This window comes from Hyperolius riggenbachi, chromosome 7 (assembly GCF_040937935.1).
Source record: "Hyperolius riggenbachi isolate aHypRig1 chromosome 7, aHypRig1.pri, whole genome shotgun sequence".
Classification (NCBI taxonomy): domain Eukaryota; kingdom Metazoa; phylum Chordata; class Amphibia; order Anura; family Hyperoliidae; genus Hyperolius; species Hyperolius riggenbachi.
In genome coordinates, this window is record NC_090652.1 from 114,718,076 (window position 1) to 114,862,254 (window position 144,179).

At 45.0% G+C, this 144,179-nt stretch overlaps 1 protein-coding gene and 1 pseudogene across 4 annotated transcripts; one reads left to right on the plus strand and one right to left on the minus strand.

Moving 5' to 3' along the window:
- Nucleotides 1–32,175: 32,175 nt before the first annotated feature.
- Nucleotides 32,176–102,961, minus strand: LOC137524552 (BTB/POZ domain-containing protein KCTD5). Of its 4 annotated transcripts, XM_068244549.1 has the most exons (8): nt 102,663–102,961; nt 65,815–65,923; nt 61,810–61,901; nt 54,682–54,777; nt 52,186–52,302; nt 43,115–43,240; nt 38,588–38,646; nt 32,176–34,248 (listed from the first exon to the last, which is right to left on the minus strand). In XM_068244549.1, the coding sequence occupies exons 1-7, from the start codon at nt 102,882–102,884 to the stop codon at nt 38,602–38,604; spliced, it is 807 nt and encodes a 268-aa protein (XP_068100650.1). In that variant the 5' UTR covers nt 102,885–102,961; the 3' UTR covers nt 32,176–34,248; nt 38,588–38,601. The 4 variants fall into 4 exon arrangements, with proteins under 4 accessions (XP_068100650.1, XP_068100651.1, XP_068100652.1 ...); XM_068244550.1 differs by lacking the exon at nt 38,588–38,646 and having other exon boundaries at nt 102,663–102,959; XM_068244551.1 differs by lacking the exon at nt 52,186–52,302 and having other exon boundaries at nt 102,663–102,957.
- LOC137526271 (U2 spliceosomal RNA) lies at nt 100,755–100,926 on the plus strand (annotated as a pseudogene).
- Nucleotides 102,962–144,179: the final 41,218 nt, after the last annotated feature.

Sequence of the window (144,179 nt, forward strand, 5' to 3'; positions counted from 1 at the left end):
GCCAATATAAAAGGCTCCTGACTGGCTCACATTGACTCTGCTGTCGTAGAGACTGGCAGAGTAGGTGTCCTAAAGATTGTGGCGTGGATGGCGGTATGTGCAGCGATTCGTTGTTGTTCCGTCATTGTACCAGCAGTCTCTTGTCCTTAAGGGGGCAGAGGCCTCTGGTACCCAAGTGGTTAAAAGAGGCAAACTGCAACGCACCGAAACATGCATCAATACGTTTTTTTTTTTATCATGTGCTTAAAGTGAACCTGAGGTGAGAGTGATATGGAGGCTGCCATATTTATTTCCTTTTAAATAATACTAGTTGCCTGGCAGCCCTGCTGATCTATTTGGCTGCAGTAGTGAACTGAATTACACCAGAAACAAGCATGCAGATAATCTTGTCAGTTCTGACAATATTGTCAGAAACACCTGACCTGCTGCATGCTTGTTCAGGGTCTATGGTTGACAGTATTAGAGGCAGAGGACCAACAGGGCAGCCAGGCAACTGGTATTGCTTAAAAAGGAAATAAATATGGCAGCCTCCATATTATTCTCACCTCGGGTTACCTTTAAAGAGAATCTGTATTGTTAAAATCGCACAAAAGTAAACATACCAGTGTGTTAGAGGACATCTCCTATTACCCTCTGTCACAATTTCGCCACTCCTCGCCGCATTAAAAGTGGTTAAAAACAGTTTTAAAAAGTTTGTTTATAAACAAACAAAATGGCCACCAAAACAGGAAGTAGGTTGATGTACTGTATGTCCACACATAGAAAATACAACCATACACAAGCAGGCTGTATACAGCCTTCCTTTTGAATCTCAAGAGATCATTTGTGTGTTTCTTTCTCCCTGCAGTTCTCATGCACTGAAGTTTCAGGCTGCTCTTTTCTTCCTGCAAACAGCTTTGCCCTTGTCTGTAATTCTTCAGTATGTGAAAGCCCAGCCAGCTCAGAGGACGATTTATCCAGCTTGTAAAAGATAAGAGAGAAGCTGCTCTAATCTAAATAATACACAGGCAGTGTGCATAGATGGGCCTGGAATGGGGAATTCATAGCAGAACCACAACACTGAAGAACTTGGCAGCCTTCCAGACACAGGCTGACAAGTCTGACAAGGGAAAGATACATTGATTTATTACAGAGACTGTGATAGCAGAAAGTGCTGCAGTAAGCCAGAACACATTAGAATAGCTTTTGGAACTTGTAGGATAATAAAAAACAGGATGCAATTTTTGTTACGGAGTCTCTTTAAAGGGAACCTATACTGAGAGGGATGTGGAGGTTTCCTTTTAAACAATACCAGTTGCCTGGCTGTCCTGCTGATCTCTGTGGCTGCAATGGTGGCTGAATCACAACCTGAAACAAGCATGCAGCTAATCCAGTCTGACTTCAGTCAGAGCACCTGATCTGCATGCTTGTTTAGGGGCTGTGGCTAAAAGTATTAGAAACACAGGATAAGCAAGAGTCGAGCAACTGGTATTATTTTAACCACTTGAGGACCTAGGGCTTTCTACCCCTTAAGGACCGGCCACTTTTTTTCCATTCAGACCACTGCAGCTTTCACGGTTTATTGCTCGCTCATACAACCTACCACCTAAATGAATTTTGGCTCCTTTTCTTGTCACTAATAAAGCTTTCTTTTAGTGCTATTTGATTGCTCCTGCGATTTTTACTTTTTATTATATTCAGCAAAAAAGACATGAATTTTGGCAAAAAAATGATTTTTTTTAACTTTCTGTGCTGACAGTTTTCAAATAAAGTAAAATTTCTGTATACTGTGGACTGTTGCAGCCTCTTGCAGGATTCCACCATGCACAAACAGGGGTAGTGACCAGTTTTTCCCATACAACCAGTCTGTTGCTCAGGCTTTATTTTGCAAGTTGCTCAAAACAATAAACAAAAAGGAAAATAAACATAGCCGTCTGGCTCCTGCCTACCTCACTCAGCAGTCCTGTCTATACTAGCAACACAAATATATTTGATCACAGTCCATGAAACAAAACAGAGCAACTTACAGTTTAGCAGGTTTGCAATTACTCACAGAGCTCCTTTTCCTTGCAGCTTTCAGGCAGACTGCATACAGGAAGCTCTCCCATTGTCCAGCCTGCTAACTTAAGTACTACACCTGTGTGAGCAGCACACAGATAGGAAAAACCCGGACTGGCTCCAGGTGGTCAGGGAACCCACCCAGCTCTTCCCTGACCGGCTCCAGGACCCTAGACTGGTTTTCTTTTTCCCAATAGGCTTCAGGAAAGAAGAAAACAACAATATTCCTGGAGCCTTTTAACACATGAAGTGCTGGAATCGTGGTGCAACATATACACCATCCAGCACTTTCTCTGATAAACATTGTGACACCCTGTCACATACCTCCCCCCTCTGTTCGAACCCGTGGGTACGGACACTTTCCATAAACATACAATAAGTACGGGAGAGAGCATCAGCATTAGCCTGCAGCTTTCCAGCTCTGTGCTCCACTGAGAAGTTGTAGTCTTGTAGAGACAGGAACCAGCGAGTTACTCTCGCATTCTGACCTTTTGCTTGTGCCATCCAGGTAAGGGGGGAGTGATCAGTCACCAAACGAAACCGACGGCCAAGCAGATAGTATCGTAGAGCCTCCAAGGCCCATTTGATGGCCAAACACTCACGCTCCACAATACTATAGTTTTTCTCAGCCGGAGTTAATTTTCTACTCAAGTATACCACTGGATGCTCCTCTCCATGCACCATCTGTGACAACACAGCGCCTAGGCCCACATTGGACGCATCCGTTTGTACCACAAACTTTTTTTTGAAATCAGGAGCAATCAAGACTGGCCCACTACATAACACTTCCTTGAGTTTACAGAATGCAACCTCAGCATCTTTGTTCCAAGTAATTCCCCCTGAGCTTTTGCCTTTGATTAGGTTCGTAAGTGGGGCAGCTATGGTGGCAAAATCTGGGACAAACCTCTGGTAATATCCTACCATGCCCAGAAATGTCCTGACCTGCTTTTTTGTGCAAGGTTGAGGCCATTCCTTGATTGCGTGTACCTTTTGGACCTGGGGTCTGATGAGGCCTTTTCCAATAATGTACCCTAGGTATCGTGCCTCTTCGAGGCCCAGGGCACATTTCTTTGGATTGGCAGTCAGACCGGCCTGCCGAATGGAGTTGATAACAGCTTGAACTTTGGGAAGATGACTTTCCCAGTCCGAACTGAATATCACAACGTCGTCAAGGTACGCCGATGCAAAATGCTGGTGTGGTCTGAGGACCTCATCCATCAGCCTCTGGAAGGTGGCTGGGGCCCCATGAAGCCCAAATGGCATTCGCACATAATGGAACAAGCCCTGTGGGGAAGAAAATGCTGTCTTCTCTCTAGCAGTTGGAGTAAGTGGAATCTGCCAGTACCCTCTGGTTAGATCCAGGGTGGTAATGTACCTTGCTGGCCCTAATCTTTCTATTAACTCATCCACCCGTGGCATCGGATAAGTGTCAAACTTTGAGACCTCGTTAAGTTTACGAAAATCATTGCAAAACCGCAATGAACCATCAGGTTTTGGTACCAAGACAATAGGGCTACTCCACTCACTATGTGATGGTTCAATAACCCCTAGTTCCAACATTCTCTGAATTTCCCCTGCTACTGCCTGCCTGCGGGCTTCAGGAATACGATATGGCTTCAGGCGAACCCGAGCTTGTGGATCGGTAACAATATCATGCTCAATGACATGAGTGCACCCTGGCAAATCTGAAAATACGTCAGCATTTCTAAGGAGGAATTCTTTTACTTCTTGGGCTTGGGGCCTTGATAAAGCCTCCGAGACCCTCACCTCAGGAACTCCTCCCTGGAGTGAAGGACTGAGACGCTCAGCTGCCATTGAGACTAAAGGGTCCTTCCAGGCCTTGATTAAATTAACATGATAGATCTGTATCTTTTTCCGTTTGTCAGGTTGGTGTACTTTATAATTCACATCCCCCATTTTTTCCACAATTTCATAGGGACCTTGCCACTTTGCTAGAAATTTACTTTCTGCTGTGGGGACCAGAACCAGGACCCGATCACCTGGCTCAAAAACCCTGAGTCTGGCTCCCCGATTATAGATACGACTCTGGGCTTCTTGAGCCTGCCTCATATGTTCCTGAACTATGGGCATTACTGCTGTGATGCGGTCCTGCATCTGTAAAACATGTTCCACAACTGAGCGGTGAGGAGAAGGCTCCTCTTCCCATGATTCTTTTGCAATATCTAAAAGTCCCCGGGGGTGTCGCCCGTACAAAAGCTCAAACGGGGAAAACCCAGTAGATGACTGAGGTACTTCACGAACTGCAAACATCAAGTAAGGGAGTAGGCAATCCCAGTCTCTCCCGTCTGCATCAACGACCCTTTTTAACATACTTTTGAGAGTTTTATTGAATCGCTCTACCAACCCGTCAGTTTGAGGGTGGTAGACTGATGTCCTTAACTGTTGTATACCCAGTAATTTACACAAATCTTTCATTACCCTAGACATAAAGGGCGTTCCTTGATCTGTCAGGATCTCTTTGGGTATACCTGTTCTAGCAAACATGTGAAACAGTTCCCGGGCAATTGTTTTAGCTGATGTGTTCCGTAAGGGAATCGCCTCTGGATATCTTGTGGCGTAGTCTAAAACCACCAGAATGTATTGATGTCCCTTTGCAGACTTCACCAGGGGCCCCACCAGATCCATAGCAATCCGGTGAAAAGGTACCTCAATGATGGGTAGTGGTACCAAGGGGCCCCGGAAATGAGGAGCAGGGGACGTCAACTGACATTCTGGGCAAGACCCACAGTAACGTTTGATTTCTGCAAACACCCCAGGCCAAAAAAACCTTTGGAGCACTCGTTGCTGAGTCTTCTCAGCAGCCAAGTGTCCTCCCATTGGGTTTTTATGAGCCAGGTCAAGTACAATTTTTCTGTGTGAACTAGGAACAACCAGTTGTTCCACCATTTCACCTCTTATATTATCAACACGATAAAGGAGATTATGGTTGACAACAAACTGAGGATACACATTCTCCAATCCTGTACCCTGGGCAACACCATTAATCACAGCCACATTTTCCCAAGCATGAGCTAAGGTTGGATCCCTTAACTGGGATGTGCCAAAGTTATCCTGAGAATACTCCAGTTCTGGCATAGGTGACTCTTCCACAGTCTCCTGGGACGCTTCAGTGTCCCCAACCAACACAGAGAGAGGGAATTGGTCAGGCTCAAGTGGGGCTACCCTTACAGCTGAGACTTCAGAACTTGAGTCCCCAATTTCTGGCAAAGAAGCTGAACATTCATCTCCCAAAGTTAAGGGAGTCTGGGGTGGGAACTCGACCTTCCAGAGTTCCCAAAACAAGGGAAAGTCACGTCCCAGTATAACACTATGCATCAATGATTTAGACACTCCAACCTCATGGGGTGTTACACCAAATTGGGTTTCAATTGGGACCACCGCTGTACCATAACTCTTTGCATCACCATGTATGCACAAAACACCAATACACTGTTTTTTCATCTGGTCTGGTGCTACCAGATCTGAATGTACAAGCGTGACCAGGCTCCCAGAGTCTAGCAATGCCTGGACACTCCTTCCACCCACTTTGACCAGCGCCATGTGGGCCACAGCAGATGTCAGACACGCAGGATGGGCAAAGAAGGATAACCGCCGTGCTGCTTCACACTCCATGGGCTCTGTGACCATAGGACACTTGGCAGCTACATGCCCCCAAGCTTTACACCGCCAGCACTGGATACTGGAGCCTGGTAGAGTATCTTTCGAACACCTGGTATCCATGTTGGTCTTCACCCATGTTTTAGAACCCCCAGGAGAACTTAGGGCTGATGTGCCTCTTCCTGGCCCTGCTGGCAGACGCCGCTTTGCAGGTAAGTTCTCTGGAGCCGACACACCTGCTAAAAACCCTTCTGCCGCTAGGTAGCGTTCTACCATCTCAACCAACTCATCTGCGGACTTTGGATCAGCATGACTAACCCACTTTCTTAACTCATGCGGCAGAGCTGTCAAGAATCGATCCATCGTGACCCTTTCGACAATCTGGGGTGCAGTGAGTATCTCAGGTTGTAACCATTTTCGCACAAGATAAATCAAATCATGCATCTGTGACCTGGGAGACTTATTAGACAGGTAATTCCAACGGTGCACTCGTTGGGCCCGCACAGCTGGAGTGACCCCCAACCGGCGGAGAATTTCTAGTTTTAATTTCTCATAGTCCTGAGCATCCTCAGCAGTCAAATCAAAATATGCTTTCTGAGAATCACCGGTTAGAAACGGAGCAACCAAGCCTGCCCACTGGGTCTTAGGCCACGCCTCTCGCTCTGCTGTACGCTCAAATGTATTCAGAAATGCTTCCACATCATCATGTGGAGTCATCTTTTGGAGAAAGTGGCTTGCTTTAACCAAGCCACTGTTACCAGTGGCACTGCCAGCTTGTTCCTGGCGCAAGTTCAGCTGCTGCAGAACCTCCGCAAGGGTTTCTCTGTCTTTCCTGGCAGCTTCAGCTTGCACATTCCTATCTCTCTCTGCTGCCTCAGCCAGGGCTGTCACCTGAGCACTCAGCAGACGTACAATTTCCTGCTGTGCCTCCTGCTGGGCAGCCTGCTGTGCAGCCAGCGCCTCCTGCTGGGCAGCCTGCTGTGCATTAGTCTCTCGCTGCAGCACATTTGCCTCTTGCTGGGCTGCACTAAGTTGAGCCAAGCGTAACACAAGATCTTCCATCGTTTTTACAAACAGCAGACGTGATGCAATGCAACCAACTTGCTAGATGAAACGCACTTGGTAGGGAATCTTTATGCCCGCATCCGAGCACCAATTGTGGACTGTTGCAGCCTCTTGCAGGATTCCACCATGCACAAACAGGGGTAGTGACCAGTTTTTCCCATACAACCAGTCTGTTGCTCAGGCTTTATTTTGCAAGTTGCTCAAAACAATAAACAAAAAGGAAAATAAACATAGCCGTCTGGCTCCTGCCTACCTCACTCAGCAGTCCTGTCTATACTAGCAACACAAATATATTTGATCACAGTCCATGAAACAAAACAGAGCAACTTACAGTTTAGCAGGTTTGCAATTACTCACAGAGCTCCTTTTCCTTGCAGCTTTCAGGCAGACTGCATACAGGAAGCTCTCCCATTGTCCAGCCTGCTAACTTAAGTACTACACCTGTGTGAGCAGCACACAGATAGGAAAAACCCGGACTGGCTCCAGGTGGTCAGGGAACCCACCCAGCTCTTCCCTGACCGGCTCCAGGACCCTAGACTGGTTTTCTTTTTCCCAATAGGCTTCAGGAAAGAAGAAAACAACAATATTCCTGGAGCCTTTTAACACATGAAGTGCTGGAATCGTGGTGCAACATATACACCATCCAGCACTTTCTCTGATAAACATTGTGACACCCTGTCACAATACATGCAGCGCGAAAAATGTGGACAAACATGTTTTTGATACAAAAAAACCCATTCAGTGTATATTTATTGGTTTGGGTAAAAGTTATAGCGTTTACAAACTATGGTGCAAAAAGTGAATTTTCCCATTTTCAAGCATCTCTGACTTTTCTGACCCTCTGTCATGTTTCATGAGGGGCTAGAATTCCAGGATAGTATAAATACCCCCCAAATGACCCCATTTTGGAAAGAAGACATCCCAAAGTATTCACTGAGAGGCATAGTGAGTTCATAGAAGATATTATTTTTTGTCACAAGTAAGCGGAAAATGACACTTTGTGAAAAAAAAAAAAAAAAAAAGTTTCCATTTCTTCTAACTTGCGACAAAAAAAAATGAAATCTGCCACGGACTCACCATGCTCCTCTCTGAATACCTTGAAGTGTCTACTTTCCAAAATGGGGTCATTTGTGGGGTGTGTTTACTGTCCTGACATTTTGGGGGGTGCTAAATTGTAAGCACCCCTGTAAAGCCTGAAGGTGCTCATTGGACTTTGGACCCCTTAGCGCAGTTAGGGTGCAAAAAAGTGCCACACATGTGGTATTGCCGTACTCAGGAGAAGTAGTATAATGTGTTTTGGGGTGTATTTTTACACATACCCATGCTGGGTGGGAGAAATATCTCTGTAAATGACAATTTGTTAATTTTTTTTACACACAATTGTCCACTTACAGAGATCTTTCTCCCACTCAGCATGGGTATGTGTAAAAATACACCACAAAACACATTATACTACTTCTCCTGAGTACGGCGATACCACATGTGTGGCACTTTTTTGCACCCTAACTGCGCTAAAGGGCCCAAAGTCCAATGAGTACCTTTAGAATTTCACAGGTCATTTTGAGAAATTTCGTTTCAAGACTACTCCTCACGGTTTAGGGCCCCTAAAATGCCAGGGCAGTATAGGAACCCCACAAATGACCCCATTTTAGAAAGAAGACACCCCAAGGTATTCCGTTAGGAGTATAGTGAGTTCATAGAAGATTTTATTTTTTGTCAAAAGTTAGTGGAAAATGACACTTAGCGGAAATTGATTTTAATTGTGTTTTTTCACAAAGTGTCATTTTCCACTAACTTTTGACAAAAAATAAAATCTTCTATGAACTCACCATACTCCTAACGGAATACCTTGGGGTGTCTTCTTTCTAAAATGGGGTCATTTGTGGGGTTCCTATACTGCCCTGGCATTTTAGGGGCCCTAAACCGTGAGGAGTAGTCTTGAAACGAAATTTCTCAAAATGACCTGTGAAATTCTAAAGGTACTCATTGGACTTTGGGCCCTTTAGCGCAGTTAGGGTGCAAAAAAGTGCCACACATGTGGTATCGCCGTACTCAGGAGAAGTAGTACAATGTGTTTTGGGGTGTATTTTTACACATACCCATGCTGGGTGGGAGAAATACCTCTGTAAATGGACAATTGTGTGTAAAAAAAATCAAAAGATTGTCATTTACAGAGGTATTTCTCCCACCCAGCATGGGTATGTGTAAAAATACACCCCAAAACACATTATACTACTTCTCCCGAGTACGGCGATACCACATGTGTGGCACTTTTTTGCACCCTAACTGCACTAAGGGGCCCAAAGTGCAATGAGTACCTTTAGGATTTCACAGGTCATTTTTGTTTCAAGACTACTCCTCACGGTTTAGGGCCCCTAAAATGCCAGGGCAGTATAGGAACCCCACTAATGACCCCATTTTAGAAAGAAGACACCCCAAGGTATTCCGTTAGGAGTATGGTGAGTTCATAGAAGTTTTTATTTTTTTGTCACAAGTTAGCGGAAATTGATTTTAATAGTTTTTTTTCACAAAGTGTCATTTTCCGCTAACTTGTGACAAAAAATAAAATCTTCTATGAACTCACCATACTCCGTACGGAATACCTTTGGGTGTCTTCTTTCTAGAATGGGGTCATTTGTGGGGTTCCTATACTGCCCTGGCATTTTAGGGGCCCTAAACCGTGAGGAGTAGTCTTGAAACCAAATGTCGCAAAATGACCTGTGAAATCCTAAAGGTACTCATTGGACTTTGGGCCCCTTAGCGTACTTAGGGTGTAAAAAAGTGTCACACATGTGGTACCGCCGTACTCAGGAGAAGTAGTATAATGCGTTTTGGGGTGTATTTTTACACATACCCATGCTAAGTGGGAGAAATATCTCTGTAAATGACAATTGTTTGATTTTTTTACACACAATTGTCCATTTACATAGAAATTTCTCCCATCCAGCATGGGTATGTGTAAAAATACACCCCAAAACACATTATACTACTTTCCCTGAGTACAGCGGTACCACATGTGTGACAATTTTTTGCAGCCTAGGTGCGCTAAGGGGCCCAACGTCCTATTCACAGGTCATTTTGAAGCATTTGTTTTCTAGACTACTCCTCGCGGTTTAGGGCCTCTAAAATGCCAGGGCAGTATAGGAACCCCACAAGTGACCCCATTTTAGAAAGAAGACACCCCAAGGTATTCCGTTAGGTGTATGGCGAGTTCATAGAAGATTTTATTTTTTGTCACAAGTTAGTGAAAAATGACACTTTGTGAAAAAAAACCAATAAAAATTAATTTCCGCTAACTTTTGACAAAAATAAAATCTTCTATGAACTCGTCATACACCTAACAGAATACCTTGGGGTGTCTTTTTTTCTAAAATAGGGTCACTTGTGGGGTTCCTATACCGCCCTGGCATTTTACAGGCCCAAAACCGTGAGTAGTCTGGAAACCAAATGTCTCAAAATGACTGTTCAGGGGTATAAGCATCTGCAAATTTTGATGACAGGTGGTCTATGAGGGGGCGAATTTTGTGGAACCGGTCATAAGCAGGGTGGCCTTTTAGATGACAGGTTGTATTGGGCCTGATCTGATGGATAGGAGTGCTAGGGGGGTGACAGGAGGTGATTGATGGGTGTCTCAGGGGGTGGTTAGAGGGGAAAATAGATGCAATCAATGCACTGGGGAGGTGATCGGAAGGGGGTCTGAGGGGGATCTGAGGGATTGGCCGAGTGATCAGGAGCCCACACGGGGCAAATTGGGGCCTGATCTGATGGGTAGGTGTGCTAGGGGGTGACAGGAGGTGATTGATGGGTGTCTCAAGGTGTGATTAGAGGGGGGAATAGATGCAAGCAATGCACTGGCGAGGTGATCAGGGCTGGGGTCTGAGGGCATTCTGAGGGTGTGGGCGGGTGATTGAGTGCCCTAGGGGCAGATAGGGGTCTAATCTGATAGGTAGCAGTGACAGGGGGTGATTGATGGGTAATTAGTGGGTGTTTAGGGTAGAGAATAGATGGAAACACTGCGCTTGGGTGGTGATCTGATGTCGGATCTGCGGGCGATCTATTGGTGTGGGTGGGTGATCAGTTTGCCCGCAAGGGGCAGGTTAGGGGCTGATTGATGGGTGGCAGTGACAGCGGGTGATTGATGGGTGGAAGTGACAGGGGGTGATTGATGGGTGGCAGTGACAGGGGGTGATTGATGGGTGATTGATAGGTGATTGACAGGTAATCAGTGGGTTATTACAGGGGAGAACAGATGTAAATATTGCACTGGCGAATTGATAAGGGGGGGTCTGAGGGCAATCTGAGCGTGTAGGCGGGCGATTGGGTGCCCGCAAGGGGCAGATTAGGGTCTGATCTGATGGGTAACAGTGACAGGTGGTGATAGGGGGTGATTGATGGGTAATTAGTGGGTGTTTAGAGGAGAGAATAGATGTAAACGCTGCGCTTGGGTGGTGATCTGATGTCGGATCTGCGGGCGATCTATTGGTGTGGGTGGGTGATCAGATTGCCCGCAAGGGGCAGGTTAGGGGCTGATTGTTGGGTGGCAGTGACGGGGTGATTGATGGGTGATAGGTGATTGGCAGGTGATTGACAGGTGGTCAGTGGGTTATTACAGGGAAGGACAGATGTAATTAATGCACTGGCGAATTGATAAGGGGGGGGTCTGAGGGCAATCTGAGCGTGTGGGCGGGTGATTGGGTGCCCGCAAGGGGCAGATTAGGGTCTGATCTGATAGGTAACAGTGACAGGTGGTGATAGGGGGTGATTGATGGGTGATTGATGGGTAATTAGTGGGTGTTTAGAGAAGATAACAGATGTAAACAATACATTTGGGAGGTAATCTGACGGCGGGTTTGCGGGCGATCTAATGGTGTGGGTGGGTGATCAGATTGCCCGCAAGGGGCAGGTTAGGGGCTGATTGATGGGTGGCAGTGACAGGGGGTGATTGATGGGTGATAGGTGATTGGCAGGTGATTGACAGGTGATCAGTGGGTTATTACAGGGAAGAACAGATGTAATTAATGCACTGGTGAATTGATAAGGGGGGGTCAGAGGGCAATCTGAGCGTGTGGGCGGGTGATTGGGTGCCCGCAAGGGGCAGATTAGGGTCTGATCTGATAGGTAAAAGTGACAGGTGGTGATAGGGGGTGATTGATGGGTGATTGATGGGTAATTAGTGTGTGTTTAGAGGAGAGAATAGATGTAAACAATGGATTTGGGAGGTGATCTGATGTCGGATCTGCGGGCGATCTATTGGTGTGGGGGGGTGATCAGATTGCCCGCAAGGGGCAGGTTAGGGGCTGGCTGATGGGTGGCAGTGACAGGGGGTGATTGACGGGTGATTGATGGGTGATTGACAGGTGATTGACAGGTGATCAGGGGGATAGATGCATACAGTAAACAGGGGGGGTGGTCTGGGGGGGGGGGGGGTCTGGGGAGAATCTGAGGGGTGGGGGGTGATCAGGAGGGGGCAGGGAGCAGGGTGGGGGATAAAAAAAAAAATAGCGTTGACAGATAGTGACAGGGAGTGATTGATGGGTGATTAGGGGGGTGATTGGGTGCAAACAGGGGTCTGGGGGGTGGGCAGGGGGGGGTCTGATGGGTGCTGTGGGCGATCTGGGGCAGGGGGGGGGGGGGAAAATCAGTGTGCTTGGTGCAGACTAGGGTGGCTGCAGCCTGCCCTGGTGGTCCCTCGGACACTGGGACCACCAGGGCAGGAGGCAGCCTGTATAATACACTTTGTAAACATTACAAAGTGTATTATACACTTTGTATGCGGCGATCGCGGGGTTAACATCCCGCCGGCGCTTCCGTATGGCCGGCGGGATGTTGCGGCGGGTGAGCGGCGCCAGGCGGAGGCGGAGGATCGCGTCACTGATGACGCGATCGCTCCGCCCATGCCCCTACAAGGACCGCCGCCAATTGTCAATACGGCGGTCCTTGCGGGGTGCACTTCCCGGCCGCCAATTGTACATACGGCGGTCGGGAAGTGGTTAAAAGGAAAAATCCACATCCTTCTCAGTTTAGGATACCTTTAACCCCCTTGGCGGTATGAAAAATACCGCCAGGGGGCAGCGCAGCAGTTTTAATTTTTTTTTTTTAAATCATGTAGCGAGCTCAGGGCTCGCTACATGATAGCCGCTACTCAGCGGCATCCCCCCAGCCCCGCCGATCGCCTCCGGCGATAGGCGATCAGGAAATCCCGTTCAAAGAACGGGATTTCCTGGAGGGCTTCCCCCGTCGCCATGGCGACGGGGCGGGATGACGTCACCGACGACGGGACGTCATTGGGAGACCCGATCCACCCCTTGGCGCTGCCTGGCACTGATTGGCCAGGCAGCGCAGGGGTCTGGGGGGGGGGGGGGCGCGCGCCGCACCGGATAGCGGCGATCGGGGTGCTGGCGCAGCTAGCAAAGTGCTAGCTGCGTCCAGCAAAACAAAAATTATTTAAAATCGGCCCAGTAGGGCCTGAGCGGCACCCTCCGCGGGCTTACCCCGTGTCACACACGGGGTTACTGCTAAGGAGGTTAAATAAGTTTCTGAACACAGAAAATGTGGATGGGGTCTAAACTCCAGTGTGGCTGGTTTAAAAAAATAAAAAAAATTAAAAACTGATGAAATGCATACTTCCCAACTTTGAGATAAGAAAGGGGGACATTGGGTTCCTAAAGAGGGACTGTCCCTCCAAAATAGGGACAGTTGGGAGCTATGGAAATGGCTTCTGGCAGGTGCTGCAAGGAAGGGAACTATGCGCATGCCAAGATTATCTTGCACTTTGGATATTTTTGGAGATGCAGGAATGCTGTACTCACTCCAGATTCTTGGCAGAGATAGCCACAACCACCTGCATGTCGAGTCTAAAGCTGGCCACTAACAGTCCACTTTCTAGCAAAAAATCGTTCGAGCGATCAGAAATTCTGATTGGATGAAAAATCGTTCACTACACCATCAACTAACCAATCATTGCTTCCCATCTATCACGACCACCAAGAAAATCCAAATTTTCGTTCGACGAAAATTCATTCGGGTGACATTTTTTCCACTCGTTCATAATCGATTGTGTCCACCAATGGAGATTATTTACAACCAATCCGATCAGAATTTCTGATCGCTTGAACGATTTTTCGCTAGAAATTGGACAGTTAGTGGCCAGCTTAATTATCTGCCTGCATAGACAGGAAAATGGGTGGATTATAGAGAGCCCTGTTCAGGTTGATGAGAAAGCTCCGTTTTCCTTTGTTACTGACCGATCAAATAAAAGTGTAGTGCATAGCAAATCAAACTGCCATGCAACCAGCCATAGCACTGACTGTAATAAATTGCCAGTTGCTAGGTTGGCTAGTTCATGTCCTTCAAACCCACCCAGAGATAGTGATGGTGTTTGTATTTAGCATATCTTATTGGAACACCCAAATACTGCTGTACACCACTGTTCAGCACTGGCCATACTGACAGTGGCAAGGACAGTTCACTTACATGCCCCTCATGGCACGTTGCATGTAAACTAGAAGGAGCAAGCATTGGCATCACATGGAACACACCAAGAAGAAGCAGCCTAGAATATGAACTGCCCCTGTCGACTTGTTTGGTACTGAAATAGTGCTTAAAGGGACTCCGAGCACTTCATGGGTGTAAGAAAAACCTATACCATGCCTTTAAGCCAGACGACTTCCAACAAAGTCGTGCTATGACCCCTCTGGAGGAGCCTCTTGCAATGGCCATGTGTGTCACTTCCTCTTCCTGCTTCATTTAGTGATGCAGTTCTCTAACAGAGAAGACAGGAAGTTATAACCTAGCCAAGATGGCAGACGCGATTTTTAAATTGAAGAAAACTATTTGGTGTAGAACGGCGATTCAGGCATCAAATGAAAAAGGAGAGCACAAGCTACAGAAAGGTATGCATCTTTAAGTACTTTGCAGTACTGGTCGGAGTCTTAAAGGCATGCCCATGAGAAATGCTCGGAGTCCCTTTTAACCACCGCTACCCGCCGTGTTACAGGCCCCCCCTCCACTCCCGAGACCCCGTGCACAGCCTAGCAAATCAGTGCCAGGCAGCGCTGAGGGGTGGATCGGGACTCCCGATGACGTCATGACATCGGACGTCATCACTATCGTCGGCATGGCGACAGTGAAGCCCTAAAGGAAGTCCCGTTCAGAATGGGATTTCCTTATGGACATAAGCGCCAGCGGCGATCGGAGGGGTGGGAGGGACGCCGCAGGGAGGGGGGTATCATGTAGCTAGCTCTAGGCTAGCAACATGATTTAAAAAAAAAAACTGCTGCGCCACCACCCTGGCACATTTAATAGAACGCCAGGGTTGTTAAAGGACATTCTGAGGTGAAAGTAAACTGATGAGAAAAACAATTGTGTCTATCCTCCTCCTCCTAAAAATTACTTTTGTTTTAGCTATCCCACAGTTTTAACGTATATTTAAAACTACTTAAGATTTTAGGGCTCGTTCACACTAGGGGCGTTTTTGGTCTTTTTTCAAGTGCAGATGATTTTTAAAATTGCCCACAATAGCTTGTGCAATGATTCTTTATGAGAAGGTTCATATCAGCGCAGTTCATGCGCTGTGCGTTCAGCAAAGTGGCACCTGTGCCATTTTTGCTGTAATGGAAGGTATAGGAAGAGCGCTAAACGCTCACAAAACCGATTTAAAATAAAAATGGCTATGAATTACAAATATCTATCTATATATACATATACACGTGACTAATACCGTCATGTAAGGCTGATCTAGACCAAATATCATCTTTTCATGTATGATCGCTATTCACATTTATAATCCATGCTGAATATTTTAAAGAATTTTATAATAATGAATTTCATTCTTTACTTGATAAAATAGAGCAAGTGGTGCCTCTGCAGGAATAATAAAGAAATAATTATGCAGACACCCTGCTCTCATCCTATACTCTGTCAGGCATCAATAATCCATTCCCAGAATAGTATTCCTAATAAGGTATCAGATGACCATTTTCCTCTAGAAACAGGATACATCAGATCTCATTACCAGCTGTGCGATGTGTGTGTCTGCCTGAAGCGGAGCTTCCAGACAGACAAATGAACAGGAGACAAGCCCGCTTGTGTATTACATTCTGATGCCTGCCATTTATAGCCACTGCACTGCTTTCATTTAGCCAATTTTAAACTCACATTTAAAGGGTCAATACAGTGGAAAGGCAGCTCCTTTAAAAGGCAATACAGGAGACCAGGGTTCGAATCTTGGCCCTTCCTGTCCAGTAAGCTAGCACCTGTTCAGTAAAGAGTCCTTGGGTTATACGCTCTAAGGGTGCATACACACATCAGACCATAGTCTTTGGAAAATGAAAGATCACAGACCAATCTTACCACCCTTCATGTAGTATGAGAGCCATACTCTACACAGTCTTTTCTATGGAGCTGAACTCAACATCAGAAAAAAATCTTTGCAGGATGCTGCACACACAGATGCTGTACAGACACAAAAGATCAGTATCTGCAAAAGATCTGTTCCTGCCAAAGATCCGTTCCTGCAAATTGCAATGATAGTCTATGAGATCTGCAGATCATCATACACACATGATTTAACTGACATTCATCTGCAGATCAAGCAATCATCTGCAGATCTGAAAATCCATCCTGGTGGATCTGATCTGCAGATGAATGTCAGTTAAATCATGTGTGTATGATGATCTGCAGATCTCATAGACTATCATTGCAATTTGCAGGAATGGATTTTTGGCAGGAACAGATCTTTTGCAGATACTGATCTTTTGTGTCTGTACAGCATCTGTGTGTGCAGCATCTTGCAAAGATTTTTTTCTGATGTGGAGTTCAGCTCCATAGAAAAGACTGTGTAGAGTATGGCTCTCATACTACATGGAAGGGGGAAAAATTGGTCTGTGATCTTTCATTTTCAAAAGACTATGGTCTGATGTGTGTATGTGGCCTAACACTGCTATTGCCTACTGAGTGCAGCTAGCGCTTGGAGTCCGGCAGGAGAAAAAGTGCAATATAAAGGTTTGTCTTGACAAACAGAAATTATAATTATTATTACACATAAGGTCCCTGTGCTAAAACTGAGATTTTTCTGTCTGTGGTATAGAGATGACCCGTACGGTTCACCCAGCGGGTAGTCCGTGCGGATATCAACTGCCTGCGGTGGATAGCGGACACATAGCGCGGTCGACCAGCCTTCTATACCTAGTCATTGGGCTAAACTTTGACCTTCTACATCAATCAGCAGACACATGGCTGCACTCACCCACGGATCCCCTCTGTCGCAGTTAGGCCTAGTTGCTGTACTGTGCCAGGCCCACACTCTGTATTACCATTGCATATCTTTTCACTGCATTTGTGATTTAATTTACTAAAAACATAGCTTTCTTTGTGGGTGACACTGCATACATATAGCCCACAGACGGTTGCCAGCCAGGCCAGCTGGGATTTATAATCCCACACTGTATTACCTTACCATTGCATATGTTTTCACTGCATTTGTGAATTACTAAAGCATAGCTGTCTTTGTGGGTGACACTGCATACAGCCCACAGAGAGACAGGGACAGTAAGCGCGGCTTTTTTTTTTATTGCTGAAACCATCCCAAAACAAAAACGTGTGTGTGTGTGTGTGTGTGTGTGTGTGTGTGTGTGTGTGTGTGTGTGTGTGTGTGTGTGTGTGTGTGTGTGTGTGTGTGTGTGTGTGTGTGTGTGTGTGTGTGTGTGTGTGTGTGTGTGTGTGTGTGTGTGTGTGTGTGTGTGTGTGTGTGTGTGTGTGTGTGTGTGTGTGTGTGTCAGCATACAGGGTGGGCCTTGCAGTTATCTCGTCTTCTATCTATTACAAGCTAGCACACGGCCTATCATCATAAGCTGTGCTTAGCTTCAAACTGTATCTGTTATTGATATCTGTGTGGGTTACACACGGCATACAGGCCAAAGCCAGTTGCCGGCCCCTTTAGTTCTACTTTACTCTTGTAACTATTGCAAGCAAGCCAGCACACTGTCTATCATAAGCAGTGCTTAGCTTGCAACTGTATTTGTGATTGAAAGTACTATATAGGATATGTCTGTGTGTGTGTTAAAGTACACATCCCAGTGATACACACACACACACACACACACACACACACACACACACACACACACACACACACACACACCTGCAGTGTATTTGACACAGATTGTATGCCGCTTTGTGATTGCACACACTGTCTACCACTATTGAATAGTGTTAGTAGTACTGCATACCCCTAATATGGGAAAAACAGGCAGAGGCAGGCCACCCCGCAGGTATTTTAGAGGTCATGCTGGCGTGATTTCATGCGACCCTTGACTAAAGTATAATGTTCAGAAGGCACATACTCGTCTCAACCCCCAAAATTCTGAGGACGTGGTTGACTGGCTTAAACAGTGCACCACATCTTCTACAGCTTTCGCTTAGAACTCCCGTGACGCACGGTCCTTCTCCTGCTCAGCTTCTGGTTTCACACAAAAACTTAACACTACCACTAGCAACCGAGCTAGACACTTGATGTGTCAGGAGTTATTCATACATGATGCATTTAGATACACTTGGGGTCATCCAGCCAACACACCCTTCAACGCCTGCTGTTGCCACCACCCAAATGCCGACATTCCAAAGCTCACCAGTCTGGCATTTTTTTGTTTTTGTTTCTGTGCCTCTGATACCAGCAATGCCATCTGCAACCTCTGCCAAAAGAAACAGTCGTGGGAAGCCCAATACCCAACTAGGGACAACTGCTTTGCAAAGGCACCTGATCACAAAACACAAACGCCCACTGGCGTAGCTATGGAGCTCGGGGCCCCGGTGCGAGTTTTACATTGGGGCCCCCCAAGCACTCTTCACGCAACACTTGATACGGCACGCCAAAACCTGCCAAAGGTCATCTACAGTATTAGAGGTACAAGAAGGGGATGGGGAACAGTGTGTTAATGATTACTACCATTCAAACATCTATAGACGTGATTATTACCAGCACAGGACCAATAAACAGCTTATACTTTGGTTTAGGAAGGGCCCCATGGGGCCCCTCTGGCCCAAGGGCCCCGATGCGGTCTCTACCTCTGCAACCTCTATTCCTACGCCCCTGCAAACGCCAATAGTGTGCACACATTAATAAACGGCACACAAATATAAAAAACGATTCGTAGCAAGGTTATTTGTGGGCAATGGGCAAAAAACGATGTCCGTTGTTGCCAACACTTAAAGTGAAGCTCCGGACTAAAAATCGACTCAGCAACACTGAAAAGGCTTGGCTTTTTTTTTTAACAGTTTCACAGCATCAGAACTTTGTTTCTCTTATACAAGCCTCATTTTTAGCTGCACAGAAGAAAACTGCTCGGGCTTCTTTCCCCTGATGCTGTGCAAAGCATGATGGGATTTCTGATGTTCTCTTTCTGCTGTTTTGGTGCAATTTTTTTTTACATTTTGAATTTGACATTAGAAGCCTAGTGTGTGCAGCTGGGAGAGGTAATCAGGACACAGGACAGTTGGAACTGTGTCTCTGGCTCCTTGTCACCTCCATTCAACCAAAAAGATGACTGCCCCCATGACAAAGATGGTAGCCCCCATGAATCACACATTTAAAACAGGGTGGGTAAGAGATTATATTACCTATCTATTCTAATTAACATAACTAATGTAACTTGATGACAGTATATTTGTTTAGGCTGAAGTTCCCCTTTAAAGAAAGATGAGCTTATATCACAGCTGAATGGAAGGCTTATGGTGAAGGAACTGCCCAGACAGAGCAGAAATCATAAAAAATAGAAATAAGCTGTAACAATTTTTTTTAAATACATTTTGTATTTATTTTTTTTTATAATTAAAAAAAAAAATTGTAGCAATTTAACAGTCAACCTTTGTAGCTGGTCAGGGCTGAGGTGAGGGTTGTTGTGTTCATTACATATATGTAGTGAGTGGAAAATGCCCCTTGCCACATCCTTGCCTGAGATGGTGGGAGAACAGACGGGTGCTCACTGCTCACCAAAACAAGCCGGGTGGAGCACCCGGCTAAACACTGCTCATGGTGAAGGAACTGCCCAGACAGAGCAAAAAAATATCATTAAAAAAAAAATAGACAAAGAATCTGAATTGAAAATCAAAAGTCAAAAACATAAACACATCATGCTTACCTCCTGTGTAGTCTACTCGTGAATCTCTTTCTCCTCTGTGTTCTGTTTGTCCACTGTGATCAATAGAATTCTCCATCCTCCATTTTGAAAATGGCCATTACCTCATAACAGCTTCCTGGTCAGCACACTGTTAAACTGTCATATTACCTACTTGAGCCATAGGGAAACAGTTACAACTGAATGTGCAAGGTAATGTCCATGACAGCTGCTGATATATAACTGACAGCGACTGGTATATTTCAGTTCTGACAAACTATTGTCAGAACTGAAAGGGATCACTGTAAGAAGAAAATTGTGAGCTTCTGAGAGGAACTGATGGTGAAGTACATAATATTCATTTGTAGCTACATTATGAGTTTATTTTACATAATTTTACTCACATCAGGTTCCCTTTAAGCTTTAACAATTTTTTTTTTATATAAATTTTGTATTTCTTAGAACTTATAGATTAAAATATTTTTAAAGTTGTATTTATGGTTATGGTCAGATTTGTTATTAAGAGTAACACATTTATTAAAAAAAAAAAAAAGTTAAAGAATAATTCTAGTTTCTATAATATTTTTTCTGCTCTCCCACCATCTCAGGCAAGGATGTGGCATTCCCACTCACTACATGTGTAAAGAACACCGCAAACCTCAGCCCTGACCATCTACAAAGGTTGACTGTTAAATTGTTCCATTTTTCAATAATCTACCTTTCCCTGAACCTTAACAAAACAGATACTACACTTGATCTCAGCCACAAAAGCCAAGAAGCGTTCCACTGCTTGCAAGTTTCCACTGCGTGGCTCTGCATTGGAGTTGGGTGACACCACCCCCACCACGAACGGCAAGCAGGCCTGCTGCTGCCAGCCTGACACCTACTGACTTTGTTTACTTTTTTTTTGAAAATTATCAATTAGAATTATTTTATTACCTTGAAAGGTTTTTTTTTTTTTTATAAATACATTTGTATTTCTTACTCTGAAACTGATAAAGGCAGATACTACAACTTGAGAAGGCATAGGTGTTTGTACACAGCACAAGTTTTTTATGGCACCGTACAGGTCAGATCTCATCGGAAAGTATTAGCTCTGGAATTACCACAATTATCAAAGTAAAATATCAGGGGGAAAAAAAAAAAGTGTAGAATTCAATAATTCAATCAATCAAAAAAAAAATTAAAAAAAAAGTGTATTTTTCAATTTTCATCTTCCTGGCCTGCACTCTCGCCAACGTGCACATGAGCATGGCCATCACTACACAAACATTGCCGCCCAGAGGACTGACATTTTACGTCCTGAGAGTCTCAACTAATGACAACCCTTTGTGGCTGTTTGCGGCGGTGCGTTAGACCGTGAGTTTGGTCTGTCAGTGTGAAGCAGTACACTACTTACACTACCTGATCCATGTATACACACGCAACACAAGATGTTTTCAAGCACTTTATGCCTCCAATTTAGGAATGCAATGTGATTTCTGCCCTTTAGGGATCATAACCCTGCTCTGCATCAAATCCGTATTTTTCCCCTGGACTTTTGGCATGTATCCCACTCCGCCATGCCCCCCTCCAGGTATTAGATACCTTGAAACATTTTTCCATCACTTTTGTGGCCAGAAACAGTGTAGTTTTTAAAGTTCGCCTGCCCATTGAAGTCTATGGCGGTTCGCCGGTCCGTGGACTTTTGTGGAAGTTCGCGTCCGTGGACCCAAAATCTGAGGCTCAATCCATCTCTACTGTGGTATTGATTTAGGGATTGTTCACACCAAAGACAAAGACAGTACTTAAAATGTCCATACAGAGCTTTAAATAGTAGTGTGGGGGATAAATAAAAAACTAAAGTGAGAAGTTTAAAAAAATAAAATAGAGCAAGTAATGATTGATTGATACTGGTGTAATTTGTGTTGTTTGAGCCACCATGAGCCTGCAGACCAGCATCTTTACTGCTGGCAGGTAAGAAAAACTGACACTGTGATAGGCTAAAAGGATTTACATGTATGCACAGACGGAGATGCTGTTTGTTTGGTGGTTAGTAGCAGCTGCAGTTTCCCACAATGCAACTGGTTCATGAACAGGGCCCTGACATTCTGTGGGAGGGGTTTTACCACTATATCAGCCTAACAAACGTCCCTAATGAACGATTTGAGAAAAAGGTAGTGTTCTGGGAGAAAGAGGGTATATCGGATACTGATTGGGATGAAGTTCAATCCTGAGTTAAAGTTGCTCTTTTAAATGTAATCCAGACAACACAACTGGTAGGGTGATTAGGGAATATAGCAGTTGATGTACCATGAAGCCCACACAAAAGATGCCCATTTATAAATGTGAGAATTATGGTAATTTTTGCAGAAATCATGGCACTTTTAAGGTTGCAAACTGTATAAAAGTGACGATGAGCCTAAATGATTGGCACTTCCATAAGAGATATCATCCTAGAGTGGGGAAAGATGCTATCACCATATTTATAAAGTAGCAATCCGCCTAGCAGCCAGATAGCGTCCATGTTTATTTGTGGTTGATATGACAAGCTACAATGGAGGATCTAAAACACCAAGTTTAGCATTCTGCAGCAGAGCACCATACCAAAGCAGTAGCTGCAGTTTGTGTGCAAATAGCATGGAATAAGCCACACAAACTCTGAAAATTGGCGTATAATCGATCTGTTAGCAGGCTGCCTGTAGACAACTGAGTGGTGCCCACAAGCTACACATGAATCTGAGCGGCAGACTCAGGTGTGACAACTCAGAAAGTCCCCTTCATTTTTGTATGTTTGATGTTCTATTTTTACTGCCCAACTTATTTTCTGTGGGATAAGACCACAAAATAGAAACAAAGCACCCTCATGTATTTTACCACATCGGTCAATGGGAACATTAAAGAAAACACCTACCCTGCTTTCTGTTTCATTCTGCACTGCACAGCTTGCTTCTAAACAGCCCTGATAAAATCCCCAACTGAGCATTCAGTCTGGCTTTGCTATGACTCAGCTATGATGATTCCTGAGCAGAGCCAGCAGGGGGCAGGCTTAGACTTGAAAAGACATGAGATATCACAGACTGAGCTATAAATATTCCTGAGCAAAGCCAGACTGAATGCTCAGTCGGGAATTTTATCAGGGCTTAATAGAAGCAAGCTGTGCAGTGCAGAATGAAACAGAAAGCAAGGTAGGTGTTTTCTCTAATGTTTCCACTGATATATATGGTAAAATACATGAGGATGCTTCGTCTCTGGTTCCATTTAAAGCAAACCAATGAGGTTGCTACATTCTGTTTCAAAGACTTATATCAGGAGGGGAAGCCTTTGGATCCTGGAAAGATTCCCCCTGTCCTACTTAACCAGGCTAATCCAGGGATGAGACCCCTGAATTGTGGCCGCACTGCACCTGCGCAGTAGCAGACACTTCAGGCTTGGCTTTTCCCACCAGGTGGGTCCAAAACTACTTTCCCACCAGAGCCCCTCAAGTAGGTCCATGCTGCTGCACATGTGCAGGCCATCAATGAGCTTTTTTTTTGGGGGGGGGGGGGGGGGGTGTATGGGGTTGCCAAAAGGAGAACGAGGGAAATAGTTTTATCTTTTTGTATGCATTAAGATTGCCATAACTATATTTAGCGAGAGGTGTAGCATTTGTAGGATCATTCTTTTCTTGCTCTATTTCATGATGATTTGTTATCCTTTCTGCACACCCTATAATACCATTTGACTTAAAATAATGTTATTTGATGGTGCTTGCCCTTAGTGTAACAATTTTTCCCAATTTGTCAGGTTTTAAAGAATAACTCAGGCATAAAATCCATTTTCCATTTGTAATTGTGACAAGTTAAAAGGATGCTAACCAGGCAATTTAAAAGTTTCAAATCAGCCTATTGGGGGGAAAAAAAAAAACATTCCTCCTGCTTCCTGGCTCTTTTCTTGTAAGTCTGCTGGACAAAGGAAGTTGCAGTGCATGCTAACTCAGCCCCCCCATATGCCCTCTCACCATCCTCTCTCCTCCCTGCAGTGGGGAGGAATAAAATCCGCACACAGACTCACCTACTCATGGCTCCAAGTGCTGGCATTCCGGTCTATACTCTGCACTACTGCTGAGTATAGTATAGTATACCTGTTCCGGGTGGCACAAGGCCCCTGATCCCCGCTATCTTCTGCTCCACTCCACCATTCCTGCAGCTACTGAACTTCCTGTCGAGGGGAAGTTTAAACAGTAGAGGGCGCTCTACTGTTTAAATTTCCTGCCGGGACAGGAAGTTCTGTGTAGCTGCAGCCGGTCCGGAACCCAGCGGGGACCAGGAGACTTGCACCGGCCGGAACAGGTAATGTATACCCGCTGTATTGCATCGGTGGTCGGGCATTCGAACGAGGCTATAGACACACTCCCAACCCACCGGCGATCGAGAAAAATCTTCCGCACGGATGGATTGATGGGAACAATCAATTTAAGACAAAAATCGATCGTTCTGTCAGCAGCGATTTCAGTCAATTCCCTCACTGTGATCAAATCAGCCGTATATCGGCAGGAAAATTGTTAGGTGTATGGGCCCCTTAAGATGACATTTCTAACCTGTAGTACCTTGTCCAAATCTGCCATAACTTTCCTTCCAAGAATTGCTTAGGCCTTGTTCACATTTCATTCCGCCCACAGTGCTCAGCTTTTTTTTTTTTTTTTTTTAACGCATTTTTCTGATTCCCGGTGCTTGGGTAGGCGTTGCGTTTGTGCACTTTTCAAAGAAGAGCATTTTTTTTTATTTCACGCAAGTCAAAGTGAACTGTTTGCGGTTTAATATTAAATACATTGTATTTATTTTCCGGGTCAAACGCAATTGCTGCACAAAGCGATTTGTAAGCGGTTTGCCTGTACCTTCCATTAAGGCAAAATCGCTTAAAAAAAAAGTACATGCAACGCTTTTTGGAGCGGAAACAAACCGCTCTGATATGAAATCTCTCAGAATACTTGCACAAGTACTTTTAGGGTGATTATGAAAAATCATAAAGTGCCTCTACTGCGAACAAGCCCTCAATCTCATGGCTCCAGTCACCATATGCAGAGATCTTCAATTCCAAAAATAAATCCACTCTCTAATCTGAATAGATTTGGAACTGCAGATTGTGATTTTTTTAAAACATCGCAGTTGTAAGCTTACCAAGAGAGGAGCACCAGTCAGCACTGCTAGGCAATCTTATTCAGGTGCTGCCATTGCTGTAAACATTATGCGTAGTGATGTAGGTGAACAGCTACAGCCCTGTACTACTTCTGGGTCACTGTCTCAGTAGTACACATGCCCTGGCGGTGCATGTCCTTGATTGCACACCTGCAGGCTTTGCGCATGACGTCACAAACCATGCCTGGCCACAGGCACTTAGGCCCAGTGCACACCGAGCGGTTTTTGGAGCGATCTGCCGGCCACATCTGCCTGGAAAACGCTTGGCTAATGTATTGCAATGGGATGGTGCACACCGGCGGTTTGAGGTTTTTGCCAAGCTGCAAACGCACCTCCTGCTGCGCGTTTGCGGTTTGCTAAAAAAACTCAAACCGCCGGTGTGCACCACACATTGAAATACAATAGCCAAGCGTTTTCACTGGCTGATGCGGCTGGTGGATCGCATACAAAATCCGCTTGGTGTGCACCCGGCCAAATATCTGCTCTCTGCTCCCAAAACCGCTAGCGTTTTGACGATCTGCTAGCAGTTTTGGTGTGCACTGGGCCTACATCAAGGTTGTGCACCACCAGGCCAGGGCATGTGTGCTACTGAGAGACAGCAACCTGGAAGTAGTACAGAGCCATAGCTGTTCCCCTACATCATTAATTGTGCAGTGAAACCAAGCACATACTGATGCAGATGCTGAAGTCAATAGTGGGTGCAGGAAGTTACTGTGGAGGAGTGAGGAAGCATCTTTAGAATCCAGCGTCAAGACCCAGAAGATCTCAGCATTCCCACTAGCAGCTTCCCATTTGGGGTGTGGTGGAGCTAGCTGAGGCCAAGCGGGTCCACCATTTTCACCGGAGCAAGAGCAGAAAAATTACACCTGCACACAGTGGCAACATGGATTTTTTCTTCTATCCAGAGGTCCCAGCACAGGATCAGGCTGGCCAAGGAGAACGGCAGAATCCTTACCCTCCTGAGATAAGTAACCCCCGTAAGGGATTTCATTCCTTACAGGTGTTCTTTAAAAAAAAAGAAAAAAAAAACCTCATCAGCCTGTGGCTTTTCCAGTTTTATAAGCACACAACTAGTTTCCTAAAAATGTCTTTATCCAATGCCTCTGCTTGAACAGCTGTCTTATTCAACTTTGAATCATTAAAGAAGGAGTCATTAGGCAATTCCTGTGAATCACCTCCACGTGGTACAGAATATACTGCTCCAACTGTGCCGTGCCAACTGGAGGAAAAGGTGAAAAGGTGAATTGAATTAAAACCAAGCTGGGTATATAAAAAAAAAAAAAAAAAAAAAAGAACTGGGGCAAAAATTTTACTGTTAGCAGAGAAACAGTACAGTTGAAAATCAAAGATTTTGACAGTGGACACTAAAACAGGGTAGCTACCTTGACTCCTGTATAAGTCAACCTCTTTCCTTGTATTAAGTGAGCTAGACTTATATTTCTAGACTTATACTCAAATATATACAGCAAGTTAAAATAAATCATCCAATGAAATTATTTTTTCAGTTAGTATGGAGGTTCATCCCACTTTGTCATTGTTCAAGTGTATGTTGGAAACACCCCCCCCCCCAAAAAAAAAAATAACAGCCCCTTCCATTCATACAAGCACCTGCACAGATGTTCATGGTTAAGAAAACACATTTATACACAGTAGCCCTTTTCTGACTGCATTACAAAGTTTTATTTTTAGTAACTCAAACAGATTGTATAGCCCTTTGTAACATTTGTAGAGTACAAGTCACATAAAATTCACAAGTCTGTACAATGTCAAATTGTGGAGCAAGTGTTTGATCAGGCACAGAACAGATACGGGCCACACTATGAGGGTGCCAGTGCGTAAAGGATCAGGATTGGGGAGCTCAGGGCCTGTTTCCACTAAGTGGGAATTCACAATGCAATTATTCACATTGAAACTAATGCATGCCAGTAAAGTCCTTTCCACTGAATGTGAATTTGCAATTGAGAAAACATATGGATTGGATGCTGCAGATTTCTGCAGCACACATCCATTCCCCCAAAACAAATTTATAGCTGCATACAGATTTCCATGTTAAAACAGAAAAAAAAAAAAAACTGTATAGGGAATGCAACATGCTAGTGGAAACGGACCTTCATTCAACCTGGGATTGGCAAACATACAGAACAGGAATGTCAGTTCAGAAGAACGTAGCACACATACCTAATGTCACTTAAAGTTATATTAAAACTGGATTAAGAGTTAATAGTTTATTCCTAGCATTTCAGTTGTTTAAAGAGAAACTCTGACCAAGAATTGAACTTTATCCCAATCAGTAGCTGATACCCCGTTACATGAGAAATCTATGCCTTTTCACAAACAGACCATCAGGGAGCACTGTATGACTGATATTGTGGTGAAACCCCTCCCACGAGAAGCTGTGAGTACCGAGATACTTCTGGCAGTTTCCTGTCTGTCCACCCTGTTACATTGTGGGGAAATAGCTGTTTACAGCTGTTTCCAACTGCCAAAACAGCAAGCAGCAGCTACATCACTTGCCAGCAGTAAAAATGTCACCATGTCAGAATATAAATCAGGGATTTAAAATATTTTACAATGGACAAACACTGATGAAATCATTTATACATAATTGTAAAAATGAAGCACTTTAATTACATTTTCACTGGAGTGCCTCTTTAATTTGAGCATATAATAGTGTGCAATCTGTACAAACCTCTTAAAAAGAACCACTCCAGTGAAAAAGTAAGCAGTTAAAATCTGCCAGAACTGACAGGGTTAGGACTAATCCATCTCCTCAGAGAATGCTCAGGGTGGTTTTCAAAAGCATTTCCTGAACGGCAGTTATATTGCCAAAATAGTAACAGATACCAGCCAGCCTCCCTACTCTCTTGCACACTTTTTTGCAGTTAGGCTTAGCAACTGCCGTTCAGGAAATTCCTTTAGAAAACGCTGCGAATCCCCAATTGATGTTTAGGTCCTGTTATACACCTTTTGGATCAAGCTGCAATAAATGCCATTGTAGATAAAATTCTCTTGATGTCATCGCCTGGTATATTAAAATCCATTATAATAAAAAAATAAAATAAAAAAAAAAACTTGAAAGTTGTGCCTTTTGGCCAACCCATTAGCAACATTGTCAGTAATCTCACTATTACACCTACCATATAAAACATCCTGTCTATCTTTGCTTGCAATCTCATTACGAGTGACAATAGTTTCATCCTAGCAGTTTTCTATAAACCACCTTACCAATATATCTGTCTGTAATATAGCAATATCGGTTTTTGGTTTTTTTTTGAAATTGCACTCTTAAAAATCTACTTCTGGGAATGGGTTTCTGCCAAGTTGGATGATCGTATATACCGTATTGGCCGGCAAAAAAATGGGGAGAAAGTCCCTGCATCTTCTACGGTGCTGGTGGGAAATCCCCAACTTATGAATGCCTGCCAATACCAACCGCTGACCAGTCCTGAATTCCCTGCATAGTACCCCTTCTGTCCACTCTATCCCCTTCCCTGTGTCTCTGGTCCCCCATCTATGTGTAGCACAATTTACCACATGGCTTACCTAATCTGCCATTCCTGTGGGGCGCCATGACCTCTTCCCTTCTGCTTGGCCAGTGGCGCTCTCACGAGTAATTATAAGTGATTACTCGTGATTCAAATATTTAATTGGCGCAGGTGTGTGGCAGGGATACCAGTGGTTAATTACTAATAATTCCACAGTCTGCCCTGCGTTCTGAACAACTTGCACACACCCTATTGGTCGCGTTACAAGCCTCACACTGGAGCACTTCCTCCTTCAAGCCGTAAGTAGGAAGTGCACTAGTGTGAGGATTGCAACGTGACCAATAGGACGCGTGCAAGTTGTTTAGAACGCAGGGCGGATGGTGGAATTATGGGTAATTAACCCCTAGGATCCCCGCCGCGCACACCTGCGCCCATCATTTGAATCATGAGCGATTACTCGTGAGAGCACCACTGTGCGTGGCTATCCCTAGAGACCAGCTTGTGTTAATGAAGTCATGACGATGCGAACACCACAAGCAATTCACTAGAGCGAACCGCACAGAAGAGAGGACCGGCAATCCCCACAGGCATGGTGGATTAGGAAAGAAATGCAGATACACTGTGGTACATACCACACAGTGAGGACACTCCGGGAATAGTTCTAGATACCAGCTAAGTAAACCATGTGTGCGGGAAGTAAAACATGGACTCTACATAGAAGAGCAAGCCAAGTGAGGAAACCGCAAAAAGATACTAGAAAATTAATGAATTGCACATTTTGTAAACTCCGTTTCCTTTTGCATGTAGCTCGGACCTTCCATCAACTCAATATTAACATCTAGATCTGGGCAATGTGGGATTAGTATGCAGAGGTCCTTTTGCACTACCTTAAAAGACAACTGTAGTGTGACATATGGAGGCTGCCATATTTAGTTCCTTTTAACCCTCTGGGCAATACAATTAGATCGCCCAGGAGGGGGCGCAGCACTTTTTTTTTAAATTATGTAGCGAGCCCTGGGCGGTGCAGCGGCATCCCCCACCCACTCCGATCGCCTTCAGCGATCAGAGTAAGCAGGAAATCCCGTTCAGAACGGGATTTCCTGCTGGGCTTCCCTGGTCGCCATGGCGACTGGGCGGGATGACATCACCAACGTCATGGACGTCGTGATGTCAAAGGAGGTCCCGATCCACCCCTCAGCACTGCCTGGCACTGATTGGCCAGGCTGCGCAAGGGGTCGGGGAGGGGGGGCTGCGTGGCACGGCGGCGATCGGAAGTTACACGCAGCTAGCAAAGTGCTAGCTGCGTGTAACAAAAAAAAATTATGCAAATCGGCCCACCAGGGCCTGAGAACTCCTCCTGCGCGACATACCCCGAGCTCAGCTCGGGATTATCGCCCAGGAGGTTAAGTAATACAAGTTGCCTAATAGCTCAGCTGGTCCATTTAGCTGCAGTTGTGACCAAATCACACCAGAAACAAGCATGCAGCTAATATTGTCAGATTTGACACAAATGTCAGAAACCCCTAATCTGCTGCATGCTTGTTTAGGGTCTTAAGCTTAAAGTATTACAGGCAGAGGATCAGCAGGGCTGCCAGGTAACTGGTATTGCTTAAAAGGAAATGTGTCAGCCTCCATATACCTTTCACTACAGTTGTCTTTTAACAGCTATGCTGAAGAGGACCGCGCCTTTTCCATGGAAAATGAGGCTCGGCAGCAAAACATTACAATACCTTCCCTTTTGTAGAAAAAAAAAAAAAAAGTTTTGAATCAGGATGACACTATTGTATGGCCACCTTTTCTGGCAAGTTGGTCAAATCTGCCCATCAGCGCTAGATTGGCTAAGAGACAAATCTCATCAGATTAGAGAGCTCTGTCAGCTGCCCATACACTGCAGGATGATTCCTGATCAATTTCAAATTTCATGCTGAAATCAATCCAGAATTGACCTTGTGACACTCCCCCCCCCCCCCCCCTAACATGCCCCTCTGTGTACTATACATTACCTGCCCATAACATCCTTGCTTCCAGGTGCAGACCTTGGCCCATACACATAACCCACATGATTGCATGTCTGACATCACACACGTGAACCCCGGCATCCATGTGTGGGGTGCATGTATAGACCCAAGACTGCGCCCAGAGCCAGCGACGGACAGACAGACAGGTAATGTATAGTGCACTGGGCACATTTTACATTAGGTTGGGCAACATCAGGGGTTTCATTGCATTCGTCCCGATCTTGCTCACCGTTACCACCGCACACCCAATCAAGTAAATCGGCCATACATCTTGCAGCATGTCCGACAGATTCATGTAACCAATTTCTGCCAAAGATTGGTCGCTTTACCGATTGGTATGCACTTGGCGGCACATATTTTCATCAGATTAGAGAATGATCAGATGGTTAATCGCCCGGCAAGGCGCCTTACGGCTGCCTTTAGCTTTCGGCTATAAAGCCTTCCTCAGATTGGATTCTTGTAAGAAGAGCCAGCTTGAAACGCACTGACAAACATCTCAGCCAGCATTCTAATGTTAGTGTTGCATTCAAAGTCAGTCTCACCTACACCCATGGCAAAAGCTAATTGGTAGTGGGTTCCAGGCCTTATAGTGCAAGATAGTTTAGAGTATACCTTCTTTTATAGGTACTACGACATGTATCAACCAGATAACCAGACATGTGCCATTTTAGGCAGAGACTGTCAGACGACTTAATCCAGTTAGTCTTCCCCACGGCACACAACATACTGCAAGGGCAAAAGCCAAGTAAGCATGACTGTAGAGCTCAGCCAGAGCAAATGTACAGGGATGAGTTACGGATACCCAAAACAGTGTATTTGTAGCTTTACATGCAGGCATTAGAATTCAGCCAGTAAATTCAATGGAAAATCTGATCAGATATAGTTCTGTAGATTTGGTCATGTTAAGAGGTACAGTGCTTTAGAAGTTTGCACACATCAAATGGGGGTCAAAAAGCTTCATCAAGTGTTCGGTTTTTGTGAGCAAACATTAGGTAGGATCAAGGATATGCAAATACTTCCAAGTTTATGCAAATTTATGTAAATTGTTATGCATATTTATGTAGCTTGAAAATGCACCAATCAAGTCCCACCAATATTTAAACTGATTAGGCCATTTTCAAGATGCATATATTTGCATAAACATTTACATAAATTTGCATAAACTCAGTAAAATGTGCATAACATTGATTATCCCTAGCAATCATTAACCCTTACAGGCTGTGTTTAATGCAACCAAAAAGGTCAGTTATAACATTTTACCTTACAAGTCTGCTTTAAACAAGAACTTCAGATTAAGAATTACTCAATTTTAGTACAAAAATGTTACATAAATCACTACTACACAAGCCATTTAGCAACTGAATACCATTAAGTATATCTTTCAAATTAAGGGTGTAGCTGCTGTAACTTAAACGTGCTGGAAACAGTGAAGAGATACCCAGAATCACCTGCCCCATTAGTTCACAAGCCTGCACAAAGCAGGAAGTAAAAGTTTATGCAACACTTTGCCCAAAGCTATTTTGTTGGGTGTATTGCAATGACATTTATTCCACAAGGAGAAAGAACCCTACCAATCTGCAGGGATGCCCACCTCACTAACAGCCAACACAGCCATGGCAAGGTAGCTTCAACTTTTAAAGCTACTGCAGTGACCAGAGAACACACAACAGCAATCACAGGCATGTCTGTGCAATACAGTTTATTAAAATACAAACTAAGGAGGGATAAGGATTGTTTCCTTTGTGAAAGTGAAGATATGCACTTTCAATTGCAATTCCTAAATTAGTGATCACTCCAAATGAGAAAGGTGCTCATATCCAGACTAGGAACACAAACTGCATTGCCCGTTTTATTCCCAAATGTGCAGGGAAGACACCCCTTATCCAAATCAGCACAAAGCTATTGCATCTTCAGTAGTGAGTGTGATGTCTAGGAGAACTCATGGAGAAGCATGTGATCAGTTTAATCAGGTGATAGATTTGCAAGTCTATGATTTGCTACTCATGAGCATGTACTAAAGCAGAATGCAATCACAACAAATCAGAGCTGATTGACAGCAAATCTAGCAGCCGATCAAACAAATCACATGCTTCTCCAGTATTTCTCCTAGTCACGACCATCACCAATATTCAGTTAGCAGCACCACCTGTTTGGACTTCCATAGGACATGTTGAGGAGGTAGGTGCTGGCACTGGAATAGGGACACCAAGGAAAATGGTTGCTCATCCACTGGTGTAGTGTTTTGGGCTACAGACAAAATGGGGTTCTTAAATATATACTGCTTGAGAAAACTCTTCACCATCACAGCTTACAAGCACAAACCCAATATGCGACCGACTCTTGCTTCTCGTAAGGTAACAGAGGGCCAAGTCGTCTGAAAGGGACATCACATGAGTAAGGGCTTGTTTCAAAAGCCACTGTCTAGTACAGAGGTGCCCACACTTTTTCGGCTTGTGAGTTACTTTGAAAAATTAGCAAGTCAAAATGATCTACCTATGTACAATTTTAGGAGCACACTTGTATATACAGAATGGAAAATGTAGTGGGGTCGGGATCTACCAAGAAGTCCTTCACGATCTACCCAATGGGCACCCCTGATCTATTATATGTAGTATAGCAGCCTGTAGCAAAGAAAACCAGCTCAAAAAGTTGACTGTAGTCAACTGAAACCTAGTTGGGATACGCAAGTTTGACAAATGGCAATTAAAAGCGCCAAGTTTGCCAAAAGGTCTTCACAATATAGTGAATGACCTTTCCAGCAATAGGCATGATGCTGCTCCAGATCTAGCTGAAAACCCTGAATATCAGCCATTACCAAAGCAATATTGCTCAAAGCTAGCTAGGCCATTCGGTACAATGCTAAAAGCATTCTTAGTAGGCCTTCACTTAATGTATCGCGGGCCTTAGCACAACATTGCTCTTTGCACGGCTTTGTTGAAGCAACCAGAATAGGGCTACCAGACTTGCACTTCAATCAGTTAAAAGGAACAGCTTAAATTTAGCCTGCAACAGGAAAAACAAATTAATTGCCTTTACGTAGATACAGTTTGCCAGTCTATATTCATTTCTTAGGAAGAGTATATGACACATTTACATCACAAAAACCATTTAAAAAAATATATAAAATAAAAAGTTTGTTTCAGTTTCTGACAAGGAAGAAAAAGTTTCTCAGGAAGAAACCATTTGCAGCAATAGACAAGTGCAGAATACACATGACATGTTCCGCGTTCCCTTTGCTGATACGTTTTGGGTCTTGTCATGGACCCCACCTTACTAGAAACTGCTTCATGGATATCTGGTGGGGTGGGACTGACTACTGGAGGTTCTAAGAGGGAAGAGCAGCCTGCCCCTTGTGGCCAAATTGGGTCTTTGTGAACCTTTGTGGGTCAATGTGTAGTGTTACACAGTTTAAAGTCGCACATTGGATGTACAGACTGTTAGCCTCTCTGTAACACCAATGCCACACAATAAAAATATTGAAGCAAGAAGGAAATAAGATAGGGGTTGGAAGAATATACAGTAGACCCACTTAACAGGAGATCCTGACTCACACAATTCTTAAACACTGAACCTTCAACCCAAAATACAATCTTTTGGGGAGAGGGAAGAAAAAAAAATTAGGCCAACAAAATTCTAGGATCTAAAGCAGGATTCTCCTGGTGGCTCTTCATGGTGGCAACTTCTTTTCTTGGAATAAAATTGTACAGGAAACCCTATTCAAAATACTTCACATTCGGGAACCTCGTTCTTGCAAGATCTGAAAGACAAGAAAACCGTTCATTAGCAAGACAACTCCAGACCCCTTGAGAAATGATCAGTCTTCATTTATAAAACTTGCCACCCTTCTGTCACAAGAATCGTACACCTAGATCTAGTCAATGTTCATTCACCATTTCAATAGTCTACTAATGTTAGAAAGGGATTGTCGGCCACAAAATCAAATTCAATTTACCCATTGCACTGTGTTCATTATACAGCCTGGAAGCTCACCCTGCATTGCAAGCACCCAAATCTAAACAAATGTTTCTGCTGTAATAAATCTTGGTACATTGCCAACGAAAAGGAAGCTTGTCATCTCACCCATCCTATATTCCTGCTCCTCACTGATTGGCTGAGGGCAGTTCAGGGTGCTGAAATCTGATCTTGCTGGGCTCAAATGTTTACAAATCAAGCTAGCTATGGCACTGCAGACTAGGAGAGAAAAAAAAAGTGAGAAAAAGACATCATAATTGGCTTCAGTCAGAGGGGATCAAAGAATTCTGTTGTAGGCCTTTTCCATTTACTTACTATATAAAATTCCCTGAAAGCCTAACGTGGACAGTACAATACACATGTCCTGCAAGTAGAACAAGTAGTTATCTACTTATATATGTGTTTTTGTTTCCTGGCATAGTATAGCTGCCCCTGCTGCTTTAAGACTGCTCTAGAAGAAACCCTGCATTCCTTGCATTGGCAAATACCTGATTTGACAAACATCTAAATCTCGTTGTGTGGGCACTTTCCATTACTCGCAAACAACTATACTAATCACAATTGCTGTACATTTGTAGAACCTCTGGTTTACTGAATAAGCAATTATGTTTAAATTACAGCTAAAAGCCAACCTCTCTGAAGTCAAGCATCATTCTACCCATTTAAAGTGGTAGCACACTAAATTGTTATATCACTTAACTAAGCCACCAGACTAGGGTTACTGTACATCAGGGAAGAGAAAAACAAAAGCCCACACCTACCCTTTTGAGACATAGAAAATCAATGCATTATCTGCAGAAGTGTGCATGGATATGATGTCCCAGTAGTAATAGTGCAAGCATGCTTTTACTGTAGCTGTGACTACAATACAACTGCAGTAGTACACTTTTTCACTAGCATGGTAGCAGTTTTACCTTAGCATCTATCCTCCTGTTCACCTCTAGTGGCCTGCCTGAACCAGTCACCTTTCCAACAGCCACAAGTCAATTGCCTAGTCACTGCAGGACTGATTCCCACACAAGCCATTTTTACAGATACTGTCATAAGAGTACTGGACAGACGCTCTGACCACTAGGTCACTGGAAAAATACAGAAGGCTGGTGGTGCACTTTTTTTATTGCCTACGAGCACTTCTCCTCCTCCTCCTCCTCCCCCCCCCCCCCCAAAAAAAAAAAAAAAAAAAACTTGTCAGAATACTCTCCTGCCTACTGTGACAACATTGACAGAAAACACAACCAAACCGTAATTGCAATTTTCAGAGCAATTTTTTTTTTAATGAAGGATTTTGTTTTTGCACATCATTAAAGCCGAATCTCTCCAAAAAAATGAAATGCTACATGCAGCGCATTTGTTTTTTAACTAAATCAATGCAGTTGGAACACCCTCATAAGGTTACATTAGCCAAGTGATTTTCAAAATCTGAGTGCATTGTAAAGCACACAAATTTGCTATTGGTGTCAGCCAGCCCTTCTATTTATAAGTATGCAATTTTAAAGTGTTACTAATCACCTAAATGACATCACAGAAAATTGTAAGGTTTTGAATAAGTTAAAGGGATACTGTAGGGGGGTCGGCGGAAAATGAGCTGAACTTACCTGGGGCTTCTAATGGTCCCCCGCAGACATCCTGTGTTGGCGCAGCCACTCCCCAATGCTCCGGCCCCGCCTCCGATTCACTTCTGGAATTTCTGACTTTAAAGTCAGAAAACCACTGCGCCTGCGTTGCCGTGTCCTCGCTCCCGCTGATGTCACCAGGAGTGTACTGCGCAGACACAGACCATACTGGGCCTGCGCTGTGCGCTCTTGATGACATCAGCGGGATCAAGGACACGGCAACGCAGGCGCAGTGGTTTTCTGACTTTAAAGTCAGAAATTCCAGAAGTGAACCGGAGGCGGGGCCGGAGCATCGTTGAGCGGCTGCGCGGGCACAGGATGTCTGCGGGGGACCATTAGAAGCCCCGGGTAAGTTAAGCTCATTTTCCCCCGACCCCCCTACAGTATCCCTTTAAGGTTTTCTTCAAAACTTGTCCAGGTGCTCCTGTAAATGATTTTTTTTCCAAGTACTTTTAGTGTCTAGAGCAGTGGTCCTCAAAATAAGGCCCACCGGCCGAATGCGGCCCCAAGGCTTTTATCACCGGCCCTCGACTCAAAATGTATTACTTATAGATGCGGTCCACTGCATCTCTAAATTCTGGCAGCCTGCAAAATAGAATCGCAGTGCTGGCACCTCCCATCCACACAGCAAGTGCAGAGTGTATGCCCTAGTGATGAGCGAAAATGCCAATAATCTTTTCGCATGAATTTGTGAAAATAATGTTAAACTCGATTGCTTCCTAAAAATTCCAGCGAAAATGTGTTTTAATTTTTGCATTTTGTTTTTTTTGTACATTTTCGCAACAAAAATCTTTTTGCAGTAAAAGTGGTAAACATTTCTCTGCAATGAAGTACAAGTATATTTTTTTCGGTATAGATTTTCCAAATTTTTGCGGAAACCGCAAAAAAAAAAAAACAGTTTTCGTGAAAATTTCTTGAAATTAAAAATGGCATGTCCGATGCAGAAATGACTGATGAAAATTCCCAAGCAACACTGTTAACAGGTAATAGTTTATACTTCTTGGGCTCAATGTAATGTTTTACATCATTTCATGTATAGTCCGGCCCCCCAGCAGCCTGAAGTATGTTTACCCGGCCCTTGACTAATAAAAGTTTGGGGACCCCTGGTCTAGAGTAATGCTGGGCATACACTGACTTTGTCCTCATCAATCAAGCCGCTAATGGCTCGATTGATAATATCTGACAGGTCCAATGACCTGCCGGATAGATTCCCTGCTCGAGCGGGGACGAGTGGTAATCGATCCACCCGTACGAGCGGGGACGCGGCGGGAGTCGATCCGGCAGCTAATCGGCCGCCGGATTGACCAGTGTATGCCCATCTTTAGACTCTGGACTCAAGAAGTCCCCCACCCCAAAGCAGTCCCGACACCAGCTTGACTACAGGCTATGCAACAACTGAGTCTCTTGGCAGCTTAGGGCTGGTAGCACCAATGGACTCTCCAATAAGAGTAACAGGTCAGTGCACCAAATGTGGCCAACCATTCAATCACAGTACATTCTAAGAACCCATGCTCCCTCTACTATATCCAGACAATCCCAGGTACACATTTCATTTAAAGCGGTATTGTCACCATAAAAATCAAATTTCAACAGCAACTGGTCTGAGTGTATTAAGTGATAAAGATGCTGATCCTGCATTCAAACCTTGCAAAACAAAGGCAAATGCATTGTGGGACTTTTAGTTCCTTAACAGCTGGAGGGCCGAGTTTGCCCATGCCTGCACTAGAGGGAACAGGGCCAGGGGATTTGTCATGCTAGTCCAGATATGGCTTCCTCCTGGTGAGATCGCTGGCTGTAATCATCTCACTTTAGGGTTTCAGCACCACCCAGAGGATGAATGGAAAACTGCAGCGCTGGAGCCAGGGAGGCGAGTGATTGCTGGAACTGCTGCCAGATCTCCCTGGCAGTGTTATTTTCCAGGTTTTAGGGTCTGAAAGGGTGCCAAAAAAAAAAAAAAAACCCGCACAGATTTCAGAGCCCAAGATTCAGAAAGAATCATAACGCCAAGGGGGTTCAGCAGAGTTGCACCGGCCCTGCATTTCCCAATTGCACCCCACCCGGCTACTTTTTCATGCCACCCAGCTGGAACAGATTTCTGGGGAGAACACTGAAATGTAACATTCAGCAAAAAGGACCTGGTACAGCTATGACAAACATGCATGATTAATATACACTTCTGCTTGTAACCAAAGATTGGTGGGCAGCAAGATACTGAAGCTTTGGAGAGAAGAAAATTGCCATATTATGCTGGGTATCACATGATTACCAACAAATGCAGCTTTGCAATTGCGAAATAGGGAAGAATGGCCTCAGACAAGCATAATAACAGTTCAGTTACATAACATTTATTGAAAGAAGGGTCCATTGACACAAGGACATAGCACAGTACACATGTGGATCAGTTCTTCCCTATGGGAAGCTATAGAGCACAGGGTAACTGGGACACTGGAGGACAGGGATAGGTCAGGGGCAGCCTGGGGGAGCAGTTTGTTTCAGGAAGCTAGTGCTCACCAGCTAATAAACATTTAATCTGAATCATTCATATCATAATCCGTCTCTTCGTCCTCACTCTGTACCAGCATGCAGCATGCATAAGCAAAGAAAAGGAAAGAAAGTTAGGCGACAAAGAAAAATCATGCAAGTTAGTGAGAAAAACAAAGATGACCAGAAAAAGTTCTACTCATGCAGTTACAAAGCTGTAGGACTTCACACATGCAACATATGAACAAATTGTGACATCTTACACGGTCAGCTGTGTAGAAAAAGCTAAAAAGTATAATTAAACTTGCTACTATTTGTGTTGTGTCTTCATCAGCATAAGCTTGACAGTGTTACCTGTGTAAAGTGCCCAAACCCCCCCCTGGTCCCAATGGCCAATATGTCTGGGATCTTAAGAAGCAAGTAAACTGTTAAAGTGGACACAAACTCTTGCACACAAAAAAAAAAAACTAAAAAAACTATTGCACATAGTTAAGCTACATACACGACTAAAGTAGGCCGATCCACATCAGCCGTAGTCAAGTGTGTGTACAGAAGCCCACAAACCCCACCATCAAGTTGCCTGGCAGATCAACTTGGCCAACTGCTAAGGCTTCGTTTTGCATGTCGCGCCCCCTCCTGACACACCATATACGCCATTCAGTCATTCCGTCACATAAGACACTGCACCTGTACAGCCCAGCCAGTGTCAGATTTTCTTCTGATCCCAAAGCCTCAATTTTGCATCTATGGAATATGCTGAAAATAGAAGTCCAATCCATAGAGGCCCCACTTCACAACTTAGATTTCAATAATCTGCTGCTAATGTCTATAACCAGATACATCAGAAAGAGGCTAAACCATCTGAAGGACAACTGGCAAGTCTATGCAGGTAATTCCATTATACCCCCTCCTGTAACCAAACTGCCTCCAGAACTCTTGATCAAATTGTTCCAAATCAGGAAAATCTAGGAGGTAGACTGCTGCAGCAATGGCTGAGGACATCCGTGATCCATCATGCTAGATCACAAGTGACTGACCTGAAAGGTACTTGCAGGAACCTCTTTAGCTACCCCCATGGTGTAAAGTCTGCTAGTCTCCCTCTCTGCATTTCCCTCCTGAGCAGTATGCCAAACACTGTCGGGCATACTGCTTGCTAGAATCAGGAGTCCCCAGTATGAATTTAAGAGATTTTATATAATAGAATTTAAAGGGAACCTAAACTGAGAATAATATGGATTCTTATTTTTAAAATTCCAGTTGTCTGACTCTCCTGCTGCTCCTGTGTCTAATACTTTCAGCCACATCCCCTCAACAAGCATGCAGATCAGGTGCTCTGACTGAAGTCAGACTGGATTAGCTGCATGCTTGTTTCAGGTGTGTGATTCAACCACTACTGCAGCTAAAGAGATCAGCAGGGCTGCCAGGCAACTGATATTGTTTAACCACTTAAGGACTGCAGTCAAAACCCCTTAAGGACCAGACACTTTTTCCATTCAAACCACTGCAGCTTTAACGGTTTATTGCTCGGTCATACAACCTAGCACCTAAATGAATTTTACATGCTTTTCTTGTCCCTAATACAGTTTTATTTTAGTGCTATTTGATTGCTGCTGTGATTTTTAGTTATTATATTCATCAAAAAAAGACATGAATTCTGTCAAAAAAAAAAAAAAGTTAACCGTGCTGACATTTTTCAAAGTAAAATTTCTATATACATTTGTCCAAATTCATTGTGCTACAGGTCTTTGATCAATAAATATACACTTACTGGATTTTTTTTTTGTTTGGGTAAAAGTTAGAGTTTACAAACTATGGTGCAAAAAGTGAATTTTCCCATTTTGAAGCATCTCTGACTTTTCTGAGCACCTGTCAGGTTTCAGGAGGTGCTAGAATTCCAGGATAGTATAAATACCCCCCAAATGACCCCATTTTGGAAAGAAGACACCCCAAAGTATTCACTAAGAGGCATGGTGAGTTCATAGATTTTTTTTTGTCACAAGTTAGCGGAAAATGACAGAAAAAAAAAAATTCCATTTCTGCTAACTTGTGACAAACAAAAAAGAAATCTGCCACGGACTCACCATGCCCCTCTCTGAATACTTTGGGATGTCTATCCAAAATGGGGTCATTTGTGGGGTGTGTTTACTCTCCTGGCATTTGGGGGGTGCTAAATAGTAAGCACCCCTGTAAAGCCTAAAGTTGCTTATTGGACTTTTGGCCCCTTAGCGCACCTAGGCTGCAAAAAAGTGTCACATGTGGTATCGCCGTACTCGGGAGAAATAGTATAATGTGTTTTGGGGTGTATTTTTACACATACCCATGCTGGGTGGGAGAAGTGTGTGTGTGTGTGTGTGTGTGTGTGCGTGCGTGCGTGCGTGCGTGCAATAGAAAAAAAAAATCTCAATTGTCCATTAACAGAGCCATTTCTCCCATGTTGGGTTATGGGTATGTGTAAAAATACACCCCAAAACACATACCAATGCTCCCAAGTACGGCAATATCACGTGACACTTTTTTGCAGCCTAGGTGCGCTAAGGGGCCCAACATCCTATTCACAGGTCATTTTGAGGCATTTGGTTTCTAGACTACTCCTCACGGTTTAGGGTCCCTAAAATGTCAGGGCCGTATAGGAAACCCACAAGTGACCCCATTTTAGAAAGAAGACTCCAAGGTATTCTGTTAGGTGTATGGTGAGTTCATAGAACATTTTATTTTTTGTCACAAGTTAGTGGAAAATGACACTTTGAAAGGGAAAAAAAAAAAAAAAAAAAAAAAAAAAAAAAAAAGGAAAAGCAATTTCTGCTAACTTGATAAAAAATAAAATCTTCTATGAACTCATCATATACCTAGCAGAATACCTTGGGGAGTCTTCTTTCTAAAATGGGGTCACTTGTGGGGTTCCTAGACAGCCCTGGCATTTTAGGGGCCCAAAACCGTGAGGAGTAGTCTAGAAACCAAATGCCTCAAAATGACTGTTCAGGGGTAGAAGCATCTGCAAATTTTGACGACAGGTGGTCTATGAGGGGGCGAATTTTGTGAAACCGGTCATAAGCAGGGTGGCCTCTTAGAGGACAGGTTGTATTGGCACTAAAGTGCAGGAAGCGCAGAATGTTCTCAAATCGTGACCTGGACATGGCAGCAGAGAACATGGGCATGTGATGTATTTTGGGTGCGTAGACCAAGAAGACTGCAATACATTCTTTTTGACTAGACCCATGTTAAAGGAGAAGGCCCCAAAAAAATTTTACGTTCGGAAACATGGGAAAGGGTGGGCATAGTAGCTTCTTGGATTGGCGGTTGCGTATTGTGTGGCATAACTGTTTTTGTTTTTTTGTCTCTGCGGTGGAGCGGGTGAGGGTTTGGCCGGGTGATCAGAAGCCTGCAGGGGGGGGGGGGGGGGGGGGGGTTGGGAAATTAGGGCCAGATTCGATGGGTAGGTGTGCTAGGGGGTGACAGGTGGTGACAGGAGGCGATTGATGGGTGTCTCAGTGGGTGATTAGGGAGGAGAAAAGATGCAATAAATGCACTGGTGAGTTGATCGGAAGGGGGTCTGAGGGCGATCTGAGGGTGTGGGCCGGTCATTGGGTGCTCGCAAGGGGCAGATTAGGGTCTGATCTGATGGGTAGCAGTGACAGGTGGTGACAGGGTGTTTGATGGGTGATCAGAGGGGAGAGCAGATGTAAACAATGCACTTTCGGAGGAGATCTGAGGGTGAGTCTGCGGGCAATCTGAGGGTGTGGGCGGGTGATCAGGTGCCTACAAGGGGCAGGTTAGGGTCTGAGCTGATGGGTGGCAGTGACAGGGAGTGATTGACAGGCGATTACAGGGGAGAATAGATGTATACAGTACACAGGGGAGGATCTGAGGGGGTGGGGGGGGGCGATCAGGAGCCCCGAGGGGGCAGTTTAGGACCTAATCTAAAAAATAGCGTTGACAGTGACAGGGAGTGATTGATGGGTGATTGGTGCAAACAGGGGTCTGGGGGGGTGGGCAAATCAGTGTGCTTGGGTGCAGACAGGGAGGGCTGCAGCCTGCCCTGGTGGTCCTTTGATCACTGGGACCACAGGGCAGGAGGCAGCCTGTATAATACGCTTTGTATACATTACAAAGCGTATTATACGCTTCTATAGCAGCAATCGAGGTGCTTCCGATCGGCCGGCAGGTGGGCGGAGCCTATTGCCGGCGGATGTGCGCGCATCACAGCGCGCGATCCACAACCAGCTGAAGTCCCAGGACCCAACGCCAATTGGAGTTACGTGATCCTGGGCATGCCACTTTGCCGCCGCACTTTTGCATGGTGCGGTCGGCAAGTGGTTAAAAGGAAAAATCCACATACCTCTCAGTTTAGGTTCCCTTTAATAGACAATGCTTCCACAATAGTATAGGTTGCCAGCAACCCCCCCCCCCCCCCCCTCCCTGCATAAATATTCTGTACCAAAACAAAAGTCAAAAAGCATCTGAATTTACTGAATTGACTACAATATGCCATTTCTAAATGAACGTGAGAGTCTTACATTACAAAACATTATTGAAAAATAGCAGCTGAACAGATCATACCTTCGCCTTTTCACTAGGTTCACTAGTTGTGCCGTACGGGGTGTTGTGCAACTCTTTTGAGACAACACACAAAAATTCTGCTTGGTCCTCATTTCCATAGTTATAGGAAGAGCCAATGCTAACCAGCTGGAAAAGAAAGAAACATTAGTAAGTTGGCTACATTCCACTCTTGGAAGATCAGTACGGTCAGAAGCACAAACAGGGGGAAGTAAAAAGGGAAATTGCACATTTGACTGGTAAATATTTGCATACTAAAATGGTGACAAATTCCAGCCTCTGCTTGCGGAGGAGTAAAGAATAAAAAAAAAAAAAAAAAAAAAAAAAAAAAACTAACAAACACCACAACCAGACCTCTGGCCCATTCTGTGCACTAATCCTGACTGAGCGCTGGCATGGAATATGTGGAGGCTTGGTTATTCTTTCCTACTCGGCTGCAGAATTATCTGTGTGTAGGAATCTTTTTAACCTTAAGCTGCTAAGCAGGACAAGGCCACTCCAGCTATGTACTGCAGGTAGAGCTTGAGTCAGTTCTACTTGCCTTGATCACATTTCTAACCTTCAAATATTGTACCTCAACTGTTAATCTTCAGAAAGGCACTTCCTAAGCAATGTTCTGATGCTGCTTTGGATGCAAATTCCCAAACCACTGGATATAATAAAGGGTACGCGAGGGAAATGGAGGCTGCCATATTTATTTCCCTTTAACCAATACCAGTTGTCTGGCAGTCTTCCTGATCCGGTGTCTCCAATACCTTTTGCCACAGACCCTGTGAAAGCATACAGATCAGGAGCTCGGACTCTGGCTTTACTGGATTAGCAATATGATTGTTCCAGGGTTTTGACTCCTACTATTATGCCAGAAGATACAGGACTGCCAAGCAACCAGCATGGTTTACACGGAAACAAACATGACAGCCCTCATGTCTCTCACCTCAGGTTCCTTTTAAAGAGCAACTGTCAGGCTGCAGAAGCTAATTTAAACCTCTATTCTCCTGTGTTAAACAGTTTAGAAGGAAGCCAAAAAGCCATTAGTGAAGATAAAAATCTCAGTTACCTTTGATGTGGGCTTATCAGAAAAGCTGTTAGACCTAAGAGGACGCAAGCCGCATACTATACTGCAAAGCATTCTGGGGCCCTCCCCTCGGCTGCTAATGAGAGGTTACAGCAGCTTGTAATCAGTCCAGCGCGTAGCACTGATAAATCTCTGGGCAGAGTACACTGCAGGAGTCAGCTATTGTTCCTAGCCACATGGCTCATTAATATTCACTGCACACTGTGTTATTCAGTACGAGCTCATCTGTGATCAGGAAGCAGGCAGGACATGAGGACACATTTGACAGACAAACATGGAACCTGCCATGAGCTGTCAGGAGCATCAATCTCTGCATATACTATATACAAATTCTGTGAAATCCAAACGTGGACAGTGAAATGCATATGTAATGTAAGTACAGCCAATCTTTAGCTACTGATATATGTGTTTATTTATACCTAACAGCTCCTCTAAGGACATTTAATTAAAAAAAAAAAAAAAAAAAAAAAAGGAACTAAAGGTCTGACGCTTATGGAAGCTGCCATATTAGTTTCCTTATAAACCAATACCAGTTGCCTGGCAGCCCTGCTAATCTTTCTGGGCAGTAGAGCATAAATCACAATCTTGAAAGAAGCATACAGCTAATAGTGTCAGATTTGTCATAGACATCTGATCGGCATGCTTGTTCAGGGTCTATGGCTTAAAGTATTAGAGGCAGCGTATCAGCAGGACAGCCAGGCATTGTGCATTATCTTATGCTGGGAATACACTGCTCGATTCTGAGCCATTAATAGACATTTCAGATATGTCAGATCTCCCGCCTGATCGTTTCGCCGCTGGATTTCGCATTGAACACAATGGAAAAAAAGATAAGAAACACGAATGGAAGATGAGAATTGACTGCGGAATCGAGCGGCGAAATGATCGAGCGGGAGAATCGAGCAGTGTATGCCCAGCATTAAAGGGACTCAGAGCGCCTCTCATGGGCATGGCTTTAAACCAGACGACTTCCAACAAAGTCATGCCATGTCTGGAGGAGCCCCTTGCCATGGCCATGCGTGTCACTTCCTCTTCCTGCTTCATTCAGTGATGCACTTCTCTAAGACAGTGTTTTTCAACCAGTGTTCTGCGGCACACTAGTGTGCCGCGGAACGTTGCCTGGTGTGCCGTCTTCTCCCCCTCCCGCCCGTCCCCGCGGCCGCCGCTGTTATTACCTTAGCAGCGGCCGCTCTCCCCTCTCCAGCGCATGTGTTTATTCTAGCAGCGTATCTCCGGCTGCTCTGTGTGATGCGGAAGGAGGCAGGGCTCGGTTACCATAGTAACAGCGATACATATCGCCGTTACAGGAAGCCGCTGCCCTGCTTCCTTCCGCATCACACAGAGCAGCCGGAGATACACTGCTAGAATAAACACATGCGCCGGAGAGGGGAGAGCGGCAGCTGTTAAGGTAACAGCGGCGGCCGCGGGGACGGGCGGGAGGGCACTATACTAGCTATACTGGGGCACTATACTAGCTATACTGGGGCACTATACTAGCTATACTGGGGGGCTATACTGGGGCACTATGCTGGCTATACTGGGGCACTATACTAGCTATACTGGGGGCTATACTGGGGCACTATGCTGGCTATACTGGGGCACTATACTAGCTATACTGGGGCACTATACTAGCTATACTGGGGCACTATACTAGCTATACTGGGGCACTATACTAGCTATACTGGGGCACTATGCTAGCTATACTGGGGCACTATGCTGGCTATACTGGGGCACTATACTAGCTATACTGGGGCACTATACTAGCTATACTGGGGCACTATACTAGCTATACTGGGGGGCTATACTGGGGCACTATGCTGGCTATACTGGGGCACTATACTAGCTATACTGAGGCAACTAAACTCCCTACACTGGGGCAACTAAGCTAGCTATGCAGCCGCACCCCAGCCCCCCCCCCCCCCCCCAATAGCCTGCTGCGCACGGCACTGTCCACTAGGTCGCGCAAACAACCGGGGGTTGCGCAAACAACCGGGGGCCGCATCGCCCCCCCCCCCCCCCCCCCGTTCCCCGGAGAAAAATTTCGTCAGACAGTGTTCCCCGGGCCGGAAAAGGTTGGGAACCACTGCTCTAAGAGAAGACAGGGGTGACCCAGAAGTTATAACAGCCAAGATGGCAGCCACAATTTTTAAGTTTAAATGAAATGAAAACTATTTGGTGTAGAATGGGCATTCAGGCATTGAATGAAAGAGGAGAGCACAAGCTACAGAAAGGTATGCATCTTTAAGTACTTTGCTGTACTGGTCGGAGACTTAAAGACATACCCATGAAAGGTGCTCGGTGTTCCTTTAAAGCGGGAGTGTCACCGTAATCAAATTTCAACAGCAACTGGTCTGAGTGTATTAAGTGATAAAGACGCTAATCCTGCATTCAAAACTTTCTGCTGTTATGATTTGGAGTTATCACATACTTAACCCTCCTGGCGGTCTATGAACTACTTTCACCTCCTGGACGTACTAGCTACGTCCAGGAGGCCATGTGCGCGTGCTCCCGCGGCCGATCGAGTGTGCGCTCCCGCGGCTCGTTAGCCAGGCAATCAGTGAATCTGGCTATAGTGCCCGATCACCGATTCCTCTCCCCTGCAGAAAAAGCTTCGCTTTTGCTGGCTCTAGCGTCCCTCTAAGCGTACAGGTTACACTTAGAGTGACGTCATTTAAACAAACTCATGGCTGCCATCTCATGGCCAAAAAGTAAATCCATAACAAAATGTAAAAAAATAAATAAATACCTATACAGAAAAAAATGACTTTACATCCCACCTTCCCAAAAATACCCAAATAAAAGGTTTAAAAAAAAAAAAAAAAAAAAGTAAATATTTATCTAAGGGTCTAAACTTTAAATATCAATGTAAAGATGAAATATTTCTATTTTTTTATTTTAAACTTGTAAATAGTGATGGATGCAAAATGGAAAAAATGCACCATTATTTCAAAATAAAATATTGTCGCCATACATTGTGATAGGGACATAATTTAAACGGTGTAATAACCGGGACAAATGGGCAAATACAATATGTGAGTTTTAATTATGGAGGCATGTATTTTAAAACTATAATGGCTGAAAACAGAAATAATGAATGGTTTCCGTTTTTCTTATTCTTCCTGTTAAAATGCATTTACAGTAAAGTGGCTCTTAGCAAGAAAGCCTAATTGGTGGTGAAAAAAAACAAGATATAGATCAGTTCATTGTGATAAGTAGTGATAAAATATAGGCTAATTAATGGGAGGTGAACCGCCAGAGGGGTGTGCAGTTTTTTTTTTATCTTAATTTTTATTTTTAAATCCCCCCCACCCTGCAAATCGGCCCAGCAGGGCCTGAGAAATCCTCCTGCACTGCTTACTGCGTTCGGGGTTACCGCCAGGAGGGTTAAGGAGCACTGGCCCATTAGTAGTCAGTGCCAAACACTTGCATGCTTGGGCTTATTTTAATCTATAATATATTCCTCCTCTTACCTTTATTTTCCTGCCAGCTGCCTATCTGAAACCCGATCCCCCTACTCACTTGTGTTTACAAGCAAGGCTGAGGCGAATCAGCGATTGGAGGAGAAAAAAAAAGTAAAGGGCAGTAATGACATCAGGATTTAGCCTCAGCTGTGGGCAAAAGACATGGCCCCCACCAGGAATAGAATTCTCTTCATTTACTATATAACATGTATTGTACTGTCCACGTTTTGATTTCAGTGAACGTTATGCAAGTAGATCAAGTATTTATCTGCATAGGTGTTTGTTTCCTTGGCATAGTATGGCTAATACTACTGCTTTAAAGAAAACAAACAGGTCAGCTTCCATATCCCACTCACCTCGGGTTCACTTTAAAATAACTATAGTAAGAGGGATATGGAGGCTGTCCATTACTTTTAAACAATGCTGATTGCTCAGTTTTCCTGCCAATCCACTTGGCTTTATTCCATTTGGGAGGAAAAAACCTGCTTCTGAAGTTAGCTTAGTGCATCTGCACACATTTTAAAAATATGTGGCTGTGGATAATGGCTTAGGACCACTTTTGGAATGCTACTGCTGTGGGTAGCAGGTATGAGACATTCTACATGGTGACAACAGGATCATAAACCACAAGTTATGTAAGGCTGGGAGTTTATCACATGGCAACATTTTTACTGCTGGCAGGTGATGTCTGAGAAAAGAAATTATGCACTTTTGGCAGTTGGAAACAGCGGTTATCACACTGTGGGAGCCTTGCTGCATTGGGAAATGTCAGCACCCTGGTGCTGACACTGTGGGAGGGGTTTCACCACAATATCAACTATACAGAGCCACCTGAAGGTCTATATGAGAAAAGGAAGAGATTTCTCATGGGAAAGGGGGATATCAGCTACTGATTGGGATGAAGTTCAATACTTGGTTACGGTTTCTCTTTAAAAAGGGGAGAGACACACACACACACACACACACACACACACACACACTTTGCTCGCTGTCTGAAAGCATTAACATTCAGGTATGCAACTGATGGTTTTTCTCCAGCTGGACTATAGAGTCCCTCACTGATAAGGATTTACAGCCATAAGATACTTTCCTGGCAGAGAACTAGACATCTGACAGAAAATAAAAATAGACTTAAATTTTATAACCATAAAAGTGTGGGATATTTAAAAATCATTTGAGTAGGATAGGTACAATGGTTTAGCTCTGTTTATATTCACTTATAAAGTTTCACTTTAAAGGGAAGGTTCAGGGAGGGGGATTAAAAAAATAAAAATAAATTTCCACTTACCTGGGGCTTCCTCCAGCCCGTAGCAGGCAGCAGGTGCCCTCGCCGCCGCTCCGCCGGCTCCCGGTGGTCTCCGGTACCCGACCTGGCCAGGCCAGCTGCCAGGTCGGGCTCTTCTGCGCTCCATTTCCTGGGACTTCTGCGTCCCACGCCGGCGCGCTGACGTCATCGGACTGCGCAGTACAGCCCGGTGGACGTCCGGGAGCCTGCGGAGCGGCGGCGAGGGCACCTCCTGCCTGCCACGGGCTGGAGGAAGCCCCAGGTAAGTGGAAATTTATTTTTATTTTTTTAATCCCCTCCCTGAACCTTCCCTTTAAGGCTACTACATGAGACAATCACTCACTGGCAAATTAACCTCCCTGGCATTATGGCTTTTAGACATTAAATCTTGGGGCAGAACGGTGGCGTAGTGGTCAGCTCTCTCGCCTTGCAGCGCTGGGTCCCTGGTTTGAATCCCAGCCAGGGCACTATCTGCAAAGAGTTTGTATGTTCTCTCCGTGTCTGCGTGGTTTTCCTCCGGGCACTCCGGTTTCCTCCCACATTCCAAAAACATACAGATAAGTTAATTGGCTACCTCTAAAAATTGGCCCTAGACTACAGTACTTACACTACATAATAGAGATATGGCAATGGTAGGGATTAGATTGTGAGCTCCTTTGAGGGACAGTTAGTGACAAGATATATATACACTGTACAGCGCTGCGTAATATGTCGGCACTATGTAAATACTAAATAATAATAATAATAATAATAATAATAATACTACTACTAATACTAATAAATCTGGAAACCTTTTTCACAAAAACTTTTAGACCCTAAAAACCAGAAGAAAAACAGATGTCTGCAGCAGCTCCTGCATGAAACTCACTCAGGCATGGGGATTACCCCCCTGTTCTGCGGCTTTCCATCCAGAGCCCGACTCGGGATTACCGTTTAGGTTATATATGTTTTATCTTTAACAGTTGATGTGCTAGTCAGGCTTGACTAGCCCCGGAAACGCCAATATTTATTCATTAATATTCAGCTATACAGGACTGTTTCCTGTAACCACCTGAAGAAATCCCTGCCACGCCCAATAAGAACCATGCAATCAGCAAGGCAGCAATGTCTCTGCAGATAAAAGCAAGGAATGTTAAAGGTTGGCAAATTCCGGTGAAATAATGGACTGAAATAAAAAGGGGGCTGTTCAAAGTTTAATGGAAAGTGGTTAGAACCAGATTGTCTCCATCAGAAGCCAAACAATTTTTCTTGGAGTCTAGATACTTTATATTTCAATGATAAAGCCAGTCTGATTATTCCCTAGGAGGAAACCAGATCAGCTCAAAATGGTTGGCCACTGGGCTTTCCTAATACATTACTAGGGATGGTTAATTAAAAGTAAGGAATTTCAAGTTTATGCAGAATTATGCATTTTTGAAAGCCAATTTATTCAGCTTAAAAATTAACCAAGCAAATCCCATCTTCGCATTGTGCGGACCTTCTTCACTGTGTGTTGCCAGCAGGACTGGCTAGTCCTGGTCCAGCACTGCTCATACTCTGTGGAGTGACTGGAATATAGTCGTTTCAACCCTTATTCTGTCAAATCCATCTCAGCTGCATCTGATCAGCACCTTTTCAAGTTGCAGGAATTAGCATTATTTTCACAATTCTGCATCAATTTTGAATTGTGCTTCTCATTAATCTTCCCTATACATTACTTTGAAGGACACCTAACGTGAAATATGGAGGCTGCAAGATTTTTTTCAAATAATGCAAATTGCCTGGCTGTTCTGCTGATCCTAAGCCTCTAATACTTTTATAGCCTTAGAGCATCTGATCTGCATGCTTGTTCAGGGTCTGACTGAAGTCAGACTGGATTGGCTGCATGCTTGTTTTAGGTGTGTGATCCAGATACTCCTGCAGCCAAAGAGATCAACAGGACACCAGGCAACGGTTATTGTCACTGGTATAAATAAATATGGCAGCCTCCATATCCCTCTAATTTCAGGTGTACGTCTAAGTTCTAAGCCAAGCCTGCACCTACCTACCTACCTACCTACCTACCTACTTTATAGCCTAAAGGCCCATACACGTCGGATTTCCGCGGACGGGTCGTTTGAACGTCCCGTTGTTCGCCCGCTAAATCGGGCGTGTGTACAGGCTGTTCGCTTGATAAGGGTGAGTTTGAGCGATCCACCCGGCGGATCGCTCAAACTCGCCCTTATCAAGCGAACGACAGCCTGTACACACGCCGGATTTAGCGGGCGAACGATGGGACGGTCAAACGACCAGTCGTTCGCGGAAATCCGACGTGTGTATGGGCCTTTAAGCTCCTAAACTGACCAATATCATGGACCATGCTAATGGGTAAAGCAGCCAAGCAAGCTAGATTGTCTAGGTCTGGTAATATCCTGGACCAGAGCCATTGAGAAAAGTAATCAGCTGTAGATATTCCCTCAACTTTAGCAGTGCAATTAAGATCATCATTTCCTGTTCAGTGAAAGGTTTATAGTTTAGAGTTATTTCTATTGGGTTCTGCAAGTCAATTAAACCAATGCCAAAGAGAAAAAAAAAAAAAAAAAAAAAAAAAAAAAAGCGAAATAAGGGAACAAAACCACCCACGCAGGGAACATTTTAGAAGCAAATTTTTCAAGCAAACTTAATAGTTTAAGAGCAGTTTGAGCCTATATTTATAGTGCTGTACACACTAGAGATGGTGCAAATTCCAAGGTTATGCATATTTCATACAGCTTCAGAAATGGATCAGTCAAATACTGCATATGCATTTTCAAGCTTGGTAAATTTACATAAAATTGGTATCCACTCAGAAGTATTTTCATCTCATTGCCCATGCTCTAGTGCACATGAAGATTGTCATGCCAGCATCTTAACAAGGTGCAACCACCAATAATGCCAGTATACAGCATTACTGGCAATTGCTACAACCAATAATGCTAGTATACAGCATTACTGACATTGACACTAACACTTAACTTAACGAAGAGAGATTAACAAACAGGAAAACATTACACACCATCTTCATACAGAAGACAGAACATGGGATGAAAAGGAGGAGGAGCCATACCCAAGCATAGCGAGGTCAGCATTAGCAATTTCAGCAACACATAAAACATGCTGGTCTCCCACTGAACGTCTACTCACAGTTAGCAGCACAGTACATAAGGCCATGCATGTGTACATAAGAGGTATAATAAAAAAGAGGTATAAAAACAGAAAGGAAGACTGGGAGAGCAGTGTGCAGTATTGGACACACCTCGCTGCTGAATTTCTGCCGGCTGGTCTCCTCCCCTTTCACTTCCCTCGAAACAATGAGCAGAAACTCTGACTGATGATCCCGCCCGCATCCATACATGGAGCCTACGCTGACAAACTGCAACCACAGCAAACACATAGTAACCACACTGGACAGAGCATATCTCACCATAAAAAATATACAGCAGTCAAAGTAATACTTATTCTCGACAGTTTGACATGGTTTCTGTTAACCTGCCAGCTACAATACAACAAGGGACTAGCAAGCATCTCCCTCCCAGCACTTAGAAGTCTGCTTGTAAAGAACAGTCTTACTGCAAATACGGCAATTGCTGCTTCAGTGTTTCTAGACCTTTGACAGTTATTTCTGTGGTATATTACAGTAGAATTGTAATCATTTCTTAAGTATTAAGGGCTTTTATGGAAAATTAGATGAGGCTTATGCAAAAAGTCTAAGGCTGGATCCACACTAGAAACGCTTTTGTGAGCGCTTGCAGAGTTAAAAAAAAATAAATAAATAATTTCTCCCATTCATTTTTATTAAAATTGTGGTAAAGATAATGTAAAAAAAAATATCACAGCGGTCGAATATTTTGCGGCAATTTTTACCGCGATTTTAATGAACGTGAATGGAAGCGATCAAACCTAAGCGCTCACAAAAGCGCTTCTAGTATAGATCCGGCCTAAATGTGTAGTTTTGGTCTAATTTCAAGACCTCTGCAATTCACCCTGGAATGCTGCCAACTTCTGGGCAAAATTCTGACAGATGGCAACCCATTCTTTCATAATCAATGCTTTGAGTTTGGGGATTGGTTTGCCTACCACCTCGAGGACTGACCAGAAGTTCTCAACTGGATGAATGTCTGGCTTTTTCTGACCATAGACCCAAAATTTCAATGTTTTCTTTACCAAGCTACTTTGTTTGCACTTTGCCTCTTCAGGTATGATGGAGCACCACGCCGCAAGTCCATTGTTTATCCAACCAGCCAATAACATTTTGTTGAAGTTGCTGTTGGAGGACATTATGGTACCATTCTTTATTCATGGCTGTGTTCTTAAGCAAAACTGAACAAGTCTGCTCCCTTGGATGAGAAGCAACTCAAAAATTGTCCCATGATGCTATACCATTGGCATGAAACAGGACTGTTGTAGCATTCAGCTTTTCTTCTCTGGACAAACTCGGAAAGGGGCTTCATCCAAAACCAAAAAAATTACTCCAGTCCTTAGCAGCCCAATGCCTGTACTTTTTGCAGCCTTTGAAAAAAAAAAAAAAAAGTAGTCTTTGCGCTCCTTCCTGACACCAGGCCATCCTCCAAAAGTCTTTGCATCAATGTGTGCAGATGCACTCACGGCTGCTTGCTGCCATTTCTGATCAAAATTTTACACTAATGGCAACCCGATCCTGCAGCTGAATCATCTTTAGAAAATTGGTCCTGGTACTTGCTGGGCTTTCTTGGGTGCCCTGAAGCCTTCACAACCATTCACCCTCTCCTTGAAGTGTTTCAACTATATTAATTAATTGGATGAAGTTTTGTAGCAGCCAGCAGCCTGTGAAGCCCTTTTTATGCAACAAAATGACTGCATACCATTTTCTTGTAGGCAACCATGGTTGGCAGAGGGAGGATTTCAAGCATCACCCTTTTAAAGCATCCAGTCTGCCATTTTAACTCCACTAACAGGACTGAATGATCTTCAGCCTTGTGTTCAGTCTCACCTGTGTTAACGAGAAATCTCAGCAGGTGCTTTTGTGGCAAGGCTGAAACGCAGTGGAGATTTTTTTTGGGAAATGTGTCCATTTTCATGTCAAAAGGAGGATTTTTCTACTTCTGTTATGATGGCAATTTGTATGTACTCCAGAATGTTATGAAGAATAATCAGATGATTTGCAAACTGAGTAAACCAGTATTGGTGTCAATCTCAAAAGTTTTGACCATTTCTGTACACTATAGCATTAGAAATGCTCTGTTGCAGGCCATTCTAGCCATAACCGTGTGCCTGGAGAATGAGGAGTAAGCCATACAGTCCCTGTATGTATGAAAGCGCTCTGAAGGACTAGCACACAACATGATTAGACTAGTCAGTCTTGTTACATTTTAACCCTACACAACCATTAACACACTTTTAGCACAATTCTTTGCGCCAAACTAAATGGAGGAGTCCTTGGAATGCTACAAAATCAGAGTATACCTTATTGTAATCCCTACAGTAAAATACACCGTTACATAAAGCCAAACGGGGCCCTATATCTCCCAAGGCACACTTGAACACTTGATCCCTACAAAGGTCTGAGGCTCACACATACCATGAGGGTGTTCTGAAGATCCCAAACTGCCAGAGAACCTACTGCATTTACCAGCAATGAGAGTGGATAGTTTGCAGGGAAGATTTGTAGCAGGATAATGGATTTGAAATCTAATCCAGAACAATCAGGGGGACCTATGAATGACTTGAGAAATCCTATGCATAGCACATTAGAACATTCGGCTGCTTTTCTTACCTGCTCAAACTTCCAGCCATCTGACATTGTGGAGACCATCTGCGTGAGCTCCTCTTCCTGACACTGCAGCACTCTGTAAACATGTTTAACTGGCACCTGAAGAAAAAAAAAAAAAAGTGTTAATAAAAAAAAAAAAAAACATATATAGGTTTTTTTCCTCAGCCACAAGGCTTGCATGTTTTACACTGTACAGCTAGGACTTCAACCGCAATCTGATCAGTTACTGTAGAATATTGTGGCAGGAAAAAGGCTCTTCCCCAGCAGTCCTTAAAAGGTAACCTTAACAGAGGGATACGGATGCTTCCTTTTAAACAATACCAGTTGCCTGGCAGTCCTGCTGATCTCTTTGGCTGCAGTAGTGGCTGAAGCACACCTGAAATAAGCATGCAGCTAATCCAGTCTGACTACAGTCAGAGCCCCTGATGTGCATGTTTGTTGAGGGGCTGTGGCTGAAAGTATTAGAAACACAGGATCAGCAGGAGAGTCAGGCAACAGGTATTAAAAAAAAAAAAAAAAAAAAAAAAAAAATTCATATCCTTCTCAGTTTAGGTTCCCTTTAAACACATCTCATATCCAGCTAAAGCTGTGGCAGAACTCTAAAGCGCGTCTATGTAACCATTTTGCATTCCGTGGTTTTACCTCTTAAGATTCCTGACAATTTTGGCAAATCAGCTGTGTCACAATAACTCTCCCCCCCCCCCCCCCCCCCAATTACTTGCCATCAAAGTAATACACTTTTTTTTATAGGACAATCTAGGCTTTCTTTGGATATTTTTGTTACCAAGGCTTTAATTGTAGACTTTCTATAAAAAAGTACTTGGGCATAAATGCAGAACAACATTTTTCCGTTTTACACCGTTTTAAAACTGTGGCACTTGAGAAAGTTACAAACACTTCAAAACAGTTATCTTGTTCCGGTTCAAAGAATACCCTACATGCCATATTTCATTACTAGTTGGGACTGTGGTGTACCATTATCGCCAACTCGTGGGTTTGTAGCAATTGGATCCGATTGCAAAGGCGCACAGTGCTGTACAGATACATTGCTAGGCTACAGTCACTAAATTTATTTATTTTTTAAACTGTTGAACTTCTGTTTTACATGTGAATGACTGCTAATTTATTCATTTAAATGAGTGCACGCAGGAAAGGTATGGGAGCGCTTGCACGCGCACAACAGCAGTGGCATTTTCTCCCAAACTTTGAAGGGACCCTGGAAGGAACAGGTACCATATAAAGTAAAGCTGGTTATATATTTATAGATTGCCACCAAATATGGCAAAATGACACACTGCACATCCTATCTAGTCCATACTATTGGACATTTTGGTGAAAGATTCACAACAGAAGAATGTACCTTTACACTAAGCTTTCATAGGGCACACAAAATGTGCGCCAATCAGTTTGAAAAAATGTTCTGGTGAATCTGTGGGAACAGTTTCAAAGTGTGTCGATAAGATCTGCAAACAGTACAGACTAGTGGTGACTCCGTTCTGTACTGTAAATAGAGACAATCTGGCATTTTAACAGGGGTAAAGCAAGTTAAAGCAGGTACACCATTACTGAGGTCTTAAAGGGAACTCGACGGGAGAGGGATATGAAGGCTGAAATGTTCATTTCCTTTTAAAGGATGAACATTGCCCATCTGTTCTGTTGATCCGCTGACTATGAAGCCATAGACCCCAAACAAGCATGCAGATCAGAGGTCTAACAAATCTGACGAGATAAGATGCATGCTTGTTTCAGGTGTGTGCTCTAGACCCTACTGGCCAGAGAGATCAGCAGGGCTGCCAGGCAACTGGTATTGTTTAAAAAAAATAAAAAATTAACAAACAAACGATGGCAGCTTCCACAGGTCTCACACTTTGGATTCCTTTTAAAATGAACTGAGCATCATTGAAAACTAGACCAACTCAACAAGGGAGGCTTTGAATGGTATGCCGTTGGGACCGGAGGTGAACGTTCTTACCCAAGGGGGCATCTCTTGTGGCCTCTCGTCCCGATGGAAAGCCCCATGTTCCCCCCGGAGTGCTACATTTTCATTTTCCTGGTAGTGTTGTGCATGTACTCCCACTGCATTGCATGCTGGGAGATGTAGTCTTTGGATGAGAGTACAGAGATGTACTTGCATTGTGGCAAGCGTGTGTACACAAACGCTGCCGGGAAAAAAAGCTCAAAAAAAAAAAAAAAAAAACAGACATGCATAGTGAGCACTAGAAACTTTTCGTAGCTGGGGCTTCTTCCAGCCTCTACAAGTCACTTTGTCCCTCCCCGCAGCTCCAGTCCTCTGCAGTCTTCCGCTGTCAGCCTGTTTAGATCTGCGACCCCAGGACGGGTCTTCTTGCAAACGTGGGGACATACCTATAACATTACTCACCTCCCCAGGATCCAGTGCTGCAATTCTTCCTCATGTCCTCCAGGTGGCACCTTACCCCTATGGCAAGATTGCATCTGTCATGTGATCTCTCAGCTGAGGGACCGAGAGCCTCTGATGACTGGCTGCTAGCATCCAAATCCTGGAGAGGGGAGTTACAAACACCACTGTGATCCTATACCTTCCGGTAGTCAACCCTCAGTGGTGCTTTGCAGAAACTCCTCCATCACCCTGCTGAAGTCAAATTCCCAAAAAATGGGAGGTAACCCTTCACACTAAATCACATGCCAATCAGATTTGCGGATTGGACGCGATCTGACATTTTCAAAAGCATTGTGATAACTGTGCCCTTTTCACGCTGCTGCAATTTGAGTTAACACAAACCATACTGGTGCATGCAGCCTTTTCCCTGTGCTTTGGGTTAAATCAACGGGGGTGCAAGATAATTGCATAGCAAAACATTGTGCTATGCAATTTTCTCACAATCTCCCATATGAACACACTTCCCAAGCTTTTTTTGCGCAACGAAGAATGCAATCGGTACTTAAAAAACATACTCCCAGTGAGATGTGCGCTGTACAAATCTGTACAGCAATGTCGCTCAAGAATGGTGTGTACTGGCCTTTAGTGGCTATAACAGCCTATCCCCAGTCTACCTTTCAGAAGTAACTAGGAGGCCAGACTGCTGCAGTCTTTTTGCACACTGCAAGCCAGAGTGATAGTGCTGGAACTTTGAGGAGATCTTGTGATTATGTAGTAAAAGGTCGGCAGGAGGGAAAAGAAAACCACACAGTCCTGCCAAAGCTGTAAACACTGAATGAATCCATCCCACTAGCAGCCACAAGAATTTAGGACAACAATAACCTATGCACCTAGAGTACACAACTTGTAATGAAGCAGCTTGCCGAGAACCTATAGTCACCTCTTCATAGGTTTAGTCCTCGGATAGCTCTAACTAGCTTAGGAGATTATCTAGGCTGGAATTCCCCATGCTTAACACTCATCTGCTGCTGCTAGCACATCCCTGCACCACCCGGTCCATTAAAATAAACCATTTCCCTGATCCCTTAACTGCAGAGGGCTCCCCCTCACCACGTGTCACTGGTCTGCAGAGCTGTGTGACAGCGCAGATGCTGTTAGCATTAACTGTCACAGCTAAATTTGAGATTCATTATCTAAGTGACGTAAATAATCTCCGTTCTATGAGTGTTTTGTCTGTTCTGGTGTAGATAAAATATATACTGAGGGCCCGTTGTTAATGTTGTCCAGTATCTGCAGCAGAGAACTTCCTTTTATGGAACATTTTGTGCATTTTCATTCCCTCAGTTTACTGAAATGCTAGCAGCCACAGAACAAACTGTTGATGCTAGGAGTCAGAGCAGAGAAGGGTTTGCTAGAGTAGCACACTACAAAAAGAGGCCAAGGAGAGCAGAACTCAGTACCTCTATGCTAGTTAACCCCCTTGGCGTTAAAGATTCTTTCCGGATTTTAGGGTCTAAAAGCTGTTCAATTTTTTTTGCACCCTTTCAGACCCTAAAACCTGGGAAAAAAAAAAAAAAAAAAAAGCTGCCAGGGAGATCTGCAGCAGCCCAGCAATCACTCACCTCCCTGGCTCCAGAGCTGCAGTTAGGCCTCCATCCTCCGGGTGGCGCTGCAACGCTAAAGTGAAATTACCGGCTGTCATGACAGCCGGCGATCTCACCAGCAGGAAGCAGACCCCCAGAGGAGTGTAAGAAGAATGCCAGCCGACGTCGGGATCCCAAGGAGACATGTAGAAATGCTCCCACTGCGCACATTGCTCTGCATTCAGCCTCCGGCGGCTACCCCGAGCAGAGGTCGGGATCACCGCTCTTAGCTGCTGTTTTCCACCCTGACCCTAGCTCAGGATAACCGCCAAGGAGGTTAAAGAGGAACTGTGATCAAAACAATTAACACTGAACATCACAGGGCTGTGGAGTCGGTACAAAAATCTTCCAAATCCAACGTTTATGAAACCACCGACTCTACTCCAACTCCGGGTGCCCAAAATTGCTCCGACTCGAACTCAGACTCCACAGCCCTGGAATATTGTGTACAAAATACACACATACAATTTTAGTCAGTGTTTGCCCATTGTAAAGTCTTTCCCCCTACCAGATTTACCTTAATTTTATGACAGGTGGCAGCATCTTCCCTACACCCCCACTGGTCCACAAGTATCCTCCGGTACCCGCCGCAGGTTAGTTTAGTTTTCGGTCGACAGTCAGCCGCTAGCCACACATTGTTCTTCGCCTTCCAGCCATCAAGCACATACTGCGCAGGATGGACGAATACGTGTGGCCGGGGGAAAACTAGTAACCCGCGGCGAGGACTGGAGGACACTCATGGACCAGCAAGGGGACAAGACTGCTGCAGGGGGCATCGGGAAGCCCCAGGTAAAGTATTTTCCAAGGCTAAGGTTCCCTTTAAGACTGGCAGGTGATCTCTGCAGAATCTTTGTTTACCAAGTTCTAAAGCCACTAGAAAAGATATCTGGTCTCCCAGAATGCTCTGGTGGGAAGAATTCCACATGAGCCTTAGCTCAGTAAAATTTCTGGTGCCGATTTGCAATATACAGCCATAGGAAGAGTAATGCTGAAACCAGGATATTTAATGTAAAAGTGGGCATCTTGAATAATTAACTGCATTCTACTAGCGTTTCCATGAAAATAAGGTAGTGTCATTAATTTTTGCACCAAAAGATGAGCTAGGACTTATTTTCAGGATAGGTCTAGTTTCCATGAACACACAAGACCCTGTGCTATGTGTCCTCCTGCATTATTCCTCGTGTGCACATGTCCATCTTGTACCTTTAGTGTCCTCCTGGTGTACCCCTCTGTACCTGTATCCGCCTATCCCCTGTCCTCCTGTGTCCCTCATGCCCTTCTGGTATCCCCCTGCATCTTTCCCCAATTCCATGCCGCTACGTCCGAGCTTCAGCCTATGGGGAAGTTGTATGACAACTTGTGTTTCTACTGGAGCCAATGTTCTTGCAGGTGGGACTTTGGCTCTGTTATTGGGCCAATCACTGCACTTGCTGAGTAGCAGTGAGTGCAGTGATTGGCCCACTGATGAAGCCATGGTCCCACCAGCAAGACCATGTGCTCCAGTAATAACACAAGTCGTCATACTTATTCCCCTTACTACTGCTAGGGCTTACTTTCAGGGTAGGGCTTATATTTCGAGCATGCTTGAAATTTCTGCTAGTGCTTACTTTCCGGGGATGTCTTAATTTCATGGAAATAGGATATATTTCACAAGATTGCCTTTATTTAAAGTCCTAGTTCAGCCTCACTGCGCATTGCACATCTGTACCTTCTACACCATCTTCAACAACAACCAACAACAACCACAACAAACTGACTCCTGTAGTTTTTATTGAGACGGTACAGTTTCGCTGGAAAGCTGTACAGACTTCCCAACCCTTTATATTCCACAATAGGCAAGTCAGGGAAGCTGGGAAAGTGTAAGCCAGCCGCAAGTCAATGGAAGTTTTTAAAAAAGAAAACCCGCAAAATGGTCTTCGATGTGTTGGGGTCATAACTCTTGCCAGAAGTGGGATATCACTGTAGCAGAGCAGATCATGCTGCAGAGACCTACACCACAGCTAATTAGATAGTTTAAGCCAGGTTTCCTCCCAAATGCTCTCCTCTCTCCTTCTCCTCTCTCCCCCCCCCCCCCCCCCCAATCTCTCCTTCTCCCTCCCCATTACCAAGTGTGTGAAAATCTTAGTGAAATTTGGAGTGTACAAAAGGTTTGCTTTAAATAAAAAAAAAACAAAAAAAAAAAAAAAACACCACAACCCTAACAGGTCTTAGTGAGCCCATAATACAGGTCATGCCATTTGAATCATTTAAATGGTAATATACTTCTAGCATGCTTTTTCCCCCCAGCCATCCATTGTGCCCCACTGTTTCAGGGGCCCATACCTCTTTGGGTCAGTTTTCTTTGGACGTTTCTAAAAACTAGCATCTGCGTTTTTCTAACAGATTTAGGCAGGGAACACACTTGTTCTTTCAGTTTTCTACACGTGTTTTTCTGCACACTTTTTCTGCACACCAAGTGTGTTTCTATGCAGGAAAATGTGTGCTTTTTTCACAACAGCTAATGTAATTGATAGAGAAAACTGACAAAAAGTGCAGAGGCATCATGCAGAATGTCAGTTTTTTTCTGCACGCGATCATATTAAGTGTGAACTAGCCCATTAATTAACATGAATTCTCAGTTTTTCTGTGCAGAAACCGTGTACGAAAACTGTCAAGTGTGTTCCTTGCCTCATACATTCCTTTAGTGTAGGTGTCAGAGACATTTAGAGGAGGCAGATCTATGAACTACCCAGGACAAGGTGGTCCCACTTAAGACTACCTATTGATACGTTGGCCTTGGAACCATCAAGGTCTTCTCTGAAAATAGAAGCTCTCTGTAGCAGTCTGCAGCCCATATCCCAGTCTGACCTTACACTAAATACAAAAGACACTGCTCTGCTAAAAATAGAGGCCAGTGCAATGTGCTTATCACAGGCTCATCCTAAGCCGGAAGTCACAAGTGTAGACAAGGGTACAGAGAGGGATCTAGTTAGAGGGTGGAACACAGCATTATAAACAGTTTACATAGACCCCGAAGCTCTGTTCTTTATATAGAAGTTGAATGTACACAATAGAAAAGTATACAGACTGGCCTCACTCAGAGGAGGGCTTCTGGACATCAAATCCCCCTCTCTCAAACAAAAGACTCACCTGTGATGTTTTACTGTCCCGTTCTCTTATTCTGTCCTTTACAAGTTTAATTAACGATGTGATATTGTAGAACTCTGCTTCTTCCAGAACACCTGAAGGAGAACAATGAGGTGAGGTCAGAGACATTTCACAGACATCTTGCCCTAACTACACAGCAGTCAGTGGAGCATAGCATTAAGTGTTTTTGAACTGCAGAGCTGTGATTACCGGTAATACACAATTCTTTTAACATTTGAGCCAACAACTCTAAAAACAAAAACTTCAGGTACCTGCACAATTCCAGTCACCCAAAGGGATAGGGATGTGATCCCTCAGGTGACAGGTTGGGTGGAGTCTTGTACAAAACAAAAAGGTCAGAGAGCCCAATATATAGTGTAGTAAGTCAAGATACCAAAAGCAAAATAAAATGAATAGATGCTCACAAACCAGGGTTACCGCAAAAGGTAACCACTGTATTGGCAGGTGGAGAGATTAAGTCACTCTCTGTAGATTGGAAAGATGGGGACTAGACAATAGACTGAACTGTATCAGAGGTGCCATAGTATAAAGAGATTAAAAAGTTTGCTTTATAACGATTGCAATGCATTTTGCAGATTTGAGCCTGCTTCATCAGGCAGTAAAAGGAGCCAAAAGACTGGGTCAATAGAAGAGCAAAGCACCTCTGTACAAAACATGTCACAAGCCTGTAGGGTAGCAAGACATTCTGTTTCTATGGAGGGGTTCGGAGAGATGACAAACAACAGAGTGGGAGGGTAAGGAAGGAGAACAATGGACTCAGCCTGTGCTCAGACAAGAATTCATCTCAGCAACGCATCAGGGGCCTCCTTGGCTGAATTGTTTTAACATGCGGCTCCTCTCTCTATAGGAAACCCCAAATGGGTTTGCTGTTCATACACTGAGGACATGCAGGTCCTCTTCCTCAATCTAGATTACAGAGATTATGTTCTCCAAATAAAGAAGCCTTTTTGGAAACTGGTGTGCGGGGCCACTTCTAAAGACGGGAGTAGGAGGTATGTAACTGACGGCCACTGCTGGGAAGGAACTGCATTTGGTGCAAACCGAAAACTATAATGCAAGCAATGGAACACCAGTATATATAACACCACAAGTACATAGCTATGACTGGACAGTCTTCTGGGAACTTAATGGTGCTTCTCAGGCAGAGGAACTTCAGTACATTTGTGAAGTGTCACCTAACCCTTCCTAGCTTTGTAGCAGCAGCAGAAATGTATGTAACGCTTAAACCACATCCTTGTCAAGAGAATAAGTGCTAAGGAGATATTTACACAAGGTCCAAGTTACAAGCATTTTGAGCAGAGGTGCAATGTGAAAACGTGTGACAAGAGTCCAGCTTTTCTGATAACTGAAATCAGATATTTTCCTCAGGGTATCGCATTAAATCATGAAATGACTGAGCCACTACAAAGAAGCTGGATATCACCATGTCACATGATTATTCAGACTGTCACACCATGAAATGCTCCTGGCCAAACCAGTAATACAGCTTTGTAAGTTGATGAGGCCAGCATCACAGGAAAACATGCCACGGACTGGTGATTAAGCCCAGGAAAAGGAATGCTACGTGTCATACCTACAAGACTGGTGACGTAAACCAACACTTACAGCTAAAGACCATAGCAATTCATCCCCTAAAATTACAGCCAAGTGGAATGCAAGAGTTGAATAGAAGCAATTCTATGAAGTGACAAATTGAAGAAAGAAAATTTAACCTGACAATCTGCAAATGGGAACCTTAAATACTGCATAAGTGGTCTTCATGTTGTGGATGAATGGTGTCTACAGTGGGAATGGAATAGAATTAATCTCAAAATATTTATATTGCTACTTCACATACTGAAAATGAAAATAAAGGGACTGATTACTAAACTCATCCACAGGTTTCCAATAGAGTTTAAGTCTGGGCTCTGACTAGACAACAACCTTCTCAAGCCATTGTGCAGTCGATGAGCTGAGTGCTTTCGACCAACGTCAAGCTGGAAATTTAAAGCTTTCTGACAGAGCAGTAAGATTTCTTAAGTATGATGAGAGAGCCACTGTCCTGACAAATGCCCTAATCCCTGCTACCACCACCCATGCATTACTGTAGCCAAGATAACCTTTGGAGGATTAGCTTTCCCACCATATATACGGTTACCTTGGTTTTCATCAGACCAGAACACATTTTGCTTCAACATTTTCCCCTCAATCTAATGTGCATTTTGGCAAGATCTAATGGGACACTGTGGCTTTTGAAGAATTTTTCTCTTGTAACTACCATACAAGACATGGAGCACATGTGACTACTTCAAAGTTGCCATAGACCTCTTGGCAACCTCTTCGACCCATTTTCTCTTCCATCAAGTTTTATAAATTGAAAAAGTCTATGGAATTAAGCAGACATGTACAAGTCAGGATGTGGCTCCAAAATAAAATTCAAAGACCTCATGACTGTGCCTTGGCACCGATGGTTGATAAAAGTCTTCAGTTGCACTACAAAGCACTGGAATGCTCTACGAATAGCTGGTTACAACTGATTGCAGCTGTAAACTAATGAGCGTATTGCACACTCAATCAAGTACTGTACAGTATAATAACCTAAAATGGTAAAATTATTTTTCTAGTGGGAAGGTTATCCTTTCTGCATCTCACTGACTTTTCTGAACTGCTAATATTCTTCCTTACTTGGCTATTAGATGCATAAGTGGATATATCAGGAGAAATAAATAAGAAACAGAGAGCCCAATATAGTGTAGTATGCATTGGAAACCGTGGATAAATGTAAGTGTGAGATGAATATACTCGAACATGGGTTACCTCTTAGGCAACCACTGTAGATGCAGGTGAGATTAGACCTGTCCTCACTCAGGATTAAGATGTCGCTCTCTGTAGATCAGAAAAGAAGGGGTAGCTCACCCCTCCACCAGGGGTGGACACAGTATTATCGTAAGAGAACAGAGGCGCCAGCAGGATAAAAGGTAATCAGTTTTAACATTTGCTGGGAGGCTGTGGTGGACTTGCCTCTGAAAAGCAGACAAAATACTGTCTGAATTAAACAAATGCATTATCGGTATCCCCAAAAGATGCAACGCATTTCGCAGGCACAGCCCACTTCATCAGGCAATAAGATAGGGGACAAACAGTAGATTGTCAGTAGCACGAATAGCGCCTCTGTGTGAGGCAAGTCCACCACTGCCTTCCAGCAAATGTTAAAACTTATTACCTTTTATCCTGCTGGCACCTCTGTTCTCTTACGATAATATCAGGAGAAATGGAAAACGACATGAGCACTGAGATTTGGAGAATATACCAAGGTAGTACTACTATACACCCTTGAAAATTTGGAGGAGTGGATGACTATATACCAGAGTGCCAATTTACTTCCTTAATTCAGTAGCACTACCATTTCTGCCTGCTCACCACTGGTCCCCAAATAAAAGAAAGTACCTCCTGCTGGCCAGCTAACACACAAGAATGCCTTGAGTGATTAGACTTACAACCATAGTACCTGCACATGACTGCCTTCTAAGGGTAGGACCATACTAGGGAGAATTGCATATGCATTTTCCACTATGTGCTATGGAAAAATGCATATGCGATTCTGCCTAGTCTATTCCTACCCTAAAGCATGAAGGTGGTCTAATCCAGGCAAATAAAAATAGCTAATGAGATGAAGATTTCTGAATTAATGCAGGATTGTGAACATTTTGTATGCAAATCTACATATCTTGAAAATTAACTAAATCAATCGCACCAAAGTACAATCTGATTGCTCCATTTGCAATCTGCACACAACTTGCTTCTCATTGACAACCCCATGGTGGTCAGCTATGGAGGCCTCCATATAGTTGGCTAGTGCATTTTTGGGTGTGCTCATAAGTGAAAATAGTCGTGTGCAAATAATTAATTTTATGGTATTTAATAAGACATGAGAATACAGTCAACAACATTTTGCTTAGAGGAAAAAAAAAAAAAAAAAAAAAAAAAAAAAAAAAAAAAAACACTTACCCTCTTCTGCTAAGTCTTTGTTTATCACCAGTTTCCCGTGTCTCAAATAGTTCAACACTGGTCCAAAGTATGTAGGGTCTCTGTCTATTAAATAGGCACCTGTTTCATCCTGCAAACAAAAAAAAAAAAAATCCATGGGACATCTATTGTAGCACACCCAATAAACCTATCTAAAAATGTACTATGTAAAATGTTCTAGTAAAGATGAGTGCCAGCCACAGTGCTTCACTAGTCTGACAGTACAATACCCAGTGGAGAAATCCCATTCACAAGCAAATAGAAACTCCCCTCTTTATGGCTAGGAACTCCCTTTTCTTTTAAAGCCCTAATTCATTGAATTTATTAATTTTTTTTATTTTATATAAATGGCCCGACAGGCAATTCAAAGTAGTTTTCCTGTGCCAACCTTTCTCTCACCAAAGGCATCTTTACATCCACACTCGAACAAGCGCTCATAATGCCTATATAATTAAAAAAAACTACTCTTGACCCCATTTCCCTACCGAACTACTGCCCTATTTCTCTCCTCCCCTTTTCTTCCAAACTACTTGAGCGCCACATCTACACTTAGTCCGTCACCTTACCAATAATTCTGTTTGATTACCTCCGATCTGGATTCTGGCCCAGCCACTCAACCAAAACTGCCATACTCAAAGTAACCAACGACCTGGCAACTGCTGAATCTAAAGGCCTCTACTGTATTCTCATCCTCCTAGATCTTTCGCTTTTGACAGTAGACAACCCTCTCCTTCCCCAAATCCTCATACATGGACCTTCAGGATCTTGCCCTCTCCTAGCTTTCCTCTAATCTCACAGGCAGGACCTTCAGGAGTTGCTCACTCTGGCACCATCTCCTCTCCATAACTATTCACTGTTGAGTTCCAAGGCTCAGTGCTCAGTACAACCCCCCTCCCCCCTACTTCTGGCCTTGGTCAGCTCAAGAATTCTTGTGGCTTCCGATATCACCTATATGTTGACGATACCCAAATCTACCTTTCAGCACCTGACTGATACTTTAACAACTCCTGTCCGACTGTCAATGCAATTGCCACCTTTATGTCCTCCCGTTTTCTAAAAATCAATATGGACAAGGCTAAAATGGTAATCTTCCCACCTCAGAATGCAATGCCCCTGACTGACATCACAATTGCTGTTGATGGCACTTCAATAACACCTGTCCCCCAGGCTCGCTGCCTAGGTGTAATACTGAAATTAAATCTCTCATTCAAGTTACACATTGACAAACTATTCACCTCTTGTCACCTCCACCTAAAAACCATCTCCAACATCACCACTTTTCTCACACAGGACACTACAAGAGTTCTGGTTCATGCCCTGATCATTTCATGAGTAGACCATTGCAAATCTATGCTCTGCAGCCTCCCCGCCAAAATGTTTAGCCCCGCTACAGTCCATGAACTCTGCGGCATAACTCATTCACCTTTTCTCCTGCTTCTTTAGCCTCCTCCCCCCCCCTCTCTGAGTCCCTTCACTGGCTGCCAGTCCCACAAAGGATGCAATTTAAAAGCCTCACTCTTCTACAAAGCTCTCCACAGCCTAGCTCCTTATCCAAATTAAAAACCTTCCAGATACCATCCTACATGCAATCTCTGCTCTACTAACATTCTCCTGTCATTGTCTGGTCACCTCTTCTCACTGCCACTTACAAGACAATCCTCTCCCCTCCTTTGGAACACCCTCCATCAATACATCTGCCACCCACACTTACCCTTTTTTTTTTTTAAGGGGCAATCTGAAGACTCACCTCTTCAGGCAAGTGTAGTCTAACTAGGACAAGTCAGCCGCTGACAACCATTTTTTTACCATCTCAGACAACTTCCCTTTACCCAACATTGTATACCTTAAAGAGACACTGAAGCAAAATAAAAATTATGATATTATGATTTGTATGTGTAGTATAGCAAAGAAATAAAACATTAAGATAAGATACATCAGTCTAATTGTTTCCAGTACAGGAAGAGTTAAGAAACTCCAGTTATCTCTATGCAAACAAGCCATTAACTCTCCGACTAGTCTTAGTGGTGGAGAGGGCTGTTATCTGACATTATCTCAAGTATAAGTGAACTGTTTACTTTCTCTGCTAGAGGAGAGGTCATTACTTCACAGACTGCTCTGAAAGACTCATTTTGAATGCTGAGTTGTGTAATCTGCACATAATATAGAATGATGCAAACAAAACAAAAAAACACTACATACCTGAAAATAAAAGTATGAGAATATTTTCTTTGCTGCTAATCTTCTAGTAATTATTCATAGTACACAACCAATTCACTATATTTTTTTTTTCTCGCTTCAGTGTCTCTTTAAACCTTTAGTCTGCAAGACCCGGTTCACACTTGCACTTTCTGGGAAACAGAACCATGAAAACTGAACAGACTTCAGCTCGAACTGATCCATTTCCATTCCAATGGTTCAGTTCTGTTTCCCCATATCCCCCTCAGACCCCCATCACGAAAGTAGATTTTTGCTGGCTAGAACAGTCGGTTTTCTAGCCAGTGGGATTAAAGGATCTGTTTCTTGTTGCCCCAATGCAGCATTTTAGCATCAGTTTCAGCTGGGCTCAGCACCAAAATTGTAGTCCGTTCAGAGTGAGTGGAACAGATCCAATAGGCCAATGTGAATGGAACACACACACACACACACACACACACACACACACACACACAATGCTTGTACTATATAAATAAAAAAATAATATTATGGAATCCAGAAGGTCTATTATCTGTTCATACACCTTCCCCCATCACCCACATAAGATAGTCAGGAATGAGCAGGGAACGGGCACCAGCGAGCCTTTACTTCTAAGCACATAGCTGATCCTGCTTGTACTCATGTGCTGCATAGGAAGCAGCAGGAGGAGAAGTAGCTGATGTTGGATAATTGATTTGTGTTGGGGAAACCACTACCAAACTCATGGGAGCTCTAACTTTTCCACATCAATTTCTGGTCATGTGATCATTTCTCTGGAATGGCTGCATCAAATATGAAAATAGTGTTAGCAATGGCATAATCTATTCACCTTTGCAAGCAATGAAAGCCCCAGTAGTGAGAACTAGTGAAATCTGAAAAGGCAATCCACACTTAAAGTGGGATTGTCACCATAAAAAAAAAAAAAAAAAAAAAAAACCAAATTTCAACAACTGGTCTGAGTTTAAGTGATAAAGATGCTGATCCTGCATTTAAAACTTTTTCTGCTGTTATGGTTTGGAGTTATCACATACTTAAAGAGCAATGGCCCTTTAGTAGTCAGTGCCAAACAGTTGCATGCTGGGGGTTCTTTTTATCTACAATATATTCCTCCTTCCCTTTATTTCCCTGACTAGCTGAAACCTGATCCTCTGCTCACTTGTGTTTACAAGGCAGGCAGAAGTGACTCCGATTGGAGGAGGGAAAAAAAAAAAAAAAGTTAAGGGAAGAATGACATCAGTATTTGGCCCCCAGCTGTACACCACAAGCTCTCCCAATTTGTATATATTCAAATTGTTAGTAAACCATTTACGAATGTACAGAAGTCATTGAGAAACAATGTGATTTGCAAGTTAATATGTACTATTCAACACCTACAGCACCTCTTAGCATAGACATGTACAGCTTGATTTGTATGCGGTCCGCAACAATACAAGGGCAATAAAGAGAACTTTGCCTGCTTGCACAGTTTATCTTATAGAGGCAGCACCCGGTTACTTGTATACGTTTTCACAATAGAAGTCCTTTAAACAAAAATAGACAACTTTGTAGCATATAATACTGTACAGTAGTACATGACAAATACAAGTTCCCAGCTAATAACCACTACCACTTACTAGGATGTTCATCTACTGCCTGTGAAATTTAAAGTGAACCGAGCACCATTTTTTGCAACCAGGGTATCTCAATAGCACATGAAAAATGCATGCCAACAATGTGTCATTAAAATAGGTTTCCATTTTACCATTTATTTTACATTCAAAGTTTAGTTATTAAGTTTTAATAGCCTACTTCAGCAGGCCTGCTCATCTGTCCCCACCGACAGATTTCATGAAGCTAATTGTTTTATTGTAGTCATTAAAGAGGAACTCCAGTGAAAATAATGTAATAAAAAAAATGCTTCATTTTTACAATAATTATGTATAAATGATTTAGTCAGTGTTTGCTCATTGTAAAATCTTTCCTCTCCCAGATTCACATTCTGACATTTATTACATGGTGACATTGTTACTGTGGGCAGGTTATTTAGCTGTTTCTAGCTGTTAGACAGCTGCAAACAGCCATTTCCTGTCTGTGAACATTGTTACATTGTGGCAGTTTGCCAGGAGTACCGGGGTATTCAGAGCCTCTTGTAGGAGGGGGTTTCAGCACAAAATTAGTCACACAGCGCCCCCTGATGGTCTGTTTGTGAAAATCATTCTATTTCTCATGTAAAAGGGGTTATCAGCTACTGATTGGGATAAAGTTCAATTCTTGGTTGGAGTTTCTTTAAGAAGAAGTAAACAATACTATTTCATCAACAGAGGGGGGTGGGTAATCTATGAATAAACGGTCCTAGAGCGAATGTGTCAAGATCCGAGCTGCCGGATAGATACGTAGCAGTGTTCTCCCCAGGCTCTTTTAGCCGGGTGCTCCACGCTGCTAGTTTTGGTGGGCACCCGGCTGTCATCTGCTCACCTCCTATGCTGTAGGCAGAGTTGCTCACAGAAGCACCTGCCATGCATTCTCTCATCTTGCCCCACCCGGCTACTTTTTCATGTCACCAGGCTGGAAATTTCTGGCGAGAACACTGCGTAGAAGGCGCACTTTTGTGCAGACTGGACGAAGTTATGTGACGGTGCCCCACAGCCACAAGTTGCATCAGGTCTATGGTACTGCCAAATCAAGACTGATGCACTGGGAGGGTTAAGATGCCCATTAAAGGCTTCATTTTTGGTTTGAGTAGCCACCACTGAACAATGGCACAATATATTAGATACAGGAATTCACCGGATTAAACAAACACAGAACATTTATATTGCGCTTTTCTCCTGGCGGACTCAAAGCGCCAGAGCTGCAGCCACTAGGACGCGCTCTATAGGCAGTAGCAGTGTTAGGGAGACTTGCCCAAGATCTCCTACTGAATAGGTGCAGGCTTACTGAACAGGCAGAGCCGAGATTCGAACCCAGGTCTCCTGTGTCAGAGGCAGAGCCCTTAACCATTACACTATCCAGCCAGGGTCACTATGGCAAGGCTCAGGAATATACGCTAAAAAGATTCCTTTATAATCCCAACTAAAATGAAGATTGAGAAGGTTTGCTTTAACGTTACAAGCGTTTGACCCAAGAGTACGTTAGTGGCAGTCACTTTCCAACTACAGTTATTTCGTCTTAAATGAAGAGCTTGCACAGACATGACATTGCTGCTTTCCTTCCATCAGGTCTAAAGTCATTATATAAGCTTGTTAAGGGGAAAGAAAGGGACGTGTTCCTTTATGCACAAGGCAGCAGCACAACGGGATATCATTTGCACAAAGCACAGAAAACATGAATAATGCAAAGCAACATTAATGAAAACAAGGATGGCTTGTCCTGAAAGGCAATGACATTCAATATATCCTTATTAAGTAGGGCAACTGAACCATGACCAGAGCTAAAATCTCAGCTAGCTTATGGCCTAGTTTGTTACAGCAGCGCATACTGCTGTCAAACGCTTGCTCATTGTGAACATAGGTCAGGGCAGGCCTGCTGCAGAGAAGCCGTGCACAAGTGCTGGTAGATTCACTGCGGGCATGGCAGAGCGCAGCCGTAGTGGCAATGTCTGGCCAATCATATTTGAAAGCGTGTACTAGGCTTTAAACGCAATCTATGTAAGCATGCTATATCAAACTCGTCTGAAGCGGGCTGTAACCACCTCTGCAGAGAAGTGTAAGTGTGTGTAGCAGCCTCCACCCCACCCCCAGCAACCAGCCACGTGGATCACTTTGGCCATTGTTCCACCACTTGCCCAGCTCTTGCGCGACACCACACCAATCCATCAGTGCACAGCAACAGAACACATCTCTAGCCTGCAGGCTAGCAATGTGACTGTAGAGCCTCCTCCCTGCAACTTCACCCAAGAGATCAGGTCCCAATCTCTGCTGGGCAACATGCCTCCTACACGTATAAGAGACTATGCTGAAAGATGTAAAGCAGGCCATGAGAATGGAGGTCAGAAGACAGACCAGGTAAGAATTCTAATCATGATCCCATAATCTGCTAAAAGCTCCGACCACGAGTATGCAAGTGTCAGAACAGGAGCATAGAAAAAAAAAAAAAAAGAAAAAAAAAGTAGTGAGGTGGCTTTAGCTTATGAAGCACATTTGACATTAAATTCCCCAAACTTTAATATGGACAAAAAAACCTGAAGAAAATACTGAAGATCTCCATGGAGGCCTCATCTTGCAGGACTATGGGCCCGTTCACACTTGAACGATTAGCAGTTTAAATAGAATATATATGGCAGTGATCTCACTACTGCGATTGGAGCCAATCACAGGCGATTTGGGCCAATCACAAAACTCGACAAGCAGCATTTTACCACTATTCTGGAGCGATAGTGTCGAATCACGGAAGTGCGAGCAGCGATTTTACTGCGCTAATCCCGGTAAAATTACCCATGCAAAATGGTAGCGCTAAGCAAAATGGTTAGTGAAGTCCGTGCCTTGAAGGGTCAGAGCTACTTTAATGGCAGGTGATTTCAAGTTTTAGCTGATTAGAGTGTAATAAGCACATCAGGAATGACCCTTCAATTACACCGACAAATGCCTACAAGCTCCTGGTCCCACATTCAAATACCTAGTAAGTATAACCATCAAGGAGCAGTTTACTTCTTGCCTGTTCACTGTGTGGCTCAACAGAGAAGTCTCAGGGCAGAACCATGAGTGGCTGGAGATAACAGCATAGTTATTAAATGGCAGGCCAACTACTGTCAGACAGATCGTACCCAGGAGCCACAGGTACAAACTGGTAGGAGGAGCATCCAACGCTTCAATACATTACAATGAAGCGCAAACCCTACCAAAATGCTGCAAGTCCTGCACTTGCAATTTTGCTAATCGCTACAGTGGAATTTGTTACACTTACATTGGCAGATCGTTTAAAGAAAGCACTAGCGATTTAAAGCACTCCCCAAATGAAAAAAAAACAAAAAAACCCGGCTCTGGTGTGTTCCAGCCCTTAAAGTGACTCTGTAACAAAAATTACAACGTTTTTTCTACCATCCTACAAGTTCCTAAACCTATTCTAATGTGATCTGGCTTGCTGCAGCTCTTTCTACTATAACCATCTCTGTAATAAATCAATGTATCTTTCCCCTGTCAGACTTGTGGCCTGTGTCTGGAAGGCTGCCAAGTTCTTCAGTGTTGAACTGTTCCTCTATGCACACTCCAGTGTGTGTTTTATTTACATAAGCCAGCAGCTTCTCTGCTATCTTATCAGTGATAGAAGAGAGCTGGATAAAAATCCTCCTCTGGAGGCTGTGAAAGGAGCTGGTCTGTCACATACTAAGGAATTAACCACATAGGCACAGGCAGAGCTGTCTGCAGGAAGCCTGTAATGTTCAGTGCATGAGAGAAGCTGGGGACAGAAGGTAAACACACACAAGTGATCTTTTGAGATTCAGAAGTAAGGCTGTATACAGCCTGCTTGTGTATGGATGTATTTTCTATGTGTGGATATGCTGTACATCAACCTACTTCCTGTTTTGGTGGCCATTTTGTTTGTTTATAAACAAACTTTTTAAAACAGTTTGACTACTTTCAATGCGGCGGGGAGCGGTGAAATTGTGACAGAGGGTAATAGGAGATGTCCCCTAACGCACTGGTATGTTTACTTTTGTGCGATTTTAACAATACAGATTCTCTTTAAGTGGATCCGAGGTGAACTTTTACACATTGCAAAATTGTGTTCCTTTCCTATTGTTTATAGGGCATTCCTCAAGCCAAATACTTTGTTTTAATACTCTAATTCCCTATAAACTAAAAAAGCCTCGCCCACAGATTTTCAGAGAGCCTTGGCAGTAGCAAGGGCTCATGGGAGCTCAGTCTGGGCAGGAGGAGGAGGGGGAGGAGTTACTAGCCATTGATTTCAGAGGCAGAGGGGAGGAGGGAGGAGGAGAGGGGATTAGGCTGATGGCTCAAGATACAGATAAGCCAGCCTCTGTGTAATGTTTACAAACATGGCTGCTGTCATTGTATCACAGGAAGAAATAATCATATTCTATTAAAGCTGTTTGCAGCTAGATTTGCTGTGTAAACCATCTAAACTTTAGATAAGATATATAGACCAGTTATTTGTTATAGTTAGTTTTTCATCTCGGATCCGCGTTAAGTGAATTTTAGCCCAGGTTGCCCTTTAATATCTCCTCAATTTGGGTACACCCACATGCTAGAGTTGTAAAAATAGCTATGACAGGTGCTTTTGGCAGAAGTAGAGTGGCACTTGCAGGTGTATGACCCCTGCAGGAAATCAATCACTAGTCAGCATGACCAAAATACTTGCTGCAGGTTTTATAGGAAAACCAGGGCCAGGCTTGTATTTGGCGAGCACAACTTTGTATACACCGTCCTACCATTTATGGCGTAGCTATAAATTCCAACTACATGCCAAGAATACTGTGCACTGTGTGAACTAGCCCTGAGATGGAACTCTACAGATATAAAAGATGATATCGTTTAGCAGCATGACTAGGTGATAAGCATATCTTCAGAACATCAGCATTGCTAAAAAGCACATGGCCGATAAAAAAAAAAAAAAAACACAAGAGCTTTGTCCTGGTTCTTAAAGCCCAACTAAAACCAAAATTAAACAAAGCAAATGTGTTTGATTGCTTGCGTACATTTGCACCAAACTGAAAAAATCCCTTTTGCAGCTCCTCACAGGAACAGTGCACCAATCTATACAGAAGTGCTGTGACTTAGCACTTCGCTGTAAGTTGCTCACATCTATGAACTACACATCCCATATATGCGAACATACCAAGTTCTTTTGTTCATTGCTCATCTGTTCTTCCAACCTTGCATGTCACAGCAGACCTGCTCAGCAGTTAAATCCAAGGGGAACAGAAAGGTGTATTGTAGAGGCCTGCGGGTCTAATGTTTTAGAGCTGCACCCACAACCCACTTTCTGGTTAATCTGGCACCTGCACCCGACTCACTTGCCATTTTATTATAAATACACATGGTTTAAGATTTTTTGTCATCCTTGCCTTCACTACCTGTGACCCGACCCGCAACCCAATTAGAATCGAAAAACAGGTATCCGAACCCAACCTGCAATTTGGGTAACCAGTAGGTACTCGACCCCATGCAGGCCTCTAGTGTATTGTACTTCCTAGCACATTTGGCCTGTTAAAATCCAGTACATGTCCCACAAGGTACTGGATCACCAACAATCTACTGCTATGGCCAACATGCTGAGAGTTCCAGTAGCAGGGTAGCTCCCACTCTTCATCCCCAGAGAAATGGCTGCAAAGCAGAGCCCAAAAGCATTTGCTCAGTGAACATCAGGTCTGTACCTAGAGTGGTACTTCAACCTTTCTTTCTGTATTGAGTTGACTGACAAGCTGCTTCTCTCAAGCATTCGAGTTTGAAAACCAGGCCCGTTTTTGCATGTTATAATGCAAGTCTGTCATTTTTCAGACTCAGGAGAGTTAAGTAAACCCGAGGTGTTTTAAACTATTAGACACACTAACCTATGAAGAGGGAAGCTACGTCCTTCGAGGTGACCATTGCCACCCTCTGATTGCATCCGTGTTCCCCTTCGTGCACAAGTTCCTGTACAATATGGGAGAGCTTCTGCACGGGGGGGGTTATTTGATGAGTATATGTGTTCTGACACGATGGAGTGGCTCCTGGCAGGCAGGGTATACCCTTTGGAAGTCGCTTAAAAAGTCCAATCTTCCTTGCTTTATGCCAACAGTTGGGCATTCTGCTTTAACCATATGCAATATTAATTGCTCAAACCAAGTCATATACGAGATGAAGAGCTCTCACCACTGTAGCAACAGACAGCTATTCAGGAAAGGTCAAAACAGCTAATAAATCACAATTCTTTTGCCCTACGAAACGCCCAAAACTTCAAGGACCATGAAGCCCCTCGCGATTCTACACCCCAGTGCATATGTATTCTGCAGACAATACACTTCATTGTCCTGTGGACACAGGATCACAGCAGCCAGAACTACAGAAAACTACCCTATTCCTGTAAGATCACGAAAAAAAAAAAAAAGTGTACTTGCATACAGTATGGGTACAGTTGTCCAACAGAAATGGGCCCAAGCCGTGACCTGTTATGCATGATCCTGAGTTTATGACCAGGAATACATTTACAGAAAAACTAGACTATACACACTGCAATTTTCCTTCTTCCTCTACACCAGGGGTCTCAAACTCAATTTACCCGGGGGCCGCAGGAGGCAAAGTCAGGATGAGGCTGGGCCGCATAAGGGAGTTCACGTGTCCCCGCCGCAAAACGAGGGCTGCAGAGCCCCCAAATTGCCCCGGGGGCAATCCGCCGGCATTTCCTGGAAGGGGCAGAGCTTTCAGCTTCAGCTCTGCCCCTCCTGACGTCAATCGCGGCGGATCGCCGCCTCTGCCCGCCCACTCTAAACATAAAAAAAAAAATTGGGAAAATAGGAAAAAATGCCAGGAATCTTCATACAGCCATATTACGGCTGTATAGCGATACCTGGCCAAAGCGCTGCGGCTGCGTATGGACCCCCTGGAAACTCTGTCAGGAAATGTATTGCTCTTTCTTTTGATACATGTAAAATTACACTACCGTTAGGCTTGCTACTAAAAGTGACATTTACCGCATTTAAAAGTATACTATTTTCCTTCGAAACTTTAAAATCGATTTTCTCAAAAACTATAAGGTCTTTTTGAAAAATTGTTTTTTTCTCTTATTCCTAATGATCTCCTTAACATATCCTGCAAATTTAGGGTTTCTAGCATTTAAGGTGGATTTGCTATTAACCATTAAAGTCGGCGGGTTTTTAAATGTGTATTTTTTTCCTTTGCAACTTTAAAATCGATTTTCTCAAAAACTATAAGGCCGATTTGAAAAAAATTTTTTTCCTCTTGTAGCCACTGGGGGCCCCTACAAGCTCTGGGGCCTTGGGGCCACAAAATATTGTATCGCGGGCCGCAAATGGCCCGCGGGCCGCGAGTTTGAGACCCCTGCTCTACACCATTAGTTCCTCAGTCTTCCTCATGGCAAGAAATTTAGGAGCAGCAAATGATACAAAAAAACACTTCTCCAGAATGACTTTCTTAGTCAATGCATGAACAGACGCTGTCAGGTCACATTTCACTTAGTGGTTTCTAACATCTTGCTAAAGAGCAGGGAAATTAATCAAGAATTCCCAGGACTCTTCCATTTCCCCTGTGGAACTTTAGACACTTAAGAGTGAAAAATAATAAGTGTTGTGGCAGTAGAAGCCTGACAAACAGTCATACAGCATCTACCACCTGTGACCCAGTAAGTCACCATTACAAGGACAGCCTGAGGCTATAGCACATGTTCCCTGTATTGCCAGAATTAAGCGTTTTGATTTTTAATAGAACTGTTTACCAGGTTTGTCCTCGGGTCACACCGTGACTTCACAAACACTGCTGGAGTCACATCGCACCATCGCTTACCTGTATTGATTCTCAAACACGCACTATTGGTGGAATTTGAGGCAAAGATTGGAAACATTTACGTAATTGCGCACATTAGAGGTGATTGCATAAAACCTACATAAAGAGGAGTATGCCAATAAACAAGTGAACTAAAATCTGAAAACTGTTCCATCTCCTTACCCAGTTCACCCGTGTCACGGACCCATGTCTCAAATAGTCACATGTGTTAGGTGTCTCATGCACAGGAGCTACAATCTTATCCATGTAAGGCCCAGTGCACACCAAAAACCTAACAGATCTGCAAAACACTAGAGGTTTTTGAAGCAGATTTCAGAGTGATTCTAGGCATGTTGAGACTTTTGGGAGCATTTTTGTGTAGCAGATTTCAAATATTGTTACAGTAAAGCTGTTACTGAACAGCTTCTGTAACAAAAACACCTGGAAAACCCCTCCGATATAGCTTTTTCAGAGCAGTTTTCCACTTTCCTACACTTTAACATTGAGGCAGAAACGCCTCAGAAATCTAAAAAAAAAAAAAATGCTGCAACCCCCAAGTTTGCGTTTGTGGAAAAAACAAACCGCTCTGGTGTGCACCAGTCCTAAGGCAGGTAAGGGGATGTGGGACTGCAAGGCTATTCCACCAAGCTCCTTTGCACAGTTTTGTAATTATATAGCGATGTCATCTTCTGCAGCGCTGTACAGAGCATATATAGTCTTGTCACTGTCCCCCAGAACTCAGTCTAACTTATCTGTATGTTTTTGGCATGTGGGAGGAAACCTGAGTGCCTGGAAAAAACCCATGCAAAAAGGGTGAGAACATACAAACTCCGTGCAGATAATGCCCTGGCTGGGATTCAAATCAGGGACAGTGCTGCAAAGTGAGAGCGCTATCCACTACGCCACCCAACTAGCACTTAGTCACAAACGGGACATTTTTTGGTTATAGATTTACAAGTGCAGTGTTCTTCCCAGGTTTTTAGCTGGGTGCTCCACCCAGCTAGTTTTGGTGAGCACCCAGCTGTTATTTGCTCACCTCTGTTGTAAGCAGAAAAGCACCAGCCCTGCATTCTCTCATATCGCCACCCGACTACTTTTATGCCACCCGTCTGGAAAAAAAAAAAAAATTCTGGGGAGAAAACTGAAGTGGATCGCAAAACAATTTTATGGCACATTTTCTGGCGATTGCTCCTTGCTAGTCACATTTGAGAACAAGAATCACATCGCAATTACTGCCAACATTCTGCATGCAGTGCTTTTGGGATTTACACAAATTGCAAGCATTATAGTGAGAACAATGCCATAGAGCTAGATACTTGTCAGATTGCTTTGCTGATCGACAGCAATCAGCAAAACGCTGTTCTAAAAGTGCCAAGTGTAAACCAGCCCTTATACACCCTGACTGAAGTCTGACTAGATTAGCTGCACACTTGTTTCCGGTGTTGCATCAATTCACTACCAATACCCCCAAAATTAGGACAGCCATGTAACTGGTATTTTTTCCCCAACAAAAGATTTTTATTGTTTTATCTTTAACAGTACATGTACTATAACATTGATGCCATGAAGTAGTTTCAATGTTGGTAGGTTCAAACAGAAACATTTTCAACAATACTGAAATGTAAGTATACAGTATATTACCAAGAATATCGGTATCCTAGCCATCCATTAACATGGCCTCTGCGGCTGTACTAGCTGCACACCTATCATAATAGAATGCATATGACCACCCAGTATAAGGCCATACCTTATTTCTGAATATAGAGGATTAAAGTACACTTCTTATTGCATCTAACATAGTAGAACCCGACCCATCTCATAATGTCACTACTAACAAACAAACACCAATGTAAACAGCAGTCGGGTAAAACTAACTGGTATTGTTCAACAATACGCCCCTCACTTCAGGTCCTCTTCAAAAGTATTTGCTCACTCCAACCTCAATCACAAATACCTTTTGTTTTAACCACCCTGGCGGTATTGACGAGCTCAGCTCGTCCAGGAAAAACTTGCTGAAAGCGGCATTGACGAGCTGAGCTCGTCAATACCGCCAGGGAGATTTCTTGTTTCTCTTCCCCGCCGGCTGCACTTTTCCCTCATCAGAGGGATTCCCCAGGATGGCTGGATGCCTGTCAGCACGCTGTGGGTAGCGATCTGTGCTACCCACAGCATACAGAACTAGCATCCAGCCACCCTGGGAATCCCTGTGCAGCCGGCGGGGCAGAGAATGTGTGGCTGTGCAGGGATTCCCCTTCTTTGCCGGCGGGTGGCTGGTGTGGGGATCCTCTCTGTGCGGGGGGCCGGGGGATCCCCGTACTGTGCGTGCGGGTGACCCTTTTGTGTGTGCGGGGGGGGCGGGTATCCCCTTCTATGGGGCTGGTCTTGGTTGGTCGGGGACACCCCCTTCTGTGGTGGGGGGGGAAGGTGGGTGTCCCCATCTATGTGGGCTGTGGGTGGCCTCTCCCTCCTCTTCCCCCGTGTCCCCCCCCTCCCGATCCCGTGTCTCCCCCCTGTCAGAAGCCCTGCTTTACTCACCTGAGGGCTTTCTCCTGCGCCAGCCGCGATGGACACCCTCCTCCTCCATCGCTGAAGTCCCGGTCTGTGTAATTACAGTACGCAGCTTGGTGACGTCACCAAGCTGCGTACTGTAATTACAGAGAACACGAGACTTCGCGATGGAGGAGTAAGTGTGCCGCTTCCGCCGCAGGAGAAAGCCCTCAGGTGAGTAGATCAGGGCTTCTTATAGCGGGGAGACACGGGATTTATGGGGACACAGGATCAGGGGTGAGGCACGGAGGACAGAGGGAGGGATGGGGGAAGAGGAGGGAGAGGCCACCCACAGCCCGCATAAATGGGGACACCCACCTCCCCCCCACCACAGAAGGGGGTGTCCCCGACCGACCACGGCTAGCCCCCATAGAAGGATGATACCTGCCCCCAATGCACACACAGAAGGGCCACCCGGCCACCCGCACGCACAGTATGGGAATTCCCCCCGCCCCCACAGAGGGGATACCCGCCGGCCACTACCAGTCAGCACAGAAGGGGAGCCCCCCCACAGAAGGGACACCTGGCCACAGGGGGCATCGGGGGCAATGGGGTTGGGGGGCAGAGGCACCCGCAAACCTAGCTCCCTATACATATGACTCCCTAGACCTGGCTGCACATCTGTCTCCTATACACCAGCAAACATCTTGCTCCCTATATACCTGGCAAAACATCTGGCTAACTATTCCTGGCTAATACATCTGACTTACTATTCCTGGCTAATACATCTGACTAACTACACCTGGCTGCACATCTGGCTAACTACACCTGGCTGCACATCTGGGTCTTATACTCACCATTGGCATGCTGATCCCTCGCCGCGTACCTCTGATAGCTTCTCCAGTGCCTTCTTCCATGTCCCTTGGCGGATTTTGCTTCTCCCTTGGCGATCACATGTCCCCCGTCGATCGGCGTTGATGGCACCAATGTCACACAGCATCATCAAAATCTCGCAGCAAACACTTTTTTTTATTAAATTCAATACAATAACCTGTATTGAATTCAATATACAAAAAAAAAAAAAAAAAAAAAAAAAAAAAAAAAAAAATTGGTTGAAAATTATTGGAAATTAATTGAACCACTTTTTGCACGGAAATCCTGGGGAAATAGAATGCCAGGGTGGCTACGAAGGCGAACGGTCTTGCCCACAGTTATTTTTTCCATGAAAATATAGCATTCTAACTGCCATGCTGTCTCCCTATTGCACCTTCTCCATAATAAAACCCTACTGTCTCTGCATCCCGTGTCCCTGTGAGTGTCCCATCTGTGCTCTGCGCATGTGCAGGGACGCAGAGACAGTGAGAGGGAGTGACGTGAGCCGCACGGCCAAGGGACAGGCGCGCGACGGGGCGGGCACGGCTCAGGTGCATGCGCAATGAAGACCTAGCCCGTTTTTAAATGGGCTTAGGTCCACTAGTCCTACCTAATAAAAGGCAAGTGTCCCTGCATCCTGTGTCAGTGCTTTTGCACATGTCCTGCACTGACAGCTGTTGGGACAGGACGGACAAGGGGGCGGGCCAGCCAGGCACGCACAGCGGATGCATGCAGCAGACGGATACGTGCGGCAGTGACCGACCTAGAGCTCGTTTTAAATGGGCTTAGGTCACTAGTTATGGTATAAAGGCATATTGTAAGCGAACAGTAATGTATTAGAATGTCGTAAAGACTGTTCTTGTGTAAAGGGAAATCAATCCATCTACTTTGTCAAGTCTGCTATGATCTTAAGTTACATGCCAAGCAGTATCGAGTGTTCTACTGCAGCAAGTTTCCAATTCTGACGGTGCATCTAGTAACACTTACTGGATATAGATAGAATTCCTTACTAATCTGATGGCAAAGAGCCTGTTTGGGAAAAAAAAAGGGGATAGTTACAGTACAGAGATAATTCAGACTGACGTCTGCGTGGCGGGGCGTTGCCGTGGCTGTGCGGTCAGGCTTTCAGTAGCATTTGCGTCGCGTTCGATGTGGTCGTGTTTTTCTTCCCCATGGGGAACATTAGCTGTTGCGGTTGGCCGCCCCCCTGAAGCTACATGTTGCTTCCGGGGGCAGCTCGACTGCTAGCGAAAAATCGGGTCCCGAATGCCACGATAGTGTAAATGCGCGCAAAAGCTCGGTGTAAACGCTCCCATTCACTTGAATGGGAGCGTTTACCACGACGTTCTGAACGCTTGCGGTAAACGCTCCGCAAGCGTCCGTCTGAACCAGCCCTAACCGCAACATAGAGGAGTAGGAATGGTCCATACGCTTGAAAATGAATTAGGTGTGGTAGTGGCTGCATGTGATTGGTCCATTTCTAATAGGCATACAATTAAAATATTAACCACACCTATAGAAGAGAATCCCCTCAATTCTCTGGGCTGTAAACTTTTTCCTTAACATTAATGAAAATATTTAGTATTGTCCTAAAGAGATTCTCCCATTTCCAGTCACCAGTAATACTGGTGGGATTGAGGAAATCTAACTAGGATGGAAAATACTCACTTTGTGCCCTTAGACTCTAAGCTGAAACTTTTGTTGCCAACTTTAAAGTGAACCTGAACTCTTGCACAGGACAGAAGGAAAACATATACTCCCTGTATGTATTTAAAGAGTTAGCTTGTCTAATGACCCCTCATCTGTGACTAATTACAAGTTGCAATTTGATCTCTTCACAGCAGAAACAGAAAAAATAGTGTGGCACTTCCCACTCGAAATGGGTAGTAAAACAAGGATGGACACAGGAGGCGTGTGCTCCGTGTACACATATGCGGAAAATATTGTCAATCAACCAAGAAACAGCAAAACAAGGTGCACCTTCCGTCACCTCACCACCTATTGCCTGAAGCCCACCTCCACACTGCACTGCCTGCTTTTGCCAAGGACACGTAAGCTATGCTTGGCTTCACATCCACGCCATTGTGATGGATCATTGTCATCATTGGATGTCTGTATACGAAATTTGATGAAACACTCTTCAACTATTGAGACGGAAGGCGCAAGTTTTACAGTTTCTTGGTTGATTGACGTAATTTGATCTCTACCTGTCACATGACTGCCACGGCAGATAAGCTCATTTGAAAGCACAGGATGTTAATATGTCTGCTTCCATGAAAACAGGAAGTAGATACACTGGAGCATAATTGCAGTATTTGTATCAGCTGTAAAAAATAAAGGTCTTTCTGTAAAGTTATGCTGTTATGTATCTTTAGAGCAGACAGGAAGTTCTGAGTTCAGATCCGCTTTAATGAAAAGTTTGTATATCAGGAGGTTCAGAGCTTTTGCAGATAGAGAGGTTAATGAAATGCAAATCATGTCGGCCTGCATGCAAACCATGTAGCTCAGAATAGAGCGGATCAAAAATGAAAAATAGGAAGTTCATTTAACTGGCACAGGTCCAAACTATACCATTTCATGAAATTCAAATAATTCCAGCTAGCAAGCAAATGTCCTGCAAAATCTACATTTGTTGGTTGTGTGCTTCGTTTTAAAGCACATAAAAAACAAAATACAAGAGTTCATTATACCTGGGGCTTTCTCCAGCCCCCCAACAGTTGAGTTGACCATCAGCTGCTTCGGGCTCTGTCCAGCCAAAATCCCTTGAGCATGAGAAATCGCTAGCTCTCTGCCAATGTAAATGGATGGTGCAAATTCCACAGAAGCGATTGCGATTAGCAAAATCGCACGCAGGACATGCCGTATTCTGTTAGCGTTTGCGCTTCAATGTTAAGTATATAATCACTGGCGTAATCGCTGATCAAAACTTGCACGGAGCGATTTTGCACTGCACACTAACAAAATTAAAAATTGAAAGGACCAATCAGACTTTAAAATGCTAATTGCTAAACAACCGCTGGCAAATAGAATACACTTTGTAAAATTACTCCCTAAAACGCGCATGAAATCGCTTACAAACTGCTCATACAAAACGCTAGTGATTGCGATTAGCGATAGCGTTTTGTAGTGGGTTCCAGGCCTCAAAGTGGATCAGAGAAACTTTTACTCATTGCATAATTGAGTTCCTTTCATATATACTTTTTTCCTTTTGTTTTAATACTCTACTTCCCTATAAACTAAACAAGACATGCCCACAGGTTTTCAGAGAGCCTTGGCACTCAGTCCTAGGTAGCAAGGGCTTATGGGAGCTCAGTCTGGGCAGGAGGAGGTTACTAGCCATTGATTTCAGAGGCAGAGGGGAGGAGGAGAGGGAACTGAATTTACACACAGGCAAGCTGATAGCATCTCCAGCCCTCAGGTCTGTGACAATGTGACAAACAGAACATGGCTGCCCTCATATCACAGGAATAAATAATCAAACTTTTAAAGCGGTTTAGGTAGTTTACACAACAAATCTAGCTGCAAACTTTAGATAAGATTTATAGACAAGTTATTTGATAGTTTTTCATCTCAGATTCGCTTTAAGCCCATGCTGTCTACCCGCCTCAGTCACGCTCCTGAGCGGCTGTGCAAAGAAGCCAGGAGCAGGAGCATCGTGTGCACATCATTGTGACTGCACATGCACAAAATGCTCCCAGGTACTGCTGCTTTGGTGCATGAGTGGAGGATGTGTGAGGACTGTGAAAAGGGCATGCCGTAGAGGTCACCCAGCCATGTCAGAGGTTTTGGAGGATGACACCAGGACAAAGCAGGGAAGCCTGGAGCAACTAAGGAGCCACTTAGATTAGGGGTGGCAGGAGGAAGCCCCATGCATGCCAACATTTGTTCAGGAATATTTTAATATAAAACTAGCACTCAAATTGGAAACCAGTGCATCTCTTCACAGGCATGCCAATGTTCACCAAATGAAAAAAGACTCCTGTGGGATGGATTCTCCATCATTACTGGTCCACCTAGCATGGTAGGGTTGATCAATAAGATTCAATTCACTGCAGAAATGTTTATGCAGGATGAAAGTGGTCTGATCCAACCCCACATCATTATATTGTTCTATAGTAAAGCTGCATGAATTTGGGGATGAAAAAAAAAAATTGTACACTTTTACATCAACACAATCATTTGCACCTTAATGATCATCCCTATACCCTGGTAGTCTGAACCTGCCCTCTCCATTTATATGTATACGAGTGTGTGTACGTGCATTTATCTCATTTCCCTCTCTAATGAGTAAACATGTCACATTAGGTCCTGTGCCATTACAAGGCACTGAAAGCCCACAAGTGCAAAACACTCACCTGCCGGCACAGACCTCCCATTGTTACAGACACTGGGAAAAGACGCACACTCAGCCTACCGGATACTGGAAATGTGACAGTTCAGGCTGCCCGGGGCAGAGAGGTGCCTTCATGAAAGTGTACCTTGTAAACTTTACACTACAAGTAATTACTATAATTCGCCACTGAATGGCTCTATAATGTGACAGGAGACCAGTGCCAGTGATGCACTTACTGCAGAGCATTGTTGAGCAACCTGTAGCGGCCCCAGATGCCTTGAAGGGCCACATATAAAACAGTCCGCTTTGGCAATGAAAAAACACTGCAAAAGTTTCAGCTTTGTTTTTATTATCCTGGAAACTAAACAAAAAGGCATGAGGAGATCCCAGGCACTACCACACAAGCACGAGAAGGTGAACAACTGACGTGACTGCAAACCCTCTGCTGTACCACACCCTGAGTGCCTTGTTTTACACTGCTCACTGTACCCTTAAAGTGGATCCGAGAAACTTTTACTCATTGCATAATAGTGTTCCTTTCATATAGTTTGAAGGGCATTCCTCAAGCCAAATACTTTTATTTTAATACGCCAATTCCCTATTAACTAAACAAGCCTCGCCCACAGCTCCTTTTGTGCCTTGGCACTGTAGCAAGGGCTTATGGGAACTCCCTCTGGGCAGGAGGAGGTTACTAGCCATTGATTTCAGAGGCAGAGGGGAGGAGAAGAGGGGACTGAATTTAACACACAGGCAAGCTGATAGCATCTTAAGCCCTCAGGTCTGTGACTATGTAACAACATGGCTGCCCTCATATCACAGGAATAAAGCAAACTTTTGAAGCTGTTTGCAGCTAGATTTGCTGTGTAAACTATCTAAACTTCAGATAAGATATATAGACAAGTTACTTGTTATAGTTCGTTTTTCATCTCGGATCAACTTTAAACCACCCAGTTAAAAGGAAACCTGAGACATGTAATGGGGGTATTTATACTTACCTGGTGCTTCCTCCAGCCCCACAGTCTGCTCTGCTGTCTTGTAGTCCCCTAGTAATCTGGCTGCCTGTGCGCAACTCGCCATCACTGATCTGCAAACTTGGCTCTCCAGCTGTTAAGGAACTACAAGTCCCACAATGCATTGCAGGAGAACAAATTCCTCAGGTCAAGTTTGCTTTAACCTCCCTGGCGGTCTATTAGGAACCACCAGGGGGCAGCGCAACACTATTTTTGAATTTTTTTTTTTTATATCATGCAGCGAGCCTAGGGCTCGCTACACGATAGCCGCTGTACAGCGGCATCCCCCCGCCTGTTCCGATCGCCTCCGGCGATCTTTGATCAGGAAATCCCGTTCAAAGAACGTGGATTTCCTGAAGGGCTTATGACGTCACCGACGTCGTGACGTCTAAGGGAGTCCCGATTCACCCCACAGCGCTGCCTGGCACTGATTGGCCAGGCAGCGCATGGGGTCTAGGGGGGAGGGGGGCGGCACGGCGAGGCGAACAGCCGCGATCAAGCGCGGAGCGGCGGCGATCGGAATGCACACGCAGCTAGCAAAGTGCTGGCTGCGTGTTGCAAAAAAAAAAAAAAAATATATAGCGGCCCAGCAGGGCCTGAGAAATCCTCCTGCGTGGCATAGCCCGAGCTCAGCTCGGGCTTACCGCCAGGGAGGTTAACCACCCTAGTGTTATGTCCAGCTTCAGGGTCGAAAAGCTGTGCAATTCAGCTCCTGCATATAAATACAACTCACTCAGGCTCGGGATTACCGCTCTGAGCTTCGGATTTCTGTCCTGAGCCTGACTCGGGATTGCTGCTAAGGAGGATAAAGGACAACTGAAGCAAGAGGAATATGGAGGCTGCAATATTTAATTTTAATACCAGTTGCTTGACTATCCTGCTGATCCTCTGCCACTAACACTAAACATTTGACGTCCATGCTTGTGACCATATTTTAAAGGCACTTGTATTAACCTGAAGAAGCAGGCTGAGACCAGTGAAATGCGTTATCCTTTTATTCGTGCTGAATAAATAATTTAATTTTTTTCCATTAACCCTGTGCTTTGGGTTCTTCTGGAGTGGTAAAGACACCTCCCTCCACCTACTTTGTTTCATCACATTACCTATCTTTAGGCGCCTCCACCCCCCACTTCTAATACTTTTAGCCATAGACCCAGAACAAGCATGCAGCAGATCAGGCGTTTGACATTGTCAGATCTGACGAGATTAGCTGCACGCTTGTTTCTGCTGTGATTCAGACACTACTGCAGCCAAATGGATTAGCAGGACTGCCTGATAACTGGTATTTAAGTGGAAATATGGCAGCCTCCATATATGTCTCACTTCAGTTTCCCTTTAAAGTTGATCTATCAGGTCTCCTCTGCTCTAACATTAGCCACAACATAACCTTCAGGGAAAATGGATTTCATAAAAGTCACAGATGACTTTACTTGTCGACAAAAACAAGTGGGCTAACTGGATGGGGAGCTTATTGTGCACTATTTGTTTATGCTGCCTTATATCCAAGTGTGGAAATAGAAACTGCACTATATCAATATTACTAATCCTGAGCTAGTTTGAAAGTTCAAAAATAAAAGCGATGGTTTGAATGAGACTAAATTTGCCTATAGGCACCAAGCAAGGCGTCAGGGTTTCCTGCCAGAAAGATATGAACAGGCAAATCTCCCCATTTGCATTAACACAAAAGACAGGGAGACTCCTGTATACACTTCAATCAAAGCAGGGGGAGAATGCATAGAACTGCTGGAAAGATTCAAAATCAAAAACCTCCTTTGCATATATAAACAAGTCTCTTCCAGACTTTACACATGTAAATTATCCCTAATGTCTGCAAAGCATCCCTTCCTAGTTAGGAAAACTTTACAATTCAGCACTGCACAGCTTTAAAGAGACACTAAAGCGGAAAAAAAATTATGATATGATTTGTAGGTGTAGTACAGGTAAGAAATAAAACCTTAAGATCAGATACATCAGTCTAATTGTTTTCAGTACAGGAAGATTTAAGAAACTCCAGTTATCTATGCAAAAAAGCCATTAAGCTCTACGACTTTCAAAGTCGTGGAGAGGGCTGTTTTCTGACTTTTATTAGCTCAACTGTTAATTTTTTACTTTTTCTCTGCCAGAGGAGAGGTCATTAGTTCACAGACTGCTCTGAAAGAATCATTTTGAATGCTGAGTGTTGTGTAATCTGCACATATTAGAGAATGATGCAATGTTAGAAAAAACACTATATACCTGAAAATAAAAATATGAGAATATTTTCTTTGCTGCTAATCTTATAGTAATTATTCATAGTACACAACCAATTCACTATATCTTTTTTTCCGCTTCAGTGTCTCTTTAATGGTTAATTGCATGGCCATTCAACTTAGCACAAATGAATCTTACCTCTTTTCTTGTCACTAATAGGGCTTTCTTTTGGTGGTCTCTGATCACTGATGGGCGTTTGGCAGACAGGAAGTGGTTAAATCTTATTTTTAAGTTTTTACTGTTACAATGTGTCTGTTCAATGACAATTATTGAAGTATGCCAGAGCTATAATCTATGAACTATTGACCAATAAACACTTTCCTGGCAGTAAATGGATACGGAGAGCAGGAAAGTGATAGAGGGCAAGTATCCACTACAAGCATGCAAACTCGCATGCCATTTTCCAGACAATGGTTCTTGCATGCAAATTTTCATGTATAATCATTTTTTCCCTGTGTTTTGTCTCTATTGTTATACAAGAAAACAAATTAGAAAACAAATGTGAATGCAAAAAGCTCCACCTGAAATTTTGTAGCACTGCGGGTCAGGTTTTTTTTTTCCCTGCATGCGAATTCTGGATACAGGGGTAACAGGCCCATTGAAATACGTTGCTAAGCGAATCTGAATACAGAAAATGCACACAAATTCACATTTAGCCGAAACAGCCCCTTATAGCTGCAATTCCTTATCAGTGAGGGTTATGCTATAGTCTGACCCAGACAAAATCACTTGCATACCTGATTAACTCTTTCAGGAAGAGAAAGAGTCCGAGTCAAAGCAATTTTTGGGTGCCAGGAGTTGGAGGTTTCATAAACTGAGGAGTAAGATGATCTTAGTATCCACTCTATAGCCATGCAAGGGCTGTGGAGTACGAGTTGGAGCAGTTTTGGGTACCTGGAGTCTAAGGTTTCATGAACTGCTGTACCGCTTATGTACAGCAGAGATGAATTTTAACTAAAATTTAAAATATAGCTGTAGAGTAGCTTTAGAAATCAAAACTAGTCCTTGCAAGAGTACTTGTAGAGGATGCAAACAGGAACAAAGAACATCAGGCCCTAGGCAATCTAACCGTGGACACATGTAAGAGTAATGTGCAGGTACTCTGCAGGAGAATGAGGGTATTCTCTCTCTATAAGGCCTGGTTCACACTTTTTTTTTTTTTTTTTTAAATTAAATCGCTTGCTAATACAATGCTATAAGTGAATTTTATAAAATCACACTTGCTCCAGTTAAAACAAACTCAAAGCATTATATTAGCAAGAGCTTTAAAAAAAAATAAAAATAAATCACAAGCACTATGGCCTAGTGCACACCAGAGCGGTTCGGCTGCAGTTTGCGATCCGCTTGCGGGTGCGGATCCGCTAGGGTAATGTATTTCAATGGGCTGGTGCATACCAGAGCGGGAGGCGTTTTGCAGAAACGCATACTCCCAGGCTGCTGCAGATTTTGGATTGCGGATGCGTTTCTGCCTCAATGTTAAGTATGGGAAAAACGCAAACCACTCTGAAAAACGGCACTTCAGAGCGGTTTGCCAGGCGTTTTTTGTTACAGTAGCTGTTCAGTAACAGCTTTAATGTAACAATACATGAAATCTACTACACCAAAACCGCTACACAAAACCGCAAAACGCTAGCTGAAACAGAAGAAAAAGCGTTTCAAAATCTGCTAGCGTTTTGCGGATCTGCTTGCGGTTTTTGGTGTGCACCAGCCCTTAGAAAAAGCTCTTGCAGTGTGAGGGATGGTTTGCACTACAAGTGCTTTTCTGAGCGCTTGCGATTGTAAAAGCTCTTGTTAATGTAATGCTATGAGCTCTCACTTGAGCAATGGGATTTTGGAAACATCTCCCGTATCATTGCATTGGCAAGAGCTTTTCAAATCCCTGATGCTTCAAAAGCTCTTACAGTGTGAGGCCTCTTGCACACTACATGCGATTCAGTTTTTTATTTTTTATACGCCCGATTTTGGATTGCGAAATCTTAGCAGCATGCAGTGTCTTCTTTAATCGTAATCCAAAATTGAATCAGCTAAAAAAATAAAATAAAAATCTGAATCGCACCTAGTGTGCAAGTTTGAAGAAAAAAAAAAAAAAAAAAAAAAAAAAACACAAGTTTAGAAAAACAGATCAGTGTAAACAGTATAGGAGTCATTTCCGACTTGAGAAATCAAACATTTTCTCTTTTAAAATGACAGCTTAAAGAGGAACTCCAGTGAAAAGAATGTAATAAAAGTGCTTCATTTTACAATAATTATGTATACATGATTCAGTCAGTGTTTGCCCATTGTAAAATCTTTTAAATCCCTGATTTACATTTTGACATTTATCACATGGTGACATTTTTACTGCTGGCAAGTGATGTAGCTGCTGCATGCTTTTTTTGGAAGTTGGAAACAGCTGTAAACTGCTATTTCCTACAATGCAACAAGGTTCACAGACAGGAAACTGCCAGGAGTACCACGGTCCTCAGAGTTTCTTGTGGGAGGGGTTTCACCACAATATCAGCCATACAGAGCTCCCTGATGATCAGTTTTTGAAAAGGAATAGATTTCTCATGTAAAAGGGGGTATCAGCTACTGATTGGGATAAAGTTCAATTCTTGGTCACGGTTTCTCTTTAAATGTATTAGGAATCAGAGCCAGTGCATGTTTTCCCCAACTCCAGGTGCCAAAAATTGCTCCGACTCCTCATCACAGCCCTTAAAGTAAACCTGAGGTGAGAGGTATATGGCGGCTGTCATATTTATTTCCTTTTAAAAACAATACCAGTTGCCCGGCAATGCTGCTGATCTATTTGGCTGCAGTGATGTCTGAATTAAACCAGAAACAAACCATGACGCTAATCTTGTCAGATCTGACAATATTGTCAGAAACACCTGATCTGCATAGGCTTGTTCAGGGTCTGTGGCTGAAATTAGAGGCAGAGGATCAGCAGGACAGCCAGGCAACTGGTAACGCTAAAAGGAAATAAATAGGATAGTCTCCATATCACTCACCTCAGGTTCACTTTAAGAACATGCATCAGTTTTGCACCACGCAAACCTTTACAAAAAAGCACAAGCTATTGTGCTACTCACATGCGTTGTAACACAAGAGCTAAAACACTGCAAACTTAGCCAAATACAGGTGATGCAAGTTTTATATTGGGGCTGAACAGGCAGACATCACAAGGAGCAACTCTGCCAACAACTTATTATTCCAACATGTCATACAGCCACTTTCATGCACATTAGAACAATATTGATCAAGATAAATAATGCATATGTACTTTTTCTAAAAGCCATTAAACTCATCAAAATAATGATGAGCACAAGCAATATGCATTTTCATAATGTATCCTGTTCCCAAACTAGTCATTAGCAGACCAGCGCCCCTTTGCTTAACATTACACAGGACTGGGAAATACTGCGAGTGTAAGCCTCTCTTATTCCACCCAATACCAACGTTTCAGTTTTGTTTTCAGCTTTGAAAGGAACTTTACTAAAATGATGGATTTTCTTTTTTACACCAAATATATTAGATCATTCTCAAGAACTGCTTAGCTAGCAGAACAAAACCCCTGTTTATTAGATAGGCCCGGTTTCCTTTTATTCCTTCATTTGTTAGTGTCAGTTCCATGGTAGTTATCAGTATTTCTCTGCAGCGTTGCCGTCTCAAGGCCAGCATTGCACAGCAGAACTCATGCAGGCTTTTAAAACATAGAACAGTTACAGGAAGAGGCATGTCACACCTCTCAGAACAATACTCTTGGGTTCAGCCAGCCACCTGCCTCTTACAGTAAAGCATACCATGGCAACTTTATGTGAAAGCTAGGAGCACACAGTCCCTGCACGATTTCCACACCCAAAAATGTAAAAATAAAAACCTTTAAGTGACCCATAGGTAGTCAGTATAGCTTACCTGGTGCTTCCTCTAGCCCCCTGTATTCAGTTGGGTCCCTTGCTGTCCCTCCCAGTCCACTGACAGCAATCCGCCGGAGCCCTGTTGCGTGCTACAGTGCGAGTGTGGGCCAGACTGTATTCGGTGAAGTTCCATCTGCGCATGCACAGTTTTCACCCGGCAATGCAAGAGAGACCAGGCTCACACATGCATTGTAGTCTGTGACAGGACTCCGTCCGACAGCATTCAGCAGGGCACAACAGAGGCAAGAGGACAGCGATTTACTAAAGCCTGGTACATGCATTTTTTTTTTTTTAATTGGCCAACTTTACCTATTCCATATAATGCAGAAGCTTACCTTCAAAACCTGTTCATAGTATGTAGTATAGTAAATCTGCTCTTATACTACAGGGAGGCAATACAACTGGCCAGTCATTAGCCAATCAAAATTGGAAGTGTGCTAGACTTAAGGGTTACAGAACATTGGAGAATGCAAGAGGGTCAGGCGGGGTACATGAGGGCCTGTTCACCATTTAACTGAAGGAGAGACGTAGGCACAGCTCACCACTGCCTGCAGTTGCAGCATCTGTGGCCCCATTGTGTACAAAAGAAAGGGGCACCGCATCAAAATGCTGCCAGTGTGCTGTCTGTATGCCCTAGAGAACTTTCATTCTCCAAAACAGCTGGTTTCGGGTACTTGCGCAATTATATTACTCTTCGCTGCCGCAGCTTGTCGCAGTTGCCATTAAAGTCAATGAGCCACGCCACACTGAGGTGCGACAGAAGTGCTCCTGGCGCTGCTGAAGTAATTCACAAGCTGCAGTTAAGCAATGCGGCTTTCAGCTGAGGTGCAATTGTGCCACAGCGCACCACTACCGCAGTGCAGAAATGTAAAGTGACCCTTATAGCCCCTTCTAAAGGATCTGTTCAAAGAAAGTACATTTATTATTTTACTCTATATACATTTGGTAAATTTGAACAAGATTGTATAGTGTTTGGCCAGATTTAATTGGCAGACATTGTACACAGTTTAAAAAAAAAAAAAAAAAAAAATCCCTAATGCTACATTGTTGTCAGCCAAGGCCCCTGATACATCAGTGAGAATGATGGTCTAGGTCAGGGGTCCCCAAACTTTTTTGGTCAAGGGCCTGAACATACATATGATGATTAAAAACATTAAATTAAATCTAGGTATTGATTCCCCACCAATCATGCCCGGAGGAGCACTCCCAGCAGCAGCCATTCAGTCATGTGGTGCCCGAAGAATGTCTTTGTGCAGCAGATAGTGAAACCTACCAGGTGACAACCTGCCGTCCAGTTGGACAGCAGTGTCACCTGATGCAGAATTGGAAGCCAGCTAATTGCTGCTGGCTGGCTTTTTCATATGTAGATGGTGGTGCCAGCACTGTTATTCTATATGCAGGCCACTGATCTTTAAAAAGGTGCAGTGGGCAGCATCTACAAGTTATACATGATGTGTTGGGGGGGGGGGGGGGGGGGGGGGGGGACATTGAAAAAGCCTCAGTGGGCCTCATTCGGTCAAGCTCACTGTTCCATTTAACCTGCCTGTGTTGCTTAGTCATGCCACTGTGCCATCTATCCCCCCTGCCTCTTTCCATAGCAATAGAATGCATCACTAGCCGATAGGATAGCAACACGTCTGTGCAGATCTCAGCCCACAGGGATCAAGTCCTGATTATTGTGGGGGACAGCAAAGAGAATGTAAAAAGTGCCGGCTGCTTACCTGGTAGCAGTGTTCCGGCGAGTCCTCCAGGACGGCCCTCCTGAGATTGTGTAAGTCTCCCCTCCCAAAATTGGAAACACCTGAAAGAATTAAAAGCAATTAGTATAAATCCCTCCTCTGCACAATCTCCTCCAGTTTTAAAGAAGAGAAAGAACTTCCACACACCCATATCATTTAACTAATACTATTAATAGGGCTGGGAACTAGGCGGCCGTCCTGGAGGACTCGCCGGAACACTGCTACCAGGTAAGCAGCCGGCACTTCCTCTCTACGTCCTCCAGGACGGCCCTCCTGAGATTTAGCGAGAAGAATTACCTTAGGGTGGGATAACCGCTTGAAGAACCTTTCGGCCAAAGGCCTGGTCCTGGCTGGACAGGAGCTCAACTCTATAATGCCTGACAAAGGTAGAGTGGCTAGACCAGGTGGCTGCTCGACATATCTGTTCCAGGGAAGCTCCCGATCTCTCTGCCCATGACGTTGACAAGGATCTAGTTGAGTGTGCTGTAATGTGGTCAGGCACCTGTAACTGAGCTTCTGCATATGCTAATGATATTACTTGTTTAATCCACCTTGAAACGGTAGTTTTAGAGACGTGACCCCCTTTTTTGGCCCCCCCAAATGACACCAAGAGATTGGTGGAATTTCTCCATTCTCTGGTCCTATCTAAGTAGATCAAAACAGCTCTTCTGACATCCAGAGTGCTCAACCTCCTTTCTTTATCATTCTGAGGATTAGACAAAAAGGAAGGAAGAATAATATCCTGAGTTCTATGAAAGGCCGAAGCCACCTTGGGTAAGTAAGCCGGGTCCAGCTTAAAAATAATTCTGTCTGAATGTACCACCATATATGGATCTTTTATTGACAGTGCCTGGATATCGCCAACCCTGCGGGCTGAAGTAACGGCAATCAAAAACGCAACTTTAAGCGTAAGAAATTTCAATGGAACCGTATATAATGCAGTGTTCTCCCCAGAATTTTTTTCCAGCCGGGTGGCCTGAAATAGCAGCCGGGTGGCATGAAAAAGTAGCCGGGTGGGGCGAGTTGAAAATGCAGGGCAACTGTGCTTACAGCATAGGAGGAGGTGAGGAGGTGAGCCGATGACAGCCGGGTGGTCACCAAGTCTAGCCGGGTGGAGCACCCGGCTAAAAGAGCCTGGGGAGAACACTGTAATGGTTCAAATTTCTCCGAGGTTAGAAAATCCAAAACTAAGGACAGATCCCAAGGAGGGACTATTTTCTGAGGGATTGGTTGAGAACGTTCAACTGACTTTAAAAAGTTTTTAACAAAAATGTTGGTAGACAACCGCCTAGACAGAAAAACCGAAAGTGCCGATACCTGAGCCCTTAGGGTGCTAACCGTTAGACCCAACTGAACTCCGTGTTGCAAAAATTCTAAAATTGACCGGATGTCATCTGACCTGGAAACATCCCTCTGCTTCCAGGCAGAGAAAGTAAACCAGACCCTGTTATACTTTCTCCTGGTAGTAGGTTTTCTACAGGCTAATAACGTCTTAACCACCTCGGTAGAAAACCCCCGATCCATTAACATCTGTTCCTCAGGATCCAGGCCGTCAGCCTTAGGAACTGAGGATTTGGATGAGCTTGGCCGTTCTGTAAGAGTAGATCCTGCTTGCACTGCAGATGCCAGGGACCCTTGATCACTAAGGACTGAAGTAGGGGAAACCAAGCTCTCCTTGGCCACCAGGGGGCAATCATTATGACCTCTGCCCTCTCTAACTGAATCTTTCTGAGGACCCTCGGTATCAGCTTGAACGGGGGAAATGCATAAAGCAGACCTTCTGGCCAAGGAATTGATAGAGCATCTATCCTGCTTATTGAAGAGGAAGGATCCAGGGTACAAAAATCTTTTACCTTTGCATTTTCTGGGTTGGCAAATAAATCGAGTATGGGAACCCCCCACATCTCTGTGATTTCCTGAAATGTGTCCTGATTGAGTTCCCATTCCGACTCCCCCATCAATTGTCTGCTTAGTGCATCCGCCCGTCTGTTGAGGACACCCTGAATGTGGACTGCCGATATGGATTCTAGATTGGCCTCTGACCATGTCATGATCTGTGACGTCAGGTACTGCAGATCTGGCACCCTGGTGCCCCCCTGCTTCCTGACGTAACAGACCGATACAAAATTGTCCGAGAACACCAAAATTTCCGAATTGGCGATCACCGGATGAAGGGCCTGGAGACCGAGCAGAATTGCTCTGAGCTCCCTGAAATTGGAGGACCTGTTCGGCATCTTCTGATCCTATGTCCCCTGAGCCTGATGACCTAGGCAGTGAGCTCCCCACCCCCAGGCGCTGGCATCTGTGTATAATTTCAGTGGTAATTCCTGGGACCATTTGCGTCCCTGACTTAAATTGACTGGCTGAATCCACCAGAGTAATGAGGTCAGTGCCTGTGCTGAAACAACAGTCTTCCTGTCCAGAGACTGATGATTCCTGTCCCAGTTCGTTAGGAACCAGGTCTGAAGGTCTCGAGAATGGGCCTGAGCCCATTCCACCGCCGGAAAGGCAGATGACATCAGACCCAGTAATGACACTACCTTCCGAAGAGGTACCAAGGGATCTACTCTGATCTCCTGAACCTCCAAAATCAATCTGACTATTTTTTCCCCCGGTAGGAAAACACGCCTGACCGTCGTGTCCCACCTGAGTCCTAAAAAAACTAGACTCTGAACTGGATCTAAATGTGATTTCTCGTTGCTCACTATCCATCCCAGCCTGGTTAAGACTTGAAGAGAAAAACCTAGCTGCTCTAGCAAGGTTTCCCTTGTGTCGGCCATAAAAAGAAAATCGTCTAAATAAGGTAGAACCCTTACATTGTGGAGATGTAGGAAGGCCATAACCTCTGCTACAACTTTTGTGAAGATTCTTGGAGCCGATGAAATCCCGAACGGAAGGGCCTGGTACTGAAAATGACATACCGAATCTCCTGTCTGGATCGCGAACCTCAGAAATTTCTGGAAGGAAGGGTGAATGGGGATGTGGAGGTAAGCATCCTCCAGATCTACCGTCGCTAGGAAAGATCCTGGAGACATCAGATTTCGAACTGAGGCTATGCTCTCCATTCTGAATTTCCTCTCCACAATGTAAGGGTTCAGGGGCTTTAAGTTCAAAATCATACGGAATTTCCCTGATTGTTTCTGAATCAAAAATATTTTGGAATAGAACCCCCTTCCCCGTTCCTGACTCGGAACTGGAGAAATGACGTTCTTTTGCAAAAGAGAGGAAATCGAGTCCATCAATGCTGCCGCCCTGACTGGGTCTCTGGGTATTGACGTGATCGTGAACCGGGAGGGAGGACGGGACACAAATTCTATCCTGTAACCCTCCTGGATGATTCTCAAAATAAAATCGTTTTGCGTTATCTCCCCCCAAGCTGGGGAGAAGTGAAGCAGCCTCCCCCCTACCGGAATCTGAGCGTCATTTTGAGGGCCTAGCTGTGGACGAGGTAGAAGTCGGTTGGGGCTTGTTGAAAAGAAATGGTCTGCCTCTACCTGCGTTGTAGGTCCATCTCTTATTTTGTCTCTGCCCTCTATCGGACTGTGTCTGACGAAAAAAGGGCTTCTTAGTCTGAAAGGACCGTTTAGTCTTTTTCTTCTTATCTGGAAATTTCTTTGTTCGGTCAGAGGATCTCTCCAAGACCGAATCCAAATCCCTTCCAAACAATAAGTCTCCCTGGAATGTCATTCCACAAAGCTTTTGCTTGGAAGCAATATCTCCCTCCCAGGTATTCAACCAAACAGCCCTACGAGTTGAGTTGATTAATGCAGCCGTCTTGGCAGCCGCTCTGAGAGACTCAGTAGCTGCATCTGCCAAAAACGCTACTGACTTGATAATAACAGGTAAACTCTCTAAAATTTCCGCGTGAGGTGTCCCTTCTTCTAGATGCTTCTGGAGGCCCCGCATCCATTTATCAAGATTCCGGGCCACACAGACTGAAGAGATGGCCGGTTTAAAGGAGAAAGATGTTGAGTCCCAAGCTCTCTTAAGTAAAACCTCCGCCTTTCTATCCATAGGATCCTTCAAGGACCCCATATCCTCAAAGGATAGATCCGTATCCTTTGAATATTGGGACAGAGGAGCATCCAATCGAGGACATTTAAATAATGATTCATGCTCCTCTAAATTAAAAGGAAATCTACGCTTGAATGACCTGGGTACAAACAGTCTACCCTCTGGATCCTTCCATTGGGCAGAGATCACACTCTTAATGGCCCTATGGACAGGGAAAACTCGTGATCCACGATCTTCTAGACCCCTATAAATATCATCCTGGGGTGTAGGTGCAGTTCTAGGCTCCTCAATCTTTTCTGAGTCATAAACTGCCTTTAGGAGTTCAGAGGTGTCCTCGGTATTAAATAAGTATCTAGGGATTCTAGCCCCTACTTGATCCGAACCCTCTGACTCAATCAAACCCCCATCCTCAGACTCCTCAGAAATATCCTCTAGTGATAAGGGAGATGAATCCTCTACATCTACCGGATGTGCAAGAGGTGCTGCCGCTGCCGGAATCGTCGGCGGGGCTGGAGTCGGAGGTTCCACTACAACTGAAGAGCCAGTCTGAGGAACTTGCGACTGAGAGGTCACCACCATAGGCTGGGGAGCAGGTAAGGGAGGTAACACTGCTGTAGGCTGTGGCAAAGGCAACATCTGTACAGGGCAAGGAGGAAGAGCTGCTCTAAATGCCGAGAAGGTAGTAGCCAATTCCTGCTTCATAGATTTCATTAAATCTAAAAGCGCAACAGTAGTGCTCTCGGGTCTAGGAGCATGGGATTTTGATCTATTATAGCAGTCCAGACATAAGGTCTTAGAGGAACCCTCAGGTAACCTGGATCCACATTTAGCACATTTATTTGCTTTGCCGGTGCTCTTAAGTGGCTTCTGAAAGACAGTAATAAACAGTAACCCAGAAGAAAGTCAGGCTACTGAGCTAATAACTGAAACAGCAGTAATACTATAACCATAGTAAACAAACCTTACCGGCTGCTGAGAACCTGGCTGCTCCGAGGTATCAGCCGGAGGAGTCTGCTGTGTCTCTGAGGAGGGCTCCCCTGACTGCTGCATGGCCCTTCAGAGACCGTCTGCTTCAAATGCAGACTGCACGGCGTGCTGGGAAGTGCGCGTTGAGGCCTAGCAGGCGAGCTGCAAGGAGCGAGGCTGCGTCCTGTCGGTGCTGTGTCTGTCTCCTACAAACTTCCGAGTATCGGAACGCCATGACGCCAAGGCCGCCCCTCTTAGCATGGTGGATAGGCCGCGCCCACTGACGTCATCCTTCTGCGCCGCTCCGGAACAGTCCTACGCGTCATATCCTCCGCTAGCCAATGCGGAGGTGACAGTGCGCACCTCCAGCCGCCATGCCGCCAGAGGCAGCGGTGAAGGTAGAAGGAGTCCTCCGACCCCCTCCGCTCCAAATAGTGGTCACAGGTAAAACACTGACCCCTTCCCACTACTCAGGTCGCGCCCAGCACAGACCCAAACCGCCACCTCTGCACACATTAAAATCTTCTGTCCTGGGCTTAAACTAGTAGGTGCCCCAGGCTCCCCTACCACCAGGAACAATCCAATAGGTGCTTCCATGTGGGAGTCCAGGAAACAAACAAAAAACTGGAGGAGATTGTGCAGAGGAGGGATTTATACTAATTGCTTTTAATTCTTTCAGGTGTTTCCAATTTTGGGAGGGGAGACTTACACAATCTCAGGAGGGCCGTCCTGGAGGACGTAGAGAGGAATAGGGAAGGCTCAGGATCCTATAGAGCCTTCCCTGCCCTCTGCTGTAACCTTCGTCTCAGTAACCATTACCCCCCCATTTAATTTTCCACCTTGGGAGGTGCAGCTCCACACTGCGCAATCGCGAGTGTGCACGCAATTGCACTCACGCATGCACAGAGCCACCTGTCTTTGGAGGCACTCAGGGACACGAGTGCTTCCAAAGCCCCCCAAGGGCTCATGGAAGTGTATTTGAGCAATCGGTCGAATATACACAACAAGGGTGACAACACTGGAACGAGGGGAGCAAGAGAAGACAGTGAAGGCTCTATAGGACCCAGAGTATTCTGTGTCCATAGGCAAGTTCTAACTTAGTTGTACATGTGTATGAATCTTTTCAATCAAGTGTGCATCACTGCCATGAGTCTTGAACATACAAATACTCATCAGGCCAAATACAGATCTTCCACATGATCTACACAAGCGTACCCACAGGAACTCCAGGATGGATGGTCTCCAGGACTAGCTCAGGTGAAAATTTCTATCCTTTCCATGAAACGACAATGAAGTGTCATGTGTGTGATGTAAGCCTTTCAAATCTGGACAAGCTCTAATTACATGCTGTGATGCAGGAGGCAAAGCTGCCAATGCATGCCCTGCACCGCTTCAGTGCTTCTGTCTTTCCAAATACGTGCATTACAAACACTTCATGTAGTATAAGGCTTACTCCCAGCACCATAACCTGTCAATGTTTAATGGTTTCTATTCATAGAGTACAAGGTTTACACCCAGCACTATTATCTGTCAAGTTGTGATTATGTCTGTCTGTAAATGACTGGCTTATAGATGATAGAAGTATGACTTATACTAAACACAGCAGGGCAAGGGCAGCAAACCTATGCAAACTAGCCTTCTCACACTCAGTAAAAAAAGTTAGGGCCATTTCACACGCCTACAACAGCCTACATCATCTAGAGCCTAGGTTCTCAACGTGTGGTACACGTACCCCAGGGGGTACTTCCGATTCTCGGCCTTTTGGCTAAGATCAAGTGTAGTATCTGTTCTTGAGGTTTTTGGGAGACATGTTACTAGGAACCCCGGCCTGGTCACCCGGGGGAAGGAACCTTGAACGAGTTGAGCAGGGGGGATGGGAACCTCTGGTCCTCTAGTAAAGGTGTCCGTCCTGGTTCATAATTCTCAGGGGCTGATTGAATGGATCTATACAATGGTCGAGGCTGAATAGCTGAGGGCTTTGCTTAGGCGTACTGCCCCTGGAAGTGGCGCTCCAGGTGCACCTGAAAAAACCTGAGATGTGGCAGATCTCAGGCGGAAGTAGGGTGCTTTGGTCTGTACTGCCCATATGCAGAGCTGACTAACGCAGCTCCCCGGCCTTTTGGCTAGGGAGAGTGCGGAATTTTTATCACTCCGGCCGCAAGGTCGGGGCCAGCTTGCTGGCACCGGGGACTTCGGTTCCCAGGGAACTTCGGTTCCCACCCGGCTCCCCCTCGGGGGAGCCACCCGGACCATGTGGGATGCCACATGGCCAGGCCCTTTGGGTAACCACTGGGCACAGTCGGGGTCCTCCTCGGGGGACCCCAGAATCCTCCAACCCCTCGGGTGTTGGAGGATGCCACCCCCTAAGCCGATGGCAAAGGGGGAAGGTTCCCTTCGGGGAACAACCGGAAGGGCCCTGCTGTATTGTGGGGCCCGTGGCTACTCGTGCACGTTTTGTGGGGGTGCTTTAGGGCACTCACGCTTTTTCCGTGCACGGGGCTAATAGCCTTGCTAACCGGGACTTCTGTTGCTTGCAACAGGAGCCAAGACAAGCAAAAAAAAAAAAAAAAAAAAAAAAAAGAGGGGTACTTCCGATTGTTCCAGGGGGTACTCGGGCTTCATAAAGTTAACCAAGAACAACAAATTTAGAATTTTACAAATGATACATTTTATTTAAACACCACCAAATTAGTGTTTTAGCTAATTAAAATGCTTGGAAATGGTTTAGAACTAATTAGGTACTATGATTAAAAATATATTTGTGATAAGTTTTACTATGCTAGGGGGCACTTGGTGCATACAGGGTATTAAAAGGGGTACATACCAATAAAATGTTGATCTAGAGCAGAGGTGCCCACACTTTTTCAGCTTGTGAGCTACTTTTTAAAATTAGCAAGTCAAAATGATCTACCAATGTACAATTTTAGGAGCATAATTGTATATACAGAATGGAAAATGTAGTGCGGTTGGGATCTACCATGAAGTCCTTTTTGATCTACCAGTAGATCACGATCTACCCAATGGGCACCCCTGATCTAGAGCAACCATCCTTTACAAACACATTTGAATACACTATACTGACCACACTTCCAGCAACCTTGTGCCAGGTAAACACAATTCAATTTTCTATGCAATCAACAGGTAACAATCTGATGGGAAGTTGTATTGTGTGTAAAATTCTAAACTGCTCCTGATCACTAACAGTATTGATTTTCCTTAGGTAACTTCAGGGAAAGAAAAAAAAAAAAAAAAGTCCCATTAACATCAAAACATGACAGAAATATTCAATCCCATCAATCAGATTTCCCAACTGCATTGTGTGTGGTTAGCATTAAACTAACTGCCTATCAGCACACTCCACTACATGGGGGGGACAAAAAGTAAAAAAATAAAAATAAAAAATGAATATACAGCTATCTTCTACCATGTCCCATCGTTAGTCCACCACTCTACTACAACATTCTATCACTACCACACTGGCTACTAGTCACCTAATTTCTTTTACAGATTACACGAAGCTAACCCTATGCTCTGCCCATATACACCCCTAAAACTGCAGTAACTTGCCCTCTCCAGTGTCCCGAGCTGCACTCTGCACTGAAGCTACCCCGAGTGTCCTCAGCCCTCACCTGCCCCCCGCAGCCCGGCTGTACCTTGTCCGAGTCCAGGTCCGGGTCCGCCTGGCACAGCCTGTATAGGAAGGATTTGGGGTCTCTGCACAGCGTCTGCCGGGTGGTCAGGAAACACGTCCCCCCCACATTGAGCCGGACCCACTTGGAGCCTCCCCCGGCCACGCCGCTCCTCTCCCCCGGGGCCGCACAGCGCCGACACACCACCCCGGAGCCGTTCATCAGCTCACCGCTCTTCTCCGCCATGGCCGTCACTCCCCTGCCACTGACAGCCCCGGAAGTGTCCTCACTTTAATAGTCTCCCCCTCCTGCGGGCTGGGCGCCTTCCTGCCTGCTCACCGGAAGCGCAGCCTCGGCAGCCGGGGGAAGGAGGAGAGGGGTGCACCACCGGAAGTAAGCAACTTCTGGAGTAAGCCTAGTGTTGTAGTGCGTTGTGGGTGACCGATCCCAGGTGTTTGGGGAGGCGGGTTTGCAATAAAGGAGAAGCTGCTGGTTGTGGCTCCGCATACAGCTCAGCATCATCAGTGTGTCTGGAAGTCAGCGAGCAAAAGATTAGCAGCACCCTGTATGGAGTGCACCTGATTACAGGCAATGGTGGAGTCACAGACCAGACACATAGCTCCCAGCTGTCCCTCTTTTGGAGGGACAGTACCTCTTTGGGAACCCTGTCTCTCTTTCTTCCTCATTTGTCTCTTTTTCAGGTCTGATGTACAAATCTATGTAAATATATCTATTTTGTACAGAAAAATGTGTTTAACGTACTCTTTTTTTATTTAATTATTATTATTATTTAGTATTTATATAGCGCAGACATATTACGCAGCACTGTACAGTGTATATATATATATTGTCTTGTCACTAACTGTCCCTCAAAGGAGCTCACAATCTAATCCCTACCATTGCCATATGTCTATATTATGTAGCGTAAGTACTGTAGTCTAGGGCCAATTTTTTTAGGGGGAGCCAATTAACTTATCCGTATGTTTTTGGAATGTGGGAGGAAACCGGAGTGCCCGGAGGAAACCCACGCAGACACGGGGAGAACATACAAACTCTTTGCAGATAGTGCCCTGGCTGGGATTCGAACCAGGGACCCAGCGCTGCAAGGCGAGAGAGCTAACCACTACACCACCGTGCTGCCCCAGCGTCAATATAAAGCGTCAACATATTACGCAGTGCTGTACATTAGCTAAGGTTACAGACAATATTTAGGGTGACATACAGAAATATGACAATACAGGAATACATAGCTCCCAACTGTTCCTCTTATTATATTTCTCTAATAAATATGTGTTTGACTCTAAACTTGATTCCCAGCATTTCAATTGATGTATTACTAATTTTCCAGGGCTGTGGAGTCGGTACAAAAATCTTCAGACTCCTCAGTTTATGAAACCACGACTCCGGGTACCCAAAATGGCCCCGACTCCTCAACTCCAACTCCTTACTCTAATACTTAAAGAGAACCTGAACTGAAAATAAAAAGTCAAAATAACCATACACAGTTCATACTTACCTCCTGTGTAATCTACTCCTCAATCTCTTTCTCCTCTCCTGCCTCCTGTTTGTCCACTTTGATCAATGTAATTCTCTGTTCTGCATTTTAAAAATGGCCATTACCACATAACAACTTCCTGGTCAGCACACTGTTAAACTGTAATATCGCCCACTTGAGCCATAGGGAAACATGGACATTACCTTGCGCATGCAGTTGTAACTGACAGCTGCTGATATATAACTGACAGTAACTGGTATATTTCAGTTCCGACAAAATATTGTCAGAACTGGAAGGGATCACTGTGAGAAGCAAATGGTGAGCTGAGAGGAACTGACGGTGAGGTAAGTATGTAATATTCATTTGCAGCTACATCATGTGTGTATTTTAAATAATGTTACTCAGTTCACGTTCCCTTTAACAGGGCTGTGGATTTTGTACAAAAATCATCCGACTCCGACTCCTCAGTTTATGAAATAAACGACTGCGACTCTGGGTGCCCAAAATTGCCCCGACTCCAACTCCGACTCCACAGCCCTGTAATTTTCAAACGTTAATATGAACAAAAATGAACCAGGATAGAAAGGACCAGTGTGGTTTGAATTGTAAAACAACATATTTTTCTTATGAAATCTTTATGGTATGTGGGACTGCGGGTCTGATGGGGGCGTGATCAGGGGTGTGGCAGGGGCATGGCTTAAGTGTCCCTCTTTCTCATCTCAAAATGTTGGGAGGTATGAGAATACATGCAAACCAGAGCACACAGCACAGTATGAATACAAGGTAATGCTTAGTCGGTCACTGGATGGGAGCATGGAGATTAGGCAAGTTGAGTTCACTCAGATCCATAGGATGGGTGTACGGTAATGGAGGTGCGTGGTCAGGTAGGAGACATAAGGAGGAGAGCCCTGCCTGAAAGCTTACAATCTAGAGACTCTAAACTTTATTCCCATCAATTAAATTGATATATCTCTTATTTTTAAATGTTAAAATGACAAAAAAACGAATGATGATAAAAAGGAACTGTGGTTAGAATGATAAAACTCCATCTTTTGCTTTTGAATATTTTGTTATATGCATGACAATGGGCGTGGCGGAGGTGTGTCTGAAGGCGCGGCAGGAGTGTGTCTTTAAGTGGTCTGAAACTGACTTAAAGAGACTCTGAAGCGAGAATAAATCTCGCTTCAGAGCTCATAAATAGCAGGGGCACGTGTGCCCCTGCTAAAACGCCGCTATCCCGCGGATAAACGGGGGTCCCTTCACCCCCAACCCACCCCCCGCAAAAGTGTGTCGTGAAAAAGTCGCTGGCTGTCTCTTCCTGGAGGCAGGGCTAACGGCTGCAGCCCTGCCTCCAGTCGCGTCTGTCAGCGGCGCATCGCCGCCTCTCCCCCGCCCCTCTCAGTGAAGGAAGACTGAGAGGGGCAGGGGAGAGGCGGAGATACGCGCTGACAGACACGCGTGGGGCAGGGCTGCGGCGGTTAGCCCTGCCCCAACCAGGAAGCGCTCCCCCGGTGTATCGAGGGGGATTTGGGGGTGAAGGGACCCCGTTAAGCCGCGCTATAGCGGCGTTTTAGCAGGGGCACACATGCCCCTGCTATTTATGAGGTCTGAAGCGAGATTTATTCTCGCTTCAGACTCTCTTTAACATTCAATAATTATGTGTTTAAGTGTAGTTTTTCTTGCCCTGAAAGCTGGCATTGCATTTTATTCTTTTTCTATTATAACTGCTTTTTATTATATATTAAAATCTTCTAATGAGCTATTCTGAACACTGTGTGTGCCTGAAGCAGAGACAGTTTCTCAGAGATGTTTACATTCCAGTGTTGATTCATTTGTGTTTAAGAAGTAAAAAAAGATACTGTTCTCTCCAGTTTAGATGCGAATTTAAAGCTGAATAGCAGGAGAACGTGCTTTGTTTAACCATTTCAGTGATGTTCTGCTAGAATTTTTTTCTGGGATAGTAGGCGTTCAAGCTTTGAGGAATCTTTTAGAACAAAGTAGAAATGCTGGTTTTCAGACCACTTTAATTTGTCCCTCTTTCTTATCTCAAAAATTGGGAGGTATGCAGACATGATCAATGTCATGCTAGTTTCCCAATTTATTTGGATATTATGTGCAGCTTGGAATTCGGCCAATCAAACACAACCAACTTGCTTTAAAAAATTGCATTGCAAAATTATGATTACGTAGCATTTTGTAGTGGGAACTAAGGCCACGGTCACGGTGGGACGTTGTATTCCCTATATATCAGGAACACAACTGAATAGAAAAGTAGAACTGCACGTTACAGCCCTAATGCAAAGCATATAGTTAATGAAAAGTATGCTTAATCTCTACGCACATGTTTAGCAGTAACGCAATGCATGCAGTATGTTACCATATTGCAACCCATACTGCCATTTACCTGCCTCACTGTGATCATTGTATATTGGTGCAGTGTGGTAAGCCGCATTACGGAGCGCATTACACTGCAATGCACCACTGTGAATGTACCCTTAATGCAAAAAAAAATCCGCAGCCAAGTGTGGACCCAGCCTTAAAATGTACTTTACCCCATCAGCGTTAATGTACTCTAAAAAATTTTGGCACTCCATGGCAATATTGCCCGGTCTACCGGAAGGGTGTTCTGCAAGTTACACAATTATCACGACCAGCGGTGCTTGAGTAATGCATGTTACTAACGAGCATACCCATTAATAACACTCGTTACCGTAGTTATGCTTGCACTACTTGAGTACCGCTGGTGATGCTAATAGCGTAACACACGGTACATGCTGCTGGCAGTAAGGGTAAGGGTGATACCTTATGGATTAAAGAAACACTTGCCCTAACAAATAGAGTGTTTAAATAGAACCTGAAGCGGCCATATTTATTTCCTTTTAAACAATATCAGTTTCCTGGCAGCCCTGCTGATCTATTCTGCTGCAGTAGTGTCTGAATCACACCAGAAACAAGCATGCAGTTAATCTTGTCAGATCTGACAATAATGTCAGACACAACTTATCTGCAGCACACTTGTTCAGGGTTTATGGCTAAAGCCGGGTCTACACGTGCCGATCTTACTTATCAATTGAGCCGCGGCCGACAGGTCCGATCTCACCGTGGCCGATTCCCCGCTCGACCCCCGCGAGCGGACAATAGCGTGGAATCGAGTAGAAGATAAGCGGGGACGAGCGGGTATCGAATCCAACACTAGCGGGGACGCGGAAGAGTCGATCCGGCGGCTAATCGAGCTGCCGGATCGCTCCGTCTAGATGGGGCTTTTAACTATTAGATGTAAAGGATCAGCAGGACAGCCAGGCAACTGGTATTGCTTAAAAGGAAATAAATATGGCAGTCTCCATATCCCTCTAGCTTCAGTTGTCCTTTAAGGCAAAGTTCCTCAACCCTGTCCTCAAGGCCCACCAACGGTGCATGTTTTGCAGGAAACCACACACGATCACAGGTGGAATAATTAGTGTTGCAGCAGAGCTGATTAACTACCTCTGTGGATTTATACAAAACATGCAGTGTTGGTTGGCCTTGAGGACAGGGTTGGAGAACACTGCTTTAAGGGGTTTAGTAAGGATTAGGCAATTAAAAGGGGGGAAATGGGCCAAATCACCATACCATATATAAAGCTGAAATAGCATTACTAAAATTATGCTTATCAGGTACTCAATCACTAGCAATAAAGGCAGATGTCTTTTTGTCCCTTCTAAGCCAGCTGTCAAATCCTGCTGCCTTCCCCATTCTAGTTTTGTCACCTTTTTGTTTCCACCTCACTCTTCTGTAAAGTCTTTCTTTTACTTCTTCTAAGGGTTAATTTCCACTTACTATTATTTATTTATTAACTGTATGTATAAAGCGCCAACATATTATGCAGCGCTGGACATTAGTTAAGGTTACAGACATTATTTAGGGGTGACATACAGCAAGAAGACAATACAGGAATACATGTAAACCAGTATGAGTACAAGGTAATGCTTAGTTAGTCACTGAATTGGAGCATAGAGATTAGGACAGTCGAGTTCACTCAAGAGTTCACTCAGATCCATAGGATGGGTGTACGGGAATGGAGGTGCGTGAACAGGTAGGAATTATGTCAAGAACCGGCCCGCGGCACGCCTGCGTATACGGTTCCCGACTGCGGGTTTGACCAGACTGAGAGGGGAAGCAGCCTTAGTCAAGCTAAAACAAGGCTGGGACCCCTCAGAACACCTCTCACTGCCACCACTAGCGGTTTGCTAGACACTTCCACTCTGCTGTCGAGTCCTCAGCGCGCACTCCGCGTTCTCGTATTTGGGTCAGCTTTGTGCTTAGGCCGAATACGAGAACGCCACGCACCCACACACACAGTACAGTTGTACAGTAACACAGCACAATCAGACATTGACTTGTAATGCAAGTTACACTGTCGTGCAGCAAAACCACTAACAGTCGTTCCGAACGATACTGTTAGCTACTCGCACTGGCGTTTCGTACGTTGGGTCAGCTGCGCGCTTTAGGCCAACGTATGACAAACGCCCCCACACACACAATGCAATTACAATTTCATATGGTAGTGTTGCTCAAACATACAACTAGGCACGGACTTATACACAGCTACACTGCAAAATCCTCTAGGCTATGAGTGTTAGTTTAGTAGCGCAGAAGTCAAGCTTATTAAATAACGATTTAATATTCCATAAAAACATAGAACAATGCAGAACTTAATATATACAAAAGATTACAAAAAGACAAAGTAAAAAAAGTTACAAAATTAAGAGTTACAAAGATACATACATGGATATTTGCGTAAAAATAAAAATGGGGATTAAAAACGTTACCAACTTGAAGGTCTCAACGTTGTCGGCAGGAGCATGCCGCTTGTTCGACCAGAAGTCGAGATCATCTCTAGCTATGCGCTATCTCCAAGAGAAGATACCGGTGGCTGTCCTGGGCCAGCTAAAATAGTCCGAAGTGTCCCCGGGGGCATTTAATGTCCAGCCCCCAGGAACTAATGCACTTTCCCCGTTTGTGACATCACTGAACGCTTGTCATAATCTTGAGAACAACAAATATCCTGTTGACACTTACAGATTTCAAAGCAATTCCTTTTCCAGAGATCCAACATCCACTATAGTACCCACACCCAACAAAAGACTTCCTTAGCCCAATTTCCCCAGGTTACAATGTCTATACATCAAGAGATTGTTAAGTGAGGCTTTTCAACTCCAGGTGAAAACTTGATTAAGGCTTTTTCCTGTCTCCGTTTTTAAAGTCTGCAGAGATTTCCAACCCCCTTCCAATAGATGTAATTTACAGGGTATGTTTGCGTTTCTTCACCACAAGTTGACATGTGTTAGACTTTTCCTGACTAGGCTTGCTTTGTGTATTGAGACAATGGGCCGTCTCCTGAGTTCAAAAAGCCAGGCAGATAATCCCATTACAGAAACTCAAAGCACTTCATATGGTCAAGACAATACCCACTTCCTTGCCCCAAGCAATCAAAGGCAACAGCTCCCTCCATGGAACACAGGCAGAAAAATGAAAGAATATGTTCCTGTTATCCTTACATCATAAGCACCCTAATATATCACCACACCTCCGCCGTTAACTTGATGCAAGGCAGACGATCTTCCCAGATCATCCTGCCAGCACCTACACTGTTGGTTCTGCTTGACGGGACAGCCCATCCGCATTCCCATGATTGCTCCCCTTCCAGATAGCGCTTGCAGGTGAGTCTAACGAATCATCCTGCCAAAGCCTACATTGACGGCCTGGCCGGGTGGGGTAACCCTTTAGCATCCTCAGGAGGGTTCCCCACCTGTCAGTTAGCTCCAAGCTACACGACTGGAAAGCTAGATCAGGTTGCTGCAATGTGTCGTTGCCCTTGGCAACCTGACGTAACCAACCAGGGGAATGTGGGTCAGTGACGACCGTGAATTCGCGACCATAGAGACAGTGCTGCAGCTGGGGGAGGGTTCCAACCGTCGCTGCACGCACTTTCTCTATAGTGGCAGGAGCTACAGTGGTGTGAAAAACTATTTGCCCCCTTCCTGATTTCTTATTCTTTTGCATGTTTGTCACACTTAAATGTTTCTGCTCATCAAAAACCGTTAGCTATTAGTCAAAGATAACATAATTGAACACAAAATGCAGTTTTAAATGATGGTTTTTATTATTTAGTGAGAAAAAGAACTCAAAACCTACATGGCACTGTGTGAAAAAGAAATTGCCCCCTGAACCTAATAACTGGTTGGGCCACCCTTAGCAGCAATAACTGCAATCACGCGTTTGCGATAACTTGCAACGAGTCTTTTACAGCGCTCTGGAGGAATTTTGGCCGACTCATCTTTGCAGAATTGTTGTAATTCAGCTTTATTTGAGGGTTTTCTAGCATGAACCGCCTTTTTAAGGTCATGCCACAACATCTCAATAGGATTTAGGTCAGGACTTTGACTAGGCCACTCCAAAATCTTCATTTTGTTTTTCTTCAGCCATTCAGAGGTGCATTTGCTGGTGTGTTTTGGGTCATTGTCCTGCTGCAGCATCCAAGATCGCTTCAGCTTGAGCTGACGAACAGATGGCTGGACATTCTCCTTCAGGATTTTTTGGTAGACAGTAGAATTCATGGTTCCATCTATCACAGCAAGCCTTCCAGGTCCTGAAGCAGCAAAACAACCCCAGACCATCACACTACCACCACCATATTTTACTGTTGGTATGATGTTCTTTTGCTGAAATGCTGTGTTACTTCTACGCCAGATGTAATGGGACACGCACCTTCCAAAAAGTTCAACTTTTGTCTTGTCGGTCCACAAGGTATCTTCCCAAAAGTCTTGGCAATCATTGAGATGTGTTTTAGCAAAATTGAGACGAGTCTTAATGTTCTTTTTGCTTAAAGAGAACCTGTACTGAGTAAAATTATTTAAAATAAACACATGAGGTAACTTCAAATGAACATTACACAGTTACCTTGCCATCAGTTCCTCTCAGAAGCTCACCATTTTCTTCATACAGTGATCCCTTCCAGTTCTGACAACATTTTGTCAGAACTGAAATATATCAGTTGCTGCCAGTTATATATCAGTTGCTGTCAGTTACAGCTGAGAGGAGAACTGATGTGTCCATGTTTCCCTATGGCTCAAGTGGGCGATGTTACAGTTTAACAGTGTGCTGACAAGGAAGCTGTTATGGGGTAATAGCCATTTTCAAAATGGAGGACAGAGAATTCTATTGATCACAGTGGACAAACAGGATGCAGGAGAGGAAAAATAGATTGAGGAGTAGACTGCACGGGAGGCAAGTATGACTTGTGTATGTTTATTTTGACTTTTAATTTTCAGTATAGGTTTTCTTTAAAAGTGGTTTGCGCCTTGGATATCTTCCATGCAGGCCGTTTTTGCCCAGTCTCTTTCTTATGGTGGAGTCGTGAACACTGACCTTAATTGAGGCAAGTGAGACCTGCAGTTCTTTAGATGTTGTCCTGGGGTCTTTTATGGCCTCTCAGATGAGTTTTCTTCGCGCTCTTGGGGTAATTTTGGTCGGCCGGCCACTCCTGGGAAGGTTCTTCACTGTTCCATGTTTTTGCCATTTGTGGATAATGGCTCTCACTGCGGTTCGCTGGAGTCCCAAAGCTTTAGAAATGGCTCTATAACCTTTACCAGACTGATAGATCCAATTACAGTACTTTTGTTGTCATTTGTTTCTGAATTTCTTTGGATCTTGGCATGATGACAAGCTTTTGAGGTGCTTTTGGTCTACTTCTCTGTGTCAGATACCTCCTATTTAAGTGATTTCTTGATTAAAACAGGTGTGGCAGTAATCAAGCCTGGGGGTGACTACAGAAATTGAACTCAGGTGTGATAAACCACAGTTAAGTTATTTTTTTTAACAAGGGGGCAATCACTTTTTCACACAGGGCCATGTAGATTTGGAGTTTTTTTTCTTACTAAATAATAAAAACCATCATTTAAAACTGCATTTTGTGTTCAATTATGTTATCTTTGACTAATAGATAACGGTTTTTGATGAGCAGAAACATTTAAGTGTGACAAACATGCAAAAGAATAAGAAATCAGGAAGGGGGCAAATAGTTTTTCACACCACTGTATCTCTCGATCCCTTTGGGGAACGATTCTCTGCCGGGCTGCCTCCTCCACTTCGGACAGCTCCGAGGGAATAACTTCCCAGAACCCTCTCAGCCCGCCCCTCCCAGCTGGTGACCTGCTGGCTAGCCCCCTGAGCTCTTCCAGGCTGCTGTCAAATCGAACAGCCCCAGAGAGCTCAGTGCTGCCTGTCACACATTCTAGGAAGGCTGCAGACGGAGAGGCTCCTGGGCCCTCAGAGCCAGGTTCCGAAGTGGATGTTGCTGACCCAGCAACATTTGTCACATCAGGGGACAGTCCCTCTGCTGTAGACTCGCTAGCGCTGCGGGTTACCACGGCAGCGGAGGGAGTGCCCACATTACACATATCATAAACCACATCACCTTTGGTCTTGAAAACATCTGAAGGAGGAAGCACTTGAAACAAAAAGAAAAACCGAGAGCCCAATATAGTGCAGTAAGTCTAACAATTGTTGGCGAAATAATTAACAGATGTGGATATACTCACAAACACGGGTTACCACATAGGCAACCACTTGAACTGCAGGTGGGGAGTATTAGAACCTGACCCCACTCAGGTTTAAAGAGACTCCGTAACAAAAATTGCATCCTGTTTTTTTATCATCCTACAAGTTCCAAAAGCTATTCTAATGTGTTCTGGCTAACTGCAGCACTTTCTACTATGACAGTCTCTGTAATAAATCAATGTATCTTTCCCCTGTCAGACTTGTCGGCCTGTGTCTGGAAGGCTGCCAAGTTCTTCAGTGTTGTGGTTCTGCTATGAACTCCCCTTTATGCACACTGCCTGTGTGTTATTTAGGATTAGAGCAGCTTCTCTCTTCTCTCTCTTATTTTTTACAAGCTGGATAAATCGTCCTCTGAGCTGGCTGGGCTTTCACATACTGAGGAATTACAAACAAGGGCAAAGCTGTTTGCAGGAAGAAAAGAGCAGCCTGAAACTTCAGTGCATGAGAACTGCAGGGGGAAAGAAAGACACAAATGATCTCTTGAGATTCAAAAGGAAGGCTGTATACAGCCTGCTTGTGTATGGATGTATTTTCTATGTGTGGACATACAGTACATCAACCTACTTCCTGTTTTGGTGGCCATTTTGTTTGTTTACAAACAAACTTTTAAAAACTGTTTTTAACCACTTTTAATGCGGCGAGGAGCGGCGAAATTGTGACAGAGGGTAATAGGAGATGTCCCCTAACGCACTGTATATTTACTTTTGAGCGATTTTAACAATACAGATTCTCTTTAAGAAGTCGCTCTCTGTAGATAGAAAGAAGGGGACAGTCCCCTCCACCCAAGGTGGACTATATACTGTGCAAATTTGGACAGAGGCGCCAGGCAGGTTAAAATGATCTAAAAACAACTAAAAAGGAGGAGTACAGGTGGACTTACCTCCTGAAATGATGGACAATCAAGATTGTTCAAATCGCAAATAACAATTTATTTTGGCACTCCGCAACGCGTTTCGCAGGTATAACCCGCTTCATCAGGCAAGGAGTGCAAGCTCAAAAAGATCCAATAGTGGCAATGCGCCTCTGACAGAGGCGCATTGCCACTATTGGATCTTTTTGAGCTTGCACTCCTTGCCTGATGAAGCGGGTTATACCTGCGAAACGCGTTGCGGAGTGCCAAAATAAATTGTTATTTGCGATTTGAACAATCTTGATTGTCCATCATTTCAGGAGGTAAGTCCACCTGTACTCCTCCTTTTTAGTTGTTTTTAGATCATTTTAACCTGCCTGGCGCCTCTGTCCAAATTTGCACATCTGAAGGAGGAAGATCTGGCCTGTTGCTGTCTGCCCCTTCAGTGGACAGTCCACCTGCTGCAGCCCAGTGACCATTGCTGGTTACTCCTGCAGCCGACGGAGTGTCTCCGCAGGACAAGCATCATTATGTAGCACAACACATATGATATCAACATTATCCGTCTTATACATATTGACATTTAGAACATCACCGAAAACATCCACATTATCGGTATCATTACACACATTGCTACTCAGCACTTCACAAGTATCATCAACAGTTCCTGCATCGATCGCCTCAATAGTCCGTGCGTCATAAATGACATCATCAGTTTCTGCATTCTCCATATCAACATGTCCCACTCCAGGCCTAGGCACTGGAGAATCACTAGGGCTGGCTCCTAGTACACAGTCCATAGCCCCTGGGGCCTCGCCAGCATTCCCCACTTGCACAGCATTATCAAACAGTACCTTGCAAGAGTCCTGAACTTCTGCTAGGGAAGCGGGCTCCACGGGTTTTGGAGTAGGCTCATACCGGGCCACTAACCGTCCCAGGTCAGTACCCAGCAAAACGTTGGTGGGGATTTTGTCTGTTACCCCAACTTCTTTCAATCCGCTGCCGGCCCCCCAATTCAGGTGGACCAAGGCGGTGGGTATGGCTGGGGTGACACCCCCAATTCCTCGGACAGCAATCATTTTCTCAGGTATGTACTGCTCCGGGTTCACAAGCTGGGGATGTATGAGAGTCACTTCTGCTCCAGTGTCTCTCAGCCCAGTGGCAATTGTACCCCCAACTGTGACAAGCTGCAGATTCTCTGCATAGCCAGTGGCATTCCTGGTAGCACACAAAGCCGTTGGGACTTCACTGGGGTTTGAGGCCTCACTGGATTTTGGGGCCTCCCTCTTCCTCTGTGGGCAAGTCGTGCTGATATGACCCACCCTGTCACATACAAAGCATTTCCGAGTGTCAGTGGTTGGTTGCCTGAATCCAGGAGACAGCGGTGCTTGCCTCGTCTGGGTGCTGGGTGACACAGGTTTAGCACTCTGTTCTCCCCTCCAGCTGGGCGTAGTAGTCCTCCGGGACTCAGGTGCTCTATGGGCGGTGTAGGAATCGGCCATTTCCGCAGCCTCATCCACAGTCTTTGGTTCTCGATCCAGCACAAACAGCCGGACCTCGACAGGACAGGTGTGTAGGAACTGGTCTTTTATCATCAGCTCCTGCAGGGCATCCAAGGTTTTGACTGACAGTCTTTTTAACCACTGCTGGAAGGCAGTGCGCAGGTTGCAAGCATGATCCAGGTAGCTGTCATTAGGACCTCGCTGCACTGTCCTAAAACGTTTGCGATACACCTCTGGCGTGAGGTGGTATCGCGCAATGATGGCTTTCTTAATTGCCTCAAAGTCTGTTTCTTCCTCCTGGGGGAGACTCACAAACGCCTCCAGGGCCTTGCCTCTCAGCCCTGGTGTGAGATATCTTGACCACTGCTCACGGGGCACCCCATACTGCCGACAAGTCCTTTCAAACCCCTGTAGGAAAGTGTCTATGTCAGAGTCCTTGTCCATAGCGGGGAACTTATCCAGGGGGATTCTGTGGACTCGCTCACCTTCGCGTTCTGCGGGTCCAGCAGACCGGTTCTGCTGCTGAAGTTTAGCCAGCTCCAGCTGGTGTCGCTGTGCAGCTTGTTCCCTCTCGGCCTGTCGGTGCAGTAGGATCAGTTTTAGGCGCAGTTCGGGCTCAGCCGAACCTAGTAGCTGTAGGTCGGCTTCCAGAGATGTCATCTCTGTGTTCGGTGGATCATCCAGGACATCGTCTCCACTCGCATTCTGTGGTGGGAGCGATTCCTCCTCTGGCGTGTCGTGAGCTGCATCCGCTGACGTTGAAGCACGGGCTTGCTCTGCCTCATCATACTCCTCGAGCGCACGAACTAACTGCTCCTTAGTCTGGCCACTCACCGTCTCGATGCCTTTGTGCTCACACAGGTTGAGTAGTATCTCTTTGTTTTGCCTTGCATAGCTGGATGCTTTCTGAGCCATCGTGTTGCAAAAAATAAAGAGAAAAAAGGGGGGAAGGGAAAGCAAATACCAAGTGTGTATCCTTGAACAAAAAAAAAAGTATATAGATTCTGCACTGAGTAGACTTCTGTAGGCTAGTTGCTTCTAGCAAGCTTCCAGCCTTTAGTACTCAGAATAGCGAGCTAAACTGCGTACTAATGTACTAAACAATGCCACCACTGCCAGCCAATTATGTCAAGAACCGGCCCGCGGCACGCCTGCGTATACGGTTCCCGACTGCGGGTTTGACCAGACTGAGAGGGGAAGCAGCCTTAGTCAAGCTAAAACAAAGCTGGGACCCCTCAGAACACCTCTCACTGCCACTACTAGCGGTTCGCTAGACACTTCCACTCTGCTGTCGAGTCCTCAGCGCGCACTCCGCGTTTTCGTATTTGGGTCAGCTTTGCGCTTAGGCTGAATACGAGAACGCCACGCACCCACACACACAATACAGTTGTACAGTAACACAGCACAATCAGACACTGACTTGTAATGCAAGTTACACTGTCGTGCAGCAAAACCACTAACAGTTGTTCCGAACGATACTGTTAGCTACTCGCACTGGCGTTTCGTACGTTGGGTCAGCTGCGCGCTTTAGGCCAACGTATGACAAACGCCCCCACACACACAATGCAATTACAATTTCATATGGTAGTGTTGCTCAAACATACAACTAGGCACGGACTTATACACAGCTACACTGCAATCTCCTCTAGGCTATGAGTGTTAGTTTAGTACCGCAGAAGTCAAGCTTATTAAATAACGATTTAATATTACATAGAACAATGCAGAACTTAATATATACAAAAGATTACAAAAAGACAAAGTAAAAAAAGTTACAAAATTAAGAGTTACAAAGATACATACACGGATATTTGCGTAAAAATAAAAATGGGGATTAAAAACGTTACCAACTTGAAGGTCTCAACGTTGTCGGCAGGAGCATGCCGCTTGTTCGACCAGAAGTCGAGATCATCTCTAGCTATGCGCTATCTCCAAGAGAAGATACCGGTGGCTGTCCTGGGCCAGCTTAAATAGTCCGAAGTGTCCCTGGGGGCATTTAATGTCCAGCCCCCAGGAACTAATGCACTTTCCCCGTTTGTGACATCACCGAACGCTTGTCATAATCCTGAGAACAACAAATATCCTGTTGACACTTACAGATTTCAAAGCAATTCCTTTTCCAGAGATCCAACATCCACTATAGTACCCACACCCAACAAAAGACTTCCTTAGCCCAATTTCCCCAGGTTACAATGTCTATGCATCAAGATATTGTTAAGTGAGGCTTTTCAACTCCAGGTGAAAACTTGATTAAGGCTTTTTCCTGTCTCCGTTTTTAAAGTCTGCAGAGATTTCCAACCCCCTTCCAATAGATGTAATTTACAGGGTATGTTTGCGTTTCTTCACCACAAGTTGACATGTGTTAGACTTTTCCTGACTAGGCTTGCTTTGTGTATTGAGACAATGGGCCGTCTCCTGAGTTCAAAAAGCCAGGCAGATAATCCCATTAGCAGAAACTCAATGCACTTCATATGGTCAAGACAATACCCACTTCCTTGCCCCAAGCAATCAAAGGCAACAGCTCCCTCCATGGAACACAGGCAGAAAAATGAAAGAATATGTTCCTGTTATCCTTACATCATAAGCACCCCAATATATCACCACAGGAGACACAAGGAGGAGGGCCCTGCCGAAGGCTTGCAATCTAGAGGGAGAGGTAATGAACGAAAGGTAGGGGACCAGAGTTCAGCTGCGGTTTTAGAGCACCAGTGGGGTGGGCCAGAGTGAAAAGGTGTGTTTTGAGAGCCTTCTTGAAGATGTTGAAGGAGGGGGCAACCCTAATGGGGGGAGGTAGGGCGCTCCATAGTGTTGGAGCAGCTCTTGAGAAGTCCTGGAGGCGTGGATGGGACTGGGTGATGCGGGGGGGCGGTCAGACGAAGTTCATTGGAGGAGCGGATTGAGTGGCTAGGTGTGTACCTCTGAGTACGATCGGAAATGTAGGTTGGGCAGGTTTTGTGGACAGATTTGTAGGCCAGACACGGTATCTTGAATCTGATTCTGGACTGGATAGGAAGCCAGTGGAGGGATTCACAGAGGGGAGCCACCATGGTGGAGCGATGGGAGAAGTGGATAATTCTGGCTGCCACATTCATAACAGACTGCAGCGGGGCAATTTGCACAGGGAGACCAGACAGAAGGTCATTGCAGTAGTCAAGGCAGGAAATTATGAGGGCATGGGTGAGGCGTTTGGTGGTGACAGAAGTCAGGGAAGGACGGATCTTGCAGATGTTGTGGAGGTGGAAGTTGCAGGACTTTGTGAGGTTTTGGATGTGGAAAGTGAAGGAGAGTGCAGAGTCCAGGGTGACAAAGGGCTTGAGAGGTAGGGCGAATGGTAGTGTGGTTAACAGTGACATGCACATCTTGGAGGGTCAGGGATGATCGGGGTGAGAAGATCATAAATTCCGTTTTGTCCAGGTTTAGTTTCAGGTTCCTAGAGGACATCCAGGAGGAGATGGCTGATAGGCAGGAGGAGACCTTATCCATGGTAGTGGTGGATAGGTCAGGGGTGTGGAGGTAGATCTGGGTGTCCTCTGCATTCAGATGATAGCTAAACCCATGGAGGAGATAACTTTGCCAATGGAGGATGTTTATAGAAAGGACAGTAGGGGGCCAAGGATCGAGCCTTGGGGGACTCCCACTGAGAGTTGATTGGGGGTGGATGACGCTTCATTGAAGGAGGTCGTGAAGGAGCAGTTGGAGAGGTAGGTTGAGAGCCAGGCCAGGGCAAGGTCATGAATTCCCATGCACTGGAGGAGTAGGGGATGGTCCACTGTGTCAAGAGCTGCTGAAAGCTTTAGCTAAGGCGAGGGCATTGACCACTTTGGTGAGAGCTGTTTCGGTTGAGTGGACAGGCCAAAATCCGGATTGCAGTGGGTCCTGTAGGGAGTAGAGATGTTGTGAACATCTACATTTTCTATTCGCGAACACGAACTTCTGAAACATGTTCGCGAACAGGCGAATCTAGAGAAGAATCATAGACTTCAATAGGCAGGCGAATTTTAAAACCTACTAAGACAGTTTCTGGTCACAAAAGTGATGAAAAAGTTCTTTCAAGGGGTCTAACACCTGGACAGGAGCATGCCAGAGGGGGATCCATGCCAAAAGTCTCAACAAAAATTTCGGAGTTGATGCAAAGTAGGGTTTTAATCCCTAAAGGGCAGGAATCACATTATGCAGAGCTCTGGGTGTCAATGGACTGTGGAATGTCACAAACAGAGAAATGCAATACTACTATCAGAGTACAGTAAAATAATAATGCACTGGAGTGGTTCTGTGCCTGTAACTTAATGAGGCAACAGCAGTAGTGTGCACACAGATCTGTGTGTCAGTGGGCTGTGGAGTGTCGCACACAAAAAAACACAGGAGACCAATGTGTTTGCCCTCAATAGGACTGTTTTAAGTGCTTTCACAGCAAGTGGGAAACAAGAACACAGGCCTAGGTAATGCTTTCCCTACCAATCTGCAGCAAGTCTGTCCCTGCTCTCACTAGCAATCAGCAGCCACCAGAGAATTGATCCAATATGGCCACCACAACTGCTTTTTGATTGGGGGTCCAGGAAGAGGTGCTAGCTTATTGGCTGCCATGTGACTGCTGACTGAGGTAAGGGGTCAAAGTTTAGCTCAATGATGATGTATAGGGGGTGAATCAAACACGCCAAATGTACACTATTCGGCGCGCGAATGCGAACAGCCGATGTTCGCAGAATACTGTTTGCCGGCGAACTGTTCGAGCCATCTCTAGTAGGGAGTTGGCATTGAGCTACTGGGTCAGGTACTGGGTACTTCCTGCTTTAGTCATTGCAGTTGGCTTTTGCTAATCATAATGACACTTCACAAGAATCAGTTGCTCAGTTCCATCAGTGGGATGCAATTTCTTCTGTGCCTGGTTATTTTGCATTGGGCCCCTACAAACAGCCCCCTTTTTTTCTCTCTTTGCCATAATTGTTCTACCTAAGCTCATACTTGCATTGTTAGTTATTATACTTTGTATTATTTATGTATTTAACAGTATTTATATACCTGTGGTTGGATGATTCTACTGTAATATACAATTATTTTATAGTTATAATTTCAGCAATTGAGTATTTTATTTTTCCTAGGACATAACAATTGCCAGATTGTAAATAGAACCCCATACCTGAAATATACAGTATAGATACAGAGCAACAATTAATGTGGCACCACTGTCTACTGTAAATACACAGATGCAGGCTCACATGTGCAGTAAAATACCAGTGAAACTATAAAGAAGTACTGGTTGGCATAATCTCACATCCCTGGATGCCAGGCTGGTTGGTATCATCTGGCAGTACTGGCATATGTCTCTGGCCTGGCAGTCCTCCTAATCCTGTGTCTCTAATACTTTTAGCCATAGACCCTGAACAAGCATGCAGTAGATCAGGTACTCTGACTCACTTTTTACTGGATTACCCATATGCTTGTTCCTGGGTTTTGACTCAGACACTACTTTAGCCAGATGATCATCAACAGGGCTGAGAAAGGAGGGCGGAGACAGGGGAGCTAACACACACTGGGGACAGAACGGACAAACATGGGGAAGCTGGGGACTGAAGAGGGGACTCTCTAAACCTAGGTGCGTCTTATACCGTGGAAAATAGGGTAAGAACAAATTTACAAACAATTAAAATTGTTCTTATAGCCAAATTTTCTATTATCATACTTATTTGTATATTAGCTGGTGGAGCGCGCTACGCTGTGTGGGGCAGAAGAGCATGTGCCATCCAATCATTACCACGGCCAATCACAGCGGGGCAGACAGACAAACACATACACTGGACAGCTTAGAAATTAAAGTAGGAAAGAGTGATTTTTGTGGATTATTTATGCTACTCAAAGGCTTTTTGGTTTTGAATCACACAGACTGACATTTCTCTGTTTGCATGATCGGAAAAATAGCGTTTGTTTGCTTGTTTTTAGTATTTATTGATTTGGTCATGAGGCATTCATAGGATCTCTGGAGGCAGTGCGTATTTACCATAAGGCACTGTAGGCACGTGCCTACAGGCACCTGATGATGGAAAGGCTGCTCACTCCCCTTCCTGAGTGCCTCCTTCCTTCCCTATGCAGAGTCCCAAGTGGAGTGTAAATGAGAGGTCACTCACCCAGCTCTTGGCATTCTTTTGACAACATTTCCCTTCAGCTGGGGGCACCTCTAGCTACCTAATACTCAGGGGCACCTCTAGCTACTTAGGTAGTCAGATGTACACTCAGTATTAAGGGACACGAGTGGCTACCTACATCGGGCAGGGGAAGTAAGGGAGAAGTGAGATCTGGGACAGCCAGCACACTTGTGGTGCGGTTCGGTGGGGGTTTGTGGAGGGCAAAGTATAGGGTGCTAGAGATGGCTCGAACCTCCGATTTTAGGTTCGCGAACCTCGAACGCGAACTTCCGCAAAAGTTTGCGAACATGCAAACTTTTTGAACCGCAATAGACTTCAATGGGCAGGCGAACTTTCAAAACTTCAAACATTAATTCTGGCCACAAAAATGATGGAAAAGATGTTTCAAGGGGTCTAACACCTGGAGGGGGGCATGGCGGAGTTGGATACACGCCAAATATCCCGGGGGAAAATTACGGATTTGATGCACAGCAGGGTTTTAAGGGCAGAAATCACATTGCATGCTAAATTGGAGGCATAAAGTGCTTTAAAAAATCTTACGTGTGTATACATCAATCATGTAGTGTAATAAGTGTACTGCTTCACACTGATATACCAAACTCAATGTGTAACGCACCGCAAACAGCTGTTTGTGTAGTGATGGCCGTGCTGGACTGGTGCGCACCATGCCGAGAGTGCAGGCGATTGCGGTTTGCAAGCCCATATGGTCGCTGGCCTGTGGTGGTAGCTCAATGATAGAACAACAGTGACTGTCCAGCTGATCGAATTTGGTCTGTCCACAATGAAGCAACTACCTTATTATCTTGGGTGTGCCCCCCAACAAACTCATATAGCCGGCGGTCATTGCTTCATTGTGATACGCAAGCTCTTTCATCGCGGCAAGGTAACGATCATGAAGGAGAATTGACACACGTACATACCTTTTTGTTTTATTGTTGCAGCCGCGGTGCAGCCAGAAAAATTAGGCAGGCATGTACACGCACCAGAAAAAAATATTTAAAAATTCAGGAATCCACCTGGAGTCCTGGACCCTGTTGGTGGTGGCGGAGAAGGCAGTCAAGCGGCCTGCAGGCAAAGATGCTGTGTGGGGACCGACTTAGTGGGGCAGGCAGTCACACGGCGTGCAGGCAGAGATGCTGTGTGTGGGGACTGACTTAGTCTTCGGGCAGGCCCGACCGTGCTTTGCAGACCAGGCATCCATGGTCAGATGGACCCTTGGCCCAACACTGTGTGCCAGAGATGACACCACTTGCCTTTCAACATCACAGTACAGTTTGGGTATCGCCTTTTATGAGAAATAATTGCGGCCTGGTATCTTTCACTGCGGTGTGTGGCTTTGCTTTTGTGTGCTGCTTTTCCTCAGGTGGTCATCCCATTGCAGTTTGTGCTTTGTCATCATGTGCCTTCGTAAGGAAGTTGTACCTATGCGGGTCTTGGACTTTCCACAGCTCAATTTTCAATGGCAGAGTGTACAGATGGCATTGCTCTCATCTGAGGCAGACACACAAAAATATTTCCACACCGCTGAGCCCTGGCATGATGGCACTTTGATGGCTGCCGACTGAGTGTTAAGTGGGGTGACAGAATCAGAGCAGGAGGAGGAAGATTTGTCACGCTTCCGTGCGGAAGCTGAGGAAGATGAGGTGATCTGTGTTAAATAATCAATTGTAGGGGGGCGGAGCTAGCGATGGCCGCGTGAAGACGCTTCTTACATGGGCTCCCTCGCTACCCCAGCCTAACGGCCCGCTACACAGAGCAAATTACTCCGTCCTGGCCTCAAAATATGTCCGGTAGATCGAAGAGATCATCTAGCTCAGCCACGCCACGAAAACAGGACTCATATACCCAGCCCAAGGTGACCCAATACCTCAGGAGAAACGAGGCGACTCAAACACCATCTAAGATGGCCGACTCCTCGCCTCCAGCCAGCAAGGCCCAGAAGCGATCCGAAGTAGATGAATCAACAGCTAAATCTCTGAGTGAGATCCGCGACTATCTCTACAACCTACCTACTAAGGCGGACTTAGAAGAGTTAGGCACCCGTATTACCAACGCCGCCAGAGCAGATCTTCAGGAGGTGCGGGAGGAGGTAGCAGAACATGGCGGAAGGCTAACGGCGCTTGAAGCTGAAACAACTGCCATGAAAGCAGAGCTACAGACACTAAGGGAGCAGAACGAAAAACAGAAAGCCACAAATACAGCACTTCGCTCGGGACTAGAAGACTTACAAAACAGGAGCCGCCGATGCAATATCAGGATTAGGGGCCTGCCGGAGTCTGTCCCAACACAGAAACTTGCACAAGTAATGGCCTCCATTTTCAACTCTCTGCTTGGGCAACCGGATGACGCCATCTTAAAATTCGACCGTATACATAGGGCACTAAAACCACAGCCCTCTCCAGATAGCCCTCCTCGTGATGTTATATGCCGCCTCCACCATTACACCATCAAGGATGCAATTATGCAAGCAGCGAGGAAAGCAGCAACAATCGAACATGAAGGCCACAAGTTACTCCTGTTCCAGGACCTAGCCCCGAGCACGCTGGTTCAACGAAGAGCCTTGCAACCTCTGCTGAAAGTTCTGCAGGATGACGAAATTTCATACAAATGGGGATTCCCCTTCCAACTCCACATCACCAAACAAGATAAGTCATTCACCCTCCGAACTCCATCAGACCTTCCTGACCTCTTTCGTGAGCTGGACATCCTACCTGTGGAACTACCTGAATGGCAGCCAGATCAGGCATTCATCGGCCTACCACAGCGTCAGAAAAAACAGAGGCCAGACAAACGGCAGCAGAGACAACAGCCGGAGTGACGCAGCATGATATCCTCCGGGAGAGCCTTGCCGCATGAAGACACATAGATCCAGATAAGTACTATTGCGAGATCTTACTTCTGATTTTATACCTCTCTTTGACCCTTTTTGATCTTGACTATGCCGATGTGAGACTTACAACAAAATAGCTGGCTCCGGCCCACGTGCACATTCGCTTGGTGTTGAACTTTCCGTCATTGCAGTCAGATTACGGATCCCCAGGCCCGGATTTGAGGGGGGAGATGACTGGGGGGTACTCCTGAGGGGGCTACAAGATCTATATATATGGCTTTCTAGGGGACTTGCTACCGATACAGTGCTGGAACATAGCATCAGTATGCTCAGACCTGTTCGTAATATTGGAGACTCTGCATTATACACGGAGCAAACCTGTTTCGGACACTCTGAATGATAATCACCTGAACTTTTCCCCTACGGGGGTTTAAAAGCAAGAACAGTGATATACTACCGAGGTGATGTTTTACTGAGGCTGAACTGATAATCACACACTTTGAGTGATGCTCTCTATAAGACTAGTAGCTGTTTACAGATTGCTCTATAGTTAGAAAAGTAGCAGCCATAGGAGATAACTTGTGTGATGTGTCAAAAACTGACCTGAGGAATCCATGTTGGGACGCCTGACCCATACCCCGGAGTGTACTCCACTGCTCCCCGTCACTGGGCACCTAACTCAGGCTTCATGGGCGTCTCACCATGGAAGACTCTTAGTATTTACCACTATGTGGTCGTCCCCTCATCTACACCCTATGGGTGGCTGTTAACACACGCACGATCTAAGATAGCTTACCCTGGGATAACATGATCCCTATATCGGTCTCTCATAGTCGCTCCCTTCTACAAACGCACTACTGGGAGCTTTATTTTTAGCCCTCTTATGCCCCCTATGCCCAAACTAACCGATGGGACGGTTAGGGGATCCAGATGTAGGCCCCATACCAATTTAACGCCTATCATACACCACCTAAGGGGGGGTCTTTTCACTAGAAACAAGGTCAAGGATCCATCGCAATATATACGATATGGTTTCTCGTAGTGGCGCTTTAGAGCTCTTATACTGGATCTTCAGGCTGTGTCTCTGATTCCATACGCTTGCTCGATTATGTTACAAGGTTATAAGGTATTAAGTTTTATGTTCGAAAGTTTATTCTATCTTACAGTCAATATAAATGTGTGCGGGTCGGGGTTGGGGGGGTGAGGGTTTGGCCCACTTCCGCGGTGGACAATGGTATCCCATATCCCTCATAGGAGATTCCTGATAGATCAGGAAGCGGTAAGGGTTAAACCCCTTCTAGAAAGGGTTTTCTTTCTTCAGATGATTATTAACAATGAAGCCCAACTTTTACACGCTTTATCGTTATCACTGTTTTTGTTTTCAATGAAAGGGTTTCCTCCGGTCGCCTCTCCTCGCCAAGCTCCTCCTTATGAACAATTGCAATGGATCACATGAAAATACTAACCATAAACGCCAAGGGCCTTAATATTCCAGAAAAGCGGGGTATCCTCATGAGAGATGTCTGGGCACAAAGGGCAAAAATTGTCTTTATACAGGAGACACATTTCAAGGGAGATAATCACCCTAAATTACATAGCAAAAGATTTCCCATCTCCTTTTACAGTAACTCCCCAGACTCCAAAACAAAGGGCACGGCTATACTCATCAGTGATGACCTTCCCTTTACTAGCATTGACACCAAATCAGATCCGCAAGGCAGATACCTTTTAATGAAATGCCTAATTAAAGACAAGAAGTACACACTTGGGTCTATATACTCGCCCAATATTGATCAGGATAAATTCCTGCTCAAATTTCTTAACGAATTGGAAACCTTTGCGGAAGGTAGCATTATATTGGGTGGAGACTTGAACGTGGCTCTCAATCCTGCCCTAGACACCTCTCATGGGAGATGCAGCGTCTCATACGCTAAACTAAATAAGATGAAAAAAGCATTACATGACAGGCAGCTTGTGGACATATGGAGGGCGACACATCCAACCAATAAGGATTATACTTTTTACTCAGCAATGCATGGAGTGTACTCTAGAATAGATTACCTCTTTGTCTCACATAACCTATTATCAGAATTTATTATGGCAGACATAGGTGTAATCACTTACTCAGACCACGCTCCTGTACATATGACAATCAATTGCAAAGCAAAATGTGACACCCCATTTACATGGCGGCTCAACACCTCGTTGATCCTAGAAGAACGGGAAGCCAGGGAAATTGAGAGTAAAATTAAGGATTACTTTGTCCTTAATGAGGTGGAAGATGTGTCGCCCTCTATTTTATGGGAAACCCACAAATGTGTCATGAGAGGACTCCTGATTGCACGCAGCACTAAGCTGAAAAAAGAGAGAGGGGCTCTGATCAGAAAACTGGTAGATGAAATACGCGGGTTGGAGCAAATGCATAAAAGGGTACCTACGGATTCTGGCCTCACAAAACTCCTAGAAACTAGGCGACAATTAAATAAGATTCTGCAAGACCAAGCGAAGCAAGCAGCGCAGAGGTGCCAACACACATACTTTCTGCATGGTAACAAATCAGGTAAATTACTAGCACGTGCCCTGAAACAACAGCAACAAAAAACATATGTATCACACATAATCGATAGCACAGGTAAAAAACATATCAGAAGTGAGTCCATTGCCAAAACTTTTAAAGAATTCTATCATAAACTATACAATCTAACCCAATCTGCAAATGGCGAGGTTAGGACCCCCGATAATCTTGAAATTAAAGACTATCTCATTCGCTCCGATATGCCTAAACTAACTGAAGACATGAAAAAATCCATGGAAACCCCATTCACAGACTTAGAAATCCGAAAGGTTATCATGGGACTCAAGTCAGGAAAGGCCCCAGGGCCGGACGGATACCCTGCCGAGTACTACAAAAAATATAGAGATACGCTCATACCTTACCTATGTAAAATGTTCAATGATTTAGCAGAAGGAAAATTGAACTCAGCTATACCGACCCAATCCCTGGAATCGCATATTGCGGTAATAGCCAAACCACAGAAAGACCCCGCAGCCTGCGGAAGCTACAGACCCATATCGTTAATCAACACAGATCTAAAAATATTTGCCAAAATTCTGGCAAACAGACTTGCTGAACATATGGGGTTGTTAGTACATTGGGATCAGGCTGGCTTTATACCGCAAAGAGAGGCCAGAGACAACACGATCAGGGCATTGGACCTGCTCCAGCTCACCCGATCGGGGAAGACCCCATGCATGCTATTATCAACTGATGCAGAAAAAGCATTTGATCGGGTGGGCTGGGGCTGGTTACGAATGGTCCTGCAACAAATAAACTTAGGAGAGAGAATGTTATCCTGCATTAATGCCCTCTACACTACTCCATCTACAAGGGTTAAAGTGAATGGTATCCTCTCTGATCCCCTGCACATTACTAATGGTACTCGACAGGGTTGTCCCCTTTCCCCCCTGATTTTTGCCCTTGCCCTGGAGCCTTTCCTGTGCATGGTTAGGAGAAACCCAGATATCACAGGTCTACGAGCTGGAAACACTGACCACAAAGTCGCAGCATACGCTGATGACCTTCTATTCTTTTTAACACGCCCAGCGATTGCTTTACCCAACCTGATCGCGGAATTTGAACGTTTCGGTAGGCTATCCTTCTTCAAAATTAACTTTGACAAGTGTGAGGCCTATAATGCGGGTCTTGCTACTGCAGAAGTTGAGCACATAAAACAAAATTTCCCCTTTAAATGGAACCCCAAGGCGATACGCTATCTAGGCACATATATTTCAGATTCCCTTAAAAATGTTTTTAAACTTAATTTTCCCACAATTATGGGCACATTCACAAAAGACCTCAAAAAATGGGACCTCCCCTATATATCTTGGTTCGGAAGAATCGCTGTCATTAAGATGAATGTCATGCCCAGGCTATTGTACCTATTTCAGGCTTTACCAATTAAAATACCCCTACACTTCCTCCAACAAATGCAAACACTCTTCAATAAGTATGTTTGGAAGCACAAACCCCCGCGACTCAAAAGAGACATATTATACAGTCCCAAAGCAAATGGAGGAGTGGCCCTTCCAAGTGTGCGCAGATACTATTTTGCAGCCATTCTTACGAGAGTGACAGACTGGCATAGACACCTAGAACAAAAACAGTGGGTAGAACTGGAAACCTCTCTATCATTATATCCATTGCCCAGCTTAGCCTGGACCATGGACAAACCTAAATCCTCATGGGGTCTACCACCTCTATGCCACTCCACCCTACTTACCCTTCATAAGGCAAATACTATCCTAAACTTGGCACCCACTCCTTCCCCCCTACTCCCAGTGTCAAACAACCCAAATATAGGGGAGGGTGGGGCGGACTTTAGGGGAACATATCGCGCAGATCAAGAAATCTGTGTTTCCGAGACATGTGCCGGAACGGCCAATGGGCCTCTCTGGAAGAGCTAAGGAGTAGACCAAACCTCACCAACTTACGGTGGTGGGAATATTTTCAGTACCGACACCTCCTCACTCACACTGGCATCCAACCTTCTCAACTAAGACGCAAGACGGAGTTTGAGGATCTGTGCACAGGATTAGGCCCAATTAGGAAAACTCTCTCTACAATATACACTATAATGTCACTGCTGGCCTCCCCGCCCTTACCCTTCATTCAAGGGTGGGAAAGGGAAATTGGTTCAACTTTTACTCCCAGCCAGAGGATCATAATGTGTACATATGCTCATAAATCCTCGAGGTCGGTGAGAATTCAGGAGGTGAACTATAAATTGCTCACGCGATGGTATTACACCCCCAACAGGCTCCACGATATTTACCCTGAACAAGACGACCGATGCTGGAGATGTCAGTCAGAAAAAGGCACGTTGCTGCATATTATGTGGTCTTGCCCGGTTTTGGCAGATTATTGGAAGAGGGTTGAAAAACTCCTTAAAGCTATAACGGACAGACCAGTCCCATTCCTACCTGAATTTTATCTCCTACATGTTAATGATTGGAGGATAAAAAGCTATAAGCGTTCGGTGGTCAGACACATATTGAATGCAGCAAAGTGCCTCATAGTAAGACACTGGAAACACACTACTCCTCCAGGGACGGAAGAATTAATTAGGGAACTAGACTACACAGAACTAATGGAAGACCTCACTTCTATTGCCACTAACACGGTAGACCTATTTAAGAAAACGTGGTCATTTTGGAATCACTTCAGAGCCTCTGAGGAATTCCAACAGATCCTTTAGGAAACATAAACTGTAATACAGTGAAGTATCTTACTGAATAGAATATGGTCCTTAGGTGTTTCAATAAGAAGCAGTTGTTCTAGATACAAATGAGAGCACTTAACTTATAGCTGGTGACGAGATTGGTGACCGGAGGAAAGGGGGGAGGGTGGGGAGTTCAAAGGGATTAAAGTTTTAAAAATCCTAGGGAAAATATGGTTACTTACTAGCCCTGCAGTCAAGCAATGTCTTTCCCTCATGTCTGATTTCCACAAGACCACCCACAGACATATGCGGTCTCCACAACCAGCGCCTCAACAGGCTCATAGATAATTATATGTAGGACACCTTGTCAAAATGTAGTGATGAGATGGTCTAAGTGGATATAGCGGCATTTAGAAGTTATATCGTATTGTCACGCTGACTGTACTCTGTATATGATGTATGTCATCTGTTCCGTAATTCAATGCTGTACTATGTTTTTCCTCGTACAATAAAGAATATTTAAAAAAATAAATAATCAATTGCGTCCTAATAATCTTGGGGGTTGATGGCACGTGCATTCTGAACACTGTACTTTGGTCCAGGGCCGCATGAAATCATGACAGCATGACCTCGAACAGACCTGCCAGGTGGCCTGCCTCTGGCTCTGCCTCTGCCTGTTTTGTCCATATTGGGGGGGATGAAGTGAAAGGTATGCACTGACTTGACTAATACAATGTGCTGTCACACAGGTGCAGTGAAAGGTATGCACGGACTGGTATCAATACAATGTGCAGCTGTCACACACACAGGTACAGTAAACCGGTATGCAGTGACTGGTATATAAAACTGCGTGCTGTCACACAAGTGCAGTGAACAGGTATGCACGGACTGTTATTACAAATGTGCAGCTGTCAGACACACGGTTGCAGTGAAAAGGTAGACACTGAATGTGCTGGGTCTGGCACAGTATAGCAATTAGCATGGGCCAGCTGCGACAGACAGGGCTGTATATGCAAGTGTCAGTGGGCCACGCAGAAAAGAAAACACATGTCACAAGAACATTAGCTCTCAAAAGAGCGGTTTTGGGGTGCAAGCTAACAGACAGGGGCGGCGCCAGGGGGGTGCTTGGGGGTGCTCGAGCACCCCCTAGAATTGTCCAAGCACCCCCAAAGCACCCCCTGGAGTGAACTGACTTCAGGCGTCTAAAAGACGCCAAGTCAGTTCACAGAGCGGCAGCACGGAGCAGCAGGCAGGGCTACGGTAAGATGGCCGCCCGGAGCCCTGTTCTGCAGACTTCGAGTCTGCAGTGCATGGCTTCGGGCGGCCATTTTCCCGTAGCCCTGCTCTCTGCATGCAGGCAGGAAGTCTCGTCGTGACGTCGGGAAGGAAGAGGATCGTGGGCGCGCGGGTGCTGCGCGCCACAATGAGGTCGGGACTCGGGACAGGAGGTCGGGAAAGAAGGTCTTCTGGCTGTAGGTGATTAAATGGGTTTTTCTTTTCTTTTTCAGGTGATGCTGATTGTGCATATTGGGGTCATATCTGCTACGGATTGTGCATATTGGGGTCATATCTGCTACGGATTGTGCATATTGGGGTCATATCTGCTACGGATTGTGCATATTGGGGTCATATCTGCTACGGATTGTGCATATTGGGGTCATATCTGCTACGGATTGTGCATATTGGGGTCATATCTGCTACGGATTGTGCATATTGGGGTCATTTCTGCTACCGATTGTGCATATTGGGGTCATTTCTGCTACCGATTGTGCATATTGGGGTCATTTCTGCTACCGATTGTGCATATTGGGGTCATTTCTGCTACCGATTGTGCATATTGGGGTCATTTCTGCTACCGATTGTGCATATTGGGGTCATTTCTGCTACCGATTGTGCATATTGGGGTCATTTCTGCTACCGATTGTGCATATTGGGGTCATATCTGCTACGGATTGTGCATATTGGGGTCATATCTGCTACCGATTGTGCATATTGGGGTCATTTCTGCTACCGATTGTGCATATTGGGGTCATTTCTGCTACCGATTGTGCATATTGGGGTCATTTCTGCTACCGATTGTGCATATTGGGGTCATTTCTGCTACCGATTGTGCATATTGGGGTCATTTCTGCTACCGATTGTGCATATTGGGGTCATATCTGCTACGGATTGTGCATATTGGGGTCATATCTGCTACCGATTGTGCATATTGGGGTCATTTCTGCTACCGATTGTGCATATTGGGGTCATTTCTGCTACCGATTGTGCATATTGGGGTCATTTCTGCTACCGATTGTGCATATTGGGGTCATTTCTGCTACCGATTGTGCATATTGGGGTCATTTCTGCTACCGATTGTGCATATTGGGGTCATTTCTGCTACCGATTGTGCATATTGGGGTCATTTCTGCTACCGATTGTGCATATTGGGGTCATATCTGCTACCGATTGTGCATATTGGGGCCATATCTGCTACCGATTGTGCATATTGGGGCCATATCTGCTACCGATTGTGCATATTGGGGCCATATCTGCTACCGATTGTGCATATTGGGGCCATATCTGCTACCGATTGTGCATATTGGGGCCATATCTGCTACCGATTGTGCATATTGGGGCCATATCTGCTACCGATTGTGCATATTGGGGTCATATCTGCTACCGATTGTGCATATTGGAGCCATATCTGATAACGATTGTGCATATTGGGGTCATTGGACGTGTTTTTTGTTAAAATCTGCTCACATTACGTGTATTTTCTTGAGAAAACCTGCACAATTATGTGAATTTTCTGGGAAAAGGGTCACCAAAACTTGGGCCCTCTGTCTTTGCGTTGCACTTTTAAAGGGAACCCGAGGTGAGAATAATATTGAGGCTGCCATATTTATCTCCCTTTAAGCAATACCAGTTGCCTGGCTGCCGTGCTGGTCCTCTGCCTCTTATTCTTTCAACCATAGACCCTGAACAAGCATGCAGCAGGTCAGGGGTTTCTGACAATATTGTCAGAACTGACAAGATTAGCTGCATGGCTTGTTTCTGGTGTAATTCAGTTCACTACTACAGCCAAATAGATCATCAGGGCTGCCAGGCAACTAGTATTGTTTAAAAGGAAATAAATATGGCAGCCACCATATCACTCTCACCCTGGGTTCACTTTAAATTACAGTTAGCCCCGCCCTCATCCGGTCATGACCACGCCCATTTTTTCGCCGCAGGTTGTAGCCACACCCATTATTTGCCGCGGCGCGCTTCACGCGCCGCAGGTCGTCAGCTCCCCCGGAAATTGGTCCAGCACCTGCATAGCACCCCCTAAAAAAATTTCCTGGAGCCGCCACTGCTAACAGACCTCTTAACTAGCGCTTTCCCTAAATCTCCAATGTCTCTCCCTTCTATCACTAATACATCAGCACACAGAGTGAGGACATTGCCGATGCTGCTTTCTTTTATAAGGGGGAGGGGGGCTCCAGGAGGGAGTGCAGCCTGATTGGCGGCCATGTGTCTGCTGACTGTGATGTAGAGGGTCAAAGTTTAGCCCAGTCACACAGGTGCAGTGAAAGGTATGCATGGACTGATATCAATACAATGTGCAGCTGTCACACACACAGGTACAGTGAACAGGTATGCAGTGACTGGTATATAAAACTGCGTGCTATCACACAGGTGCAGTGAACAGGTATGCATGGACTGGTGTTACAAATGTGCAGCTGTCACACACACAGGTACAGTAAACAGGTATGCAGTGACTGGTATATAAAAAATTGCAAATAAGTTTGCATGCGAACCATTCGGTCATCACTATAGGGTGCCAGAACATCTGTGCCTATAGGCTCCAGTGATGTAAATCTGGGCCTGTCTGGAAGTGACATTTCTGCTGCTCATCACTGGCTTTCATTCACTTTACCACTTCTCCTCCATTAACTTGTAAATGCTTTTTAACACTTAGCTAATGGAACAAGAAGACTCTTCCTTGAAAAGGGCTTGAGAGATCTTCCAAGGAAAGGTTACAGGGTAAATCACGTGTTTTACATACTTGTTCCTATGCTTTTCATATTTTTCAAACAATATTAGTAGCAAATAACATACAGAAAACAAGTATAATGACACTAGATCATAAGCAAAGACATACCAATGAGCTGAAAATGATGACAATTACAATTACAAACAGCCCCCTTTAAGGCAAATAGAGTCCAGTACACCAGTACAGGGGCTTCTCCGACCCCCACATAATCCTATGCTTTTGATTACTTACACAAAGATTCTGTGTTTGGCATAAACAGTCCATAGAGGTTGTTGTGTGCTCCGTACCATTGCATCGTGTAACCCAATTTCAGTGCAGCAGCTGGGGCTAAGCTGGTGGTCTTTCTTGCAAACTCCTTTTGTTTTGCCTTTAGTCTATTGTACGAGGGCAGGGAGTCCGCTGTGCAGATGTCCAATTAAGAACACAACTTACTGGTGAAAACACAATTGAAGGCATTTAGCTTCATTTAACTTTACTGTGTATATCAAAGAGGAACTGTAAGGAGATTTTTTTTTTTTTTTTTTACAAAACAAATGAAAAGAGAGTGTGTTATGAGGAAAAGAAGAAGAGATAAGGAAAAGAGAGAAAAATAATCCTCTAATGCTGGTAATACACGATGAGTTCTTGGCAGGCAGATTGCTTGATAGATAATTTCCGACAGGTCCGATCTGATTTCGATAATTTTACTGATCGATTTTCTCAAAAGTGAATACAAATCAATCGGAAAAACTATAGGAAAAACGATTGGAAAATCGATCGGCCAGTAAATCTGCTGTAAAAACTCATCATGTATTCCCAGCATTACCTATGTGCCATATTACAGCCTCCCAGTCCCGTTGGTTCCTGAGAGTTTATGGAAGCTATCTTGTGAACCAATGAGGCTGAATTTTAAAGAGAACCTGTAGCAAAAAAAAGTTCTCTTGGGGAGTACTCACCTCGGTAGGGGGAAGCCTCAGGGTCCCAATGAGGCTTCCCCCTCCGCTGTAGCTGCAGGCAATCCAGCGCTGGCTCCCCCGAAGTCTCCATCAATCCAAGCTCGACAAGCTACAGCGGGGGGGGGGGGGGGGGGGGGGGGGGGCGCTGTTGCAGCTCTCAGCACGGAGACAGGCGGAAATAGTCGGGTCCGCTCTACTACGCAGGCGCAGGAGACTTGCGCCTGCGCAGTAGAGCGGCCTGACAGCGATTGGCTATTTCCGCCTATCTCCGAGCGGAGAGCCGATACTGCGCTTGTGCTGGAGCCGGGAAGGCAAATATTTACATCCCTGCTGTGCGGAGGGCCAGAGCGAGACCGCCGTGGAACACAGGAGGACGGGGGAAGCCTCGATAGGATCCAGAGGCTTCCCCCTACCGAGGTGAGTACCCCCCAGGGGAACTTTTTGTCGTTACAGGTTTTCTTTAACCCTCCTGGCGGTCTATTAAAAACCGCCAGGGGGCAGCGCAGCAGTTTATTTATTTATTTTTTTAATCATGTAGCGAGCCTAGGGCTCGCTACATGATAGCCACTGTGCAGCGGCATCCCCCCATCCTCTTCGATCACCTCCGGCGATCAAGCCCGTCCGGAAATCCCGTTCTGAACGGGATTTCCATTAGGGCTTCCCCGTCACCATGGCGATGGGCGGGATGACGTCACCGACGTTATGTCGTGATGTCAAAGGGTGTACCGATCCACCCCTCAGCGCTGCCAGGAGGGTTAATTAAGTCTAGAACTCATTAGCTGCAGGACTTTTTCCCCTTTGAGAACAGGGTTTTCCCTGACAAACCTGCCATTGGCTTCACACTTCATTTCCACCTTACAGTTCCCCTTTAAAGAGGAACTGTAACGACAAAACGGCCCCTGGGGGGTACTCACCTTGGGTGGGGGAAGCCTCAGGATCCTAATGAGGCTTCCCACGCCGTCCTGCGTCCCTCGGGGGTCCCGCTGTAGCCCTCCGTACAGCGGTGACGCAATATTTACCTTCCTGGCTCCTGCGCAGGCGCTCTGATGCCTCTCGGCGCCGAAGTAGGCGGAAATACCCGATCGCCGTCGGGTCTGCTCTACTGCGCAGGCGCAAGTTTCCGGCGCCTGCGCAGTAGAGCGGACCCGACGGAGATCGGGTATTTCCGTCTATTTCCGTGCCGAAAGTAGCCACAGCGCCCCCGCTGGAGCCAGCAAAGGTAAATATTGAACTGACAGTCGGCACAGTCGCCGGCTGTTCGGAGGGCTGCGGCGAGACCCCCGTGGGACAGAGGACGGCGTGGGAAGCCTCATTAGGATCCGGAGGCTTCTCCCACCCGAGGTGAGTACCCCCCAGGGGAGGTTTTTGTTGTTACAGAGTCTCTTTAATACAATCACCTATTTTTACAATCGCTTATTTATAAATGATTTAGTCAGTGTTTTCCATAAAACAATCTTACCTCATCCTGATTTGCATTCTTAAATTTGTCAGAGATGCCATCATCTTTTTTTCTTTGTGAAGTGAGCAGGAGCATCATGTGATCTCCCAGAGTGATCTGAGGGAGGTTTGCATGATGTCATAGCCTAGGCTAAACAATACTGGGAGCCCTAAATTTAATCAACAAACCAATTTGCCTTTTTTGTATGAAGAACCATGGCTGGATTTTAGGAAAGGCAACAAAGGTCATGGCCTAGGGCACCAGGAAGCAAGTGACGGGCAGCAGGCTGGCACACTCATGCAGCCAAGCTGCAGCGGTTGGATAAGCATCTAGGACTCGGGGGTGGAAGGTGCAGCAAACGGGACAGTTTACTGTCTGTGACCTGAGCTGCCACTCACCATCACTGTCTGCTAATCTTCGAGTCTGACTCCGCCCTCCACCCAGCTCCAACCTATTAGAGCTGTGGAGGGCTAGAAAGTTTGTTACATCACACCATACATAACTGTGATGGCTGGAGAGGACAGGCAGTGCCGCTAGGGCAGATGGATAGGTCAGAAAACCCCCATAGCGCAGGTGCAGAGAGAATGACCTCCCTGAAGAATAAAATCTTGGATTGGAGCTGCCATCAAGGTCTTAAAGAGTAACTGTTAGCCCCAAAAATCAAATTTAAATCTCTATTGCAATGTTTTAATTACTTTGTAAGGGAGCCAAAAAGGCATTGCAGAAGTTAAAAAGCAATCTAATTTTTTTACTGTGTAGCCTTTTCCCCAAGCTCCTAAGGAGGACGCAAAGCCGCATAACAGATACTGCAGAGCATGCCCATGTCTGCCCGACCCCCCTCTCCCCCCCAGGACCAGGTGCCGATGTCTGTTTGACCCCCTCCTCCCCCCCCCCCAGTACCAGATGCCGATGTCTGTCCCATCCGCCCCAACCCCCCCCCCCAAGAGCCGATGTCTGTCCGACCCCCCAGAACCAGGTGCCGATATCTTCTCACCCCAAACAGCTGACACGGAGAGAGAGCGGGAGCGGAGTACATCTACACACTTACAGGGCCGCCACCGCAGAGCAGCCGCCGCCATGCATCCCTCTCCTGCTCGTGATTCTCTCACATGTGACTCGGCGGCGGCTGCTCTGCGGTGGCGGCACTGGAAGTGTGTAGATATACTCCGCTCCCGCTCTCTCTCCGTGTCAGCTGTTTGGGGTGAGAAGATATCGGCACCTGGTTCTGGGGGGTCGGACAGACATCAGCTCTTGGGGGGGGGGGGGGGTTTGGGGGGGAGCGGACAGACATCGGCATCTGGTCCTGGGGGGGGGGAGAGGGGGTCGGGCAGACATCGGCACCTGGTCCTGGGGGGGAGAGGGGGGTCGGGCAGACATGGGCATGCTCTGCAGTATCTGTTATGCGGCTTTGCGTCCTCCTTAGGAGCTTGGGGAAAAGGCTACACAGTAAAAAAATTAGATTGCTTTTTAACTTCTGCATTGCCTTTTTGGCTCCCTTACAAAGTAATTAAAACATTGCAATAGAGATTTAAATTTGATTTTTGGGGCTAACAGTTACTCTTTAAGGTGCCCATTAACGATGCAATTTTACCGAACGATCAACTTTCTGAGACAATAGATCAGAAGGAAACAATCTGAAAGCATCAATTGGGGCCATAAATGAAATAAAAATTATAACCAGTCTGATCATTTCAAATGGATATGATCCGTAAAACAGATTGATGGTCGATTGGCACCATTAATGCTGTCCAATCCGATCAATCAGAAGGTTGAAGGTTCAGTAAAATTGCACTTCAATAAAGTTGGGACTGTATCTAATCTAGGATAGGATTTTGTGCCGAGCTTTCTCCTTCAAAATTGCATTGTTAACGGGGACATTTTAATAAATTAATTACTGGGACCAATAAAACTGTCTTTGTGTGTATGTGTGTGTAGGTTGGTGTTCACCTCCCCCCCCCGCCACACACACACACACACACACACACACACACACACACTCACAATCTAAAGGCATATATTCATCTCAGGTTTATGAATCGATGGCATCCTAACAATACCTTAGTTATGTGTCCTTCCTCTCCACAGAAGTGAAACACTAAGGGTGCCCCTACATCACTCAGTTTTTGGCATTGATATCCGGGCCATTTGATATAATGATCAAATCTGGCAGAGATCAAAGCTGCAACATAGCCACCCTATCAGCTTCGATTTGCAGCGGTAGCGGCACTCAGTTTCGCAACAACTGATGGACCCCCAGCTGGTCTTCCGGGCCCATGGTGAGTATTACAAGCTTTCCCAAGCCCATGGTGTGTATTGCAAGCTTTCTCGGGCACATGGTGGGTATTGCAAGCTCTCCCGCACCCATGGCAGGCCCATGGTGAGTATTGCAAGCTTTCTCAGGTACATGGTGGGTATTGCAAGCTCTCCCGCGCCCATGGTGAGTATTGCAAGTTCTCCCAAGCCCATAGTGAGTATTACAAGCTCCCCAGGCCCATGGTGAATACTGAAAGCTTCCTGAGCCCATGGTGAGTTTTGCAAGCTCTCCCAGGCCCATAATGAGTATTACAAGCTCCCCAGGCCCATTGTGAATATTGTAAGCTCTCCCGGGCCCACGGTGGTATTGCAAGCTCTACCGGGCCCATGGTGGGTATTGCAAGATCTTCTGAGCCCATGGTAAGTATTGCAAGCTCTCCTGGGCCCATGGTGGGTATTGCAAACTCTCCCAGGCTCATGGTGGGGTATTGCAAGCTCTCCCGGTCCCATGGTGGGTATTGCAAGATCTCCCGAGCCCATGGTGAGAATTGCAAGCTCTCCTGGCCCATGATGGGTATTGAAAGCTCTCCCGGACCCATGGTGAGTATTACAAGCTCTTCCAGGCCCATAGTGAGTATTACAAGCTCCCCAGGCCCATGGTGAATATTGCAAGCTTCCTGAGGCCCATGGTGAGTTTTGCAAGCTTCCTGAGCACATGGCGAGTTTTGCAAGCTTCCTGAGCCCATGGTGAGTTTTGCAAGCTCTCCAGGCTCATATTGAGTATTGCAAGCTCTCCCGGGCCCATGGTGAGTATTGCAAGCTCTCCTGAGCCCATAGTGGGTATTGCAAGCTCTCCCGGGCCCATGGTGAGTATTGCAAGCTCTCCAAGGCCCATGGTGGGTATTGCAAGCGCTCCCAGGCCCATGGTGGGTATTGCAAGCGCTCCCAAGCCCATGGTGGGTATTGCAAGCTCTCCCGGGCCCATGGTGGGTATTGCAAGCTCTCCTGGGCCCATGGTGGGTGTTGCAAGCTCTCCTAGGCCCATGGTGGGTATTGCAAGATCTCCCGAGTCCATGGTGAGTATTGCAAGCTCTCCCGAGCCCATGGTGGGTATTGCAAGATCTCCTGGGCCCATGGTAGGTATTGCAGGCTCTCCTGGGCCCATGGTGGGTATTGCAAGCTCTCCGGGCCCATGGTGGGTATTGCAAGATCTCCCGAGCCCATGGTGAGTATTACAAGCTCCCCAGGCCCATTGTGAATATTGAAGCTCTCCCACGCCCACGGTGGGTATTGCAAGCTTTACCGGGCCCATGGTGAGTATTGCAAGATCTCCTGAGCCCATGGTGAGTATTGCAAGCTCTTCTGGACCCATGGTGGGTATTGCAAGCTCTCCCAGGCCCATGGTGGGTATTGCAAGCTTCTCCCGGGCCCATGGTGGGTATTGCAAGATCTCCCGAGCCCATGGTGAGTATTGCAAGCTTTCCCGGGCCCATGGTGAGTATTGCAAGATCTCCTGAGCCCATGGTGAGTATTGCAAGCTCTCCTGGACCCATGGTGGGTATTGCAAGCTCTCCCAGGCCCATGGTGGGTATTGCAAGCTCTACCGGGCCCATGGTGGGTATTGCAAGCTCTCCCGGGCCCATGGTGGGTATTGAAAGCTCTCCCGGGCCCATGATGGGTATTGAAAGCTCTCCCGGACCCATGGTAAGTATTACAAGCTCTTCCAGGCCCATAGTGAGTATTACAAGCTCCCCAGGCCCATGGTGAATATTGCAAGCTTCCTGAGCCCATGGTGAGTTTTGCAAGCTTCCTGAGCCCATGGTGAGTTTTGCAAGCTTCCTGAGCCCATTGTGAGTTTTGCAAGCTCTCCCAGGCCCATAGTGAGTATTGCAAGCTCTCCCGGGCCCATGGTGAGTATTGCAAGCTCTCCTGAGCCCATAGTGAGTATTGCAAGCTCTCCCGGGCCCATGGTGAGTATTGCAAGCTCTCCCGAGCCAAGGTGGGTATTGCAAGCACTCCCAGGCCCATGGTGGGTATTGCAAGCGCTCCCAAGCCCATGGTGGGTATTGCAAGCGCTCCCAAGCCCATTGTGGGTATTACAAGCCCCCCAGGCCCATGGCGAGTATTTCAAGATCCCTGAGCCCCTTGGTGAGTTTTGCAAGCTCTCCCAGGCCCATGGTGAGTATTGCGAGCTCTTCCAGGCCATTAGTGAGTATTACAAGCTCCCCAGGCCCATTGTGAATATTGCAAGCTCTCCTGGGCCCACGGTGGGTATTGCAAGCTCTCAAGGCCCATGGTGGGTATTGCAAGCTCTCCTGGACCCATGGTGGGTATTGCAAGCTCTCCCAGGCCCATGGTGGGTATTGCAAGCTCTCCCGGGCCCATGGTGGGTATTGCAAGATCTCCCGAGCCCATGGTGAGTATTGCAAGCTCTCCCGGGCCCATGGTGGGTATTGAAAGCTCTCCCGGGCCCATGATGGGTATTGAAAGCTCTCCTGGACCCATGGTAAGTATTACAAGCTCTTCCAGGCCCATAGTGAGTATTACAAGCTCCCCAGGCCCATGGTGAATATTGCAAGCTTCCTGAGCCCATGGTAAGTTTTGAAAGTTTCCTGAGCCCATGGTGAGTTTTGCAAGCTTCCTGAGCCCATTGTGAGTTTTGCAAGCTCTCCCAGGCCCATAGTGAGTATTGCAAGCTCTCCCGGGCCCATGGTGAGTATTGCAAGCTCTCCTGAGCCCATAGTGGGTATTGCAAGCTCTCCCGGGCCCATGGTGAGTATTGCAAGCTCTCCTGGGGCCATGGTGAGTATTGCAAGCGCTCCCAAGCCCATGGTGGGTATTGCAAGCGCTCCCAAGCCCATTGTGGGTATTACAAGCTCCCCAGGCCCATGGCGAGTATTTCAAGATCCCTGAGCCCCTTGGTGAGTATTCCAAGCTCTCCTGGGCCCATGGTGGGTATTGCAAGCTCTCCCAGGCCCATGGTGGGTATTGCAAGCTCTCCCGGGCCCATGGTGGGTATTGCAAGCTCTCCCGGGCCTATGGTGGGTATTGCAAGATCTCCCGAGCCCATGGTGAGTATTGCAAGATCTCCCGAGCCCATGATGGGTATTGAAAGCTCTCCTGGACGCATGGTGAGTATTACAAGCTCTTCCAGGCCCATAGTGAGTTTTACAAGCTCCCCAGGCCCATGGTGAGTATTGCAAGCTCTCCTGAGCCCATGGTGAGCTTTGCAAGCTCTCCCGGGCCCATACCCGGGCCCATGGTGAGTATTGCAAGCTCTGCCGGGCTCATAGTGAGTATTGCGAGCTCCCCAGGCCCATGGTAAGAATTGCAAGCTCAGATCATGTCAGTGCAACTCCTTGCCTCCATGTCCCAGGTCTTTCTTCCTTGCCGCCTGGTGCCTTTACCACATGACATGGCTGTATGTACTGATGTCACTACATGTGGCATGTCACATGGTACGGGTGCTAACAGTGGCAATTCAAAAAGACACAGGAAGCGGCCAGGAGTTGTGCCCGTGTGACACTCCAGTGCTGAGTCCATTCAATTGGACTGAATGGGACAGCGCTGGGTGGCACACAGAATTGCATGCAGCAGTGTGCTGTCAGAATGTACTTTTGCACACTCTGATCCCGAATCACGATTTTGCGGCACTATTCACACGAAATTTCATGATTTATTGTGTTTTTGTGGTTGTGATTCCCAAGTTGCTTAGGAAGGAAGATGGCAATTTGGCAGAATACTGTACACCCGAGTACTTTTCTTATGACTGCCAATAAAATAAATGTAAACTACTTGGTAATTTTAGAATTGCCTGCAAATCGAAATAAAAAGAACATTTCAGTTACATTTAACTAGTAACAATAGCCTTTGTAGCAAAATGTGTAACTCCTTTTATTTTGAAAATGTGGGTATATTAAGTGTCAAATATTAAAAACAAAACACATTTCTAAAAAAGGAATATGATCAGCCACTTCTGAGGTTTTGGAAAGATATGAGAGAAAGGCCGCTAGACTTGTTAGCCAGTACTTAGCTGAACAATCTTTTCTATAAAGAAGTTCTATAAATGTAATGATGACCTTTTGTATGGAATCCACACATAGCAGTGTCAGATAATATCGAAACTGTGTTCATATATACAGGAAATACACAAGTGTATCATCTATGAGTGCTCAATGATCTTAAAGGGGATCTGAAGTGAAAATAAACTTATGAAATAATGCATTGTATGTGTAGTACAGCTAAGAAATAGAACATTAATAGCAAAGATGAGTCTCATATTGTTCCCAGTACAGTCAGGCTTTGTTCACATTAAAAATCGCAAGAAAGATCGCAAGCACTGAGCGTTTTTTGTGCGTGATTTTTTTCAAGCAATTCCTGGCGTTTTCTGAGCGTTAAGCGATTTTGTGTAAGTGCTTTTCTAAGCGCTTTTGATGAGCGATTGATGAACTCTTTGACCCGGAAAAGAATAAATACAATGTATTTATTCTTAAAAGTACTCCGCAAATCGCTGTACAAAGTGCTTTTTTAAGCGCTTAGTGATTTCCCTATACCTTCCATTGAGCCAAAGCGCTCTGAAAATGGTACAGGCAGCGCTTTTGAGAACGGCACGCAATCAAAACGCTCATATGTGAACACTCTCATAGGAAATCATTGCACAAGCGCTTTTAGGGCGATTTTGAAAATCGCCAGCGCTTAAAAAAAATCCACACATGCTCATAGTGTGAACAAGCCCGAACAGTATTAAGACACTTCAGTTGTTATCTATGCAAAAGAGCTTCTCAGAGCTACTCGACCTAACTTGGGTCACAGACAGTCCTATTTTCTGAGGCACTTACACATCAAAGAAACAGTGAAAGACAACTTCAGATAAGGTTTTACTGCAAGGAAGTTCAAAGGGTGATTAGCTCCGCTCTGTTTCATAACTTAAAATACACAGTGTAGTTTGTAAACTTCAAATATAAGAGAATAAAGCAAAGCTTAAAAAAAAAAACTATATTTTATATATTAAAACAATTGATTTTTATTAGTTTTTTTCACAAAGTGTCATTTTCTGCTAACTTGTGACAAAAAATAAAATCTTCTATGAACTCACCGTACTACTAACAGAATACCTTGGGGTGTCTTCTTTCTAAAATGGGGTCATTTGTGGGGTTCCTATACTGTCCGGGCATTTTAGGGGCCCTAAACCGTGAGGAGTAGTCTTGAAACGAAATTTCTCAAAATGACCTGTGAAATCCTAAAGGTACTCATTGGACTTTGGGCCCCTTAGCGCAGTTAGGGTGCAAAAAAGTGCCACACATGTGGTATCGCCGTACTCAGGAGAAGTAGTTTAATGTGTTTTGGGGTGTATTTTTACACATACCCATGCTGGGTGGGAGAAATATCTCTGTAAATGACAATCTTTTGATTTTTTTTACACACAATTGTCCATTTACAGAGATATTTCTCCCACGCAGCATGGGTATGTGTAAAAATACACCCCAAAACACATTGTACTACTTCTCCTGAGTACGGCGATACCACATGTGTGGTAAACCCCACAAATGACCCAATTTTGGAAAGAATACACGCTAAGGTATTCCATGAGGGCCATGGTGAGTTCATAGAAAATTTTATTTTTTGTCACAAGTTAGCGGAAAATGACATTTTGTGAAAAAAAAAAAAACACAATTTCTGCTAACTTGTGACAAAAAATAAAATATTCTATGAACTCACCATGCACCTAACGGAATACTTTGGGGTGTCCTCTTTCCAAAATGGCATCATTCGTGGGGTCTGTCCTGGCATTTTAGGGTCTCTGCAATCATTACATGTATGGCCAGTATTAGGAGTTTCTGCTATACACCTTATATTGGGCATAAGGGTAATGCACTCTGGGCTGAAAGGAAAAATGAACGTCAAACAATCAATCAATCAATGTGGATGAAAAAATATCTGCCAAAAAAATTTGAAAAAAATAAAGAGGGGAAGGCGTCTGCCAGGACATAGGAGCTGCCGCCCCAAAAATCCAAACCCACCAGCTCGTATGCCCTGGCAAACCTGATTTATCAATTCACACCGATCGATGTGGATGAACAAATCATTGCCAGAGTTCTTTTTTGATACAAAGTGCTTGCCAAATCATATGAAACCCCAACACCACTCCTCGGCCCATATGCCTCGGCAAACGTATCTTTTTGACTGCGGAGGAGAAATCTCGTCCTGCAGCGCTGCATGCACCGACTTGTGTGTAAGCTGACAGACGCGCAATGTTCTGTCAGGAT

Excerpts from the sequence above, each read along its gene's own strand:
- LOC137524552 (XM_068244549.1), bottom strand. The coding sequence starts at position 102,884 with ATGGCGGAGAAGAGCGGTGAGCTGATGAACGGCTCCGGGGTGGTGTGT. Across the intron at positions 65,924-102,662 it reads CGGACCTGGACTCGGACAAG|GATGAAACAGGTGCCTATTT; the intron begins GTACAGCCGGGC and ends TTTTGTTTGCAG. Across the intron at positions 43,241-52,185 it reads GGCAGAAATTCAGCAGCGAG|CTGGTTAGCATTGGCTCTTC; the intron begins GTGTGTCCAATA and ends TTTCTTTTCCAG.